This window comes from Colius striatus, chromosome 4, assembly GCF_028858725.1.
Source record: "Colius striatus isolate bColStr4 chromosome 4, bColStr4.1.hap1, whole genome shotgun sequence".
Classification (NCBI taxonomy): domain Eukaryota; kingdom Metazoa; phylum Chordata; class Aves; order Coliiformes; family Coliidae; genus Colius; species Colius striatus.
Window position 1 is genome coordinate 47,424,092 of NC_084762.1, and position 144,179 is coordinate 47,568,270.

The 144,179-nt window shown below is 38.6% G+C and overlaps 2 protein-coding genes and 1 long non-coding RNA gene across 7 annotated transcripts; 1 reads left to right on the top strand and 2 right to left on the bottom strand.

Annotated features, from left to right (window-relative positions):
- Window positions 1–1,529: 1,529 nt before the first annotated feature.
- On the bottom strand, window positions 1,530–21,046 carry USP14 (ubiquitin specific peptidase 14). 3 transcript variants are annotated; one of them, XM_061995517.1, is made up of 16 exons: window positions 20,818–21,046; window positions 18,288–18,433; window positions 17,606–17,638; window positions 15,987–16,091; window positions 14,262–14,365; window positions 12,119–12,177; window positions 10,122–10,252; window positions 9,750–9,830; window positions 8,898–8,977; window positions 7,383–7,497; window positions 6,022–6,087; window positions 5,600–5,692; window positions 4,536–4,664; window positions 3,436–3,496; window positions 2,311–2,418; window positions 1,530–2,192 (listed from the first exon to the last, which is right to left on the bottom strand). In XM_061995517.1, the coding sequence occupies exons 1-16, from the start codon at window positions 20,831–20,833 to the stop codon at window positions 2,041–2,043; spliced, it is 1,479 nt and encodes a 492-aa protein (XP_061851501.1). In that variant the 5' UTR covers window positions 20,834–21,046; the 3' UTR covers window positions 1,530–2,040. The 3 variants fall into 3 exon arrangements, with proteins under 3 accessions (XP_061851501.1, XP_061851502.1, XP_061851503.1); XM_061995518.1 differs by lacking the exon at window positions 18,288–18,433; XM_061995519.1 differs by lacking the exons at window positions 1,530–2,192; window positions 2,311–2,418 and adding an exon at window positions 2,441–2,772.
- A 4,491-nt stretch (window positions 21,047–25,537) lies between these two features.
- ROCK1 (Rho associated coiled-coil containing protein kinase 1) lies at window positions 25,538–109,878 on the bottom strand. 3 transcript variants are annotated; one of them, XM_061994658.1, is made up of 34 exons: window positions 109,715–109,878; window positions 108,666–109,311; window positions 79,867–79,948; window positions 76,103–76,203; window positions 75,140–75,277; window positions 73,846–74,021; window positions 72,361–72,445; window positions 71,221–71,365; window positions 70,786–70,924; window positions 69,271–69,362; window positions 68,923–69,082; window positions 66,154–66,220; window positions 62,031–62,119; window positions 60,443–60,491; window positions 59,761–59,896; window positions 59,306–59,397; window positions 58,940–59,186; window positions 57,115–57,221; window positions 55,874–56,024; window positions 54,818–54,978; window positions 53,782–53,966; window positions 53,048–53,117; window positions 51,588–51,682; window positions 50,024–50,189; window positions 48,355–48,448; window positions 45,370–45,458; window positions 44,848–45,036; window positions 44,176–44,341; window positions 37,279–37,349; window positions 33,923–34,011; window positions 32,429–32,507; window positions 32,047–32,308; window positions 31,125–31,332; window positions 25,538–27,041 (listed from the first exon to the last, which is right to left on the bottom strand). In XM_061994658.1, the coding sequence occupies exons 2-34, from the start codon at window positions 108,756–108,758 to the stop codon at window positions 27,038–27,040; spliced, it is 4,077 nt and encodes a 1,358-aa protein (XP_061850642.1). In that variant the 5' UTR covers window positions 108,759–109,311; window positions 109,715–109,878; the 3' UTR covers window positions 25,538–27,037. The 3 variants fall into 3 exon arrangements, with proteins under 3 accessions (XP_061850642.1, XP_061850643.1, XP_010196325.1); XM_061994659.1 differs by having other exon boundaries at window positions 108,666–108,781; window positions 108,909–109,878; XM_010198023.2 differs by having other exon boundaries at window positions 108,666–109,878.
- A 19,130-nt stretch (window positions 109,879–129,008) lies between these two features.
- LOC133625283 (uncharacterized) lies at window positions 129,009–130,003 on the top strand. Its single transcript, XR_009818592.1, has 2 exons — window positions 129,009–129,274; window positions 129,433–130,003. It is a non-coding gene; the product is annotated as an uncharacterized LOC133625283 (long non-coding RNA).
- The last annotated feature ends 14,176 nt before the right edge of the window (window positions 130,004–144,179 follow it).

Below are 144,179 nucleotides of genomic sequence, written 5' to 3' on the forward strand. Positions count from 1 at the left end.
TGAGAGAGGGTGGGGATGGCATGAAGGCTCTTATGGCAGCCTGCCCCCCACCTTGGCGCTGCGAAAGGAGGGGCTGAGGATGGACACAACCAACATGGCAGAAGGAAGCCACAGCCAGTGAGTCACCTCCTTGATGCTTCAGCCATCAACCATAATTTCAGTACTATGCTCAAGGGAAGCTACAGGGGCAGAGAGCTGCCCCACTCATTTAGCTTTGATCCTCAATCTACAAGGCAGATTGTTTTCTGCATCATCTGACAAGTATGACCTCATCAAAATAGGACAGCGCTGCTCTGGTCCATCAACAGGCTTGAAATCAGACAGCCCTGGGGCCCGATCCAACTGTGAAGATCCTCATCATTGATCTGAGCCCCTGCCCTGAGGCGTAACTAGGTGGTTTGCTAGACCTAGAAAGACCCCCCCTGGAAACAGATGTGAGGCTTGCAGACAAAGTTAGTAACTGCTGCTGCTCCTACAGGGGTTTTCAGTGTCCCAGATGTTAATTACCAAGTGAATCTTGTCCCTGTGAGACAAGTTCCAGTACAGGTAGGTGTCTGATATGATAAATGTACACATCTGAAAAGGAGAAAAACGCAAAAGCAGTAGAAAAATGGAGCAAAGCTTTCTGAGAAATAGTTAACCTTTTTTACAACTTCAAGTTGAGCTCAGTAATAAACTAATTATTTTATAGGTGTAGGGTCTCTCCCTCTGCCAACAGCATCTTTAAGAGAGAAAATATTGATCACAGGACAAAGGGGAGGTTGAAGTTCCACAGGCACATGTCTCTCCTCCTTAACAGAACAAGCTTTTAAAAACAGAAGAGGCTGAACTGTTCCTGTAAGACTGCAAGTATTGCACTGCCACTTCCTCAGTGGGGGGAACTTACCTCTCACCATCATCTAACCTGTTAAAAATACCCCTCTAGGGCTTGGGTGTGCTCCTATGGAAGCTGCGGGGTGGAGGCAGCCCTGCAACAACCTGCGCTTGGGAAGGTCACTGTGACCGAGGCCAGTACCTTCAACAGGTCACTGCTGAAGCTGGTAGCCCCAGGGCAGGTAAGAGAGGTCCCTTCCCCCAAGGCAAGTCACAGTCAGCTCACACCAGCATCACTATAAATGAAGGCATGGCTGAAGGTAATTCTTAGGGGGGACTGGAACACAACAGAATCAGATCCTGCACACCCAGGTCAAGTTCTGTTGAGGCCCTACAGCTTTTCTGGCTGTAGCCTGCATTGAAAGACTTTTTTTTTTTTACTCCCACTAGGCTACAGCTGCTGTGTTCCTGTGGGAAAGTAAGAGAAGTTACTGTAAGTAAGCAAAGCCAAGCCCAGTGTAGCAGCCACCATACTGGGTATGTCTACTTGAGTCAAGAGTACCAAGACAGGAGATTAAATGCCTACAGCTTAAAAAAAAAAAAGTGGCTTTACTGCAGGACAGCTTTGAGAGATAATCACTGGTAGCCCAAGAAGTAAAACCAAACCCATACTGACTACACTACCCCGACATGAACTTTATCTAATGGAGACACAGTGTTGATCACAATTTATTTCGAAGTCATGAGATGCCAGCAACAGAACAGACTGAGTCAGCAGGTCAGGCTGGACACACTTGATGGTAGCCAGGGTTGTTGGCTATGGGCAGCAGCACTGAGTTACGCAACAAGGCAACAGTTTCGTTTCTCCCTTCCAGGGAAGGCAGAGGATGGACAGCTACTGAACTGTGGTATAAACCATGCAAGAGTAACAAATGTGAGAATAGGTGTGCAATAAATACTTGATGACAACTGGGGGGGAGAGGGGAACAGGCTTGTTCTTTAAAATTTACCTTCCACCAGACATTAAAGCTCTTTCAAGCACTGTCACCACCACAGTGGCCAGACCAGGCCTTACTAATGAGTACATGGGTCAGTTTTGAAACAGTGTCCCTCTTCACATGAAAAGGTCTGAACAAATTATTTATCTGCTTGCTAATCTCTGGGCTTAAAGAAGTGATCAGTAATCAACATTTATTTCACACCTAGGCAGAATGACTAAACTGAAGACTACTGCTCCGCTTCCTCTTCAGTTACTTCGATCCTGCGAGGCCCGTAGAGTAGAACATAAGCTATGTGCCAGTCTCCACCCCCAGATAGCCTCAAAATATCTTCAGGTGTAACAATGCTGACTTTGTCATCATCAAATTTAATCCATTCATCTGCAACAAAAACAAGAGGATTATTTGTGACTGTGATTTTAGGTACATAAACCCTCAGCAAGCTTCACAGCCCTTTAAATGACAAAAGCTGGCAAGAGTCAGTGACTTTTTTTTTTACCTTGTTTCCTTTTAACCCAAGACACGTAGTGCCCAGAGGAACTTGATCTGCCTTGATGTGTTAGCACTGCCTGCAGGTCATAATAGCCGCAATTATTAGAACCAATATCTGCAAGAAGAAGGAAAAACAAAGTCACAGGAGTCCTCCACAAGCAGCTGTAGCATGTTGAAGCACCTGCTGACAAGAGCCAGTGGCGCTGTAAGCCCTGCAGCACCTCCACTGCACCAGGCCCCGGAGGCACAGTCCCTTCTCTGGCCCCCTGAACTGGTGCCAGCAGCTCCCAGGCAGTGCAGCCCCTCACAAACCGAGCCACTTGTCCACTTCCCTGACAAAGGTGTGGATCCCGAGTGTAACACAACAGCGTGACATTGATGATGCCTGGCCCATCGCCTTCTGCAGAGGTTCAGCCCAGACTTCCTCAACCAGGAGCTGCTGTTGCCCAAAGCCAGGGTGTGCCAGGACCTGCGGGGCCCAGAGCACATCATCCCCTGCCCCAAGTTCAGTTGTGAGTTTTTCAATGGAAAACAACGTACCATGTACCACGCAGGGTGTCACAGTCCCTGTGGCCTTTGTCAGCACTGCAGAATATCCCGTTTTCAGTGTGCTCCCAAGCTAGTCAACACACACCAACCCCATCCCCTGCTTCTCGAGGACCTCCAGAAGCACTGAATGGGGACTGGGGCGAAACAAGAGCTCCAAAATAATTTCTGCACAGCATCCTTACCATGGAGGCGAATGCTTAGGACATCCACACTCAAAGACCTTCCAAATTAGGCAACACTAGCAGCACCACAGCAGTTTTAAAAGTCTGATTTAAGGTTTTGTTTTTTTTCCAGCTCTCTACCACTCACTGCTCCAGTAGCACACAGAATAACTGTGTGTTACCTGTAGCCATCTCTTGATGTGCGTGTCTCCTGCATATCAACTTGTCAGATGGTTTGTCTGACTATCTCAAGAGTGTTTTGACTTCTCTGACTTCCATTCCTTAAATTTGTCAGTTTCTGAAGATGAATTTTCAAAGGCATTAAAAATAACCAAGGTCTCAAAATACTCCTACTATCAGGTTCACTTAAAAACAAGTAAATAGAAAGTTACTGTAAACCAGATTTATTTCACTGTACTCACCATCAGGAAAAGAAAATGGCTCATATTTGACTTCTTTCTGTGCACCATCGCTTTTACTAGACTAAAGAACAGAATACACTGAATTAAGTTTTGAAAAAGCTTTAGCACAATCATATCAAATGCCAACTCTCCATTCAGAGACATTTCTAAACCTAAATATTTCTTGTACAACTTGAAACAAGTTTCATTACCCTATTTTACATGGACATCCAAAACCCTGATCTAAACATGACCACTTTTTAAAGCAAATCTATGCACATTTTAACCCATATTGCCTAGACTAGTTACCCTCCAGATTTATAGGATTCTTTACAGAAACAATTCTGCCATTGAAGACTCTATTCCTCGTTAAGGACTTGTTAGCAGCAGAAGTGGCAACAAGAAAACACTAGAGACAGACTCTTAAGTGCCAAGATATTCTGGATTAAAGTAGCACTCTTTCCTTAATTAATTGTTTAAATAAAATGGCCAAGAGTTAGGCCAGAAAAAAAAATAGCATACTTTAAAAAGCCACAACAAAAAAAGACCACAACACTATAGTTTTAGCTTGTTTACTTTTTTCTTCATTTAAAAAAGGCAAGTTGGTTTTAGAATATACAGACAGGGTAGGAGATGAAACCATTTCCCAAGTCCTTAGAGTAGAGTCTTTTATCTCACTAGCACATAGTCTAATTTTTATCAATCGGACCCAGAGCAGTCCCTTTCCAGGTGGTGAGTGAGAAGTAGCTACCCATATATACTCCACTGAAGAAGTGACCTGCCAGCAACCAATAATGTTCAAAGAGAATATTTTTGTGTAATTCAAAAGAAAACCTTCAAGTATAACACTAGTAAGCAGAAGCACAACATTTTAATGCATAAAAAAAAAGTAAGCAACATGTTTGTCTACAGCATTTAAGATTTCTCATCAAGCAGTCACACCAAAGCAGATAATGTCCTTTCAGAAACACATGTGAAAAAGATCTAAAGCAAAATACCAAGGAGTTTCAATGCTAAATATGAAAAAAATATGTATTTAAGGGAGTCAAGTTTTTTCTAGTTTTTTTTAGTACCTCAGTTTCAGATGTACGACTTATTTCATTAAAAATGTCAAGACTTACATTCTTTGGCTGTTGATTTACTTTTTTGTCTTCTAGGTCTTTGAATTTTGATCGGTAAGAAACCATTTTTTCCTGGAGGTCTGGCGTACACAGCTCATACACATCCAGCATAAGAGGAAATTTAACATCCTAGGAAGTAAAAAGCATAAAGACTATTAGTATAAGTTAGTACTCCACATTAAAGCCCTCCCTCATGGGAAGACAACACTAAGTCCAATTAAATGCAACTGTCATTAGGTTTGTGAGAACTTTCATGATCTACTGAAATGTTGCTGACAATACTAAAGGGCTACAATACTTTCACAGAAGAATGTCTAACACAGTATAAAAAAACCCCATCAACTACTACACTCAGCATAAACATTTAGATCCTTTATTATTAGTTGTCATATTCTCATGCTACGGAAATAACTCTGCAGGCCTAAGGAAAAAAACACAAGTGGAACGACTGAACACTTGCAAAAATAGCCATTTGTGTTATCCAAGCAATCTTCTAAACCAGTTAACATATGCCTTCAAACTTTATTCCCTTGCTACTCCTGTAAGGAACAGGCATCACCTATCACGATGCACCCTGGGCAGCCTTAGAAGGTCTATCAGCCCAAGGCCAACAGAAAGCAAAACTGGAACATGTAGCTGTTCTTGCATTTGTCAATCAAAGTCAGACAATCAAACTAATACAGGAAGTGACTGTTAGCATAAATGTTCATCGTCAACTTTAGAACACTGCCCAGCGACTGAAAGCACGGCCCTCTCCTTAATGAAACATTGTCCTCTGTACCACCGGTGAGGAGATGGAAAACCATCCTAACAGTAATGGGGCAAATTCACTTCTGCCCCTTACCATCTCCCCCAGTCTCATTTGGTAGCACAGTTTGCCACACCATCACAACTGGGAACAAAGCTACTTTCTACCTAAGCAAAGAAACTGCACTGTTAATATTTTGAAGTTCCATTTAACAGCAAACAACTTAGTCAACAGCCTTCAAGTATTAGTTGTCTACTCATAATAAAAACTCACCAAAAAGCACAACGAGAAATTAAAAAGCACGCAGAAAACTTACCTTAAGAACTTTGGCATTCACTGATTCCTTCTCTTTGTAAAAAAATCTAACCATCTGAATGGTCAGGTACGCTGGCAAGCGGCTGATTTTAGACTGTAAAAAAAAAAAGTAGTAAAAGCTCTGACTTCAGATACTCACAGATCTTTTATACCTTAAACACTGCTCATTCTAAATTACAGCCTACTCTGCGAACATCTTTGTACACGACCACATAGGAATAGAATAAGGCCTCCTATTTTGAAGCTCTGCATAGAAGTGTTCTCAAGGAAATAATTTTCAACTGGCCCTAAATTTAACAGTGGATATTCAGATTCTTTAGGAACATAAATCACATGCTGTTGCAGCAGTAACTTCGTGTTTCAGGACGGAAAGTTGCCAACAGTTAAAAAAGTCATAAAGAGTGCAACAAAAGTACCACTCACAGATTTGATATAGAGGGCATTTCTCTGCAGCGTTGGTGACAGTTTGGTGATTTCCTCTTGAAGACGCTGTTAAAAAAGATATATAGTAACACATCTGGTCACCATAAGCCAAATACAGCATAAAGGGCAGCACAGCACAGGCAGCCAAACCACCAGCACAACCCTGCTCTGCCAACCTCCTCTGTGGCTACCAGCCATTACACCATACACGGCACTGAATTCCTTGGCATGAAGACCAGGCCCACTCAGTTGTTCAGCTCCAGGCTCATTCCTGAGCCCTGACACCACCACAGTTCTCTCTGCAGAAAAATTGTATTTTACAGGAGTAAGACAAACTGGCAAGTGGAGTCGGTTAGGAACCCTGCCTGGAGCCAGTTAGCAACGTGCCACATCACGCTTGGAACACAACCAAACAAAACCTGAAGGTTCTGGTGACGGGAACATCGGCACGTTTCCCAGCCCTCAGTCTAAAGCAGACAGAGCTGCATGTAAGCACACAGGTGCTGACACTCTGCTCCCAGGGACCTTCCCAAATTCAGGGAAAGGCCAGCCTGGCTGTTGGTGTTGACTCTTTTGCTACAGGCAATCCAGCACAAGATTTCTAGACCTTTTTTTTTTAGACTGAAAAGGAGGTTTCATAAGGTTTCATTTTTGGGCATTTAATATTTTATCTTACTCTGTCTTTACATTACGTCTAAAAAAGAAAAAGCAGACACAGATTATTTGGGAATCACAGAACTTGGTCCAGTCTTACGCAAACTGGATCACTGCGTCTGTCCCTGCTCTCTTAAAAACACTCCGCAAGAGCAGTCGCTACAGAGGTTTTATGTAGGAGCTTCTCTCCTTGCTCCTTCAGATTCTCAAAATAACCCTGAAAACTAAGAAACGTATCTATAAAAAGCATGGACTCCTTTAAGAAGTTCTGCTTAAATAAAGCGTCACAGAAAACAGCACTCCCTTCAAAATCTGCCAAATCAAATTTAATTGTTCCATCATCTGTTTTTCTCCATAGCAGACAAAATGCCACCCTATTTCAAAATTGACTTTTGGGGAACCATTTACAGCATGCTTAAACCGTTGACACTGCTCAGTCTGAAGTGAAGGCCAGCTGAACAAACAAGTAGCAAGTTGTTTTGCACTTGGTCACCTGCATAGTAAAGATTATGTCTGGGTAAGAAAATGCTCTGTTGGAAGTCTGCTTTACATTACTATGCAGCCCATTGTCATTGCCAACTTCCCATTGAACACCAAAAAGATCTTGGGACTTTGTAAAGCCTGGCCAGCAGACTCCAATTCCAAGTCACAGATTAAAACCATGGATCATTTAGAATTTCAATGAAATAAAAGCCACAAGAACTTACCAATTTTAGTCCTGTAAACAGATATTTCACTTCTTGATTGATAAAGCAGCTAAGCTGAAGTTGATTCTCCTTTCCTTTAGTTACTTCCTCTTCTTCAGCTTCTGTACATTTCATGCTTCACAAAATTAAGGAAAACCATCATGCACCAAGAGCTGAACTACTGCTCTAGTGAACATAACACTCAGAACAGCACAATAATTTCAGATAATCCTGTGCCTGTGCATCAATAGTACTTTTACATCTCATAGTATAAAACACTAAAGTAAGTTTTTAATCACCATTTACAGTTTTGAGGTCTGCTTTGTCCTGTACTCTCTGCCCCCTGCTCCAACCCCCAGGACACAGGTCGTACTAACTGGCTGCTGCTACCAAGTCAAAAAGCCGTCCTGCAACACTATGTTCCATTGTTGTCACAATTAATAAGCTCTTCTATCCCTGCTGCTGGCCAGGCTTCCCCTTCCTTTCAAAATGCAGTCTCCTTCCCCTGCCCTGTTACTGTCTTCTTCACTGAAATGAAGTCCATTTCTTCACTATTGTCCTCACCTTCTTCTAATCGTTCTGTCTGCTTTTCCAGACTTCTACCCCAACCCTTTTCTCTCATCCACTCCCGTCTAACCAGGTATTTCTCGGACTGCTCTATTCTGCAAATGTTGCCATAATCACAACTGGAAGGCTTGAGTCTCTTCCTCCTGCCATGGGCCTACCATCATTCCTCTAAGCTACTCAGTCTGCTCATCCCAATTATTTCAGGGATAACAAACATCACACTACAGGGAGAGAGATGCATGGCTCTTACCTTAACAGCCTTTACTCTTCATTATTACCAAGTTATGAGATACAGGCCTCCCTCTAAGGGGATGTTTCCTTATGTCAGACAAGCAAAACACACCGAGTAACTATTTTCTAGAAGTGGTGGTCAGTTTCACGAGGGCCAGAATTTTGGGGCAGAGAAGTGGGAAGAGCAATATTTGGCAAGAGATGTATGCCCCATGTGGTCCTATGCTTTTTAAAAGCTCTTGGTACAATGAGGCTGCTAGAAAGTTATCAGCTGCATTACTTGCTTACTCATCTAACAGCGTGTGTCTATATTTTAAGAAATCAATCTAGCTACTTTTTGTGCATGGTTGGTATGTCAAGCATATTAGCAACACTCCCTTATAAGCCAAAGCAAAGGCTATTTAGAATGATAATTAAGTTTTATTTGGATAAAAGATAGCGTCCTAGAAGTAGGTAACTGACAGACTTCTCTGGGGAGGAAATCTGGTATTTAAATTCAGTAGGGTTTTTTTCTGTAAGTTTCCATTACCATTGCTCCTCCCCACATCATCCCCCTCTCCCAAAGGACATCCAGTCTTAACTTCTGTGCACCCCCGCAAGATATCATTCCTTCTCTTTCCCAACACACACGTCTATTTTCTATACTGTTCTGAACAATGTGTTTCACTCTCCCTGCGCTCAACTGCTAAATTGTGGAATATTCTCATTCTTTATGTCTTGCCTTAGTCTTTAGGATACGCTGTTTCAAATTCAATGCTGAAGAACTGATCAATTAAACTCTTCTTTTTAGAAGATGCTGCTGTAGCTCCAGAGTCTGTCTGTAAAACAAAGTCTCTCATGATGTAACTTTAAATAGCATGTAAAGACAATCTTCTTTACAGACAAAATAATCCCATTGATTTCAATTCTTTAAAGTCTATTCCTTCACCTTTCTACAGGTGCATTTTCTCTTGTTCACTCCATCTCCTTGCACAGTGTAGACATTTCAAAACAAATGAATCTTTAACATGCTGTTAAAGCCACCTCAAAGCATATTAGCACGCAAGATTTCAATCAAAAAGTCACACCTTCCTGCCCCTGAACTGAAACCTGTCTTAAATTTGGAGCAGCTTATCAGATTTTTGCCACTGCCAAGACTCCTCAGGAAAAAATTTCAGAGAAAAAACAAAGACAATTGGTCTGGTGAAGTCTTAGGGAAAAAACTTTAAGTAACTTCTGATCAGGCTCATTAATCTAGTTGTCTGTTTGAAATAACATTCTTGTAGTCAAGAATGCTGTAGCACTTTTTTCAGACAAAAAAAGTTCTGACGTGCTAAACACACAGGTTACTATGGCTGCTGCTGCATACTCACAGTGATCCAACACGTGCCTTAGAAAGCCCAAAGGGAAAGAATTTCTATGGCGCACTCCATAGCATTGGCTGACATGACATAGGATTATGCTGATCAGACACACCAGAAAGCAGTTTCACTTACTGGACTACACACACGTTAAGGAGCTTACAAAACAGATAATCCTTAGCAAAAAATACAGGAACCACAGGTACGGTACTGGAAACCCTAACTCTGGTTAAAGTAAGATTACAATTACCTCCATAACTGTATCACCTTCTATGCCTTCCAGCTTCTGCTGTAGTACCCTCATCATCTGCACCCAGCATTCATTGGCATCCTAGGAAGTGAACAGAACATTACATCTGACTGGTAACATTTTAGTTTAGTAATATTAAACCCAACAATCTTTATGCTATAAAACCAAACGTAAGGATTCCTTAACTAAGAATTCCTCCCTATTCCACCACACATCTTCAGAGCTGGCACTTGATATCACATTCCATTTTCTACACAATACAAAAACAAACACTTTATTTTCACAAGAGATGGAAAATTTTTAATTATTGTTGTTCTCTGCTTCCAACATACTCTAGAATTTTCAAACAATAAGCTACCAATCAGTCTTTACCTGTTGAAGGTACTGGCCTTGGTCGCCTTTCTCTGCAAACTGTGGGAAGGCCATGTGTAAAAACTGCAGGAGAATGATAGGTGGGATACTGGAGGAAGTTTTATCCATGGAATCAAACAAGTCTCTAAGAGCTTGAAGAAAAAGTGAATGTTTTGAGAAGTGGAAAAACAATTCAGAAATGGCAGGAAGTTTCAAAAGAAGAGTAAAACAGCAGTAACATTTAAAAACTGGTCATTTAACAGTGTCCAATTTTATCTTTCCGAAGCAGAATCACATTTCCCATGCGGCCTAACAGGTGCACCTAAGATCTCAATTGTGAACATGACTTTGCAAGTGTAAAGGTGCCAATTCTGAGAGTTGCTCACATTGTCCTTTGACTTTCCTGGCTGCTAACTGGAAAAAAATAATAATTTTTGAGCAGTCATTATTCCACTTGCAATAAATCTGAGGAACAGTGTTTCCACAAGAGGACTACACCTAAAGAAACCAGAAAGCATTCAAAACCTATCCTCTACAGCAGCTTAAGTTTTTATCAGCTACTGGGAAAAAAAACCCTTTCATTATCCCCAACTAAAATATCTAAAAAATACTCATGCTTAAGTAAAGATCCAGGAAAACAGGTATGTGTATGCATACGTGCAGACAGATCGTAACTATGTGCACTTCAATGAATGCTACTGACTGCATGACAACACACATGGCTTTCTTTTTGGCCCCAGACACACTGCTACGTCTTATCTACCCAGATCACAGCATTTTTAAAACAAATCATTTCAGAGACAATTGTAATCCTCACAATAACACTGTGAGGTAGGCAACAGTCTGCAGGGTCTCTGAGTGGAGAGACTAACGAATGATACTCAAATAAATTAATACAAATAAGACTACGAGGAATGAAGGTCAGTTGCTGCTTCTTTTTAAGAATATCTTCACTGACCTTGGTAAGGGGACAACTGATATGACACTGCAATTTTTAAAAATGCCATAAGTGTCATGCAGGAGTTCTTGACAAGATTAGCAACAAAAAATTAACTACAAATTACTTAAACTACTAAGATTCCTAAAAAGCAGAGCTGTCACCTTAAAAAGAAAACAAGGGACACAAAGGCAGTGAAAAGGGATGGGGCAGGCATGGTTTTATAGAGTAACCATTGAACTTACCACCCCAAAATTCGATCAGCAGGCATACCCACAAACTGGACCTTTCCTTCCTTATATTGTTTTGTTTTTCCTTAAATGGACTGGTAGAAATCCCAGTGTCCTGGCCCAGCATCTTAGTGGGGCAATGAAATAAAGTAAAAAAAGAAAAAGTGGACAAGTAGTACCCTTGTTCAAGTGTAAGTGGTCTAACTAGAATTCTAGTTAGAACTTGGGAGATACAGGGCCATTGTGAGATCCCACATCGTGAGTACCCAGATCACCACAACAGGGAGTAACTTCCCTTTTCAAGACCGTATTTTCTATTCCAGTTAGGAAATACAGATCTTTAGGGCAAAGGCTAGGACCACTGATAAGGCATCTGCTACCACCTTAACAATAATGCTCAGCCAATAAACTGTATTTTAAAATACCAGTGAAAAAACACACTCTAGGAGTACGGTACTAGCTTATCATTAAGCAAATCAAAGAACTGTACACTAAAATACTTCCACATAAAATGATCAAATCAATAGATGGATGGGGTCTGCTTTAGGAAGATCCAATTACTTCATGCCTATATGCAAAACAGTTAAGAGAGGTGAATGATTTCTATCCAAGACTAGGTCACACTTAAATGTATTCTTCCTAGTATGCAGCTAGGTAATCTGCAGAGGTAATTTGCAGCTAGTCAGAATAATCTTTACAGACATTAACAAGACAGCAAAATGAATCCTTCAGTGCTAGCAGATCCGAAATTCCTCAGGCACATGTGCTAAAGAAAAATACACTGAGCTTTAACTGCAATTTTCCTCTGCACACGCTAGCTCAAACCCCTGTGTTCTACTCTAAACACCAACCTGCAGTAATGTATTGAGCTGAGGCCATTTCTCCTGAAGCTCTTAAGGCACCACCATACCTAAAAGACAAGAAAAATAATTTGTATGCAATTAAACATAATCAAGAAGAGTAGTTTGGTTTTTAAACCACAAAGCAGATGGTGGCTAGATTTATTTAAATGTACCAAAGAAAATCAACCACCAAAACAGAACTCACTGAACATAAGACTTGTGTTCACCTCAAAGTCTCAGCTATTTTGCAAGCACTGCATGGAAGCAAAGGAAAACTGGCATCCTTGAGACAATAAATAAATGGAGACTGAGGAATCTGGAGACATCACTGCTGCTTCCCTAATCCATTTGCCTCAAAGACTCAACCAGATTTTAAAGAAACTGAGAAAAAGCCTGAATAGAAGCTACCCCACTTCTGAAACATTTGCCACAGCTTCTTCACATACATGGAAAAAACCCCACCTTCTTCAAGGACAGATGGCAGATAAAACACAGAGAGGGAGGACAGGCTTCCTTCCTCCCTCTACAGCAGAAGCAAGTAGCGAGAGATGAGACACTTTCCTTGGGGACACTTTTCTTTTTCTTCCCTACAATGAAAAAGTATGGGAATCCACCTGTATTGCTAAAACTCACCACTTCTCTTTGAACGACTTCTTAAAGTACCAGTTGCATGAGGAACAGATGGTCCCCTTAGAACACATAAGCTTTCAAGCAAAAGGAGGATCTCGTGCATTCCTTCACCTCAGACTGAACCTGTCCTGTACACTGCTAGATGATGAGTAGGAAACTTTCCCTTGACATGCTACAAAACACGGAGTACTCTTACAGAGACCAACAGAGTGGCTGGTGAGAAATGAAGTTGCTTTAGGGAGCTTTCCCATGTGAGTCCTTCCACTTCTCTCCTACTACCATACACCCTTCCCCACTCTTGTCAAGTGGGGAGGACCACACCAAGACAAAGTCTCTGATCTCCCACAGATAGTAAGGCCATATCTTGTACTGCAGTCTGCCAGTTTTATAGGGTACATTTTGACATTTGCTATGTTACATTTGTCAAATACTCCAATTCAGTGCAGTAACTCAGAGTCCTTTCCACAGAAATAAACAGACTCCTCTTAAAATGACAACACTCAGGAACAAGAAAAAGCTTTAAAACTGAGTTTGTGTTCTTCACAAATAGTTCTCAGTGCTAAATAATTATGGTTCATCTGCTAGCAGGATGAAGAAAAATTTACAAGTACTTAAATAACCTGCATTTACAACAACCTAGAATATCCAGTTGGGTACCAAGGTATCAAGAAAGCAATGTATTTTAAAGGAATTCAATTAATCCTAAAATAGCAATGTTTCACCTAATCCTCACATGTCTTAACTACTGCTGGTTTTCTCATTATATTCATCTGGAGGACAAATTCAGGCTCACGTTGCTATGTGTTCTTTTTTTCCTCTGATCTTCATAATTCTAAGTTCCTTGTAGATTCCTCACAAAAACCAAACCCTGGTAATTTTCACATTGCAGACAAGACTAACAAAAACAACAGAACTGGAAAAGTTATTTTAGGATTAGAACAAACAAAGCAAATTCTAGAAGACCACATCTTCTGTTCCCTACATATCCACATGAGAGTAACTGCAGCTTATTCCAGCTTTCTGCCACAGTAACACCCTTGGTCCTATCTCACAGCTTGCTGCTGTAGCTCCCAGTACCAAGTGTTAGTAATGTCAGACTCATACAGTTGAAAACATTGTGCAATAAAGTCACTGGGAAAAAAGTTTTTCTTCAAAAGAACAGGACTCTCATGCAATTCTTTTATACAGAACAAGACCATCCAAACTAGTAGCAGAAAAGTTAGGAGTTTGGCAGCTTATTCAAGCATTTTAAACAAGTCGTGATGGGACGCAGTTTTTCACCAGGTAAAACTCTCTCCACTGAAATCCAGTTTCAACAAATACACAGTCTTAAGTTCTTTAAAAAGCACAGATTAAGATAACCACGGGATAAACTTTATTCAAGATTAACATAATGATCAATTAAAGAGTAACTGACTGTTACCATAATCTATACCAGTACTAAGACAACTGCTCCCCAACGTATCAGTTTCCTAAGCTAAAGAAAACATTTTAGCCACAGTGTTTTTGTACTGAATCCTACCTTTTAAGGGCTTCTTTCACTTCTGGCACTGAGCGGATACACTGAACCGTAGCATTCATGTAGCAAGTGTTGCCAAGGTTTGTCAATCCACAGGGTAATTCCATCTACCAAAACATTTAGAAAGGTGCTTGAAGGTCAGAGATGTGCAACCATTTTTGTACAAACATTGTAATTTGACATCAACTTCTAAGCAAAACTTGGAATATTCCATCAAACTTTCTGGAGATATCCAGATCCATTTTCTGATTATATTTATCATTTCACCATTTGGTGCTTTTAGAGGACATTTAGAAATGCTTTGGAGGTTTTTTCTCTGTGCATGTTTAGTTTAATGAACACATGCTTCAAGCAGGCAGTCATTCAGAAAGTTCAATTATAATCTCATTCAAGTTTTGACCTTAAAATTCTATTTCCATGAAATTTCCACATGAATACATTTGTACAAAACATAGATGTTTTAATTAAAATCAGTTTTCAGTAAAACTCGATGTGATGAAGTTCGCAGTCAGAAACAAAAGCATTCTTTAAACTCCTCTCCAGAAGTCTGCAACAGACCATTAATTTGATCTTTTCAGACGATTGGTGAATTTCTGAAGTTTTGACAAATGTGAAGGCCAGCTAATAATTAAACTAACCTGTTTCAGAGACAACTATAAATGACAATACAGTAGCATTTTTCATTCTTTGTTTTTAAAATCCTGCACATTTAAGCAATTGTCAGGTAAAGGCACGTAGTTCAACAAGACATAAGTAGTGTTGCATAGTAATACTACTTAATGGTTTTAGGAAGTGATAATTCATTTAGCTCTGTATTCTATTTTTAATAAATACATGCAGTACAGATAACTGAACCTTGATGTATAACAAAATTTTAATCTGAGAAATGCAATGTGGCAAACGTTTTCTGAATGTTACCTGACACCGAATCACCTTCATGTTTGTCTCTCAGTTATCTCAAAGTCTGTTTATAAGGTTAGTCTCAAAAATACACAGTATCTTTCACCTCCTGGTGCCATGGAAAGCATGAAACCGGTCCTGAACTACAGATCTGTTTTCATATAGACATGTATAAAAGTATCCCCATTCTGCATGCATAGTTGATAACAGGCATGCAACTGTTCTAAGTATGATGAAGAGCTCCCAGCTCAAATGATTACTAAGAAAATTAAGCCTTTCAAATTGTAAGAAGGGAAACAACTCTAACAAAAGTTACTTCTGTAAAAAAGGATTAATTATGCTCTTCCAACTTTACTCCCATAAAGGAAAACATATAACCTGTTCCACTAATGCCAAACTTATTTCCATTTTTCAGAAAGAGAAGTGTACCTAATACTACTAAACGAGGACAAACAAAACATCCAACATACCCTCCCCAAAGAAACCCTAGTTTCCCTTCACAGATAGGAGTGAGGCATCCAAAAAAGCATTTACTCAGGCAAAGTTCAGGACACTAACACAGCAAGGGAAATGTAGCTTTTTGGAAAATTTACTAAGCTGCCTGTCTAACAGAAAAAAAGCAGCAGTTATATGACTATCAAATTAAATCCCAGACTTGTCATCACTGTTACCAGTTGGGCCATCAAAGTAAATGTGCGTTTCTTTGAGAAGCTAAAAATGGTTATCAGATGTTATAATTTGAAAATCCACTTTCATGCAACTGCAAGTATTTTAAAACTTGCCATTATTCAAAAGTTTACAAGTAACCAAAGTTCGAAATATGCTTACAGCTGAAGCCAACTGTTCCTCTGTCATGTCTTCTACAAAGACAGGCCGTGCGATTGGCTCTTCCGGAAGTGCATCTGCAGAACCCATCATTAATAAGGTCATCCCCTTGAAACACAGAAAAACCAGTAATAAATATTTAAGGGCAGTTATTTCAGCTTTAAAAAAAAACCAAACAAACATCAAAAACCCCCAAACACATTAAGCCCAAGAAATATTTCAGATACTTCTCCAAAAGTAAACACAATCTTTCTTTGTTTATTGAACTGATACTGCACTGCTGTTAAGAGGATCCTTTAACTTTCTTCTTATCTATAAAGTTCTGATCAAGAACAATTCCACAGCATTATCCATTCTAGACATTTCCACTGAGCCTGGTGAGCTCGTCAACAGCTGACAATGCAAGATTCCAATCTGCACTAAATGTAACATTCATGGACTACCCCAGTGCAAAGCATTCAGAAAAGCTCCCATTCCTGATGGGCTGCTAGGGATCAAACACCTTCAACGCTTCAGTGCAAGGATTCCTCCTTTCCTTACATCTTAACAAATACCTTGGAAGCAAGAGCACGTGAATGGCTAAATTCAGATTTGAAAGAAGCTGCAACATTTGAGCTTCTCAGTAGACAGAGTCACAAGATCTCAACCTCAGAATCCTCCAAATGGCAACAAAAACATCCCTCATCTTTAGGCCAGAATGTGGGAAATCACTTCGGACAGATGTGGGCAACAATGAGGACTACAGCTCTGGACTGGGAATTGTTTTTGTCACCTGAAAAGTCAGCAGGAAAAGGAAGTGCCATCCTTTGTTCTGGTAAGTTCTGAGGACATCACACTAATTGAAAACTGAAAAATAACCCAAATGACCCCATCAATTCAGGCACCAGGACTAACGTTCAAGGGAAGGGAAAAAAAGCAATCAAGTCATCATGCTTGCTGGACTAACATAAGGAAAAATAGTTTTTCAGCATTCCATAGGAGCACATCTACACAATGAGAGCTATCAAAGGGGGAGAAAATGGGTATCTGAGGCCTTGAAAAATACAGGAAAAGGATAGGCAATGGAATGGAAAGTGCTTTGACAATGTTAAATAAAACCCTGGAACTTGTATATAATGCTAGCAAAAATAATAAAGGCAGCCATTAGCAAAACAGTATGCAGAAAGAGACAAGAATATTATGTACTGAGGTTTTTGCTGAATGACTTTGCAGCTACTGGCTGCTACAGATGCTTGTGAAATATTTAACTGTAAGAGCAATGCTACCTAATTTCATATGCTTGGTGAAGTACTGGAATAAAACTTGTACCAAACAGATGTTACAAGGCACCTACAGAAATTAAAATGACCAAAACCAATCCTGATGGAGATCTTTGGGATTCCTTGTTGCAATATTATATAGGTAAGAAACACAAATATATTCATTTTTTGTTTTCTACAAATCAATGGTGAGAACTTTCTAAGAATACCTAGGTATGACAACTGTAAATTCCTTCTTCATCAAGGTCTGAATTTTAAGAAAGAGTTATCCCTTCAAACAAAATGGGCAAGAACTTTACATCTTTCTTTAAATGTCAAAATAAAAATCAAACTAGAAAAATTTAGCTATTCCTCAGAACTTACATTCTTTATTTTTAGGTTCCCCCAGTCATCATCCTGTATTTGAAATGAAATAAACAAGAAGTTAATTATCTTGCAGCAAAAGACAAATATTTTCATTCATATGAATCACATATTGCAAAATATACGATTGTGTTTCATCCAAGACTCCACACTTTCAACTATTTATGTGTGATCAACTCTTGTCTGACTAAAAGAGCAGCCAAGCTGTCCTTTCAATAAGGTTCTTCACCTGTTGTCCGACTGTGCTGAGATCTAACCAGCTTTTTGTAGGAAAGTTGCCTATATCACATTACACTGGTAAGTCCCCTGCAAACAAGTGCAGAGAAACTTTTCTTAAACAAGCTAAAAAGCAAAAAGTTGCATGCAGATTCTGAATGTTCAAAAGGAACAGAAAACAAAATCCACACAGCACAGTGCATTTGCTGTAAAAGCGTGAACAAGCACTCTAAAACAGCAGTGACAAAACAGTAGTGAATGTACCTCCCAGCCATTTAGCAACAAGCTTTTGCCAATATTTTTCAGTAGTAGGCAACGACTCATACAGAACTATTTCCAAAAAGCATAGTCCATATGATACATACAATGAATGAACCTCTGGAGGAACACTCAGAAATGGGGTCCTTGCTCGTTATGTCATAACGTAGTAAAGTTAGGAAGAACATAAATACCAGGGGATTTCTACCTTCAGAGTTCCTCCTTTAACCATAACCTTCTGTCTAGCTGGCTGAACTCCAGTCAGTGCAAACAACTGGGCTTTGAAGACCATTGGAGGTTCATCAGTGTTAAGCTCCACACCATCGAATTTCTCTTTTCCCCATTTCACGTTAACTGCAAACAAAACGATTGGAAACGACATTATTTCCTAATACACGGGAATGCAGTCACCAAGATGAACACAGTATTTCAAATTCCAGACTTTATACCACCTCAAAACATTCAATTTTTAACTCTAAAACTTGTGACTAATCAAGCTAAAGGGCACCTTTTCTACAAGGTGTCTCAGCAATCAGAACTTACTACTCTTCTGGGAAGTCCAAAAATATCCCACAAAAGAGTTGTAAGAAACACAAATACTGAGGAACTTTGGAAGCAGTTAAGTGTGTATGTAACAGCACCAGAAATTCTTTGGGCAAATCTTGACGAAAGCAACTCTCCCAATCTCTTGGCGCTATTTGCTGCCAATGAATGTCTGAGAGAAGTTCAGATGTGCGATTCCAGCTCTGTTTTCCATCACACTTCTGTTCTCCTTCATCTCCAAACACCACCATGTTCTTCAAAAGCAAAGTGACGATTGTTTGACAGCTGTAGCTCTGGCTGCTCATAGAGTTCACGCAGAGCTACGTTGAGGAGGTACATGTGCACCAAAACAAGACCCATGAAGCAGCACATGCCTCTTGCTTCCTTTTGATGGAAGGTCAACCTCACAGCACCATTTACAATGTCATCCCCGCTACCCTTCCCTGACAGCGTTCACACAAACCACGGAGCCCTTTGACTCTGGATACTGGAAATGTGATTGCCAGCAGAAACGTTAGGCATGACGACACAAAGACACACAAATAAAGGCACTTTGGCAAAGCTGGCATCAACAATGCCTGGAATACACAGTATGTTTTTAAGGAACTGTTAGGCAGCTTTGGTCGTTTCCAATCACTATATAGCACATAGTAATAAACTATGTGCACAGTAAGTGGCTGAAATACCATACCTTAAGAAGGCTATATCCTTCCTTCTACCTGTGCTTCAGTTTTAAGATATACTGTGACAACTTTAGTTTGTTTTTTTTTTTAACTAAAAACTCTTTAAAAGTCAGATTTTAAAAGAACTTTCCAAGAAGACTCAGACCTCAGATGTATGCAGTGCTTGTGATGGGTAACAAGGAACCAAAACTTGAGTCTACAAAGCAGCTCTAACAATTGACCTTTCAGCATTTCTTGCAGAAAGTCCCTTCTGATTTGTCCAATCTCCTGATTTTTTACAAAACTCATTTATTACTTTGCATGTTTAAGACCTACCAAGCACAAGCCTTTTCCCATATCCTGGCAAGGTAACCTGCTCAGTCACTGAACAAGTCAGCTACACAATCTTTTAAGCTGTGCACTTCTGAACAGCCTCACACATCCACGGCTATGTATAGACAAGAGCAAGCAATTATTAATCTGTAGTATCACTGGTCTTGACAACTTGGCACTCACACAGAACAAAAGGAAGAGAATGAGCATGTTCTCTTCAGAGATCCCAACTGGAATTGCATCAAAAGTTTTCAAAATAAAGAGAGAACTGTTAATGTGAAAACAAGGGAAACGAAGAAAAGGGAAGGATGTGTTTGACCCCACTGGACAGAAAACACAGCTGATACTGATTGCCAGAGTTAAGGAAAAGTCATATTATCCTGACATCAGGATCCCAGTTGGCAACTACAATTAAAACAGTGGAGAAACAAGGACACAAGTGTATACCGAGGCCTTCTGCACTCTATTCTTCACATGCCAAAAAGCCCCAAGAAGCCAGACCTGTGAAACATAACTGGTCCTAAAAATGGTAACGGGTCCTACAATGCACTGAAGGTTTCATTCTTGCAGTCTTCGCTAGAAATTTTCCCTCACAGCAAGGAGTGCGATGAGATTCAGTTTAAGAGAAAAATTTTAACTCCTCTACTTTTAAGCAGACGATAAAGGATTTAATAGAGGCTGATGTATCTAAACGAATTTGGAGGCATAGGTACAGAACTATGGCTCATTTGACAGCAGCACTTACCTCAATACGAAACAAAAATAAGTCAAAAAAAGAGCACTACGGAGGCACGATCGCACACGACACGCGCGGACAGCCATTCGCACGGCCGAGCTCCCATCAAAGCTCTCCCCTTCGCCCTTGCCGGACTAGGCCCACGTTTCCCCCTTCGGCAGCCAGGCCGCCTCCCGAGCCGGGCCACGGCGCAGGCGGCGAGCAGCTCCCGGTGCCGCCTTCCGCCGTGTTCGGCGGCGGACGTGAGCCGAGGGCCAGCGGCAGGACGGGCGGGGCGGCCCGGGCGAGCCTCCCTCCTGCTGCGCCCCAGGAGGCACCGTCAGCCTACCCCAGCGCGGCGGCGGGAAGGGCCCGGCTGGGGGCGGCGGGGCCACCGAGGAGGGTTCGTCGCTGAGGCAACGGCGCCCACCGCCGCGCCGCTGCGCGGGGCCACGGGCCGAGAGCGGGCGGCGGGGCCGGCTCACCTGAGAAGAGCGGCATGGCGGAGGGGCGGGCGGCGCGCCGTGTCCCGGGAAGGCGCGGAGGCGACGGAGAAACGGAAGAGCGGCGGGGAGCGGCGCTGTCGGGGAGCGGCGTTAGCGGGGAGGGAGCGGGCGGGCGATGGCGGCTGCGGCGTGTCCCTCCCCCCCTCGGGGTCTCATTCAAACCGGCCCCTCAGGATGACGCTGCAAGCGGGGCCCGCTCTCCGGAAGTGGGGCGGGCTGCGCGCGCAGCGCCGGAAGGGTGGCGCGGGCGGTAGCGGCGAGGGCTGAGCTCTAACGTGAGCGGGCGGAGGCACGGAGAGGTTCCCGAGCCGCGGAGCCTGGGCGCGGCACCTGACGGAGCCTCACCTGGGCGGCGCCGCCGCTGCCCGCGTGGGAGCTGGGAAAGAGCCCGGTGCCCGGAGCGGGCGGTCCCCGGCGCTGTCGCCTCGGGGGGCTGGGCGGCCCGCGTGGGCGCAGACAGGGACGCTCCGGGGTGCTGCCCCGGCAGCTGTAGGCGCGCAGAGACGCGGAGTGGGGAGAGAGAAACGATGAAAAGGCGCTCGTGGGAAAAATGCGTTTATGGGATAGGAAAACGTAGAGCAGTAAGAACTGTCGACAGAGGAACTCCATTAAGGGAAAGGGGGCAGCTACCTCAGCAGCAGTTATTTTAGTAAAATACATTAAATATTTTACCTGTCGGTGATAGGTAACAGACAAGCAGCACTGAAGGATGGAGTGGGAAGCAGTGGCCAGGAGCCTTCAGGATGGTTAAAAAACAGTTTTAAAGATACTAAAAACAGTAGACATGGAGGCATGAATCTCAGGTGCATCTACAAAAGCTCTTGCTATTTAGGCTTTGACTAAAGAAATGAAAGCAGTGCTTAAATGTATAAAAACAGAGTAGCAGAAAGAGATATCCTTTCCCCAGGCACCCCGTTACTGCTGCTAGAAACCTCACACTACTACTTTCACCAGCTTTTCATGCAGCTGTGAGAGCTGCTGCCACAGATTCTACCACCTTCTGGTTGCGTTTGCACTTCTGGCCCTGCTTTTGCTATAGAAGTGATAAGAAGCAGCTTTCTTTGCTAAATGTCATTGCCAATTCCAAACAGTTGAAGAAGGGTATACAAAATGGTCATAAAATAATCCAGGGCTTGAAAGTTAAGTCTTGAGGTGGAAGGTTTACAAAGATTGCTTTTCAGTTGAAAGTTGATGTACTGCCCTGTGTAGGCTCGTAGACATGAAGAGAAAGTTTGGGGGAAGAAGGATTACATTTCACAGAGAATCTCCAATGGGTAGTGTGCTGCATATTGTGAATGAAGATGGAATTTCCAATTACAAAGGTGATTTAAGTGTTGTTAAAGTTTACTAGAAAGGGTGATGAAACTTCTGGTACTTTGGCTTGTTTAAAGGAACATTCTAGAAAAGCTTTAATCCAGTTCTCTGGTGAGATCCTGCAAACTTTTCTGGGCAGCCTGTGCCAGGGCTGCCTCATCCTTAAAATAAAGATTTTCCATGTGTTTTAAGTGGAACGCTTTGTGTTCCAGCTTTTGTCCATTACCCCTAGCCCTGTTGCTGGACATACAGAAAAAAAGTGTCACCCCATCCTCTTAAAGTACAGAAGTGTCACCCCACCCTTTAAGTACTTTTAAGTGATGATGTCTCACCTTAGTCTTCTCCAGGTTAAGCAGGTTGAACAGCCCCAGGTCTCCCAGGGCTTTCTTCATAGGAGAGATGTTCCCTGATCATCTTGGTGGCCCTGCGCTGGACTCTCTCCAGAAGTTCTCTGTCCCTCTTGAGCTGGGGAGCCCAGAACTGGACACAGGACTCCAGATGAGGCCTCACCAGGTCAGAGTAGAAGGGGAGAAGAACCTCCCTGGACCTGCTGGCCACACTCTTCTTGATGTAGCCCAGGGTGCCATTGGCCTTCTTGGGCACGAGGGCACATTGCTGGCTCATGGTTATTTTATTATCAACCAGGACTCCCAGATATCTGCAGAGCTGCTCTCCAGCAGCTCAGCCCCCAGCCTGTACTGGTGCACGGGGTTGTTCCTCCCCACATGGAGGACTCTGCAATTGCCTTTGTTGAACCTCATGAGATTCCTAAACATGTTAAATGAAAAGTTGTTTTTCATAATAAAGATAAGTATTCTTTCCTGCACTGCAAACCCAGAAAACAAGGGACAGAAACAAGAAGCATGAACAAAACTGTGGTGTTTGTGATCTCCCCAGCAGCACACAGGCCTGAATGTCGCCAAAGCAGAGATCACAGTGTGCCTGGACTGTGCGCTAGCAGCTCCTAGACCTGGGTGCTGAAGCCACAGATACAGCACAGCCCAAGCACTCCCAGCCTGAAAGCCACTGCTACGTTCAATCCCTATCTCACAACAACTACAAGCTGAAAAATGCAGTGTCATTAAGCTGTGCCTTCTAATAATTCATGGTATAGAAAATGTAGCAGCAAAGAGAAATATATTTAAAGTAATATACATAGAATCCCCTATTTCAGTGTTACCTGTTCCATTTCAGCAGTTTTCAAACTTTTTGCATTCTGGGTCACTATGAACATACACCTGAAGGAAGGAAAAAGAACAAACTCTTTAATTCTTTTGGTTTTTAATGTTGGTAGCTAGTGCATAAAAAATTTCCCAGTAGAGTTCACTAGCTCAGCTCAGAGGCAAGCTCGGCACCCGCTCCTCTCACTGCGTCATTCCTGACTTGCTTTGGGCTACAGCCTCTGTCTGCGGCTGACTCCCACACTTGTGGGAGAGGCCATATTCTTTCTTTATTACATGGCCTGTTTTGCCACAGTATGCTACTCTTATCAGTTTATTTTCCTGTTTCCTTCATCAGGAACAGGGAGGCCTGAAGTGTGAAAAGTTGCAGATTCTGGTGTTCTACCCATGTTCATGAACTTTCAACCTAATATAGCAGTAGAAAATGGAAAGAAAAGGTGGAGGCAAATCAGGAAAAATGATCCTGAAAGAATGTAGACATACTGATTTATCAAAAAGATTTTTTTTCCGGTGTGTACAACCCACAGATTCACCTATATGAACAAAGACAAGTTGATTTATGCTCGCTGTTCATCACTTACACATTCATTCACATCTCTTGATGACTCTCTGGCATTGTATGAGTGCAAGCAAAAGGTTCTTGTAAGATAAATCATTACTAACATGGCAAGAAGCTCAGCAAAGTAAGAAGACAGGATCCGGGAAAAAAAAAGTGGAGCTGTAATAAACATAGCAGCACACTGATGATTTTTTTCTAGATGGTAAAGTTGACATTTGTTAAATGTTTAGTAACACCCCCCCCCCCCCAAAATATCAGTTTGGACAGTTGAAATTGTAGGCATTACTCTTCCTAACAGTAGAAACCTTTGGCTTAATTTGTTATTCAAAGTATAGCTATTCCTGTAGATAGACACCTTGCTTACAGTAAACAAGTGCCAACATCAGTATACTAGAGCATATACACTGTAATTTGCATGTCTAGACTTTTTTATTACAGCATTTTAGTTGCAACTTATCCCAGACATACAAGTCAATGCAATTTTACACCTCATTATGTCCGTTGCTTCTTTCCCAAGCAAAATCAGCATTTAAAAAGATTTGCAGTACTTCAGCATTGCCAAAAAGCTATGGAAAAGACAGTACGTGCCTATCTGCAGATCAAACCCATTTCCCCCCTAATCTTTCCCCCTTCTCACTAGTCATTCATAACAGTTTTTATGCTATTTTTCAGATTCATAAAATATGGAACTACAAGATATGACTTTTTTTCATTTAGAAATTATTCAAGCAAGAGGTTTTGAGCCTGTAGAGGTAGCCGGTTATACAGAAAGGAAAGCAGAAAAGCAATCATAAACTTAATCTGGCTCTGGAGAATGACCTGACCATAGGCCTTTTCTATTGCTCTAAATTTCCTACAATAATGCATGTATTTAAGATACGTTTAATCATCTTACTCTACTATTTCCCCCCTAGAAGTGTGCTAGGAAATTAAAGCAGACCAGAATTATCACTTGTATTGCTTGGCAGGCCAACCATTAATGTAACTGGCAATCTGGAAAACATTCTCTAGAGTGCTCCAGCCACAGCTTTGAAATTGCTGACATTTCTGATACAGGAAGCTCAACACAGAGGAACTTTCTGAAATTATCACATCATCACTTACTTCTGTTTATCTATACTTCCCAGCTCTGTGACCTTCAAAGGACATACAATCATTTGCATGTCATTTGTCCATACTACTCCATTGTTCTACAGGCCTTAGCAAATTACCCAGGGAAGTTTCTGGACAGCTACCTTCAGGAGATGCACAGGCTGTTCCAAAACAAACAAAAAAACCCCAACCTGAAACATTCACCAACAAAAACCATCCCACAGCTTTTTGTCCTCTGAACAGGGTTCCATCCCTCAAAAGAAGTGGAATTTCTGAAGTTCCAAACCTGCACTATGAAAGATGAAGCAATCACAAGGCAAGCTCAGGGTGGTGGTTGAATAATAAATATAAATTAGGCTACTACAGTAGGCCATGAGAATAAAAGAATGAAATAAATAAACACGGCATTTACTTATTCATGTAGAACAATAAAATAAAGTTTCAGTCCCCTAGGCTTTATATTGCAAATGAAAGCTGTTGCTATGTCTGAACTCTTAGAAAGATGTGTACACTGCACTCAGAAAACACCATGCCAGTCATTTTCAAAAGGGTCTTTCCATAAATTACTTTATTTCTCATTAAATGAGCACAGAGTCATTACCATATTAATAACAGATATGTTTATTATTACATATCCATCAGTGCGGCTTTCAATACCACTTGAAACATGCAAATCGTCCTAAGGACGAATCAGTTTTCCAGTGCTTCTTATTTAATACACAACTGCAAAGCCATTATAAATTACTGAGGAGGTATTTGGTTAAGAAATAAAATAAAATAAAACCATACTGCCCATACCATGAATGTATTCCTGCTACAAAGCAAGAATCCGACAAACAATTTACTGAAATTCCTGAATTACCCCGAGATTTTTGCGTTATATGCTTGCTTTTTTTGCATTGCCTACACATCTCTTGGCTTATGAACCACAATCAGTCTTTCTTTGTAATAGGAATTCTCATTCAAAGATTGTATTTAATTTAGAAAATGCATCTAGTATCTACAATGCTTCAACCAATTAAAACTCAGTAAAAACCACTGATATGCAACAGGTTTTCAGAGGTTTCCTTTGTTTAGTTTTAGATTTCTCCATTTACTGACATGGCAATAACACAATTATCTCAAATTAAGGCACTAAAAGAACAATGTAAAACCCAGTAAAAGTGTTCTAAGAATAATTTACAGTTCAAACAGTGCATATATTTCTTAAATGTTTGTTAACTTAAGGTATGCTATCACTTAAAATTGTAAGGCAATACATTATACAGAACGATGTACCCCAAAATATGCTTCCAAACTTGGTGGTTCTTTTTACTGTTAGTTTCTAATGCCTCTAATAGTAAAATAATTCGGTATGGCTTGGCAAAAATGCATAGATTAAAGGCAATTACTTGTTTTTCCCCCCTTTACAAACCTGCTGAATCAGAATTTTGTAAAGCATAATGCAAAATATTTAACACTTTGATCCATTCCATAGTGGGTGGCTAGCATTAAGGCTGTTAAGAACTCTGCAGTGAAGGCACTGAAGTTCAAGTGATAAGGCTTCATTTTTAAGCTAGTTCTGGAGTCTTCAAGAACACACCTTTGAGTCTTGAAAGAAATTGCAGTCCTTCTCATTGAGAAACATTCCTCCTATACTCCTTTTCATATGTTCATCTTGACATAAATATCCTCTTCACAGGGTGAACAGTCCTTTTCTTTCACTGACATGAAGAACGTTGGCTGCATTTTGTCATGATTGACAGGCTTTTTTTTTTAAATCCAAAAAGGCAGCACCTTTTTCTTATACACCTAGCTAAGCTTTATTTGCTTTAACTTGCATTACATAGTAATAATTAATCTAATCTACCTTTAGGCAAACCCGCAATTAAACACCCTCAGCGTGCTTTTGTGCCAAAGCAAGGAGGAGACAGTAATAGCAATCTTAACCCTGAAGCCTGTGATAGTTACATTGAAAGGAACAACAGCCTGTCTGCACTGCTCTGTGTGGTTAAAAAAAGCCCTGTTTCTCTGACCGCATCCCATGAGATTCCATTAAGCACTGTACATGTGGTTAGCTGTAACACAGAAGAAAACAGACAATTAACAACAAATATTAAAAAAATAGCTTTTTAACAGTCCTGTATGTTTGCCAAGAGCTTCAGTGAAAGAAATACTTTAACATGTTTTTTTTCAGTTGACACAGTACAATACTAAGATCATTCCTACGTAATCTTCCAGAAACTGCTCTTAATTTCAAACAGCATTAAAGTGAACACAGAGATCAGACAGATGATAATATTGCTGCAGTTTTACAAGTAAACAATCAAACAAATCATGGGTGTATTCATGGCAAATGCAAGGTGACCCTCTTTCACTTGCAGGACAAGAAAAGGCTCTCTCTAGGGCTAAGAGCACGCACATGCAGTTGCGAAAGCTCATCTGATGCACAGGAGTTCGGTTGTTTGGGTGGGTTTTTTAAAACATGCATTAACTTGGCCAGGTGCCCAAATCCAAATATATTAAAACAAAATGCCTCAACTGTGCTGACAGAAGCACTACTGCAAATGCTAGCAAGTTCATCATGAAGTTCTGATTCATAAGTTACAAAAATGAGGAATAGAACTTAAGATGAACTTATATGTGAAGCTTCTTTTAATAGGTCTGATACACCTCTCCATGAAGTCAATGAAGTGCCACCTACCAACTGCAAGGAAAGGTGCATGAGATCCTAAATGAAATGGACCAAAATGTCTTAAAGCATGTGTTGAAGTCTGTATCCATTCAACAAAATAGTTAATGCCTGCTTACATGGTAGGATTCCATCATCGAGATCAAGTTCTGCTATACTGTCTGACAAGAGAACAATTTTCAGATACTTAGTAAACGCTAACACATACATCCCATAAAAGTCACCACCGCTTCTCTTAACTCCCACATGCAGGTAAAGAGGTCAGGATGAGAACTGCAAGGTGCGGCGTCTTCAGTTCAGAGGAGCTGATCTAACAATACGCTGCCTCCTGAGAGGAAAAAGGCCTGCTGTTTCTCCACTTTATCACCTTCCTGAGCACAGGGGAACACCCTCCTGCTTACCTGTCCTCAGCTTTAGCAATCCCTGCACTGGATTCAGTTGGCTGATCTCACACATTAGCTCAGCAAAATACGTCTACATTTTTTTTACAGTCAGGAAACTGTCGTGGACCTTCATGGAAATGTCCAAAATGGATCATGTCAAGCACTCACCCAGAATCCACTGACAGGAGAGCAGGGAAGGAAGATGGAGAGGAAAAATCCACCCCCTTAATTTCCAACAAGCTGTCAGACTAGCTCAGGTATTTCTTTGGTAATCTAAATTTAAACATCTAGGACATCAGAAGTGATTTTACCTAAAATAAATTCAATGCCTCTTCTTTCAAAACATACAGAAATAAATATGTAGTGGTATCAGGGCACAGGCTGGCCATGCTGCATCACAGCAGAAATTGTCTAGTTCACAGACAAAACTAAGACCAAATTTGTGAGATAAAAATCTCCCCAGTAGAATATCCTGAAAGAGAAGTTCCAATCTGACCTTTTTCTAATGCTTATTTGCTCAGTGTAATTCTGAATCTTTCTGTTACTTGCTCAACATTGCTCTGCAGGTGCCACCCAATCTCCATTACCTTCCAGTCAACCCAGTGGCCGCTATCTGCTGGGGAGGGAGTGTGGCACAGAGCCACCCTGGCAGCTCCTCAAGGGCTAGCGAGGTGTGGGGCTCCCCTCCTGCCTCCGTGCAGCGCAGCAGGCTGGCAGCACGCAAGTATCTAGCACACTCTTACTGGTCAAGGACTGTGGCTTATGGCTCAATATGCTTCTTCCTCCACACTCAGTTAGGGTTTTTCACTTCTTATGCTTCAGGAGTTTTTTTGGTTTTTCTTTAGTGAAAACATTTCTAGGTTAATTCTCTGCTGGAAAATTAGATCAGTCTACTGTGGTAATCTGTGAAACATGAGCTGACACAAGATAACCTGCAGGAATGTGTAGCACACCAGCACCAGAAAGAGGAGAGCTATTAGGCTTACTGTATCTCTTATGATCTTTAAAAAAAAGCTTTAAAGATGGAGAATGTCAGTTTAAAAAAAAAAATCACTACTTGCATTTTTCTTTGATTCTCTTACACAATAAATGCCAATAGGATCAGCAACAGAAATTGTCTAAATAACTGATCTCCTCAAACAGACCCATTCCCTTAAAAGCTACTGCAAATTTTCAACTATGAAAATCTGCTCACTCTATAAGAGATGAGCTGTGAACTTGATCTTGCTAAAGGCAACCCCAAACCAGCATTTCTATCAAGACAGAGTTAGAAAGAATCAGTTAATTGATTTAAGAAAATGGATTTACTCCCATAAATTAGTATGGATGAAAGTTTCTGTAGTTTTCCCATTAGCTAATATGCCTGGAAAAAGTTAAGATCTTGAAATGAAAACCCTGAGAAATCATCACATGGAAAAAAAGATCTATTGAAAAGCTAACAGCTATGGGATACCTGAATAACAGAGATGATTTGCTATGCTAGGTTTTTAACCTCTTCCTCTTTTTGTTTAATTCTGTGTGTGCCTGTGCACATGCAAATTCCCCCTTCATACTCTAAGCACGAGGTATATTACAGTAAATGTAGTATAGTTCATCTGAAGACCTTCCCAAAATTTGAAACATTACAATAGAACTTTTTTTTTTTAAAGTCTCGTTATTACAGCTACCAGAGGACCTTGCAAAGACAAAAGGAAAGGAAAGCATACTCAGAACACAATCCTATCAGTCCTTTGGAAAAGAAAAATCAACAGTTCTAAATATCTAACGTGAAATAAAGAAATATGAACTATTTTTACCTTATGTAGAGTGAACTCTACATAGGTTAAGTTTTGGCAGAAGGGACAGAAGAACCTGTATACTCAATAACAGAGGATGGTTTCTAAAATGTACAATGAGGACTGTGATCTTCCCAATGCTGTTTTAGATTATTATAAATAATCCAGTCTCCAGATCCATATAAATGGTGTATTCAAAGAATTCTTTCCAACCCCATTGGCTGCTTGGTTGGTTTGGGGAGAAGTGGTTGCTTTAGGGGCTTTTTTTAGTTAATTTGACATCTGTTTTGGGGTAAGCAATTTTGACTAGCATTATTTCAGTCTCATATTTTTAAAACTCTTGTAAAACTATATTAATGAATTTTATCTTATCAGTTCTGGGTGGTTGGGGTTTTTTTCCAGAATCAAAATCATTCCACCTAATCCTTTTGTGTATCAACACGGTATGTTTTTTGTTCAAGTCTTAAATGGTCCAAGATTCACTGAAAAAAAATCTTTCTGATCAGTAACGGAGCTCTTTAACCAGTTCTAACTACTTCTGTTATCTTAATCTGCCAGTTTACAAGGTTTGCCTTTAGTAACCAGTTTCCAGAATCCTGATTATTGTTGAAATAAATGTATCATATGATACATAAAAGCACTTTACATTTTTCTCAACCACAGAAATACTTCTTTAACAGTCCTATTGTAAATAAAGATGATGTTAAAAAACAGCTACTAATGATGCATATTTTAAAATCAGCAGGTATCATTTATATCCCAGTCTTAAACGATCCATCTGAAGTCTATGGAAAGACTTAATATTTTTCAGTACATCTTGGAAAATTAAGGATTGAAGGAAAAACTAAGTTCTGAAACATGGTAAAGCTTTATAAAATCATTTAGAAGTTGGGAGAAATGGACACTTTGTAGACAAGACAAATAGTTTAACAAGATTCTGTTGTACAGGTACACATCAGGTAAGTACAAAACAAACATGACTGAAACCACTGAATTTAGCAATTACTGATTGTTCTTTATTGGGTACCATACTGAAGATGCTACTGTTTATAGTAAGCAAACCCTGATTTTACCGTCATTCTACTTAATGCAAGACTGTGTCCTTCTCCACTGCACTCATCCTTGTTTTCAAGAGATTTTTACAATTCTTTCAGGATTTAATCAAGAGATTTAGATCAGCAGTTCAATGGTCTTAACTACGTAATTACTCAGATTTTAACATTAAACAGGATTTATAAGCAAAGACTTCCATTTTTTTTGTATTTTTTTCTTTAGTTAAAAAGACCCATAGCTTTTTAGTTTATTTCTCACCTAGTTTTTCCAGAAGTACTTTTAACACCTTTTCGGAATGACTGATTTGCTGAGGATCTTGTAGACATAGTTCTAGGAGAAGAACGGACAAAAGTAGATGGTGGCGTCTTAGGGATCTTCTTTACTAAATGAGTCACCCACTTCTTCTGTTCATCTTGACAGGATGCCAATAACAGCATATCTCTTGCTGAAGTTACATCATAACTCACTATAAGTAAAAAGAAGAAGATGCTTCAGTGAAAACCAGGATTTGTTATCAAAATAAGAATGATATACCAGATGTGCCACTAGAAAGAAGAATGGCACCTATATACATACTTGTACTGGATTTGTTTATATATTTGTGGAATACAACACAGAAGGGGAAATTATGAATGTAGTTTCTTTCATTATTTGTCACTCTTCATTAAGATTCTTAAGCCTAAGATTAATATTCAAGACATGAGAAAATTTACATTATTGCAATCTTAAACTGGAAAGCTGTGTGGGTGCTTTATGGCTCAACACCAGAGTATACACCCCAAATGCTCCACTTCACATGAGCCCTGAGAGAAAACCTTTACTCCAGTCTGGGAAGTGGCTGAAGAATCATTCTTTGAGTCTCAGCACAGCTTGGTGATGCAGCCACTGTATCATCTCTAATGTGGGCCATGTGTAAGTACCAAGAGAAAGTTCTGGGAACCAAGGATTTGTCCTGCATAAGCTTCTAGCAGAGCCCCATCAGTTAAACCACCAAAGGCCTGTCCCTACAGAGGCTTGACATAGCTGCCTATTTATAAGCAGTGATAACAGTTTATTATTTTAATAGCACTTTTCACATCTAAAATCCCAAAACTAAAGAGTAGAAAACTTTTAAACTCAAGTTCAGCAGGTCTGATCAAACCATGCAGAGAATATAGAATGCAAAAATCCACAAGTATACCTTTGCATGGTGCAATTAATTCCTCCTTTTTATCCAAATGGTCTCTATGGCACTTCACATGGCATCTCCGACATTCTAAGGCAGCAGGGGGTTTAAAGACATGCCAAAGAGGTTTGGCACAGGCCTCACAGTTGGCTGGAAAGTGGTATAATGTTGGAATAAATTCATGGCCTTTGTGATTTAGAAAATTTGTCTTCTCTGCTGGCTGTACTGGTTCTACCTCCAAATCCTTCCTGCATTCCCCTTCGTTAGCATAGAGAATCTGAAAAAGAATACTGCCATGTTATCATTGAAGCACTACATATTTTCATGTACTTTGCAAAGAAGCTGCCAAACTTTTTCAAGAGAGTTAAACTGAAATAATAATACATTTTTTTTTTACCTGGAATATTTTAGGAATTTCTTCAGTTTCGGCTCTATATACATCTCCTTGAGTTACAGGCCGGACATGGAACAGCTTACTAGATTAGAAGAAATATGAATCAGCAAATGCTAAAAGGCTGCATACATTTTTAAAACAAGTATCAAATTGCTTTGAAGTTCTTATAAATCTTGTTTATGCAAGCAACATGATACACTTCAAGGCTGCAATACAATTTTAGGAATTATTTCATAAACCAAACAGATCTTGTCTACCCAAGTAAGACCAAAAGATTTTGTAGCATGGAAAGATGGTTATCTTACAACGGGTTCAAGATCCAACACATCAAATTTACCTGTGAAAAAGGCTTTCAAATTCTTCATCAGAACACGAGGAAGCCTAACTGATTATTGCTAGAAAAGCTTATTGATAACCCTGGATGGAAGTAAATGTAGTAAGTATAGTACTACTCACTAATTTTTTACTGAACCATGTTATCAGTTGATAAACAATCAATATTAGAACATCACAAAGGCAATCTGGTGCACCAGCTGTTGGAAATGTTATTAAAATTGGAACATCACCTTATTCTGGGTCAAAACTCTAAGTCCATCTATCTCAATGTAATGCTTTCAACAGCTGCCGTAACAGATGTTTATGAAAAGAGAATAAGAAAAAGCTCAAAGAGAAAATAAGTATTTTCCTGGTTACAAGCAATGAGCAGCTTAAGCCCTAAACGAAGGTGAGATTCCTTCCAAACCACTCTATTTGTTAGTCACTGATAGATCTATTTGTCAATTTAAAACCATTTTTCAATTGCTGCTCTATAAGGTCTCAATGTCGATCAGCTGTCCAATCATCACACCCAGTCATGTGTCAGTGATGGGCTTCAGTGACATTTGACACAATCTTCCTCACATATAACCAATGTAAAGGGACCGCAACTCAATTTGTCACTCTAAACAGAAACCATCTGGAAAAGTTAGAAATACTTTGGGCTCCATCAACACTGATCCACTCTCAGCCAGCATAAAAATGGTATGAAGCAAGTGGATGAGACCTAAAATCTGACAGCCAGTTCCCTAACTATCCCACAACTATCGTGCTCTGCTTTAGAAAGCAGCTGTCAAAGCAATTGGAAAAAGCAGTCATTACACAGAATCATAAAAAGAGATAACACAACATGTAGGTTCCACTGTCTCTGACCCTTCTCTGTCATAACAAGACAAGGCTCTTAATTTCTGTAAATTCAGATCAGTGACTACAGAAAGTGCCACACACTCTTGTGTATTTAACTTTTTGTCTAACTTTTAGCAACAGTAAGACAGAAGAAAAGCAATATCTTCTGTTAACAGCACCCTGAAATACAGATAAACAGACATTTTCCAACTAGTATGAGAAATTAAAAATTAGTTATAGAATTTTTATTCCAGGCTTCTAGATTTGTTATCATTTCTCTCACACACAATGCTCCTTTGCCAATTTTTATCCCAAACTAACAGCAACTTTACTTACTCTATATCTAGTACCATGGATGGATTAGACTGGTCCTTGTCCTTTTCATCATTGTAGAAGAGTATTTTTTTACTGCTCACCACAACATACTGGGGAATAAAAGAGTAAAACCAAGTTGAAATTGCATTTTAAAACACAAGGTTTAAAAATCAGTTTCATGTTTCAGAAACAACATATTAAAAGGTATGAGGTACTAAAGAGGATTAAAAAGAGGTAAACTGACTGCTCTATTGAGCACCAGATTCAGGTATAATATGACCTAGAAGCAGGGGAAAGGACAGAAAAGCAAGAGTGAATACACAAGTAGTTCATCTTGAATTCCAGTTACTGGTAGGTAATTGAATGGGTTTCTGCAAAATGCAGATACTGGCCATTTCAATAACTGGTGTCTACTCCCCCTCCAAGAAGAGGCTGAACCTCCTCATTACACAGGATTTTACATCTAACTTCAAAACCTGAATATGAATGTTACCTTAACAAGTTTATAGAACAGTGTTTTAAAAGTGTGTTGTGCAAGCTGCATGCTACAGTTGTACATGTCAATTACTAAAATGCATCTAAATATTCACAAAGGATGTTTTTCTGATGAGGAAAGACATCCTGACTTTCATCCTCTCAGAGTTCTTTTAATAGAAACCCTGACCAATTTAAACATGTGCTAAGGTTGTAACAGTGTGAGTCTCTTGTGATTTTCACCACTAAAGAAAATGAATCTGTGCTTGAATTCCTTTGACTAGACTTTAACAGAGAGCTAATGCTTCTCAAAGACAAGGGCAAGACCTTAAGATGACTACTGCAACAAATGAAAACAGAATTCAGTTACCACACTGTATACAAGTCTTGGTGAAAGAAAAACTTAACCATACACAACAGCCTTTATATTTGGCTGTGAACACACACAAAAAAAATCTTCTCACTGTAGCTCTATTCTACAATAGATTTTGAAGCATATTTTATTATCTCCACTAGAGATGAAATTAAATTCCAGATAAAAATAACACATTTTAGTGGCAGCTTGATATATAAATTGTTTATTCTCAAATGAGTTTTCCACACTCACCGCCTCCTACCTGAAGCTAAATGACTGGGAGAGCATGGGGCAAACACATCAATGGCATTTGAATCAGAAATGCAGCAGCTCAAGTTAACTCAGATACCAATTCAATTGCACTGCTAATGCAATTTTGCTTTCCCTTTAAGTTAATCTGGGCATTTGTATATTTGAGGTTGCATACCTCCCACTACCCCAAAACTGAAAGCATAGGACATTTCGGAACAGAAGCACCCAAGGAGGCTGACTACAACCCAGCTTGTTTCAAATGCAGTACAGTTCAGCCAACAGAATACACTTGTAAGTCAACGTGGCTCCTCGCTACCACCTCTCACTGTTTTGAATCTCAGCTAGTTTAAGGAATATTATCAGCATGATACATTTTATGACAGAGGTATCCATCTGTAGATAAAATTCCTTCAAAGTGCAAGAATTATTATTCAAATTAGCAACACAGGAATAGAGAAACTGCCTAAAATATCTTGAAGGAACTAAGTATGTCTATATTGGGCATGCCTAAAGAAGTTCAGATACAGTCTTTCACTGGAGACGCTGTATTTATCAGAAGTTTAAAATTTTAATCATCAGAGGGTAAAGAACAATCTCAATTTCTGGAAGACAACCAGAAAAGCCTGCTGGAAAGATTCTGACAGGATAATGATGCAGTACATTAGATAATCTAGAACAGAATAAAGCTACATGACTTGTGCCTATGCACACTTCCATTCATAGACACTGCCAAAAGTCTGACAGCAACCTGGAGAATCAATTCTGGAACAACAGGAGCTATCAAACAGACCAAGTTGTGGAACAGATTTACAAATAGGTGTGTTTCGCGAGTCACCTGAGGAACACTCAAACACTATCAGCATTTGACTCAAACATGGCAGCAAGAACATTCTTAACCTTGCCCTGTAGATTTCCTGCAGTTCTCCTAATAGGGAGACAAAATAAAACGCAAAGAGACCAGAAACCAACTAAGAAACATTTGAGGTTATCTGTAGCAAACCCCAGGTTCCAACTAGTAAGCAATCATTTTCAATATGGCATGTTCACATTGCCTCTCATCTGAGGGTCTGGGAGAACACTCTAAGCAGCCTTTAGTTCAAACAGGGCAGAGCTTAACACTTGCTCTCTGCAAGCTAGAACAGGTGGTGCTTTTAACTTACAGACACATCACCAAGAAGGTCTGATATTGATGGTCTGGAACTTAAAAAACTTTGATTGTATGAAGAGGGTCATGTTAGTCAATGAAAAATCGAGTACTTAAAGAAGGAGTCCAGCAGCTAAAGGCCTAATGAAAACACTTCAGTGCTTCTTTGTCAGGAAGTGAATCTTCTGGTTTTTAAACTACACAGGAATCATTTCTAACTCTTGTAGAATGCGAATGTAAACACAAACATATGAGGGCTTTTCAGCAGAAATTAGAAAGTTATGTTGAAAGTGTCAGAAATAAACTGAATAATTTCCATTACCAATATTTGAATATAAGCAAGGAAGATGCGGGGAAATAAAATATTTAATACAAATTGCTTGCATAACTTACAACATTCCAGTGACTATGTTCACTTTTGCAATTTATTATACTAAAAGATGTTCAAAGAGGGGAAGTGGAAAGCCAGAAAACAATCCGAAATTGTTCTAAGCTTCTAGACATCTCAATTTGAACATTCGATATTTCAAAGAACCAAATCATAACCTCTGCAGATGCAAAACAATACTGCTTTGTTTAGAGTGGTAATTCCAGCACAGAGGTCTGGTTTCTGAGAGTAAACCAGTTCTTTTTTGAGAGAGTGACCATTTTAAAAGCAAGGTAGATGAAAATGTCCTTGGACTTCACGTGTGGTGAGTTAGAGTGATGTACTCTTCCACAACCTTCAGAACACGTAGGTGTGGTATTGCCTACTCTTAGCTGTCAAGCTGCACAAAGAGCTTATTTTCAGTAACAGGATTATAAAGAAGCTTACTCAAAAGAGAAATGGGATTTTTAATGGTTCCAAGATACCCGCTGTAACACGTTTCCTCACCTACCCATTGTAAATTTGTACAATGTTATTACTACAGGTTTTATTTTGGTTTTTTTTTCTTCCATATAATAATGCATCCACATTAAATCATAGAATCATAGAATGGTAGGGGTTGGAAGGGACCTTTAGAGATCATCTAGTCCAATAACTGATTCTTTTGTCTGTTCCTTAAATGTGAGCTGTAAAACCAATTTACCTATTTTACCTATTACCAATTTTAGTATGCCTAAAAACCTTTCCATGGGAGTTGATGAAAAAGAAAAAAAATCCATTTGTACCTGTTTTTTCCAGCCATGTCGCTTTATGTTTCCTTTGTTTGGTATTGAAAGCCAACCTTCAAGTCTTGATTCTGGTTTAAAAAATGCATATTGAATAGTTTTATGTATTTATAATAGTAAAGCAGAATAGCACAAAAGCAAACTGTTAACTACAAAGAAAGATGTACTACATGCAGTAATAGGCAATTACCTATTCAGCAAAGCAGAGTAAAAAGCACGGATAAATAAAATGAAGATATAAGCATTTACTTCATGCTTCATCACAAGCTAACATTTGATTATACAGTTACTGCAAAATAAAGTGAAGCTGTTTTCCTTGATGCCAACATCTAACACCATATGTAAATAGTTTGCAAAGAGTCAGGCAGGAAAGACTTTGCTTTGAAAATGTGTTACAGCTTAAATGAAGAATGATTAAGAGATTTTCAACATAAACATAATTTAACATTTAGAGGGGCTATATGAAAATACTCAGCAGGATGATGCAGCACGTAACACAAACCAGAGCCACATTTTTCCAAGGGAAACAAAAAAATTAGGACAGCATACTAGAGCAAGCAAAGCTACATGGGTGTCCCATTACTCACAGAAGATAAGCATAGGAGATAAATAAATAAGGAATGCAGGAAGAATCAACTAGATATAAAGAATAAGAGACAAATGTTTTATTCAAATTTTCAATTTCAATTACCTGAAGAGTAATGCAATAACCTATTTTCCTACCATGAAACTAATGAAACAATTTAACAATGCTACAAAGAAGCATCACAAGAAAATCATAATTCTGCCCAATGTGAATCACAGATTTAAAAAACATCTCCAGCTAACTGATACTGGATTTTGAGAGACATTTTAAAAATTATTAGGCCAGAAAATTGCAGTGAGAAGTTATCATGATTCTGCTTTCTGAAATGGCACAGTAAATTTTGTAAATGTGAGAATGACGTAATCAAAATTTCACGTCACAACTATAAATTTATTTAACAATAAATCATTCTTTAAATGATCATAAAAATGGCACTTGTAAAAAAAGTGTTGGAGTACAGAAACACAGCCAATAGCTAATGTATGCATTCTTTACAATAGACTTAACTGCCGGCACTGAAAATTTCAAAAACATTAAGTTAAAATTTGCTGAACCATTCTCCACCAGTAGCAGGAGCTACTGGTCTCTTTTTTCTTTTAAGGATAATTCTGTTATCCTTAATAGAGTATTAGGTGAGGCGTACTTCAGCAAGCTCTGGAAATACATCCAAATATATAAAATATATTGTTCACGTGCTTTGTTAAAATTGAGACTGACAACCTAGCTTCATAGAGGGCATTAAAAAAACCTTCCTGCATTAGACTTACAGCATACAATATTTAGAAACAGAATATACTTTAAAAGGAAGAATCACTTTGTAACATTTCTCCACACAGAATAACTTCAAAATACTGGCAACCACTGAACTATTGAAATCCAAATTGGAAGAAAGGCAGAACTCATTCTCATAAGAAATCTTCCTAGAAAAATGAAGGAAATTTCTATTTCTCTTTCTCTCATATCTGCCTAAGAATTGTGGAATGTGGCCAGTTCCACTCCTCGGCCTCTCTAACTCTTGATATACAGTAGCTTTAGAAAAATAAACCTATTTCTTTCATGTCTACAGACATCACAGGTAATGCTTATCCTATTTTGAATACTTTGAGCATTTTTTGTTACATGAGAAGATTCTTCCATTTTCAGAAATTTTAGTAATATCCTAAAACTAAGTCCACATTACAAAATAAAGTGACTAATTGTTAATAAAGAACATAATATGGATGACCGCAATTCAAAATGGATGACTGATTTGAAAGGAGTAAGTACTCATCTGTGTAAATTGTGGCATACGAAAATGTGGAAAAAGATCCACTAAGGATAAATTTTTAAAGGTGCATCAGTTACTATGTTGCTTGTAGGGAAAGTGTGAGTGGGAATTTTTCTAAGTTCACTTATATTTCAGCACATTCTGAAAGACACTTCAAAGGAAGCAGAAAGTGGGTAAGCTATTACAAATGTATCAGTTAACATACTTTTCTGTCTACCACAAATCTATTTTAGTGAGCAAATTCTATTTTCATGAGAGATGATTTCTGAGCTGTGAATAACGTTTTGCAGTTGAAAATAACAGTTTCTGAATACACTCTTTCGACATAGCTAACATTTGTCTGGAACAAAATGTACTCTTGAAAGGGTAGATGAGTCCTTTCATTCCAACCTTGCCACAAAGGTTTGTCTCAAGTAATATTTATAGTGCATTCAAATTTCCCTTGACGGAGTTAGCTAGTACAACTGCAAATGTTCATCTGGCCATTTCACAAATATTTGATCCAGAAGAAAAATATTTATGAGTGTTCTGATTAAGTAATTAAGAAAATATGGGCTATCTAGACTATGAAAAAGAATCTTCCGTTCCTGCCTTTAAAAATAGGCTCAAAACTACTGCCCTACAACTTCTCTGTATTTTGGAATGAATCCTGGAATTGATACTTCATATTTCCAATCCAGTAAATCCGAGATAAGCCTCAAAAATATCTGACAGCTAGTTGCATCTGAATAGAATATGAAGAGTTCCTTAAGGCTACAGATCTTATAATTATCTCTCAATAGATATTAAAATGTGGATTTGCATTTTAAACATCTTCATAGTTCGTAGTCATCTTGCCAGGACTTATTGTGATACAGTATGATAAATGCCAGTTTATCAGTAAGTTTTCAATAAAATCACACAAGACAACCATGACTATACTGATTGATGAGAGTTTTTGTTGTTTTGGAGATAAGAAATACAGGTACCTTCATGAGCAGTACAGCACCTTTTCCCAATGTTCAAGAATTCTTACTCCTCAGACTATTCCATAGTAACTGAAACCCTGGAGATACCACCTTGCTAATTCTTTCCAGTCCACCCTTCCCATTTGATTAGTCTCTTCCTCAGTCTTACTCTAATTTCAACTGGATCTCACAAAGATTGTTGTCCAGTTTAAGGTGATAGCTACTCTCAGGTATTTCTGAAAGTCATATTTTTGTCCCATACTTAAAAAAAACCCATGTTGGCTTCAATGGTCCACATTTATTATTACATCCTATCTTTGTGTACAACAAGATTTATAACATACACTGTAAAATGTTATGTGCTTCAATTACACCTGAAGGACAGTTCAATTGCTTAAATTAGATTAACAGAATTCACAACAGTTTAAGTGCACTAAAACAATTGCTAAAAAACCCATTAATTTCCTGATTGTTTCCTCTTGACAAACAAGAATTCTGTTTACAATCTTGAAAGTATTAAGTCCATGCAGAAGGAAGAGGCATACCGAAGGCATCATTAAAAAGCTAATATTTCAGCTGTTTTAGTAAGGCCTCTATCCACATAGGACACATCAATTGAGAAATTAGGTGCTATTTAAATCAATAATCATGAGTGAGAGTTGCAAAAAAAATGCCTAGAGCTGAATACAAGGAAAACTTTCTTCCACATTATTATGTTTCCCATCTGGTGAAGCAAAAACCTGAAAACAGCCTGGATTGTCTAAACAAGCCAATCCCTACCTTGGGAAAGCGTAAGTCAACCTGGGAGCTACCAAAACTTGAGAGGATCTTTAGCTCAGTGACAGACAAACCACCTTCAAGTGAAGTGCAGCTTTAAGGTGTGTTACTGTGAGATTTCTCTGTACCTACTTCAAACACAGAACAATTTTCCTTATATATTTCTGAGTATTACAAATTTATTTTAATATAATCTTGAATTTACTCCAATTGTGCTAAGTATTCTGACTACACATTTTTAAAAGATGCTCTTCCTGTATGACTTCTACTCTTGTAGCCTCTCTTATGTCTGGTAGCATAAGCTCCCTGATTAGAACAAGATACTATCCCATAGTCCAAACCTTTCAGCCATGCAGGAGAACAGTGGAAAATACTTAAGAGCCAGTGGTCTCTCCAGAATTCCACCAACATTGTTTTCACCTCATTTCATACCAAGTTTTTTGTCAATTAAACCAGAGATGGCCCATCGCCAGAACTGAGACCATGGAAACATTCTTTTATACATGTTTACATTATTTTGTGTTTTCATTCTTTTCCTGGTGATGTTTTTACTGTGATAGGAAACTGAATAAATCGTACTATAATTATTTATTTAGCTATTTTGTCATTTATTGGCCTTACATATTTTTAAGGAATGTGTTTGCCTTAAGATCAGATGCATCAGCTACATAATTCTATTTGACTTCTCATCAGATCTACTTCTTAAACAAAATGCTATTCCAGCTGCTCTGAAGGAATGTCTATGTTTGGGCTATAGAACTGATGGGAACTTAACACATAGTTGAAGACAACTTCATACAACTAAATTGTAGCAAATGAACTGCTGTGGTATGCTACCTTATGTTTTGAATACTAATTACTTGGTTTGCAGAAAAATGACTGTGCTGGATTATTTCCTCTTTCTGTGGCATGGGGTATTTCTACTTTGAAGACTGTGTGGTTTTTTTGCTTCTTATAATACTAGTGCACTCCTCTGCCCTCTACCTGGCTCTTTGACAAATGTGTGAAATTTGACTATATTAAAGTAATTTAATCTCTTTTAATTACCTAAATTGCTTCTTATTCAGATCCTGATCAACTCAGAGCCTCACTCAAAAAAAAAAAGAAAGCAGTATGTAGGGACATGATCTAGATCTAGACAAGTCTTAGTAATGTATATTAGAGGTCCTACCTGTGTGACATAGTAATACTAATACCACCATCACAACTGCAGTAAAAATCAGAGGCATGCGTAGAGAAAAGGGTAAAAAGAAGACAAGAGAAGTGAAAGGCTTGTATAAAAAGAAATAGTTAGAGGGATCATGAGTATAAAAGATGAAGTCCACAAGAAGTTCCAATAATTATGATGTCCTAACTAACAATGGAAAAGTTACAGCTGACTTGAAAAGATCTTGCACATACTGAAATTTCTGCCCCAAAACTGAAGTGGCAGGTAATACAGCCAGAAGCCTGACTACTCGTAAAGTTGGAAACAACATACCTGAATGGGGTAGACAAAGAAAGAGCTTACTTCTACAGTCTTTTTAAGATCCAAGAGAGAACAGGGTCATATTGATATACTATTGCCCTTAAAAAGAAAACAGAGAAGGTGCCTATGCTCAAAGGGAGACATTGGATGTTTTCAATGTAATACACAACAGCCATTATGCTGAAAATGGCTGAGAAGTGAGGAAGTTCAAAACTATCCTTTTATGTAGAATAAACCTAGTCTGTCTTGTTACAGAAAAACGTAAACTCTCAATTTACAGTTCAAAAAATTTCAGTAAAAATTACAAATTACAGTGTTCCTCATTTAAGAGACACTACAAAAATAAGGCTTCACTCTCAACAGTAATTTAATTTTAAATTTTACTTAAAGAGTAAAAACTAGTTTCCTTTTTTACCCTGGTAAAATGGAACACACTGAGAGAAAAACTGCTGAGAAGTACTGATAGTTCAGAAATACCTGAGACAGCTCCTATCAGGTGACAGATAAGAAAAAAAATATTCCTTCACCAATCTAATAGCTCTAAGAATTCCCAATAAGTTTGGCTCAGGTGATTTTGAAAGAAGCAAACCACACATTTACTTTACAAAATGGCAAATGCCTGAGGGTTGTACAGATCAAACTTCAGAGTGCAAAAGGCTTCTCGGACAGAAGGAAAATTGTGAAGAAAAGACTGTATCATTATCTGCATAAAAATCTATTCTAGAACAGAATTTATTTAAATATCAACTAAAAATGAAAATCTAAGAATATAAGGGGAACACAGGATAAAAAAAACAGACATAGAAAAGAATAAGTTACATGAAAACATACACTAAGTTTTATAATCTACTTGAAATTTCCACCCCTAGAAAAACTCTAGAATGTGGCACTGAGCAGCATGAAGTGCATTAACAGGGAGAGAGATACCTAAATGATTCTATTTACTTTTATCTGATTACTTATCCACTGAAGTCTTAAAATACTCCAAATATTATTCTAATTTCTCATGTTTTAATATACTTTTCTGCAACAAAAAAATCAGACTGTACATCTGTAAGACAAGTATGTATAACAAGCATTTATTAAGAACTACAAAAAGAAGTATAAAAATTACTTAACTGTACAAAAAAAAAAACTAATTCCAACATATGGAAATTGCCAAGCACAGCTTTTTACCACTAAAAGTTTTTCCTGTATGTAGAGATACAGAGTGGACCATATGAAAGTACTAACTGACTATACTTTTCCAACACTGGAGAGAAGGAAATCACTAACCGGTGTAACAGTGCATCTCAAAAAACAGTGCCTGGAACTGACACTACATGGAAATGGCTAACTACATTGCATTATTTGTTATTATTTCAGAGTACCATACAAATATAAATGCAATATGGAAATTCCTACAGTTACTTTTCACAACAGCAATTATTGCCACTGGTAAGAAAGGTGCAACATGACTAAGTAGAACAGACAAGATCAATACAATTTTGTGTTCAAGATGTAAAATACAATTATGTTGTGGAAGTGATCCTGTAGTCTATACACTGGGAAGTGCATATTGTATTCACTATATTCAAATAGCATCAGATGTAAAGACATTCTTTCCAAGGTAATGGATAAAAATTATGCTAATACCAAGCTATACAGTGGGAGGAGTGATATGAGAAGAAATTAAGACTGAAATATAAGCAGCTAAGCTATGAAATAAAAACAACAAAAAAAAGGAAGTGGAGATGCGATACGAAAAGAGACAGCCACAAGGCTTTAAAAGGAAGTAACTTTTTAAAAATGGTATCTTCCAAAACTGTATGTATGCACAAAATCAAGTAGTTCAAATATGCTTTTCTCTTACCTGAAAGATTTCCATCTGTTTCATCTGTCTGGAGACTAGCAACACTGGTAGAATCCATTCCTTGCTGGAGGTCCAAAATTTTTCTTCGTAGTTGTTCTATGTCACTCTCTTTACTATCCAATTGCATCTGGAGCTCATTCCTGTATGTAGATTCTTCTGCTAGTTGCTGTATTTATACACACATGCATAGTTACAGGGATACCAAAAATATGGCAGTATTCTGAAAACAAAACTCATACCTAGTTTTTAATATGTCCCCATGATTCTATGATATTTTTGATAGCATAAATTATGCGAGTAAAGTGTTTGTTTAGCGTTGAAAAAAAGATACAGCAATGCATTCAAGTACAAAACAGATTAACCTATTCAATCGCTATTTGTTTTGAAAAAGAGACCATCCACCAGTGAAAGGAACTGCATAGACTAATAATACCCAGTATCCAGTTTTTTAGTCTTCATAAAATAGTAGTAATTTGTACAGTTAAGACTTTAGCAAGGAGAAATGAATGAGAAGAAGCACAGCTGCACACTTGTTAAGTTCCCTGACTCACTAATTATGTAGCCTAGAACATCTGAAACAATTAGCTATATTTTCAAGTAGGCTGGGAACTGTGCATTTTCCCAAGGAGAGAATTCCACAATATGAGAAAAAAAAAAATCAGATTATTTTACCGCTTGTGTTTCATTGAGCTCCTTTTGATATTTCACTACCATCTGATTGAATTTCTCTTTTTCTTGATTAAGTTCCAATTGAAGCTTTCGGTTTTCCTTCTCTTTCTTCCTCAAATCTTGCATGTTAGCTTTCTTTCTGTCTATTTTAAAATCTTTCCGATTCATTATCTCAGCTAGTTTGTTGACAGCCTGTCATGAAAGAGAAAAAGGAAAACCACTAAGAAAATTATATATGCAAGCATGTTCCATACAAAATTAAGTATTTCTAGTTACAGGATTCAATTAAAGAAAAAATCTTCACCAACATAAATGGCCCTTACTGATGACAGAAGTAATATTGCAAAGTGTACAGCATCTAAAATTTTTCTTGCAACTGGAAATATCCACAATGCATATTATAGATCTAATTAATATAAACTTAATATCAAAGGAACTAAGTTAGTTGCACAGAAACCAATAAACTGGAAGTATATCGGATATGCAAAATAATCATTGCTATTAAAATTGCACAAAAAGGCGTACCTGGGTCTTCAGAGTTCTTTCAGTGTTAATGCTCTTCTCATAATGCATTCTAATATTATTGATTTCCTCCTCTTTTTTCATTTTGTATTCTGTTAAAATAATATTAAACTTTGAGGTATTTTAGTCAAGGTAAGTCTTTCTAAGCTTAATCACTTCTAAAATTGCATCAGGTTTTCTTTTTCTCCATTTTCCTGCCACTTAATGTGCAAAATACATTTTGAAATGATTAAGGTTACCAGTTTAATGCTACTACAATGACATAAAACTACCATAAGGATATATCAGAAAGGCACCAAAATGACATACTAAAGCCAACATATTTTTGTCTCCTGCTGGCAAATTTGTTACCCCACTTCATGTTTGCACTATCAAAAGTGTTCCTACAGCCTCAAAAATCAGTACTTACATAGCATAAGACTGATATGATTGGACTCACTCTAATTACACATTCTCAAACTGGGCATAAAGAGAACGTGGGGAAAAATGTTTTCTTTAAACGCCTTCCACCCCTCTCTCACACACCAGTTTCTCATTTCTACCAATCCTTCTATCACACTTCTGCTGAATTGATCCCAAAGCTTCTATAAATATTTTTTTCACTGATATGGATTTCTTCACAAGAACTACAAAGAGTTAAAAAGACACTTTCAAGTACTTAAAGGTGACAAACTCCATAAACTAAAAAATGCTGAAAACTGCTTGCGCATCCAATTTCTGCCTCCATGGTGTTTGCAACAACACTGCTAACATAACTGATATGGCCTTTACTCTAAAAGTCAATAGATATTAAAGCACACATTCCAATTTTATAAGCCTTGCTCCAATGCAATGGGAGTAAACTGAATAATAAAGTAACTTCCCATACAGTCAGAATGTGAGTAAACAGAATGACAATCCACTGATATTTAAGATATTATAACCTAGATTCTGAATCTGAGATCTTAAGGAAGTTGAAATATTGATACTGCTTCACTGTAAATACTAGAGATAGAAACAAATATGAAATGATTAAAATACTTTTCACAGTATCACAGACTGGTAGAACTTGGAAGGGACCTCTAGAGATCATCCAGTCCAAACCCTTGCTAAAGCAGGTTCCCTTCAATCAGGTCATACATGAATGTGTCCAGGCAGGTTTTGAAACCCTCCAGACATCCTCCCTGGGCAGCCTGTGCCAAGGCTCCCTCATTCTCACAAGAAAGAAGTTCTTCCTCTTCTTCAAGTGGAACTTCCTGTGTTCCAACTTATGGCTGTTACCCCGTCCTGCCACTGGACACGGCAGAGTCTCTGAGTCTTTCCTTGTATTAGAGATGTTCCAGTCCCCTGATCATCTTTGTAGCCCTCTGCTGGACTCTCACCAGAAGTCCCCTGACTCTCTTGAACTGGGAAGTCCAGAACTGGACACAGGAGTCCAGATGAGGCCTCACCAGGGCAGAGTAGAGGGAGAGGAAAATCTCCCTCCACCTGCTGGACACACACTTTTTGGTGCATCCCAGGGTATTGTTGGCTTTCTTGGCCATGAGAGCACGTTGCTGGCATTTCCTTAACTTTCATGAACACAAGCGCATGACTGGCAGAATCAGGTTAGGCAGACAATATATGGATGAGAAATATTGACAGAAATTCCTGACTACAGCTGCAGAGATTTACTGCTAAGTTGTTTTCAAAAATGAGAAAGGAGTGTAAGCAGAAACTCATACTTTATTATTTTCAACAATAAAGGCAATGCATTGAAATGGAAGGAATACAATAGAAAGAGGGGCAATTTAAAATCCTAGAATCATACAATAGTTTTGGTTGGAAGAGACGTTTAAAGGTCACCTAATCACACTCCCCACTCAATGAGCAGGGACATCCTCAACTAGATCAGGTTGCTCAGAGCCCTGTCCAGCCTGACCTTGAATGGTTCCAGGGATGGAGCTGAAGGCCTCAGAGCTGAATGCAGGACCCCAGGTGGGGACTCAGAGGGGAGCAGAGGGGCTGAATCACCTCCCTCAAGCTATTGAACACGCTGCTTTGGGTGCAGCCCAGGATGCAGTTGGCTTTCTGGGCTACAATTACACAGGACTGGCTCATGTCCAGCTTTTCATCCCTCAGTACCCCCATGTCCTCCTCTACAGGGCTGCTCTCAATCCCTTCAACCCCCAGCCTGTATTGATACCAGTGATTGCCCTGACCCATGTGCAGGATCTTGCACTTGGCCTTGTTGAATCTCAAGAGGTTCACATGAGCCCAGTTCTCAAGCTTGTCCAGGTCTTTCTGGATGGCATCTCATCTCTGACGTATGTAAACTACACCACTCAGCTTGGTGTCACCTGAAAACACGCCAAGAGTGCACTCAATCCTACTGTCTGTGTCATTGATGAAGATACTGAGCAGTACTAGTCCAAATACAGATCCCTGAGGGACACTACTTGTCACTCATCTCCATTTGGACATGAAGTTTTTGACCACTACCCTCTGGATGTGACCATCCAGTCAATTCCTCAGCTACTAAACAGTCCACTCATCATATCCATATCTCTGCAGTTTAGAGAATAGGATGTTGTAGGGAACTGTGTCGAGGGCCATACAGAAGTCCAAATAGCTCTTCCCTTGTCCACTAATGTAGTCATTCCATCATAAAAAGGCCACTAGGTTGGTCAGGCAAGACTTGCCCTTGGTGAAGCCATGCTGGCTGTCTTGAATCACCCTGACTTCCATGGACCTTAGCATAGCTTCTAGGAGGATCTGTTCCATGATCTTCCCAAGCACAGAGGTAAGACTCCCAGATCAGTACCTCCCAGGGTCCTCCTTTTTGCTCTTTTTAAAAATGGGTGCAATTTACATGAAAGACATATTTTCAGGATTAAAACAATGACTTCTGTTATTTTTCATCAAGTCAAAAGGGAAGATAAACAGCAATGTCTTCTCCTATTTCCCATTTTGCCCCATATGCTTCCAATTCAATTTTGCTTCATAACAGATAAATGAAACATGACTTACCTTCCTCTTGTTTCCTAATTTTTTCACTGATCTCTGAATTTTCCTTCGTTATTAAATCAACATCTTTGGTTAATGTGTTATTAGTTTCTTCCAGCTAAATGAAAACAAACACATTTCAAAAAAAGGAATTTGCCATAAATTCTAAAAATACTTATAATGCTACTATTTTACATATCCTTAAATCTATGAGAGCCATTTACTTGGAATTACCAAATTATGTCTTTTTACCTGTCAAATCTGAATTTTTAAAAAACTGTACCTTCTAAGTTGCCTTGATTTACCAAAAGGATCAAAAAATACACTTGTCCTTGAAAAAAATGTTTCTTTTTTTTCAATTGATCTTTATAGATCTCACAGCACTGCAGTATCTAATTAAATACTCAAGCAAAAACAGATTGTCAGTTGAATTGAATGAGGCAAGTTTCAATTAATTTCTTGTTTAGAATAACTACTACCTAGAGGCTGGATTCACTGAATCTAGACGGAAAAGTACCTGACAGATGATACAACTCCAGCATTCAAGGCCAGATGCATGACATCTGTTGCTAAACAACTGTCATATATAATAAAAAACAGGTATAAATCAGCATAAAAATGAAACTGAATTTGGTCTAACTCAAAGCATACATGGGTAAATAAGTACAGTGATTTGGAAAAAAAAAACCAAAAAAACAACCCACAAAAATGGAAAGGAAAACCCTTACACTTTGAATAGGTTAGCTGTCACAGTCAGGACCACTTTACTAACCACTTAAATATATATTAAAAACCAGACATAACTACATTCCTGAAAAAAGAGTTTGTATGAAGCCTATGGAAATGATTGTGTTTTGAGCTCTGTGACGAAATCACCAGAACATTTGAAACCAAGGTAGTGGCAAAAAGGTGTTCCTTCAATGCCATAGAGAAACAGTCTTCTAAATGTTTCTTAAGAATTGGCATTCTGGATATCTCAAGCTTAAAAAAGAAAACATATGTAACAAACAGTACTTTTGCTGTCCCTACACAGAGATGTAATACCCATTTAACAGCACTAATAGAAAGCTTTGAGCAATTGATCCAAGTTCAGTTATGTCTAGAGTTTTACTGAAGTTATACACCCTCAAGATTCTTGAGCAAATCTGCTAAACAGGGGAAAAGGACAATAATAAAATAACTGTGCTATATATGGCTTGCTATTTGAAACTCTTCAGTTAAGACATTTATCAACCCAATACTAATACTCAAGAGCTATGCTATAAAGTATCTTAAAAAATTACAGTTTGGAGTTTGGGTCTGTTGGGATTTTTTAAAATAGTTTACCAGTGGGAAGACTTTCAAGTGGGTTTCTTTTTAAAGGCTGTTATTTTGCAATAAGAGTCTCTAATATACAGCTCCACAAATTTAAAATATTTAAATAATACATTGGGCAATGTCAAGAAGTAATTCTGAAAAGCTTAATAACATCCACTTAATTTTCATTCTGGCTTCACCTCAGATTCATCAAACCTACGTTCCTTTAGCAGTTTACATGATGGAATTTAAATATTTAAGGTTGCAACTGAGTCCAAAACTTAGATACTTCAACAGTTATCACTTAAGACCACAACAAGACTTTACAATAAAAACATATTTTTCTGTTTCCAGATGGAAGACATATATTAGTATTAATTACAGTGAAATCATTTACCCTTCTTATGATGTTGTCCTTATCAGTCATTTCTTGCCTGTGTCTAGATGCTGCTTTTTTGCTTTCTTGACTCAGTTCAAAATATTGTTCTTCAAGGAGTGCTCGTGCCAACCGTTCTGACTCAGCTTTGGTTTCAGCTAAATCCAACTGAGTGGTGAGCGTTTCTCTGTAAAAAGGATACTAAGATTTTGTTTTCCTATGCAAAGCATTCCAAATTTTCAGGTAGACTAACAAACTTGAATTATACCACTCAGCTAATTGTCTTTATCTTGGTTTCACAAGAAATAAAAGATTTACAAAACCACACAGTGTACACTTATATCTTTTTGGGGTCCACACAAGCTACAGTAGCAAGCTTATTATAATTCAATTAAAATTTCAATCATCCATAAACATAAACTCTTAGGAAACCAGGTGTCAAATTCTCCTGCCTTTGAAGAATATAAAAATAAAATTAATTGAAGAATATAAAATAAAATTAATATTGCATTAGCGTGGTCCACTAAAAGATAGTTAACCCTATCATTATTACATAAGACTCTTCACCTACTACCTTCATATAAGACTACCACCCAGGAAGATATGTGCTCCCGACTGTTTAAACAAGGAAAATTGCATAATGTTTCTGAAAACATGCAACGGTTCTATGTGTATGCAACCTTTTGCAGAAAGGCTTGCAAATTCTATCTACACCTTGAGAAGCAGGGGGCTTTAACTTAGGTGCAGTACCTCTTTAATGTATACACAACTTCTAATCAGTTCATCAGACAAGCCAAGCTCTCTTGCTTGGAGTACGGACAGTTTCTATATATCTATTTGCCTGCAAAAAAATCCATATAAAGCATTGTGGTCAGCCTAGCACCCATGGGTCAGATGTACCCAGCAGCACGTGACACAGTCCACAGCATGCTGACATAGAAGTGGCAATACATTACTGCACTATGGGCTCATGACAGTCTTTCCTGTACTGCAAAATAAAAGGAGATTTATGCAATGAAATATGTATTGCTGTAGAGTCCACTGATTTGATGCCTCTGGAGTAGATACAGGTCTCTACTGTAAAAATGTAACTGTTGAAGTATACTAATTTGCCACAACGAATGTAGTTGTATCCAGGTGAAAAACGCTTACGATGAGCATAAGATTGTGGAGAACATTGAGGAAATAGAGTGAAAGGAATTTATAAAAATAAGTATAAAAATATAACAAGTAATTATGAGAATGATATAATCAAATAAAGCAAGCTGTTACACAAGCAAAATGACTACCACAAATTGGAATACTTTTTCCAAATTTTGCATCTTCCTAAATTCTCAGAAGTCATCATCCCATTTCCAGACATTACAAATACAGTCTGAGGCAAATATGAATAACCACATTTGGCTTTCTGAGTCAGCACAGGCAACATCCTACGTATCTGCCATCTTATAAGGTATTATAGAACACTTCCCTGACTTATTTTTCTAAGGAATTAAACATTTTAAATCTGATTCAAAAATCTTCATGAGTGAGACCATGCTATATGGAAAAACTTAGGTCTATATGAGAAACAAAATGGGCATACTTTTCATTTTGCAATTCCTGCATTTTTCTTTGAGTTTCTTTATTCTTTTCATCAATTTCCTCTTTCAGTTCTTTAACCTGAGTTTTGTAAAGTGTCTGTAAAAGAAAGCATAAAAAAAAAGAATTATCATTCAAATTCCATAGTGAAATTCTTCATTGTTTTGGTACCGATTGGTTTGAATCTGTCAACTCCCAACACACGCCAGTAGTGTCTTTAATGGAATTTCCTCCTTCCTGCCTGTCCAAGATGCTCCTTTCCAGTTTCCCTTGTGCAAGAAACTGATATGACCAGGTAAGTTTTCAATTTTCTAGCCTGGTTTCCTACACAATTGTACAAACACACATGCTGACAAGAGAGAAGGTACTGGGACATAGATCATCAGGTCTCTTGGAGACAACAGGACAAAACTGTGCCCTCTTGTAGCATCCTTGTCTCAAAGAGTTAGTCAAGCCCACTATGCTTCCACCTGTTGTATTCTCTTTGTACCCATATATCTTTCTCTTAGACTGAAAGTTTTTTGTGTACAGACCGACTTTGTCATAATAACTGATTCAAGAGAGGTCTGATTTACATGAACTACTTCTGTTCTTAACTACTATATTGTTTAACACCACTAGTAATTCTGAAAGTTAAAATTCTATCTTCCACAGTAAACTACTTTTGCTGAATATTCAGACCAAAATATGAATGTCTATTTAAACTACATACTAGTGAGAAAACTGAGAATGAAACACAATACTCTTGATCTTATCAGCAGAATGATATGGAGAAATGCACAAAAGTCTGTAACGTACAATGAAATTACAATCACATGCCATTTAGTAAACACAAAAAAATTTACTGCCCTTACAAGGAAGAAGCAGATTTAAAAAACAGTATCAAAATGAAATGAAAATGTCATACTCATAAATATATTTGAAGTTCAGACAATATAGTGCATCTCATGCTATTTCATTCAGAAATTAAACAGATCAAACTAAATCTATGAAATATATATATTTTGGCTACCTGAAATATGAAGTAAGCTTCTTCAATTAAGAGAAGGTATCTCTTTAGAAGGATGAAGAATATGTGCAGAATGCTACTGGACCTACAGCTTTTATGATAGATGAATAGCATGAAAAATATTCCAGTAAAGATGGAGATTTTGAACTCTCTACAAAATTTGCAATCTTGTCAGAAAAACATATCTTTTCCAACCTCAAGATAGGAACTACTCTGATAAATAATTCAGATGAATTATTCAATGTAATATATAAGATCTGACTATCAACTATAAAGCAACATATTAGGCAGACTATGTAATGCTTCCTAATGTTTTGTTCATTGTTCACATTTCAGGAAGGATTTTGTGAATTGCTGATTTATAGCAGGTTGCTACGTAGGATAAAAAATATAATATTCATCATTCAGTGGTTTTGTGTCAAAATTTGGCACTCAGAATCGTTTGCAAGTCTTACCGAAAAATACTGCTCAGCTTCAAGTTGATCCTGAAGCTCACGCATTTGACCTTCATTTCCTCGGTACTGTCTTTGAAGAAATAAAAAAAGGAAAACGTTGAAAAAGTCAGCTACTAACAACTTACAAAGATGAGACTATTTCTAATCAGAATAGCATCTTACAAAGATCTTTTTCACACATATTATTTCACAAAGACCAACAGTTTGCCATATCTTAGAATTTATTTCATTACATTCCTTATTTTATTCTGATGATAGTTTCAGCACATAATTTAGAAGACACAAGACACTTTAAATGAAGAAATATTACGTCAGCTGACGGAAGATATAAGTCTAGTCAATGAAAAATGTCTTCAGTCAGCTTAAGAAATGTTAAGGAAATCAGGCAGGCAGAGGGGGAAAAAAAGCCATTGACTTCCATTTGGTAAAACTAGAAGTCCCATATGATTTAGTAAGTAGTATCACAGTCAATCCATAAAGAAATCATGCAAAAAGAAGTGGCAAATATATGTCTTGACATAGAATGATGAGGCAAGAATTGTTCTGCACGATAGCTCATAACAAAAAAATTCCAACACTGAAGGCTACCTATAAAAATCTTAACATGCAGCTAAAAATATTCATTTAGTTTAGGAAAAAATGCATCATAGAACTTTCTTCACTAAAATGAACAGGCAAAACAATATATGTATAATTAAGCAACTTTCTTCATTTTACTTCAGATTCTTTCTTACTTAGCAAGTTGAGCCAACTCAAATTCCAGTAATCTCTTTGCTTCCAACAACGTATTGATTTCCTGTTTCAGCTGCTTCTCTGAACCCTTCAAGTTATCTGCTTCAAAAGCTTGTGCCTTTAATTCATTCTGTGCCATTATTCGCTTATTCGTTTCTTGTTCAAGTTGAAGTGTTAGATTCCTTACCTAAATGAGAAACATTTCCATTTAAGAGCACTTGCTGGATAACCAACTGCGTACGGTTGAATAGTTGAAAGCGTTTCATAGATGTATTATTATATGTGAAACACCATTGTCTAGATGCTACACAGTGTACAATATGTAAAAATATTCCTAAATCTCCAAACATGTCAATGCAATAATCTTACAGAAGGCTACTGACCTTACAGAACATACTGATAAGATGCTGCATGATGATGAAAAAGCTTCCCCATACCTAGCTTATTTCTAATTCCAAATGTGTTTGATCTTATCTTAAAGGCAACAATGGAAGAAATTCAAATTGTCTACTGAAACGTCCTGCAACCCTCTGTGGATTTCAGACCTTACAAAATACTCACCCTAGAAAAAAAATGCAGCCTACCAGCTACATGAAAAGTAATCTACACAAGTCGTGACCCTTAAGAATAGTTTCAACTATTCCTACTGTCCTGCAAAGAAAAGTAAGGATGAAACTATGATTACTAGTACCTAATTTCCACACTCAATACTCTAATCACATTTCCTTGAACAGTGCTCTTCTGGAGGAGCTACAAATTATTGAAACCAATCAGACTAAAGAGTTACATACATAAGATTTTCCTTTTAAAAAAAGGAAACAAAAAAAATTGCATTAAATTAAATTGAGGGCTCAATATCTAATGCATCCAAGAACTAAGAAACAAGTGGAAATCACCTATTAGGCCAACACCTATCTTCAGCTCTACTGAGAGGTGTATTATACAAGTGTGCTCAGTCTAAGTTAATTGAATTTTTTATTTCTCAGCACAACTATAATTTCTTATTTATACAGCAAATTGTTAGTGCATTTTACTTACTTCATCTTCCAGTCTCTCCTTTTGCTCAAGGAGGTGTTCCAGTTTCTGCTGAGATTGCTTCAGGTCAAAGTCCAGCATGGAACACTGTTTTTCAGCTTGAACTATTCGATTTTCTGCCTTTTCTCTTGCTGCTCTTTCTTCCTTTATTTTTTTTTCCATTTCTCAAGAAGATTAAGAAAAGAAAAATAAGAAAAATGAAAGAATGTTTTTGTAAACACAGTCCTAAATACCTATTATTTTTCAGACACTTTTGTTCAACTATTTAAGCTCTTCTGCTGTTAGATGGACTGATTACTGAGTAAAATCTTCCTGGCATTATTACAAGAAATACAAAAAACCAAATACAACTCCAACTTGCACTGGAATATAATCATGATATAAACGCTAAAAGAAATTAAAAATGCAGATTCTTGAAGCAATCATTATGAAATCACAGCAAAGTCATTTCCACGAATGGATAGTAGAGCAAAAGAAAAGAAATGCCATCATTCATGTTAGCTTTCTGAAAAGTTACAAACTACACATTTAGGTACCGATGACCTTCATGAGGGTGAGATCCATCAGGTGAAAACCTCATGTATTCACATAAGGTATGAAGACATATTTGTTTCATGGATACATATATCTATAAAAGAAACTTCACACTTTCAGATACGCCTAACACAACACAGATATTTTTAACACAGTTACACAGAGATGAATGCTCCCAGACATATTTGTCTTGATAATGCTTTCCTTCAGTTCCACTTAGCATTTGCCAGAATTTCAAGATTTGATCACCTTTTAAAAGGCAAGGAAGGCTTTGAATTGCAAATGCGAAAGACATTTAAAACATTAGGAAACAATGCACTTTTTATGGTACAAGTACCATGTTAGAGAAAATAATTTAAAACTTGTAGTTTTCATGCTTTAAGATGTTTATATGTGTTCTGTTATACAAGGAATTAAAACATATGTATACGAGTACTACTACACTACAAGATGATGCAGTTAAAGGTACTGTATTCAAAATACCTTTTACTATATATTTACCTGAAACTTGCAAGAAACACTTACCACACATTGCAACTGATCTTGCCTCCTCTATTGACTGATGTTTGTCGGTTAACCGAGCTTTAGTCACTTTGTGCTCATTTACTTCCTGTTCTAACCGGTCTTGTAAAGACTTGAGTTTGTAGTTTAAATCTATCTCTAAATTATTCTTTTCCTAAAGATAAGGGAAAAAGTTAGCAGATTTAAATAATATTTCCATAATATCTGAGTGAATTATATCTCCTTTCTTCCTTTCTTTAGTGTTAACTTTTTGTTATGAAAAAATTAGTGTTATTTTCCATGGCTGATAAAGAATGGTAACAGACAAAAACTGTGCTCAGTGCTCTGGAGAAAACTTTGTTAACTTTTTTCAGTAGTCTATAAATTTGGAAGACATGGAAAACTTCTAAGTTTGAATAATGAGTAGTCACCTAAGTTGGAAACATACAAATAATCCATCAAAAACACTAGAGCACAGAGGAATCTGAATTACTATTACCTGGATGCACTACTATTATTTCACTGTTGGGACTGCGAGCCATTATCAGTAACTCATGAGACAAGCACTAGACATGATCTTCGAGATACAGGGGCTTGCTTTTGGATAGTTGTTTCACATAACACCAAATGAGAATGGCAATTGCTTGCATGTTCCTTCACTGGTAATACCTCTCTGGTTTATTTGGACACACCATATAGAGTAGCAAGTCTTTACCTGACCTGAAAACACAAAGCTAACTATGCAGCCTATCTGAGTAAAGGGTATAGGACTTCTTTTTACTCCATTTGTTTCTCCATTTTAGGGCAGTGATAAGAGATGTTAGGGGAACATGCTGGGAAAAAACCTGAAACAGTTCAGCTCTGAAGACTCAAAAGGTCTGACACTGATCCAGCCAAATTAAAATTCAGTAAAAGCAGAAATTTAAATTTCAGGTTTTTAAAAAGTTCAATTAACAGATTTCCAGGTGACAAGTCTCTACACTGATAGGCAGGCAGGCAGAACAAAAAATTACTTGCTATGGGCAGAAGAGGTGGATGCTGGAATCAGTGACAGTGAATTATAAACACCATTTTTACACCCAAAGTGAAGAGGAGAGGACGTCTGAGACTTACCATCCCAATGAAACCGTATATTAGCACCTTTATTTAAGCATTTTAACACAAGACTGATTTAGAGCAAGAATACAGGACTTGGCAACATATATAAATACTATTTGAACATATAGTCAAAAGCTGACATTAGCTTGAACATCATTTTAACATACCTTTTCTGAATGATTAAGCATATCCTGTGCTTGTTTTCTTTCTGCTTCCACTCTTTCAAGATTGTTTTTAATGTTTTTTACTTCTTCTTGTAAAGTTGTAATTCGAACTGTCACAAGAAATCAAATATCATTCAATATTAGTTATGTGACATCGATAAATAGGCTTTTCAATCTCACGTTGATTTCTAGGGCCCTAAAACATTTGTACCCTAAAATTTTTCAGACATGCATAAGCTGCACATTGTAAAGGAAACAGATCTTTTTAGCCACTCTTTATGCATGCCATTAGTAACAATTCACAAAAAACAACCACATACAGAACTTGATACCTGTCTTCCGTCATTTCTAATATCTAATATGCAACATTTCTTCCATTAATCCAAGTTTTGCTGTGCTATCCAACAAGCATCTTTCCTGATGTTAACTTCATTAATGCACAGATAAGGGACATTACAAAGAAAGTCTCAAATAGGTCTATAGGTGAATACAATATGTATTCACCCAACTGTGACTCAAGTTCTCTGCTACGGGTAGAGGAACTATTACCCATCCCCTGCACCATCTACCCCAAGACCTTGTGTGTCATCAGAAGTTTATACTAAATAGAGTAACAGAATGGTTTGGGTTGAAAGGGACCTTTACAAGTCATCTGGCTCAAACACCCCTGCCACAGGCAAAGACATCTTTCACTATATCAGGTTGCTCAAAGCCTCATCCAACTTGGACTTGAACACTTCCAGGGATGGGGAAACCTCAGGCTTTCTGGGCAACCTGTTCCAGGGTATCACCATGCTCCTTGTAAAAAAAATTTCTTCCTTATAGCTAAAGTTATTCTATTCTCCTTCGGTTTCAAACTGTTGTCCTTTGTTGTGTCACTACTAAAAAGTCTCTGTCTTTCTTATAAGCTTTCAGTATTGAAAGGCTACAATAAAGTAGCCCCAAAGCCTTAGTAATGTATGTGTGTATAAAAATATGCATGCCAAGTTAGTACTATAATATATGCCAAAGTAGTAGTATGTGTTTCTAGACTGTGCTTCTCCTTTAAGAGAAATACACAAAAAATATTTTTTATTACTCTATATGACAATATCTTAAATATTGTACACAAAAATATATCTACAATTAAAATATATTTGTCTACAGTGCAGTCTGCTTCACTTAATTCTGAGTGATGATAACAATAGAGACATCCTTGCAATATGTAAAAAACTATGAGAAGGAAAAAGATAAAGTCAGCTGAATGAGTATTTGAATTACATAAAGCTATTTGGGCCTATACCAGAAAAACACCTTAAGCCTACAACCCCAGAAAAAGATTCTTTTCCTGCAGGCTGTTGAGTCAGTTTGGTTAAAAATAGATTTTTCAAATGCACAGAATAGTCTTCTCATGTCATTTATATCTCCTGCTTGCAATTAATCACAGGCTGTCTCAAACTACATTTAGTCATTTCAGAGAATTTCACATTCAACTGAAATTTATTTACAGTATTGGAAGCAGGCAACTTGATTCTTGGTCTTTCTTTGTAATAGTAGTTCACCTTTGAAACTCAAAACCCAAACCACCCAGAAGTCCTCAACAAATGGTTGTGCCTCCATGAAAATAATTTTCAGTTCTGCAGACAGATAGTTTAAAATTATAAATTAAGAGGCAAGATTTATTAGCATAGGCACAGTTGTAAACTAATGTATCTGAATAGTTTCTAGTATGAAGTACAAATTGTAAAAAGTTTCAAGCATCCACTCTTTCCTCCCTTAATGTAACTGTACTTTAAAAAAGTACAGTTACTGCAACTTCTTTGGTAAAGTATAAATACAGAAGAATTACCCTGTAGTTCTCCAATCATTTCAGATCCATGACTTCTGTCTCTTCGTTCTGACTCCAAAGCTGCTTGAAGTTGGTAATAATCTTTCTCCACCTGCAGTTTTGTGCTTTCTAGAACTCTGCACCTTTCCTGCAGTTCTCTGTTCAGTGATTCTACCTGACTTAATGACTTGCTCATTTCTGTGTTACCCTTTCTCAGTCTTGCTGCCGTATCCGATTCTGTCCTCAGTAAATCATTTGCTTCTTCTAGCTGTTAAAATAAAGCAGACGAGATTCTCAAATATAAAAATTAGTGGTACCAATTTTATCAGAATGCTCTATACTGCTTCTCAAATCTAATAAGAATGACAACAAACAGAAGTAACATACTTGTTTTTGCAGTTGTGTTATCTTCTCATTTGTAATTTGTGAATGCTGGCTGATTTTTTTCAAGTCTTCCATCTGATCTTTTAGCGTGGACACTATAGAGAAATTACACCAGTAATACATCAGATTAAAAAAATCCTTACGTTTTTTGGGTTGTTGAGATTTTTTTTTTTTTTTTTTTTTTTTTTTACACAAACAGTCAAATTCTTGGCAGATATTTGCTTCTTATATATATTTTAAGGTCAAATTCTGTGCTTGCAGACAACAACACACACTGTAGAGAACAGAATTAGAAAAGAAGACAAAAATATTGTGTTCAAACAAACTCAAAATTTGTGCCCACTATTTCAAAAAATCTCTTTAAAGCTGTATAGCACTTAAGATGCTACAACAGCAAATTATTCCCCAAAACACCTCATATATCTCATCAGCATCAATGTTTGGACAACACAACATACCTTCATTTTCTACGTTCCGTCTTTTTTCATTCTCTTGTTCAATTTTTCTTTGGTAGTCATTTATCTTATGTTGCAATACCATCTTTTCCTTCTCAATCTGAGACACCATTGATTCCAAGTTCTTTCTTTGATTTCCCTAAAATAAAAAGCATTGGTATTTTCTACTTACATTCTAAGCAATGATCCCTAAACCCAGTATCTCTGCAATTAATTAATCATGGAAACTGATGCACTGTTTCCAATTAACTAGTTTCTGGCTTTCTTGAAAAGGTTTTCAGAAAAGAAAGCTTTTAAAAATGTCTATATTACAAATTTATGAAATTACTAGAAAAGCTATTGTTAACATCATTCTAGGTGACTATTAAAATTATTATTAGAAGACAATATAAATACTCCAAAAAATCATCACTACATTAATTTTTAGAATAATTGATTTTTATAAATTCCAGAGAAACTGCAATGGGCAAGACTAAGCAAAACATTCAGCAGAGGAAACAGAATTCAGTATTACTTGCAGAAAGTTTTTGAAAATGTGTACGTATCTCTCAGTGCTATGTATTGAAATGTGATTGTTTGGTCTCAAATTTGAACAACTTCTTAGTCACAGAAGAAACATCTTAAATCAAAGTACTACCCACGTTCTTTATCCAACTAAGAAGGTTTCAGTGAGGATCAAAATTACCTCTTCATCCAGCTCTTTCATTATCTTGTCTAGCTTTATGTTTGAAGATCTAAAAAGAAATAAAAATAATAGTATTTGAGAAGGATATATGATACATAGTGTTTTTCTAGTGAAATTATTTGGGACTGTTACTAAAGTGAACATTTATCTTTTGGATAACAGTATTTTGTAATAAACATTTGAAATTGAAGTAATCATTAGAAATAATCTGTAAAACATATTAAATATTCATCAATTTTGTTGTGGATTATATACTCAAAACTTTAGGTGCCTCATTTTTTCCTTTAATCTGCAAATATAAAATCAGTAGATGTACAAAACATCTTATCCTTAAAATTAGAATACCCTGGTGAACTGCTGAAACTTCCTTCAGTTTCGAACTTTTCAAATATCTACAGTGGTTCATTAATTCAACAGTAAACAGCTCCCTATTGTGGAAAAGTTTCTCTGCTGAAGCAATGTGTTAGAACATAGTACTAATGAGCGAGGTTAAGTTCACAGTAAAATCTCAGTTACCTGGCAGTAACACTGACACATCCATTACATTTTTGTAGCTAGCTATCCCTCTTCAAAGAAATAACAAAAAGTTACCTGGCAGGAACCATAAGGAGCAGACACAGCAATATATCCTTTCTACTAACTTCAGTAAATAGTATGACACATCAGAAGACACATTTTTATGCTCTGAGAACTTGAGTAGTGATAAAGGAAGACAGTTCTGAAATATCTTTCCAGCAATATACATCATGCTTGTGGAAAGCAACTAGAACATTTGAACACTGAAGTTGTGTTTAGGTCAATGAAAATGTCACACAGTCTAAATTCCCACAGAGTACTTTGGCTACCAGTTTCCAGATAGGCAGCTTGTACAGCTACACACTACAGTTTTAATTCACAAGCCTAAATACTTCCTATATCATACACCTAGTGTTGCCTCCTGGCTTTATTTAGGCCTTCAGGAAAAGACTTCAAAAGGTGAAGTTAACTGAAGGGGAATTTAGTTTGCATGAATCTGAGTAAATATTTTTTGATTTTCAGGAAAGAAGAATCCTGACTGTCTGCTCATAAGTGTAGCTACAAGAAACAGGCAAATTCTCACATAGCTACTTCTCCAGTATGGTTGAAACAAGACTTCCGAAAGCAAACAGTTCTTATCTGTCAGTGACTAGAAAAAAAAAAGGAACATCCTTTTCCAACAATGATTTTGAGCCCAGCTAGTCAATGCTACAAGTCCAGTCTATGCCATATATACAGTATTTTATGGTTTTTAAAAACCAGCATGATCATTGTGTACCTCAGTCCAGCAAAAGATCTGAATTCAGAGATACCAGGTAAACTCCTCCATTCAAGTGTTTAGAAAGAATATGTGTTACATGGGTGCCAAAGAAAACAAAATATTTTCTTCATACCATATTTAGGAAAACTATTCAAACCTTGTTTTGGAATTATTTAAATCTGTGCCTGGAACTCCCTTGGAGAACTACAGTACCTTTCTTAGTATTATTCTGGTAATCTCTAAAGCAGTAAGACATAACTCAAGTGTTAGATGTATTCAAATCATGTAAACAATTAAAGTTCAAAGTCTCACCTGCACTTCTGCTCCATTTCATCTTTCAACTGCATTTCATTATGTAGTTGTTCTTCCAACTCATAGATCATCTTCTGCATATTTTCCAGCTTTAAATATATATTTGTACATGAAAGAACATGCACTAAATTAAAATCTTCAAAAAACATTTCAGAATATTCAGTGCTGCTTCTGTTCTATCACGGCTAGCTTACTTCTATCTAAACACTGGATTTTTACTTTATTAAAACGTTATATCCCCCCACCTCTCTCCCCAAATCTAAAAAAAAGTTAATTACAAGAAGAAACTTTAATAACACACAGTTTTGTCATTTACACACACATAAAATTTCAAGGTTCTGAATAGTTTCATCAAAATTCAGGGAGCTAAGCTAAGTCAAATTCTTCTCGTTTCAAATATCTTCAGAACCATACTAAAGATACTACTGCAAAGGTGTAAGAAAGAATTTTAATTAGTCTCAAGATTTCTTTTTCTAGCATGTACCACCACATATATTTTGCAGCACATCTTCAAGCTCTCGACAAGTTCAGGAAGCAGAACCAGGCATGTTAGTTATTAGCAATGATGGGAAATGCTCTTAACATCTATATAGTCAGAGATAATTTTTGTAGTACAATCTGTACTAAAGTTTGAAAATATTAACAAGCTTCAGATGTTAATACAGAACATTACTGTATAGCATGTACTGTTTACTAGCAAGATAAATTCAGAAATTTATTCTTTTCAAAATATCTACTTTCTACTGGATCTCTGAGCACAATAATCCCACTCCAACATTACCAAAATCCTCAAGTAACAAGAAGATTATGTCAAATTTGAGGAAGCTCATTAAGTCAAACCAACGCTGATTTAATCTTTTAAATGCTTTCCCTGATTTTGTCAGGATTTCAGCCTTATTCAGCTTTCCCACATTTCCGTCAACACTCTTGGAACTGCACAGAGAATTACAGTCCTAATCTCGACTCTCTTCAAAACATATTCAAGTGGTTCTGACTCTTACTCTTTGGTTTAAATTCCGAAACCCTCATAAGTGCCTGACTCCTTTCGTACAATCATCACAGAAAGAAGAGCAACAGAACACTTCCTCCTATGTCTGCCTCTACCTTTGCTCCATTTCACACAAAATATGCTTAGAGAAACGAGAACTGCTAACTAAGATCACAAAGAAGAGAAAAATTACACATCTCCATTCTTTCTTGACAGCAAGTGCTCTTAACAAGGACTTAACTGCCCTCTGCACAGTCCTAAACTAAGAGTTCAGTTTGCAGACATAACTGTAGCATGCTTTATCCACGTTAAATGAGATAGTTATAGATGAGATTACTTTTGCCTACTTACAGGCAGGCATTTTTTCTTACTTTCTACTTTCAATCTGTTCCTCCCATTGTAGTAGGAAATAAAGTATGGAGCACTCGGGTGATCTCAAGAACTGGAGATCCTTTCTCCTTTCCTCCTCTTTCTTTCTTCCATGTTCTTAAGGTGCTCTGAAGTTTTCAGAGGAAGAACACAGACATGGCAACTGGGGACTAACCAGAAACTACATATTTTGTATATTCACCACTCTATTCTGCATATTTACTGCCTATCACAAAGCCTTGAGAAAGTAAGGAAATACTGGAAGAAAAAGATTTCTTAACACTTACAGCTCTGAAAAGCAATTACTGGTGTGATATACAACATAAAACGACATGGATGAGACAATGATTGTAGTAAAAAAACAGAGACTGACTCTAAATTTAAACTTTGAGGAAAAAGGAAGACCAGTACACAATATGTTTATCTTCTTGGCATGAACAACTGAGAAATAATGCAAGAAGCAAGACTATTTAAAGGGTAGCTCTTCCTTTAGTATAAAAGAGACCACAGATAAATCTTCTCTTCCTTTACCTGGTTACTCATTTTACTGCCCTTCCAGATCGCCTGCACAGAAGAACTAGATCAGATAGATGAGAAACAGGTCCAAGAAGAGGAGCAACTGAAGTATTTCTGTACTGACTCCTACTAGTTTGAGCCTCTGTTGCCTCCTCTTGTTTCTTTTTGTGTCTGGATGCTTTTATAGTGCAGTCCCCCAAGGGGACAATCTAAGCTTGGTGAGCAGTCTGATATTAGTACAAAAAAAGAGGCTTCCACAGAAGCTTTGCACAATCTGATATCAATAGACTAAATAATACCATTAGAAAATCATAAATTACAATATAAAAGCATTCCTTTATGGTTTAGTTTGTTCTCAGTTTCCATTTTGAGTAGGAAGTGACAGAAGAAAGGACTATGGAAAAGTCTGTCTACAGCAGAGACACCAAGAAAAATCCCTCTGGGACTGCACACTTTTTTTTTTTAAAATCCTTGTGGCATAGTGTGTTTGGTTCTGCACCCTGAACAATGAAGAAAACCAAAGACCGAGTGTAAAAGAAACTGTAATCTCTGCTTTCTTAATATCTGTTTACAGGTAGTTATGGTAGCACTAAACCAAAGTAAATAATCAGATCTTCAAGGAGGTTTGAAATTCATTAAAGGACATTGAATTCCATTTTTGTCCAACTTCATGGCCTAATTCTGTGAAGTTTTATACACCTGCAACGTGCAACAAATTCCTTGGAAATTTCTGACATTCAGACCTTCCCAGAAGACACTGACTGCTACGCCAAAATGCACACAGACCAGGTAATATCTTGTGTTATACTTCCAGAACTAATTATTTGCTAACCATGTGTCAATGTTACCGTTTTCATTGCAGCATGTAATAAAAGAAAAACAGCTGAGAAAGAACTGTGGGGTAAAAATACCCTGTAATAAAGACTTAACATTTTTTTAAAACCTTTACATATCACTCACATCCTTCCAGAGGTTCATCTCCCAAAACTGTTAAAATCACAAGACGGTTAAATGCACCTGACAACACGGACAGGACTCTTGAGGGTTCCTTAACTACATGTAGGTGTCTGTATCTCACTGATCATGCCAAATCCATTCACTAGCTCTCTTTAAAGTAAACCAAAGCATGCAGCTTTAAGTATCTGCAAATATTTTGAATGTCTGGCTGTGTTTTTAATTTTAGGTATCAACAGCCAAATGCTTTTGGGGAAAACAAATTTTATGGAACAAAACAACATACATTAAGAAATCACTTCAATGCTTCATAAATTCAGTTCTCAACGAAGCACGTAATCCGTTCTCCTGACCTTTACACATTTTCTCTGGGTAATACTATGTATTATTAAAACCTGTGTACTGCAAAAGTTTAAGAGAAAAGGGAACATACAGAAAAATCTGCTTCTCTTCTACTCTACATGGAAAACATATCAGAACAAAATACTAACAAAGTAAATCATTGTAAAAATCAAGACTTCCTTTAGAGTTAATTATTTTTGGCAGTGTTTTCTTCTATTAAGAATGTAAAATATCAAACCATTCTAAGGTAATATCTTGATTTTACACTAGAACTTATATGGAATCCAATCAGGCCTTTTTTCCAAACACCTCAACACAGCTTTCTGGAAACCTGACTGCCATGAAGCTTGGGAAGCAGTAACTGAAAGAATTCCTGCTCATTTCTTGCTAGGTGAGCTGCTCTATAAATGCAGATCCTCAGCACCCCAGTTCCCAATAGTTTGTGGGACACCCTTGGGAAATGGCACAATACTTAAGCCTGGTGTATTATCTGCCACCTCCCACTTTGTTCGGATGAAGTCCAGCTCCAGAGTGAAATAGGCAGATTGCTGGAAAGCCTCAGCTTCCCATTACACCCCCACTCAGACCCCGTGATTTGTTTGCCACAAAGCCAGAATACACCTGGGATTCATATAAGTACTCTCAAAACACTGCACAAATGTTTTGATATTTCTAAAGATAAAAACTGGCTCCAGGTCCACAAAAAAAGAGTATGCAGTTTCAGCTGCTTTATCCCAATTCAGGAAAACCTATGTTATATGAAGAACTGAAATTCTCTTTTTCCAATGACTTTAATAGACAGGACATACTAAATGCTCAGAATGTAGTAACTGGTTTCCCATATTCCAAGCACTAAAATAATTTGAGACAATTAGAACTCAAAACAGTTTCTTTCCATATATGCAACAGATTCTTTACTAGGATCCAACAAAGCTGAAAATCAGCGAGACATACCACACTTTTGTCCACACTGGAGCCCGTTCTGTTATCGTTGGAATTTTCTGCAGAGACAGCTAAATATCTGTAACAATATTATAAAAGTTTTGAGTTGTTTAAAAGCAAGATTATGGAAAAAAGCAGAATACAATCATCCTAAAACATAGCCCCCAGATTTTTTGCTCCAAAATGTGGATAGCCAAATAGTAACATAACTGGATTTTTTTATTTCTGTATTTATTATGATTTAAGCACATTCAATTGAATATCTCACATCAGTTATTGAAAAGTGTAAAATAGAATGCTGCAGTGTAAGTCCTCCAGAAGAAAAGAATTTCTGCCAAATACTAGTAACAACCACTTTTCTTTTTTTTAGTAACTATTAAAAAAAAAAATCTTTGCTTTCCATGGTTACAACACTCTCACTGGCTTCCATCCCATAAATATTTACTCAGGCACTTATGCAGCAAGTAGCAGCAATGAAGTGAACTCTGCAGAGATTGTGTAACTTCCAACAAAGTTACTAAGAGTTCTACACACAAAAAGTTTGCCCTGAAGCCAGTGTTCTCATCTTTCGTAAGAGTTTTCTAAAAATACTATTATTTTCTATGTGTCATGATTCTGAAAAGTCAGGTACACAGACACAAATTACTACCTTCAAATTCCTTTAGTATTTGATGTGATATTACTGGCCTGATAAATGATCTAGAGAGGCGTAAAACACTTGCATTACATTATGCATTAATTACATAATGCATTACATTATGTGAGGAAGCACAACACATGAATTTAAGAAGATGGACACGTTCTCTTTCTTGGTTTCATATGCATATTTTCACACAGACAAAAACCTCTCCAAAAGATCCAAAGGGTAAAATCAAAGGCATGTTCAAACCATGGTCAAGTTAAGCATCAAGACAGCTTTCAGACAAGCAAATGACAAAGGAAGAAATGGAAGAATTTCCTAAAGAAAAGGGCTTGCTGTCTTGTGCACAAGAACCACCATGTTTTGCACACCAAAGCTGTTGAGCAGTGCGAATGTGATAATTAAACAGGAATGGCATCAGCTTCATCAGAATGAAGAAGAGAACACACAAGTCAGATAGGGCTGCGAAGCGTTCTCTGCTAGTATTCCAAAATCTGTTTGACAGGTGAAGCTCAATAACAAATGAACATATTTCCTAGTTAACAATCAATGAGAAAACAGCTCTAGAAACTATTCTACACTAAAAGATTGTGCTAAGGAAGTCACATCATTTTTCCAGATATCTGCTTCTTTAAACTCTCTAGTACATATGAATGAGCTGAAACTGAAGAAGAGATTAATGTGTAACTTTTTTCTAAATACTCAAGTTTTTAAATTTTTGAACTTTTTTTGGAAGTTCAAAAATTTTTTTAAAAAAATATGTTCAATACAAAAAGAGAATAAAAATTAGGATTACAGCTTTAGCATGTAGAAATAGCCACTTTGGATGTCTCAAGACTATCATGCTAGCAGAGTATTATTAGACAAAATTCAGTTCTAGAACAATATTTTAGTTCTAGCAAACCTACAAAGTTATGACAGTATTTAGCAGCAGATTTCTTAAATGACAGCATTTCGTAGCAAAGTTCTTCAATGACAGCAAAACACAACCACTTATTTCTCTAAATTCCTGATACTGTCCCCAAAGAGGAAGAGGGGGAGAGAAGAAATTATGTTACTAAAAAGTTGCTGTATGCTACCTCATCTTCTTGATAATACATTTTTCAAGGCAAAAAACTAAGACTTTTAAAAATTACAGACTAAAATCAGAACAGTAGGTGAAACTCCTGAACTGCTGAACTCAGATAAACAGCATGCGGAGATTGCAAGTCCTTCTATGCCTTACTATGCAGAAAGCAACAACAAATCCAACTCTTTGCAGAGATGGAAAGAATTTCACCACAGGCTTGGAAAAGTGGTTCCTTTTCTATGCAAGGACAAAAACCAGACTGATTTCCTTTACAGCTTTGCTATCCAGAAATGCTATTAAACTAACAGTCTCCATCTGACATGGTCAACTACAAGTTTTAGCCCATATTAAGTCTAACTGACTCCCACCGCAACTAAAAGCAGCTTTCAAAGGAAGAAAAAGTTATCTAAGTTTTAAAAATGTAGATACAGCTATTCATAGTGTCTACAATAATAATGACTGTTGAAAGCATGAAGCAATATAACTGTAACTGATGTAATATAAAGTCCTCTAAGCAACAGTGAAAACTGTAAAGCACCACAATCTCACTCTGCAGTGGGTAAGTACTTTGATTAAAAAAAAATATATATATGAAGCAGATAACATATAAATAGAACATATGTTATTTCTAGTTAGCCAAGATTTAGTTTATCACATGCTAGAACACTGATGTAAAAGTATAGAATCTTCATATACAGCTCAGGAACAAAAATACACAGTAAAACAAACTGACATCCATAACTGATACATGACTATATTAATCATTCAGGGCTCTGCAGACAGCTCTGACTAGTAACAGCAACAGTGGCTTTTTGTTGCTTAGCTTCTGCAGCACCACTATATAACATTCTTAATGCAGAATAAGGTATTCACGAAATTCAGTGTGATATTTCAAGGTACTGATGACTAGCAGTACTGGTTATCAGTATTGAAGTGTCAAGAGTATCAATGATTAAGGGTTCTAAATCATTAATAAGTATCTGGACAGGCTTGTATCTAAATACTAGTTGGTAAGAATCAGAAACAGTGCTGACAAAAGAAGAGACAATTAGCTTGCCATCTGCATACATACCGACGGTTGCTGTAGTATGTAAATCCTACAAAAGGAAGCTGATTGCCCACAAATGCTTTTGGTATGGGAAACGTTTCTTCCTCGCCTTTGTCTTCTTCCAGGTCATCAAAATTACTAGTGTCAATGTCACTACTCAAATCAGGAACAACTGGTGCTACAGCTAGGAAAAAACAAAAAAAAAAAATAGTATGAAAATAATCATTAATTACTCAAGTGACTAAGAAATTTCTTTCCTTAGCACAAAGTAAAAAAAACTGTGAATTCATTAGAAGAAATACGGCAGGCCTTTTGCTAACGTGATACATAAGCAAGCCAGATCACTGTTTCTGAGAAAAGCAAAATACTTACTGTCTCTTAGAGTTTCCCAAGCCCATTGATCATTCTTGAAAAAAAGGTGACGCTTAATTTCTTCTACGCCATTTCGTCCTAGCCTCACTTCCCTGTTAAAGAGCATTTCAGTTAAATGTGGGACATTACATACATTATTCTGAAGAATAGACTCATTTTAAGGCATCATCTATCAACAAAGACAAAAACTTACCTCTCAAACTAAACTAATACATACAAATATCTCAAAGTTTTCGTATAAAGGTATCCATAGGAGCACAGTAGCTGTACTTCAGAACACGGTCTGGTTTTCAGTCTCATTTGTAAAGAGCCCTGCCTGCCACTACTTTTTCCAGCATCACAGATTTGCCAGGCAGCTGTGAAGCAGGAGCTAGGTTTCACTTTTTTTAGGAGTTCATGCTAGTTCTGAATGGCACGTAGCCCAGCAAATGCAGCACCCATCCTTCCTAGCACCAGTTCTCCAGCAAAGGTTATGCTTATATGTAGGATCACAGAATGGTAGGGGTTGGAAGGGACCTCTAAAGATCATATCCAACCCCCCTGCTCAATCAGGTCCACCTAGATCAGGTTGCACAGAAACACGTTCACGTAGGTTTCGAAAACCTCCAGAGAAGGAGACTCCACACCCTCCCTGGGCAGCCTATGCCAGGGCTCCCTTATCCTCACAATGAAACAATTTTTCCTTATGTTTAAGTGGTACTACTTGTGTTCAAGATTCGGTCCATCATCCCTAGTCCTATCACTGGACACTACAGAAAAAAGTGATGCCCCATCCCCTCAGTCTCCTTTCAAATATTTGGTAAGTATTAATGAGGTTTCCCCCCCTCAGTCTCCTCTTCTCTAGACTAAACAGCCCTTTTGCTTCAGCTTCATCCAAAAGGAATCTATTTTGTGTGCCCCTCACCACTGCACAACACAGACCAACATAATAAATTCAAACTAAATTTGTAAGGTAGATGTACTCATAGCATCAGCGCTTCCCTTTTCCCAGTACATATGCTACTACCACAAAGAGCTGCAGCAACCATTCCTCCCCTAAATACTGGTAATGGAGAAAATGAAACTTATGCTACTGTCTGTTTAGCTCATAGCAGCAACAGTTAGTAACTATTGCCTCAGCTTAGACAAAAAGCTACTTCAGAGTAGACAAAGTAACTTAAAGACTTGGACTGAGGTACTAAAAATTGACTAGCAAGTTAAAATAGTCTTTCTGTACTTTAAACAAGAAGCTAACAATTTCTGTTCTCTGAACTATAGCAGTGTGAAAGACCAATTTCGATGAAGGAGGACATTTAGCTAATGGAACTGCGTTCAGAGATCAGAAAAACACCTAACTACGGCAGCATGTAAATGTTTACAGAGTTACACTGCATTCATGTCCCAACAATAAAAGATTAACTTATCTTCAGCAGTTAAAAAACCCACATAAAACAAATATAGGTATGTTCTTTCAACATACAAACAAACTCTCTCAACAGCAGCTTACTTTTATTTTAAGTAAAGTTTAAATCTTACCTATCAGTTAAAAAGGCACAAATAAGGTTTTTTGCTTCTTTAGAAATCTCATTGTCATCAGGGAAAGTAAGGGAGTTCTTATGGTTCATAATCTTACTGTATGTTCCAACCAAAGAATCTGCATAAAAAGGTGTATCACCTGAAAAAGTAGCAATGCAAAAATCAAAAAGCAGGTCAAAAGTACAGTAGATTTCATTTCTAATATTTAAATTACTTATGCAACAACATAAGTAAGCAACTAAGTGAACAAGAGGTCGAGTCAAATGTTTAAGAGCTGTGCTAGAAGAGTTCTAAAACGTATTCTGTAAATACTAGGATCAGTATACCATAGCTTATGTCAGAAGAGCAATAAAATTCAACAGTGAAAAGCAACAATGATTTTAACACAATGTCAAGTTCAGTAGTGTAATCAATTCACATTATCCTACTACTCACCTACAAGCATCTCATACAAAAAGACTCCAACTGACCACCAGTCACATTCTCGCCCATAGTAGCCATCACCACCCTGGGACTTCAATACTTCAGGAGAGATATAGTCTGGTGTTCCCACAGCTGTATCACATCGTACCATACCTTCCTACAAAGAGGAGGAAAACAGCCAGGCCCAGATATAAGATTCAAAATTGTAAGCCAAAATTTCATAATATTGCTTTGTTTTCTTTTTTGGCCCTTACAGCTTAAACACTAGGATAATGTTTTTCCATACTTCAAAATTCCTCATTGTCAAGAATCTTGTCAGTCAAGGGTAAATCTGTATTAAGTCCAAATTAAGCCACATTTGGTGTCTTCTGTTCCACTGAAGTGGACTGTTTGTTACTTGAGGAAACTCCTTGAATTTGTACACATAACCTGCACCCGGTTTTAATTGGTGCCTTTTATTTATAGCAAAGCAGCTAAATACATTGTCTTATTCAAAGATCCTGGTATATGTCAAGAACACAATGTACTTATTACGCAGACCCTATTAAGTACTATGTATTTCATATTGTTATCCTCATATATTTGTGCAGGCTGACACAAACCAGAGTTTTGTGTAGTGAAAGACAGTGCTTCACTGTGAAATATCATTGCAAAAAATTTTGTTTGAGACTTCAGGATACATTTTTTTTAAAATAAACTATTTTATTATGTCTTTAACCCCTTTCCTTCAGAAATGCCTTTATTCTACATCAGCATGTGGCTAAGAAGCACAACTGGAGTACCTCAACTTGTACATCAGTTTTGACTCTTTCATGCTTAACATATTATGTAAAAATAATATCACTTCTTTGCACCATCTTTTGATAACCAAAGAATTAAGGAAATAATCCAGAGAATCTAGACACAATCAAAGGCTTCACTTCAGAAGTTCCTCTAAGAAATAGTTTAAAAGCTGATATAGTCACTACCTCAACAACCATTTCAGCATTCTACATTGTCATTGAATAGGATGCATAAAGAACAGTTATGGGAACAGAGTGGGACTTCCAAATATTCTCACTTAGCTAAAAAGTTTTCAATATATTTTCTTTTCACTTTTAAATATATTTTCCTTTAACAAATAGACAAGTGAAATTAAAAATGTATGATTACCTTGTTCATCTTCATACAAGTACCAAAATCTGCTAGTTTTAAATGACCAGCTTTATCTAGCAGCATATTATCAGGCTTCACATCTCTGAAAGAAGAAAAAAATCTCATTTTTAGAAAAGTAAATAGATCAATTAAACTTAGAAACTAATAGAAGTCAACTATTTTTCAGATGCATTAGTGCAAAGAAAAACATCAACATGAAAGCATTGCTACTTCTTCAATTTTTGCTGCTTTCTCTACATCTAGATTGCTATCTACACATAGACTGCTGAACTACAGCATTTTAAAAAATAATAATGAACGTCAGAATACAGCTGTAAGTCACCAAATTTAACAAATCTAGGCATTAATCTTGAACCTAAAGTTCTCCTAAAAAACTCTCTGGTTGAAGTAACTCTCTGCTAGGATCCAGCTACAGAAAAAGAAGTCATTCTGGTTCTGGAGTTAGCTGCCTCAAACAGACCTTCAAAACAGACCTTCTCTGTACCACTTCTATTTTACAGGAACAAATGGATGTCATTTTCAGAATTTTATTAATACAAAGAAATATTTTTCCATGGCTCAAAGGGAATTTTACCTTATGCTCTTTTCCATTAAGTACTTTTATTATAGAAAATAAGTTTTCATAAAGTAACTGGTAAAGTTCAGCACATCTAAAGTTACACAGAAGCAGAATAATAGTAGGACACAGTTAACAAGAAAGCATAACATGAATTTCAGGAGAAAGTATATTTCTGGGATCTCAGAGATGAATTCTGACCATAACTGTCCAATGAAGTGCAGTAGAAATGTATCAACATACTCACAGAATAATTTTATTTGGGAGGGAGTTTTTTAAGACCAGATGCTAATTATCTGATCAAAGTACAGCTAAGAAAGTTAGATTCAACTTCAAAGTTACATTAGGTAACCTCAGGATCAAATCCAGTCAAGCTTTGATTTTTTTCGAAGGACAGAGATTCCACAGCTTCTCAGGACTCTCTTCCACTGTTTGACTGCCCTCATAGTAAAAAATATTTCCTAATGAATGGCTGGATATTCCCTTGCTGCAACTTGTGTCATCCATTGCCTTTCATCATTTTGGTATGCAATTTTAAGTCTGTCTCCACTTTTTCTATAAATTCTTGCTGGGCATCTGACAACTGGTGTTTTCTCTCAACTGAACGCTGTTCATCTTGCGAATGAAAACATAGTGCTGACCCCAGTTTCAACATTCTCAGGAATTGCTAGTAGCTGATTGTTGGCTGGCATTGTACTACTAAGCACAACCTTTTGATCCACGTATTCAAACTTTATCTTTACTATCTGACAACAACAAAAACCTTGCAAAAATCAAGACAAACACCACAGACTGCTCTCCCCTCATCAATGGAGCCCATCATCACATCACAGAAGGCAACTCCGTTGGTTAGGCATGCTTTGCCCTTGGTAAATCCAAGCAAGCTGTTCCCAATAATTATATAACAACACTTTTGTCTTTTTCACCTGTGTATAAAACCCATTGAGTGAATTGCATCTAATGCAAGTACAACTTCAGCAGTATAAAATCTTGCCCATTTCTCCGGAACATCGTAGTTGCTCATTAAATTCACAAGGTCCCCACCAGGCATGTATTCCATCACCATGTAAAGGTAACGGTCATCTTGGAATGCATAAAATAACTGTAAAAGCAAGTAAAAAACAAGTCACTAAATATTCCAGCCATCTTTTATCTTTTGTTTGCTGTAAATCGAAGGAATTTCTGTGCAAACTGATTTACAGAGCAATAAAATTACTACAATCTACTGTAGCAACACGGTATCTTCCAGCAGACTTTCTAAAAAGGAGTTAGAGTGAATTTCAGCTAGATCTTCTGTCTTTTTATATTACAATGGAAGGAGTAGAATTCTGGTTCCAAATTAAGACTAGTGAATTTGGTGCAATAAATTTTCAAATCATTTCAAAGAATGCTCATGGTCTAAGAGGACAAAATACTTCCCTATTCACTGGGATGCTAGTTGACAAATATATAAACATGAAACTACTGTATTGTAAATATCTGCCCCATTCTATTTGTGTTATCACTAAATATTTACTATTCTACTGTCAATGTATTTATTTAATAGAAAGTGAGCCTAAATTTTAAACAATTAAGTAAAAATATTTTTCTTACAGTTGTCAGTGAGTAGTGCAAGCAGATTTAAGTTTTCTAACTTTAAACGTTTTGGAAAACGTTTTTCTAACTTTAAACGTACTATTCTGGACAATCACTCTCAGACAAATAGTAATGTAGTTACCAATCTGATCCAGGTAAATCTTGAATTATCTTGTTTAATACTAACCTAAGATGAGAATTTACATGCTTAAGGGTAAGAACAGTTTAAATGAACATGTTAACATGTGCACACAAAATACATGATGATTACTCCAGATGCACTTAAAACTTCAAAGGTAGCAACGGCTCCCAAAAAATTGTTAGTGTAATTTGTGGTCAAATATATACACAGAAATTCAAATATATAGAAGCTGTGTCTTAACTGTATCTTTCTGGTATGCTGGATGCCTCTAAGAAGTACTACAGAGAAAGTTCACCAATATATATCTGAGAAAGTTGTAAAAATGAACAGAATAGCTTATCTTCTAAATTTTATGACAAAATACAATTTTGAACCAGTGCGGTACCTCCTATTTGTTATACACAGCATTCTCAATGTTAATCATGTGCTTCCCTGACTTTCCAAAGCTAAAAATGAAAACATGTCATTCCAATGGTCATACTTTTAAAAGAATATTACTATACCTGAACAACCCATGGACTGTTAGCAAAAGCCATAATATCCCTTTCTTCCCAGAAGAATGCAGAATCTGATCTTTTTATCATCTCAAATTTGCTCAGAAGCTTCATAGCATACACTCTCCTTGAGGATTTATGCCTTACCTGTTAAGACAAATGTGATGTGCAGAACACATTAGTTTGCCACATTAACATATGCAGAACACCACTGAATACATTACCTTTCCTGCTTCACTACTAAACATGTTTTATAAGACTCTTCACATTTTTATAAAGAATTATATACTGTCTACAGAATATTTACATTCCATTATCTAGCAATATATGTGCAACGTTCTTGAAATACTTGCAAAAGATATCCAACACGGAACTCCATAGACATAACAGTTGCTTTAATTCATAGGTATCTGTCTTTAAAAGGACAAATATTGGCACCTGTTAAATATTATAAAGTCAAAACTATAAGCATTTTCCAGAATTCATTAGCAGACATGTACACTTGATGCCATACTTCCAGTTTCTCCCACCAGTTCTCAATATAATAAAGCAGCAGGATGAACAAACCTAGTTGCTTATCTATCACAAACGATACATCTCTCATCTGTGAGAACTATGTCCACAAAAATCTGGTGTCCCTCAACTGGCAGAAGCCATCCTAGTCCTGAAGATTTGTTCAAGGGTCCATGTATACAGTGAGCCATGTATACATAATCAATTTCCTTGATTATGAGGAATACAAATTCCATTTTAATAGAGAAGCACAACTACAATGCAGAAAAAGTACTTCTGCACTTTGAGAGTAATGAAATGTGACATTCTGAAAAACACTTTCATGGGATAAAAAGAAAATATCAGAGCTAAAGGATTTAATTTTGTAAGACTGAACTTTCTGAACACTGAATTCAGCAACAGACACATGAGCAAACACTACAGAACACATTCTAAGGTACAAATAAAAACATAACTTACCAACTGAACCTCCCCAAATGCTCCTCTACCAATTACCTTCACCACTTCATAATCTTCAGCTTTCATGCGCAGATCTCTCATTTTATTTACTGTATCTTTATCTACATAAAAGAAAATTCACATTTCATATACAGTCAATTTAATTAAACCCATTCTTCTAATTCCATTTTTTTCATAGTTATTAGAAGATGTGCTGCTGAAAGACAGCATTTCCTTTTGAATCTACTTTCCAATAGGAAACCTCTCTGCAGAATGCATAACCTCATTTTCACTACAGTAGTAATCAAAATATGACATAAATATCTTGCAATGATTGTACTGTACAATCAAATGACAAGTGATCTTAATTTGGGAGTTTGTTTAAAATAATCATCTGCAAAAAAAAAAAGGATATGCAATTATTTCATAACCAGCATGATCTTGCTTATAAGGTAATTGGTATAAAACGTTTTTTTCTGGATAAATATGCAACACATCTGAGAAAAATCATGAAGTACACATATGAGACACTTGAAGAAACTATTTTTAAAAAAATAAGCTTTCACTTTTCTGCACTTTTATTATTCCTAATACTCAAAAAAAGTAGATTTTAACTGAAAACATGCAGTGGGAATCACTGCAATTATTTATATAAACCTGTCATTCTAAAAACTACAGTAATTTACAAACTCCCAGTGGGCAGATTTTCTAATTCCAAATTTGGTCAAAGATTAAAACAGTCTATTTTAATCCATGTGGGTCAACACTGGCATGAAATTACATGGACAAACTTCATACTTCAGTATTGCTAAAAGCAAGAAACATATAGTAATGCAGATAGACTTCTAATAAAATAAATTATGCAATGATATTTTATTTTCAAAAATAACATTCTTAGGTCTAAAAGAAAAGTTTAGAAAGACGTAAGAACAGAGGAAGAGAAAGAAGGACAAACATTATTTTTTAAGTTTGCATTTTTAAAAAATATGAGGCAGATCATGCTGGCCATTATCAAAAAGCAGCACATGTACAAATAAATTTAAATTAGTTTTATTATTACTGCAACAGGAACAAGCACAGCTACATTGGAATACTCTGTGGCATTACTGTCTAATGTAAAGCTGTCTCTTATAACACAGCACACCACTAGCTGATTTCAATAAACTGTATTAAAATTGTAAATTCTGACAAATTATTTTACCCAAAGATCAAAAAGTTCGGTAATGTAAAATATAATGCATTGCCTTATTTGCCCACTGGCGGAAACTGACCTATAGTGGAGCTTGCATGGAACTACAACGCATAAATTGTCATGACAACAATTTTCTAGTTACTGTTAACTACTGTTAATTGACATGGGTGCAAAAGCAAGCTAGGCACAATGAGAACGCTTAAAATGGATTTCAATGACAAGCCTCGCCTATGGCTGTAACTGACTTAAGGAAAATACATCTGAAGAGCAATCTAAGCTAAGGATTTTTTAACGATGTAAACCAGGTTTGTTAGCAATTGCAAACTGCAATTTACTGCTTGAGAGACATACTAATCCTCGATTAGCTTCAAACAAAATGTTACAGTAACAACAGTGTTGGAAATTTGACTTCCATATGCTAAGATCTCTGAAAGAACCTTTTATCAGGCTGCACCATATTTTAACAGACAGTTCCTTATCTCCCACTCCCAGTGGAGGACCTGGCCACCTTACTCTGTATGAACAGGTGAGGTAGCTCCCACAGCAAAAGACCACACTCTTCATCTTGCCCTGAAGTTTGATTACAAGCTTAGATGCTATCTTGAAATAAAAGGAGTCTCTGCTTCAAAGTAGTGTGCTCAACCACCTCAAATATTGATTTCTATATTCTTTCAATTCTATATGGTAGAAAATGAACAATGTTCTACATTTGCAAAAACAACTTTAGGCAGCAGCAGGAGATATTGGAGACTCCACAAATATACAATGTAAACCGTAGATAAGAGGGGATAAGGACTGGCTTATAGGGCAATCAGTCTATAAAATGAAGTAAACCATAATTTTATTTGCAATCTAGAAATGTCTTTTCAAGTTCTAGAATAATGGTGCAAACTGTTTGTGAAACTAATACTGCAAAAAGATATTTTAAACAGTTGGCTGTTAGAACTACAATAAACATGAAAATGTTTCCAAATGTCTTTTTATTTTTCATTTTTAAACAGAAATTCAAGACAAAATAGACTTCACAGTTCTTTTTAAGGCCACTAATCCCACATCCACAGCTTGCTTTCACATTTCAGCAAGCACAGCAAGATTAGTTCCAAAGAGAGTCTGAAGTGAAACAGTACGGTCTGCTGTCCACCTTTATATTATTTCAGGTCACATCTTACACACAATTTATACCTACAAGATATTTATTATCCAACTATAAACCTAAGTTTTCTTTTCCTTCACTCAGCGCCGTTGCAAAATTCTTTGAAACTCACTCATGATTTCAAAATTCATAAAAATTACATTCAAATTATCTATTGTAATGAGTATTTCCTTTGCCTAATACAAATTCCCTTTTCTCCTAGGTTTTCACCACACCTTCTCTGTAAATAACAGAGTATACAAAATGTGCATGTAACATGGTGTATGATATCAAATATAGTTTGAACTCTGTGAAAAGTTAAACAGAACATTTGAACTTAGGCCTTTTAGTAACCAGCTTACATGCAAGTGAGCCATCAACTAGATATAGAGGATTCATATATTCCTACAAATAGTAAATAACAGAAAATAAACCCCACAAATTCACAATCACTGCTTACAGTCTGGAGGCAGAAATCTCAAATCAGAAAATGTCTCTGCCACCATTTCCACCATTTGTCAGTTTGGCAGCCCTTAGAAAAGACTCTTCAATGTGCTTTTGTTTTTGTGGTTTGTTTTTGTTACAAAAACTATGGAACCATGACTTCTATTAAAAAAAACCCCCAATTTTACTCATTTAAAATGTTATTATAGAATATAAATACAAGAAATATATAAGAAAAAACTATTTCACTGTGAGGGTGACGGAGCAGTGGCACAGGCTACCCAGAGGGATTGTGGAGTCTCCTTCCTTGTAGGTCTTCAAGACCCACTTGGACATGTTCCTATGCGACCTGATCTAGGTGAACCTGCTTCTGCAGGGGGGTTGGACTAGATGATCTCTAAAGGTCCCTTCCAACCCTACCATTCTATGATTCTATGAATAGAATCTGCAGGAAATCTGCTATAGAAAAACACAGAATAAATACAGAGAAGAGTACTGCAGCTGCATGCACAAGTAAATACAGCAGCTATGCAGTATAAGAATTTCATGTAATAACAAAAAGATACTTTTTATATTGAAGAAGTCTACAAAATACATGCCCTACTCTGTCAGTGATCAAATTTTTAATATGATTTCTTGACATCAGATACATGATATGTCTTTTCACTGTTAATTGTTTATAATATATTAGTACACAAAATTGTAAAGCAAGTTTTAGGAATACAGAGGGTTGCCAAGAACAAAGATAACAGGTCTTTCTCTTAACACAAATTAATGTCATTTATAGTGGCAACAAACTTGGGACATTCAGTTTCTGGGGATTAGATTTGTATAGGTACCTGTTAGTTCCCATTGGAAATTAAATATATAATCAGACTCTTAAAGTAATATGCATCCAAAAACTTAATGCACCTCAAATCCCTAAATTGCCTTTTTTTAATGTTGGGGCTTTTTTTTTTTTTTAAGCTAGTATTTACAGTCTTTTGTTATTTAATAATCAAAACACTAAATACTTACACCTGTTTAAGAAGTTATCAATGTTTTTGTTTTTTCTTAAGGCAGGAAAATCCAAGTCATATACCAAAGCATCTAATCCATCCTGAAAAAGAAAACAAATCGAAAGGCAAAATTAAGTATTCGGGAAAATAATTATACAGGCTGCTCACTGAAGAGACAAGATAAAACAGTTGTCCCTACTTAATTGTCATACAAATTAAGTCATTCACATTTATTTAATAATTGTTAGCAGTTACATGAAACAGCTGTTACTCTTCTACTTCCACTGAACTCTTCCAAACTTAAATTTCCATCTAAAACAAATATACTTCTATGAATTATTAACTACATTAATTAGATCCCTATTTACATGAATAAAAATATCAAAATTCAGAAAGAACAAATAGCAGTTCTAATGAAATTCAAGAATGTTAAAAAGTCAGAACATATCACACAGCAGGCACTTGAATATGAACTAACAACTAGCAAATAAGACAATCATGGTAATTTAATTCGATGACTCAATCCCCACATTTTATTAATTGAATTCAGAGAGGATGTTCATGAACAAGATGCTGATATTATATAGTGTAACTTAAATCTATGAACAAACAGACACAAATCCATCTACCACGGAATACATCCCTATGAACAAAACCAAAACAAAACAAATTCATCAAAAAAAAAACCACCAGAAAAATATAACAAAGAAGAACATAGTTTTATGGCAAAGTGCCATAAACTTCCCAACTTAAAATTTTATTCTAAATTTTACAACTGGTCCACATGATTCTTCAGTGGATTGCATCTTCTCAGAGAAAAACTAAACCAAATATTCTGGTTGAAAACCACCAGTATGGTATGCTAGGGAATTATACCACAAAGAATCAAACAGCATTATGGAGTACTCTTTCTCAATGAAGTAATGTTTAAGTTACAACTGCAAAAACAGAGAAGAACCTCATAAAACACAAATTGATGGATGTAAACAAATTATGCCTGCCAAGTACTGCTGTTTATCTATCCAATCTGTACATATATGTCTATGCTACCTGGTATTGACATGTTGGGAGTCAGATACTAAATCACACATCTTTGATCTGATCAGTTCAGATCTCGTTAGACTTAATTTGACTGTTTTCAGTTTTTATAAAATTATGCAATATAGGATTGAAAGCTGATAAATCTGTATTTGACTGCTACATTCATCAAATAACCATGCCTGAACAAAAGCTAAAATCCAGGAATACAGACTTTAAAGAAATCAATATTGATCAATATTTTCTGATTGATAATAAACTAAACATAAGCCAGCAATGTGCCCTCATGGCCAAGAAGGCCAATGGCACTCTGGCATGTAACAAGAAGAGTGTCTCCAGAAGGTCTAAGGAAGTTGTCCTCCCCCTCTACTCCGCCCTGGTGAGGCATCAACTGGAATACTGTGTCCAGTTCTGGGCACCCCACCTCAAGAGGGACAGGGATCTTTTGGAGATAATCCAACCAAGATGATCAGGGGACTGAAGCATCTTCCTCATGAGGAAAGGCTAAGGGATCTGGGGCTGTTCAGCCTGAAGACTGAGGATGGACCTCATTAGTACTTACAAATATTTGAAAGGTGGATGTCAAGAGGATGGGGCAACACTTTTTTCTGTAGTGTCCAGTGATAGCACTAGGGGTAACGGACAAAAGTCGGAACACAAAAGGTTGAAAACATGGGCAAGGAAGGAAAACTACAAGATAATCAGAATTCTTTTAAAGACTGGACGTAATAACATTTCTTCATTTCATAAAAACATTCCTGTTTTAAGTTACGTCTCCATGAATACTAAGAATTTTTACTACGAAAACGATAAAAATCAAGAAAAGCATCACAATATTTTCACAGCATTTAATAAAGCCAGGTTTTGCATCCTGAGTGTATTAAGGGATCATCTTTTTGGACTTACACCAAAGATGAAAAAGAAAAGTAAACGGCAATGAAGTAACATAAATAACAGAGTAAGAAGCCAATAACAATTTGGACTCAAGACAGATGTAGAAATAAAGCTCTGCAGGGTAAGTTCTCACTTTGTGAGAAATACTTTGCAACCTACTAAAAGACAGCTTTTCCGAAGATACATAGTAAACATCCAGAAAATTCTCTAAAGAATTTCAATTCTTCAGTAAATTCAGCAGAGAAACCAGGATAACAGCTTGCATAGCAGTATAAGTGTGCTGGTAGCTCTGTGCATTGAGCCCTATGCTGTGAGAAGCAGTAAACAAAGAACATCTTCAAGGCTGCTAGGTCACACTCAGGGAATTTTAATAGTAAATGAGTGATGGTCATGAATCGACAAAATTTGGTGTTCACTTTGTCCTAAAGTCTTCGAATCTCTTGAGTCAATCAATTTCTCCAAGGTCACAGCTAACACAGAAAACTTCTCCACAGATCAAGTAGAATCACAACAAAATTCCCAAAATCCTAGTTCGCTCCGGGACAATTACCTGCTTCATGACAGGGTTTGATTCAAAAGCCAAAATTCAGTCTTTTTGCTTAGAATAGGGGAGATTTTAAACACTGAATTCAATACAGAACAAATGAGTATATTAACAAACATTGAACATCATTTTTACTTTTTATCATACTTTCAAAATATTATTTCAAAATGTTAAAATATAAGCCTGTGCAGAAAAAAAGAAGTACAGAAAGTGTCATGGTTTCATTGGTCTCTCAGGCACATTGGGTATTTTGCTGTGTTTCTTCTTAAAACCTTTAAAAAAAAGAGATGAAAGATAACATAAAAATACACTTGTTACAGGGAAAAGAAAAATCAGTATTTTTTAATTCAGAATTCACTGTGAAAATATTGCCTTTCAGATCTTAAACATTAACCCTGTCAGCAAAACATTAAAAAAATCCCTTTGAAAAACAGATTCAAGCTATTGGTCTCATATTCGTTTCAATTCACAATTCAACATCATGCAAGCATCTAAGGAAGCTGCATGCCAACAGTTGCTTATTTACAAGAGTCTTCAGTAAACAGCTCCCTTTTGCTACAGTATCCAGAGAATAACTATCGTATTTCAAAACTTCCAGTATAAAACAATAGGGGTGGGGTGGTATCCTTATGCTAATTAAATGACTTCTTGTCCCAGTACAAAGAGAGACACAGAAGCACAGCTATTTTAAGTGGTATCACTAGTGAAAAAAGGAGGAAGTGAGAACGGAATGCCAGTTGAAAGCGGTGAATATCACAGAAATGGGAATACACTATAGAGTTCTAGATACAATGGTTAGGAGAAAAAGGTTAAAGGCTGAAAGGAGACACAATCATTACTGTTGATGGTTGTAGAGATAACTCATCGCTCAGCTTTCTTGCTAACATCTTGCTCTATCTTTCAATATGCCATCTGATTTTTTTCATAGTACAAAAAGGAAGGAATATCTTTCCTTCAAGACCAATAGTAGCCACATCCTTCTCCTCTTAAAGAAAAAAGACATAATTGTAATGAGGCAATCATACATCCAATAGTTTAAATACACTGTATTAAAATTAAAAGTCTCCTTTTTATGATGGCTTTTTTCCCCTTTTGGATGGGTTTAATACATTTTTAGTATGTATCTTCTTTAAATATGGCACAGTCCGTACTACTTAGAAACATGTATTGTAGCTTATAGGTATTTTCAGCTAATTTTAAGTTCTACCTTGTTCTGTCATTAGAGTAATTTTCCTCTTTAGCTTTCAGGTCTACACAGACATTTCCTTTTATCTTAATAATTACATTAGATTACTAAAATAAATTGGTTTATAAAAGCAAACGTATGCCTTTCACCTACAAGGTAACAGTATTTCAGAGGCAATTAAAAAAAAGAACAGGAGAAAAAAAACCTTTCCTTCTAATGACCTTTGCTCAAATAGTTTCATTTAATGAAATCAAGAGCTTCAAAATCTACGTGAAATACCTCATTTGATCCTGCAATTAAAAAGATGCATACTTGGAAGCCATTATAATGTGAAGAGAATTCTTCTATACAAAACAAACGTTTTCATCAGACTTACAAGTTTCAAAAGAACAAATACATGAAGTAAAATCAAAAGTCACTATGGAAGCACATACTGCTCCTGAAGATGACAATATGAGTGTCTAGAAAGAAGGACATGAACAAGACCAGCATATGGTAGTACTGCTCTGGTGTATTTGTTGGCCAGAAATGGCACTGTCATACTTAACAGCTCTAGACAGAATTTTCTTCAGTGATTTTGTCTAAACATTTGCTGTATCTGTTTTAATCTCTTACAGTTACAGCATGGTAACAAGGGGAACAATAACTCTTTACCCACTCGCCCCAAGACACAGCTTTACACACTTCCAGCATTTCCCTGTTGGTCATCTCACTTCCAATTTATCCTTGTATGAAAGCTATTCCACTTTCCATCACCACCACTCTCCCGTGCTTTATTATTTCTACTATTTACTTTCTGAAATGAGGAAATTGCAAATAGTATTTAAGTTGAAAGCACATCATAAGCACACAATGCAATATGATGTTTCCTGTTTACTTCTCCATTAAATTATTAACAGAAATACTTGGTTAATTTTTATAATCGCTCTCTGTTAAACTGATTCTTTCACAAAACTAGGTACAATAAAGCTCGTTTAACATTCAACAATATAAATACATGAATAAGAACTTTTTCTCCCATACACCCATGCAACATTCACCAATGCTGAAATTCACCTACCACTTTTAATCACCTAAGCATCAATGAATATTAATTTCTCCTGTAATTTTCTATAGCTTTAATTTTTACTATGTTATCTATGTAATGACTAATTAGTCATTATTTACCATTTTATATCACTTATGACTGTTTAATAGCATGGACTTGTAAGAGTTCATTACTGATCTCTCGAGTAAACTGCACACCAGCTCTCCATTCATTCATTCATCCATCCATCCACAAAATAAGCCTAGCCCAAATCAGTTTCTGATAAAAATATTTTGATAAGGCTCTTCATTTAAGCTTTTTGTTATCCTCATACGCAGTAATTACTTTAGGAACCTCCACTGGGTTTTCAAAGCATAACCTTCTTCCACAGTACATGTGTTAGCTCTTCCACATCAGAACACCTGTAGGCTCACTTGTGCTGCTACTGGACATTACCAGGGTACAGTTATAGCATCTCTGTATTTTGATCTCTACTTCATACACATTTCATTATGACATAATATCATCTTAGTGGAAGTATACAATAAATAAAAATGTATTGAAATCTGTTGAAACTTCATTATTGACACATTTGTTTATTTCAGTATTTATGTAGCATTCAAAGAATTTTAAAAAATCCTTAATGGGTATTACAGCATACAAAATTTCAAACACTCATTTTTAAAAATGCATGAAAAGTAATAGCTCAAGTCAATAATAACAAAAATTAATAATTAGAAGTTTCTTTGAATTGCTTGCATTATCAGATCTTTGAATAGTCAGAGAGGCCTGGAGAGGCCAGAGAAACTGCCTTAGAAGATTCTCATGAAGTTCAGCAAGAGGAAATGCCAAGTCCTGCACTTGGGGAGGAACAGCCCCAGGTAACCAGCACATGCTGGGACAGCCAGGCAGACAGGAGGTGACAAGAAGGACCTTGGGTCTTGGTAGAGAACAAAGTGACCGTGAGCCAGCAATGCACCCTCACAGCAAAGGCAGCCAACAGCACCTTGGGCTGCATTAAGCAGAGTATTGCCAGCAGGTCAAGGGAGGTGATCCTTCTCCTCTACTCAGCACTGGTGAGGCCACACCTGCAGTGCTGTGTCCAGTTCTGAAGTCCACTACAAGACAGACAGGGGTTTTAACTCCTTACCAGTGAGGCACTTCATTGTTAAGGGAAAAAAAACAACCAAAACCACACATAGGACTTTCCTCTGGTGCACAATACGGACACTTTTTTTTTTTTTTGGTAATTAAATAAGGAAGTGGAAGTTTACCTGAGGAACAAGTACTAAATAGATCTACCTGAGGAAAAAGTACTAAATAGATGTACACAATTCACTAGTTTCAGGCAGGAACACTGAAAGCCGACTTTCAGGCCAATGCTAATAGTGCTACATGTATCTATCTCTAAGGAAGTACACAAAAGATCCCTCTGCCTAGTTTAAGTTAATCACTTTCATTTATTTCACTGTCCAGAAAACAGAAAACTGCAATTTAGTACTTCATGTTTAAAGTAGACAAGCCAATGTAGACAGTTGAGACACTTCACTTAAGAATTTTCATTACATTGTTAGACTAGAAAAAGTACATAAACTGACATATGAGCCTGAGCACAAGGCATTTGATTCATCACCCATTCTTGTTGCCAGCATGATACAATTCTACAGAGACCATTACTTCTTAATATCTTGTAATACTTATAAAGAGCTTTTACAAATTTAGTTTAAATACATCGCCTTTCACAAATATTTTTTTTTAACCCAGTAAAGAGCTAAGAGCTTAACTCAATAAAGATTTAAAACCTCAATAAGGAGATCTTAGAACTCCAAGGCAAGATTATTGGCAGTAGTATGATTATTGCTTTCATTTTGGCCTTTTTTTTAAAAGAGTTATTTCATGTGTAGCTGCAAAATTCCCTCATATCACATTCCACGTGGTTACATACATATGTGTGCATGTACTTGCATTCTGTTCAAATGTCAACTGTTCAGCATTTTTTGGACAAACTTCTACAGTATACACTTACTATATGACTCAAATTATGAATTAATATCAGTATCTCAATACACATTACTACACACACACACATATATATATATATATCTCAAAGTATGCACTGCCACTAACACCAGAATCCACAGATCTCTCAACATTGTTAATATCCATACTAGTACTGAAGGAAGCCTCAGGTGCAAGTCTACAGACAAGTATACATATAAATAGTAATGCTCTTTCACAGACACATTTTTTTTTCGCTGTAATATTTAATTTTACACCTGAAACATCTCTTAAAATAAACTACAATAAAATGCAGTGCAATTCACCTGTGAAATCAATTCATATACAGCAAGCACGCAAGAGTACTGTCAACATCTAATGTACATATGATTCAGAGATCCTACAGGCCTCCATCTTCTGCCAAAACTCAGAGCAAGTCACAGCTCCTTCACACCAGAGCCTCTCTCTGTCCACTAGTTAGATGCAGGAATCTAGGATCATAGATCTTTTCTGAATGACACCTATTCAAGACTTGAATGTCATCAAGTGATTGGACTTGGTGATCTTAACAGCCTTTTCCAAATAAAATGATTCTATTATTTTAACACAGTATTTAAGGTCAAAAAACACAGAAAGTTCTCACTGTCTGAAGATGCATTCCAGACAATTTATTTCAGTGGCGTTTTTCTTCCCCTCCAAACTCAAGACTTCTAACACTTTGGGCCCATTGCTACAAGAGACTGAGGTGCTGGACTGTGTCCACAGAAGGGCAACAAAGCTGGTGAAGGGTCTAGAGCTCAAGTCTGATGAGGAGCAGCTGAGGGAATTGGAATTGTTTAGTGTAAGAAAAGCAGGTTGAGGAAAGATGTGATCACTCTCTACGACCACCAGAAATGAGACTATTAAGGAGGTTTGTAGCAAGCTAGGAGTTGGTCTCTTCTCCCACATAACAATTGACAGGACAAGAGGAAATGGCCTCAAGATGCGCCAGAGAAGGTTTGTGATTGGATATCAGGAAAAAATTCTTCATTTAAAAAGTTACCAAGCACTAGAACAGGCTACCCAGGGAAGTGGTGGAGTCACCATGCCCAGAGGTAATTAAAAGACATGTAGATGTGGCACTTAGTGACATAGTTGTGTGGCAGATGTGGCAGTGCTAAGCTAATAGCTGGACTTGATCTTACAGGTCTTCTGCAACCTAAATGATTCCATTATTCTATACTAGAACATTAATTTAAATGCACTAGGATACTTTATTGTGGTTTACTGTGGTTAATTTTATCAATTTAGTATCAGAATTAATTCCATGTAATATTACATCTTCAAGAGCTATCTGATGAGAGAGCAGCATCTTCAAGGAAGACAAAGAATATGTATTTGTTATGGTTTGTGAGGAACGACTTTTGCTTGCTAACAGGAGAAGAGGGCTGCAGTTCAGTCCTGGTAAAGAGTCCTCAGACTTTCCCCTGGCTTTTGGGGTTTGGACCCACCTTCAGCCCAGCCAGGCCAATCCAGCACCTTGGCCATCACTATTTAAGGACGGGAATTTGAAATGTGTGGGAAGAGGTGGAAGGGACGGACAAGATGGAAGCAATCTTGTGGACCCGATAGTCAGGAAAAGACAGAAGTGATGCTGGGCCAGAGACATCCTCGCAGCCCGCGACAAGAAGTGGAGACCCCATGACAGAGGGGATGAGAGCTGGAGACTCTGGGTCAGAAGGAGTGAGCAGTTTAGACCCCGACCTGGAGAAGATGAAATGGGGCTTCAGAGGCACATCGGAGCACCCTGTGCAGGGTTGCCTGGTGTGTGAGACCCCGAGCTGGAGCAAGGGAGGATGGTGAAGAGCAATTCTCAGGAGTGAGATAAGCGGAAAGCAGCATCAGGAAAGGACTGACTGCACCTCCATTCCCTGCCCCCGGCACTGCTTATGAGCGGTGAGGAGATAATGACACTGGGCTCAGGGCTCTGAGCCTGACAAGAGAGAAGGGGTGAGGGAAAAGTGATCTCAAAGAGCTGATTGTGCTTCCATCATTCACCCTACTCTGGATTATTTTTCCTTTGGATATTTCTGTTTGTTATGCTTTAGTTGGAAGCAGATGAAATTAAGTTCCTTTTTCTTCCCCAAGCTGAGTAGCCTGGTCTGTTTTGTCCAGGACCATAAACAGCAATTAAGCCCTCTCTGTCTGGGAGGCAATTAAGCCCTCACAGCTCAGAGGTCTGTGATACTTGTCTAATCATGGTCTTTTGTCCACAATGGGCCTAAACTGCAACAATATTTCAGTAAAATTTATTCAGAAACAGGTAAAATAGTTTGACAAGTTCCAGAAGATGTGTAACAGCTGCAAAAGCTGACTGCTATTAAATCAAATTACATTATTTCATTTCACAGCAAGTGAGAACTCTGGATACTTGCAGCTTAATTTCCTTAAAACAGGTTCACATGTGTGGGTTTCATGAACTACAAAATATCTTTATCAAATGCAGCACATTCTGACACAATTAGAACACTTCTTATAAAAGACTAAAACAGTTCTGTAACTATCTGGAGGACTACACAGATTCTTGATATTTTAATACACGGAAAATAAGAGATGGTGTAGTTCAGGTTTAAATGATCTATTCAAGCCATATTTGTCTCACTAGGATTAAATAAAGCCTAAGTGTAGATTCTTTATAGTGAAACTGTATTAAATGTGTTGAACACAGATACACATAAAGTATATATATTTAAATAGTGTTAAAAGAAGAGGGGTACTAGTAGTTAAACTGAATGATGTTTATCACCATGGAAACAGCACTCCACAGCAACTTCAGCACCTGGCATTATGAAATGCCTCATAGGTCTAGAGATCCCAGCAACTGCACATGGAGATGAGCAGTCAACCTGACAAACAGGAGGACACTACTATCCACAGAAATACCTCATGGGGCGAAAAAAGTGACCTCACATCCTGTCAAGCTCTCAAAGTTATCACAGTCACCAAAAACAGAAGGCAAGCCCTGTTCCCTCACCTGAAATGTACAGTATCTACACCTTTCTTGGTTATCCTGAGAGGACAGATTCTTCCACAGGCAGCCCATTCAGATCTACCACTTCTGGTTTAGAAGGCTAAGGTTTTCATTTTAAAAAGACATAACTACCAATTTAGATCAATGCAAACCTAAATTTTTCTCACATGAAATTAAAACATGATAAAAAATTATACTATGGATGCAAATACTGGTAAGTAACTTCAGTAAAATGGTACACAAGACAGACAAGAGATATGAAATAATAAAGAGAAACTGTTGCAATCCCAGCTCAAAAGACTTAAGATTTTGGACAGCAGCCTGCAAGGAATCAGGTAAAGGCTTTAATGAAAAAAAGCAACTGCCGAACTCCATTAAGAAATAGAGGTATTTAGCAAAGGAAACAGAATCCCTTCCACATCTGTTGCTTGGGAAATTGCTGTCTGCCTCACAGACTTTTTCCAGCCAGATTTTTTTCCAGGCAGGTATCCATGAAGCTAGACTTCAGGAAGTAAGCTTTAGTCAGTTGGACAGGATGACAGTTAGCAAGACACCAATAGATCTCCTAACTTAATGCATTATGGCTAAAGTAAACTTCTCACATCAATAGTTTAAATGGCTGCCTCTAACTGCCCCACTATATCTATGTTCGAAAATGTTATCTCTGCTATGAAAAGAGAAAAAGAGAAAAAAAGAAAAAACCCAACATAACATTACCAGAAAAGTTTGCAACACAATAAGTAAGTGAAAAGGTATCTTAAGTTTTCTACAAAGCAAAAATATCTCATCGGTCATACAGTATCTGTTGTCACCTGACCTGGCTTACGTTTGCTGAAAACAAAACTGTGTGTTAACTACAGATATAAACAATAAACTATGAAACTATAAAAAGTCAAGTTCTATCTGTAGCCTTAACTCAGTCTCTGAAAATCAGAGTAGCTCAATTAACTATGATATAGGCAAGATTCTCCAAAAACCTATATCGAAGAACAAAAAATCCTTCTTATTACTTGTAATACCATCTAGTGCACAGAAAAGAAAACAGCAACTGATGACAGAGGACAGACAAACTGAAAGACAAGTAAGTACTTCATTTTTTAAACTGAGGGTAGACAATTAACTTTCCAAGAGAAAGTGAGAACATCATATTTTTTTCCAGCACTGTGGAAACACTACATAAAATCTCCCCTACTCCATCGCCAAAATGGAAATTCTTCCTGAGAACTCTAGAACAAAGTCAAAACACTATTTCAATAATAGGTAAATAGTCATGATAGAAGTCCAAAAATGAAGGTTATGAAAGAATTATACTAAAAACACTTCGTAAAAATGGAAATAATAATTTGTAAAACTATAGGTCTGTCTTCAGCATTACATGCAACAATTTGCAAATAAAAAGGGGAAGTTGAGCAAAACTGAAGCAGGGTATCAACTCTGAGAAGCTTCTCTGATTGTGCAATCTCCTGTCAGAGCTCTAGCTACACATTTCTGCAATAAACATTCCATCACAAGCAATCACACGTCAAACAGACATTTGAAATATGCAACTAAACAAGAACTTAACACTACTTAAGAATTTGTGCATCATTATGCAGTTTCATTATGCAAACCCTACCAAAGCCCATGAACTTCTTTTTCACATATTAAAAGAAAAAATTCACTTTCATTAAAACAGAACTTTTGGGTCAAGAAATACTTCAGCAGTATAGTAGTGGTTTTGCCTAGGCCAGGGGTGGCTTCTTTAAACAAAGAGTTGCCAGAAACTCCCAGCCAAACCCAGCACAAGTATTCAAAATCAATCTCTTCTAAGCAGTCTTTTTACCCCTTCTGATACTTTACAACAGTCATGACGGACATCTTGAATGCTTTGGACTGCATGTAAAAAAAGAGAGGTGTAAATACTAAGTAAAAAACCTACATGAAAACATGATTTCATATTCACGTACTGAAATGACAGAACCAAAGCTGTCCATGGAAACTTTTTCCAATGTCAAGCTTCTCCCATCATTATCAGTAAGGATTTCATAACATGTAACACTGGAACACTACAAATCAGTTTACCTGGGACTTTCAAATTCATTATTTCAAGTCTAAAAGAGAGAAGTCTCAAACTCATTAGTAGGATCCCACACTCTTTAATTTCAAAAGTGCCCAGAGATGCTGTGATCTATTAGGCTTGCAAGTTCAAATTCAAATAAGTTTTTCTATCTTCCTTTCAGGCCACAAGATTCCAGCTTCAGGAAAACTGAAGTCATTGACTTCATATACTAAAATATGTCCCAGCATTTCCAATACAGTTGCTCAAGTGTGAGACACAGACAGCAGAACTTCATAAAGTAGTGGTATTCAACTTTTAGAACACTGAGTACTTTCACCAAGCTTATCTACCTCTATCATAAGGATGAAAAATACTAAAATGCCGAGAAATAATTTAAAAACAACTCTTCCAGCAACTTTTTTAGCTGCATTGGTATGAAAGAGTAAGTCTGCTCTTTCCTAATACCGTTCCTCCTACATAACACTTCAGAACTTGAGAAAAACATTCCCCATCCAAAGTGGATGCAGAAGATTGATATATGTCCTCTGAAGGCATGATTTTCTTTTGGATGCAGAAGAGGGGAGAAAACAAATCTTAGCCTAAGAGGAAAGAGAGCCAGGGCTGTCTGGACCATTGCCACTACCATGGAATCTTGTCAAAGTCTCTCCTGCCTGTCCTTACAAGGGAGCAAGGCTGAGCTTGGGCTGATTAACTTAATCTCTACAGGAGACGAGGGCGAGTCATATTTTTGTCATACCATAAAAGTCTGCCATTAAACAAATTGGAGCACAACATTACTTTTTCTGTTACTCTGTCCCACAGACCATTTTGAGTGCCTGTCCTTTAGTTTTGCAGAGAGCACAACTCATGCAAATATGTTTTCTAAAAAAAAAACCAAAAGCTAATGAAAGGCTATGTTTGACTTGCATTTGTGTTATGAAAGCATTTATCCAGCATCCAACTGAAAAAAAAAAAAACAAAAGCCATAAAAAAGCACTACTTTCTTGGAAATCTACATGAACTAAAGGACCAAAGATACCTAGCATGTATATATAACCAGTGGTTCAAAAGCTATGTTCAGCCAGGTCAAGTCATACCTGCTACTTCTCGTTTACTTAAACTCTGTATTTATAAAACATCTAGTAAAGCAGGTTTCCAATTTCTAAATACTACAAAATATCAACAAGTTATATTCCAGAACAGAAAGAGTAGCAGTATCATCTCAAGTATTCAGAGTTACACTTTTATCAGACATCCTTTCCAGACTTTACTTTCCAGAAGTTCCTGCCAGATCACAGAGACGATTTCTGAAGAACTACATAAATACATGCATGTAAACAGTCATTTTGGAAACACACACTTGTTACCAACCATTATTTATTCAGTTATTTTATAACTGAACATACTTACTAGCCTCAGAGACTTCTGGTCTTCAAACAAAAAGCACTGGCATTGAAGTAAACTGTTATTAAAGTTAACTAGACTGAATTACAGATAAGCAATTTGATTTAGACATTGAGAAAAACAACCACTTGGCCTTGAAAGGGTGTAACAGCACAAAATGCATGTGTGTGCACACAGAATCATAGAATGGTAGGAGTTGGAAGGGACCTTTAGAGATCTAGTCTAATCCCCCTGCAGAAGTAGGTTCACCTAGATCAGGTCGCATAGGAACATGTCCAGACATACACTTACACATCCCAACCAAACAACTCTTAATCAAAAAACCTAAGCTATCACTTCTACTTTGATTCACATTTTTAAAATTGTTTGCTTGTTGGGAGAAATAAGGACCAAAAACTGCAACTTTTGCACTTGAAAAATTACAAGTAGTTCATGACATAAAGCTCTACACTTAAGACAAAGTCCTCAGAAAAGCCAAGCAATGCAGCACTTCATCTAATACTATCATGCAAAACACTCAAAAAGCCCTCAGTTCAGTCAAGATCCTACATTGTATGACTCTGAGAAATTAAAAAAATATCTGTCTTCTCTCACCACTGTAGCTCAACTTTAAGTTCATATCACGTTTAAATACCTAAAGCTTTCTTTCTTTCTGGCTCCTTGTAATTTGTGTTTAAGGATAAGTTAACTGGTACTTTCTTAACAATTTTGTCCCTTTATGTATCTATCAATAAAATCATGACATGACAAATATCAACACTTACATATAATCTTTCCTCATTGAAAAACCTCTTAATCCATTTATTCTCTGGAAGACAGGATGACACTTAGTCCAGTTTAACAGATTCATTTCAAAGACAATTTTTATAAATGAGAATGGAGGTTGAAAGACAACTATATCACTCCTGATTATCACTGACTATACCTCTTTTTTGTACATATTGCTTTAAGGAACTAAAAACACAGAAGATTAAGACCAAATCAAACACATCTATGAATAAAGAAGTTATTCCTTCTACAAATCAATGTGGAAGTTCATGGCTGCCCAGGTGATAAAAGCAAGAAAATCCAGAAAAAGAGTTGAGTGGAGTAGTTCTAAATTGTCACATACTGTTTCTATGTAAAGGCTAATCTTAAGAAACAAAAATCATCTAAATATCCTACAGTCTGACTTACTCTGGTTCCAAACACTGTTTAGTATTGTGAGCATATCAAAAACATATTTTCATTTTTAACTACCAAAATGCCAAAGCCTTTAATAAGTATAGCAGAACCAGATTTAAGAACAGCAAACCCAATAAGACAACATAATTGCTTACATTTCTTATCCCATTCTCAGAATAAATTTGCTGCTTTCTGTAAAAAAGGAATGTCCTGCCTTTAAGCGTCTGACATGATAAATGCGGCTTAGATCTTCAGTGCTGTCAGGTATGAACTGTATTCTGAATTAGCTGGAATACAAACAGAAAGATGATGGCAAAAGATAGCCTGATTTAACCTCTTTTCCTTGCCACACCACAGTAACAATGCTTGTCCATTTGGTACAGCAGATATTGGAGCAGCTACTTTCTTTAAAAGTGAATGGAGGATGCCAACAGACTTACATAACTGCAACCAAGAAAAGACTAAAAGCACGAGCTGGAATTTGATTTGCTCTCTCCACTGATTTTTCCTGATGTATTTTTATTTAATCTAATACATCTGCTATTAATCACAGTAGCTGTCCATTCACCCCAAAAAACCCAAAACATAAAAGGAAGGTACATTTTAAAAGTACTTGTGTTTGTAGCACAAAGGCGGTACCTATATAAGATGCTGATTTACAAAACAGACAAGATGCTGTTGCAGCAAGACTGTGGCCTCACTCTAGATGGACACTGACCTGGGGATTGTTGCTATAGATGATCCTAAATCAGAAACAGCATGGTCAGCAACACCAGGGAAGCAATTATGCCCCTGTACTGGATGCTGGTGAGGCCACACCTCAAGTATTGTGTTTAATTTTGGACTCCTCACTACAAGTAGGACACTGAGGTGCTAGAGCATGTCCAGAGACAGGCAACAAAGCTGGTGAAGGATCTAGAGCACAAGTCTGATGAGGGGCAGCTGAGGGAACCGGGGTTGTTTAGCCTGGAGAAGAGGAGGTTGAGGGGAGACATGAACACTCTCTAAAACTACCTGAAAGGAGGTTGTAGTGAAGTGGAGGTCAGTCTGTTCTCCCAAGTAACTAGTGATAGGAAACGACAAAATGGACTCAAGTTGAACCAGGGGAGATTTAGATTGGATATTAGGAAGAACTTTTTCAGTGAAAAAGTTATTAACACAGGAGCAGGCTGCCCAGGTTAATGGTGGAGTCCTCCTCCCTGGAGATATTTAAAAGACCCATAGATGAGGCCCTGAGGGACACAATTTAGTGGTGGGCTTCGTTAGGTTAGTTGTTAGACTCAAAGAACTTTTATAACAAAAACAATTCAATGATTCTAACATTTATCTGATTGTAAAAGTGAAAATATAAAATGAATCTCTAGTACTTCAAGTTTTATTACAGGATAATAATCTGTTTTTAAAAATGCTTGAAATGAGAGCATGGTACAGAGGGGTTTTTTTAGTTCTTAGGAATTATCATCAGAAAGACATCAGATTCAATCAACCACTTCAGTTATCTTTTGAAAGCATATTGATACATGCACTTGAGGTCATGTTTTTTTCTGCCAAATAAACTGCATATCTTAATGCAGTAAAACCTAACTGTTGCTTGGCTACAGTTGACTGTATATGGCAACAATCTTTCACAATCCAAATTATTATATTATTGCCATACTCATGAAAGACTCAGATCCCATTTACTGAAAATTTTATTCTATGCTAATTCTTAATTTGAAGGGTTACATACTAACTGAACAACATGAAGCAATCATGAGACAAAATCTACTGAGTTTGTAAAAACTCCTACTAGCTCCTAATCATTTTGCAAGTTTAGAAGAGCTTTTTTATAGTCTAAATCATTAGAACTTGCTGGTTTACATTTTGGGAACTTCTCTTTTCCTTCTTCTAGGTAGAGTTTATCTTCACTTGAAAAGTATTAAACACCCCCAGGAGAAAAAGTTAACTCTACAAGAGCTGCTTTTCCTATTGTTTTTTTCTTCACCCCCAGATTTAAAGATCCTAGGTCTGTTTCTTTGTTTTCATTCTGAGTAGAATTGGTGCTACAAGGCAAATGACATGAACATCAAGCACCGATATTGTATCCAATATACTGTCACCTCGGAAAATGGGACTTAGACAGCTACTTGTACATATAGCACATATAATTATAGTGTGCTTAACTAGAAGTGCTGCGATCACATTGTTCACAGACTGATTCAAGAACTTCACAGATGGTTGGAAACTAAAGCCAGAAAAAGACAAAGGGAAATATACTTATATTGAATCAAAGTAATTTTTAAGCTCATGTACTAATATGCACTAATACACAGAGAAACTTATTTTCTTAAAGACAGTATCTTGCAGTCGTAGTCTATACTCAGACAAAGTAGGTTCCCCTATTTATCTGTGGGAACATCCGTATGAAAATACAACTCAACTCAAAATACTTCCGAATCCGAAAGCAATGGCTTATATTAAAATAGCACAGTTTAACACTCCGTCTTCATTGGTATGTTACAAACAGACTCACACTTTTCTTTCATCTTTGTTTGAAAAGTCTTCTTGTGGAGGGTTTTTTTTGGTCATTGATATTTGCTGCACATATGCATGAAGTTTGACATCTATTTTCCAAATACACTATGGTACTACTAGTGAAATTCTCCGAACTCTTAAAATGACTACAAAGAGTAGGTTGCCTCCACATCAAACTTGCAAATCAAGGCAGAAGAGGGGGAAAAATTTAAAAAAAAAAAAAAAGAAAAAAAAGAGTACTTCCTTATGTTAGATGCAGGAAATCGAAAATCATAAAGTCTGACAAAAAGCATGAAGAAATCAGCAAGCCCTGACTTAAGTCATCGTAGGCCAAACAAATTCATCTTCAATCATAATCTTCCTTTCTCTGACCATTTTCCAAATATCTAATTTGTCTCTAACCTGTACTTAGAGACAAACAGGACTTCTTTCTACACAAAAAGCATTTCTGGTGGAGTTCTTGTGCCCTATTACCACTTCATATGTAAAATCTGGTTTGTGTTCTGCAGTTAGGAATACTCACAAGCAGGAAAGGACAATATCACCACCTGACACTGCAGTGACGCTCCCTATTTGTTGCAATTTCATTTACAAAGAAGAAAAGAGAATAACATATGACACACTAACTTTGATCTCAACTCCTGTCTTTTCAGGTGAGATTTGATTAGTATTCAAACAAGAGAAATTATTTAAATTCAATTATTGACTTTCCACAACAAAGTCAAATGGACAAACAGTTCTTTTTTAAAAACTGTTAAGAATTGAGTAATTTATGGTAGGCAAATACTCACTGCATGAGTTAACTCTTAAACTCAAGAGTCCACTAACAGACAGGATTGGCATTACGGACAAAATTACTTCTTTTGTGTAGTGGGTTTGTGTGGTCAGGTTTTGGTAGTGAAGGGCTACAGTTGCAGCTTCTTTCAAAAAAAAAAAAAAAAAAAAAGAGCTGCCAGAAGCTTATCCTGTATCTGACAAGGCCAGTGCCATTCGGCTCTAAGACGCACCTGACACTGACCAACACTGAGCCAATTAGTGACTGAGGCAACACCTCTGTGATTAACATATTTGAAAAGTAGAAGTTGCTCAGCAGAGGTAAAACTGTAGCAGAAGGGACGTGTTTTAAGATTCTGTTTATATTTCTCACTTCACTACTCTGTTATTCGTTAAGAAAAATCAAACTGTTTGTCCCTAAGTTGAGTCTGTTTTGCCCATGATGATAATTACTGAGTGATTTCCCTGTCCCTACTTCAACTTGAGCCCCTTTGCTATATTTCTTTCTCCCTTGTCCAGTTGAGGAAGGGAAGTGATAGAATGACTTGGTGGGCATCTGGCACCCAGTCAGAGTTAAAATTTTGTCATCTGCCCAATTAGTCACTCTTCTTCCTATCAGAACGTGACTACTGCTTTTGCAGTAGAAGTGAAACAGAAATTAACTGATGTGAACAGTGAAAAACATGACATCTTGAAAACAGACATCCTCTTCCTGTATCAAAAAATTAAGTCATTCTTGTATTTTGCAGAGCTGTGGACACAAGTATCTCACCCAACTTCAGCATGAGCTCTTTTGGTTAACACTGCTTTCATTTTTTCTAGACAAAGAAGAAGAGGCATAACTAGTAAAACTAAAGCTCTAGGATGGATAAGCTGCACTTCATTATACCTGAAAACCATTTGTTTATCATGATGCAATTGCAAGGCAAGCAAGACATACAGGGGATTATCTAATGTTAAGCATAGGCTTTAGCAAAAAGTTGCAAGCTACTTGTTAAAAAAAACAAGAGATTGAGTCTTTTTACATTGTTATTAAAAAGGTTATGCTGATTCCAACTCCTCTGAGAAAATTCATCTATTTTGTGAAAACATCAGATCATTTTCTGAAAGTAATTATTCAAAAGCTTTGCTAACCCATCACTGCATGAGATTTTTTTTTAATTAAATACTCTTCTTTCCCAGGAACCATACTAGAAACTATTATTTATATTAAGGTGAAGTTGATCTGACTCCCTTTTTTGAGAGGAGTTAAAGAGGTTGTCATAACCAAAAGAAAAGCTAAGGTCAAGACAAACATAGCCATTCCAACTCTTCTCTGCTGCTAGACAAAATTGAATTGTACTGAAGGTATAAGTTTACGTAGGAATCATTTACAGTTGCAGTCCTAGAACTGAAGCAGCTCCAGCAGCACCAGGATCATAACACTCTAATTTTTCCTTTAAAATCTTTGATTGCGCTACTACCATTGAAAACAGCATTATGTATGCATCACATTAAGGAGGACAAAAGTTTTGTTATGAGAACCTGATGGCATCTTGGGACAGAAAAGAAACAGTAGGAGAAAACTTGAAAGAATCCTCTAATCTTACACTCATGCAGAATTAAAAGCAAGATAGACTCTTTTAGTCCTTTCCTTACTCCAGCACAATCTGCCAAGTGGAATCAATGAACAACTCTGAGGGTGCAAGTTAGCTGATACAAGACCTTCTGTGTTACAACTCCATTCTTTAGACAGTCCCAGAATTTTCCTGCATACAGTCTTCCTAATAAGAGTCTTCACAGCTTGTTTCGGAACCACACTGTGACTAGTTCTGAAGATTTCTCCATCTGTCTGATTTCACAAGCCAAAAGCATCTCCGAACACTTTAAGGTCATGCTACATCCAGACCTCATAGGCCAGAGTATGAGAAAGGCTAAAAATAGCCATGAGTATTTAAAAAAGAGAAGACAAAAGCCCTTCCAGGAAGCACACTAATCTATTCTCTACAGAAAGAGTCTAGCTCCTCCATGATCTCTCCAATTCCAAATTCAGTGTACTGATAAAAATACAAACCCCCATAAGCAAATAATCAACCCAACAAAACACCCAGTCACATCAATAGTTCAGCTTTCACTCGGGAGGTCCTAATGGGCATTTTATTTCCATCATCATCTTTGCTCTACTAGTATTGGCAACAATAGTCTCTCTTTCAAAAGCTCTGACAATTGTTGCCAATACTATCAGAGCAAAAACTTCAAGTCCTAATAAGTCTACCGTTTGGCTGGCAACATTTTTCGCTTTGCATTCCTCCAAGAGGAGTATATGGCAGGTAGTAGCAGGTTTGAAAGGTCCCAAGACCACCACAAACTGTATCACTGGTATGTTGGCAACTGTTAGCTCAATTGCCAATGAGCTTAGTAGTAACTGGAGTTTAAGGAGGAGGACAGCAGTTCACAGATGTATTAGAGCAATAAACAAACTGCTAAGTAGATTGAAGTGGCAAAAGAACTTTTTCTCTTTGCAAAGGGAGAGTAAATTCTCTCAGCTTAATACTGACAGGATTCTTTGTGTACCTATAATCAAAGCTACTTTCTAAGAACAGATTAGTATAACACACTGGTATAATATGATTTCAGAACAAAGAAGGACTCATGAAGAAATTCTACGATTCCACCTCTAACACTGACAACAGTGCACAACATCAAGACAAAATTGCAAGGTACCAGTATAATTTCTATTTTCAGCTATGGCTTCATGTCCTGCCTGGTACTGTTCTGCACAACCTGGCATCTTTGAAAAGCCACAGGACAAGGATAACCAGCACAAACTGACCGTACTGCCTTCAGTCTCACTCCTCCCTGAAGTGTCTTCCCCATCCAATCCTCCTCTATCATCACATACATGGATAAGTTTTCATCTCTCTTAAATACCTTAAACAGAGAGCCACTCCACACTTGTAGTCAAAGGTGCTCCTAGATTTCAGTGATAGAATTAATATGCTGAACTTTCTCATCCACACTCCAGAAAGACAGTGCTTACTGACACTTTGCACTTAGCTTATACCACTGGCAGTCTCACCTCTCTTTTCACATCTGTCTCAGAGATGGGTTTCTGCCCCATCAGTATCAAAAAGTTTTCTACACTTCCATGCCAGTAACGAAGTCTCACCAGGCCTCCCTCACGGCCTGTCAGGAGAATGGTGTCACACCTAGATAAAGTGAAAACACAATACTGCCAAGGTTCAGAATCACAAAAAACTGAAGTGGCACTCTGGAGTGCAAACTGGACATCGGAGCAAGTCACTCCTTCTTTTACACTCCAACAGAAAAATTTTACAAAATCTGTTTCAGGTGCAGCCACAAGTTAAACTTAATGAACTTACCAAATCACAGCAACTGCCTCCTCAGATATGAACTCTTACGCTTAAAATCTCAAATCTACAATTGCCTCCCTGCAGAAAGTTCCTCTGGTGATCTGTGGCAGAAGACTTTCAGAAAATTATTTCAGCTACAAAGAGGTTTACTCATCCAGTTAATACGACCAAAACACTGAGAACTCTGAAAATAAATGCAAAGTGAGTATTGATGACTTTTTAGCCTTGCTGAATTTTATTCTCACTATGAAGAGCTGCTGGGAAGAGGAAACTTACAGGTTGCCCAGAGAGGTACTCAAATTTAACACCTTTGAGATACTCAAAAGCCATCCTGGGATACCTGCTCTAGGTAGCTCTGCCAGAAAAGGCAAAGTTAGAAAACAATGACCTCCAGAGGTCCCTTTCAGCCTCAATGATTCTGTGAAATAATGATTGTTTGTACTAAACTAAATATTACTTGGACTATACACACAGTATTAAATATTTAAAAGGTAGATTTCCAAATTATCTTCCAAAGTAACAAATTTAGAGAGAAGAAACAAATTTTTGAGTTTTCTTTAGAAGCTTCTAATCAAAAATGGACATAAAATAAAGAACTTGTTTATATTTCAAGGTGTCCATTTTCTTGGAATAGTAAGCATAGCATCATCTATCAGTGGCCAGTCAGTATGAGATGAATGCCATGACCATCCTTCCTTCACATTGTCCCATTTGAAATAACCCTCACAGCTATAACACAAGTTCTATATATCCATATCCTCGAAAATGTAATTTCCCCAACCACAAAAAAGGGAAAAAAATTCTAGCTGAAACCTCCAAATGTCAGAAGATGATTCTGGCCTCCGTTTCTTTGGTAAGTGCATTCCAGACAACATACTTAATTTTATTTAGTCAAGGCTCTTTTTTTTTTTTTGCCATTATTAATTTGCTGCCTCCAGAGAAATAGTATTTTCATACTAATCTGTGACTACATAGGAAAACAGCCCTCTTGCATGAATGCATTTTATATGTACATATCTAACATCAGCAGCCTTTATTAGAAAGTATCAGTTTTCCTCTGAATATATTCATACCTTCGAATTTAATACATCTGAATACACTGCATCACTACTTGAATACTATATAGCCTTTTAGAGGAGGAAAAAAAAAAAAGACATAATTACTCAATATTTGCAAAACTAATAGAAACACACAAGCTAGAAATTCATTTCGGTAGTTCCAACCAGCAGCCCAAAATAAAGTTTTATCTTGCATAGTGTTTCCAACAAGGGGTTTCTAAGAATTGAGTCTTTACATCAATTTCATGCAACTGAAAAAACACTAAGAAAACTTTCAGATATTTCTCAACTCTTTAATAAAGAAACAGAAAAGTGAACACATATAAGAAGTTTAAGAGGGAAAGTTGAAATAAAGAAATCAGCATTTGTTTTTAGATTAGGACTTATTAATAAAGAGATACTGTGTACTGTCCCTATGACAGTTTGTATTGTATAAATATTGACAGGGAGTGGCAATCTTTCAGTGAGTTAAAACCAATCCCTTGCAAGATTTTGACTATCAGAATAGACTTTGACCTGTGCTGCAGTTAGAAGCTGGTACTGGTCCTGTGCTGGTTCTCCCCTAGCAACATGGGTAGGTAACTGGACCAAGCAATGGCTGCTTGTCTAGACAGTCTCTAGATTTCTGTAAATAAAGACACACCACAGCATGTTACACTCAGTAGATGTTGTCTGGATATCCATCAATACGAAAAGGTCCAAGAAGAAACCTGGCTACAGGTTACACTACAGCAGATCCAATCATCTCAGAAGAGCAAAATGCTATGTATAAGAAAAGTTCAAAACCATTTTTCTTCATGAAGATGCAGTTTCAGCTCTCATTCAAGCACTGTTAATCAGGGTGTTTACTTCAGGAGATGACTGAGAAAGGTAAAAAATTGTATTATTTGCATTTGTATTAAATGAGCTATAACTGGGTGTTGTCTGCATAGTGCTTCCAGTATTACCAATGTTGTCTCATCACCCTTCTGGCATTATTGCTGCTTGACTGACTGGACAAATTAACTCAGAGATAGAAGAGTTTTCAACCTTCTCTAGTTTTGTTCTCAAAGAAGGAAGTTCAGTTTTTCCCATATCTCCATCTCCATTTGGAACTGCAATTTCTTGATGACAAAGACATTTCAATAAATAGCATCAAGCATCATCCACCAAAAAAAAAAAAAAAATACAGAAGTTTAGCTACAAGTTTTGGGACTTCTCAAATTCAAGATAAACATCCTGTATCAAGAGAAACAGTTGAGTATGTCTTGGCAAAAGACCTAAAAAGCTCTTTAATTTTATGTAGTACTAAAGTGTGCCCCAGGTAATTCTGCTAACAGCAACTGTGAAGCTACCAATATCATCTGCTCACAGTGCTTCTAAATATTAGGTTCTCAATGAGTGAGTACTGAAGTTATCATTGTCCTCAAAGTCAAAGATTTACAGACCAACAGGTTGATTTTCAATTTATCCAATAACCAAATTCCAGGTGTTTCCTTCTTCCTTCCCGCCACCAACAAAAAAAATAAAATGCTCTTTGGTTGCTAGGGAAGAGAACATTGTTTACAAGTAGTTTTACTTGATAAGAGCATTTATAATCAACTAAAGGGTTTTGGTAAGGTTTTTTATTCCTCTTGTTGAAAAGTGTCAACATTCACTTTGTATTATTCTTCTCGATTAAAACCTTTCACAAGAAAAAAGAAACAATTATGTTCCTACAGCCATACAGTTTTATAAGCAGAAGAACTGGCTAGGTTAACCGTTACTCTTGTATAAACCCTACCACACGTTGTGAATAAAATGCTAACATTTTGACAGTCCCACTATCTCTACTCTTAACTTTCTAGAAGCTTATGTAATATTAAAAAACTCTTCCAAGAGGTGCAATCTTAAATGAGAATCCATTAAGTTACTGCATTTCCAAAGCCAACTTATAGTTGTATTTTACCTCTAACATACCAAGTAATATATTTTTATGATTAATTTCACATCAACCTATGTATTTCATAATTCTTAGTGATGAGCACATAATATCAACCTGCAGTTAGATTTCTGCATATAAAGCGTGGATACGGCAACTTGAAGACACAGAATTATATTTCCAAGTCAGACAGAAGTCTTACTTAAGATCTAACAAGAGAACCACAGAATGGTTTGGGTTTGAACAGATCTTTAATGATCATCTGGTTCCAATCCCCACAGCCATGTGCAATGACACCTTTCACAAGATGAGGTTGTTAAAAGCCCTGCCCAAAATGACCTTGAATGTTTCCAGAAATGGGGCATCTACCACCTCTCTGGACAACACCTCTTCTAATGCCTCACAAGTCTCACTTTAAAAACTTCCTCCTCATGTCCAATCTAAATCTATTCTCTTTCAGTTTAAAGCCATTGCCCCTTGTCTTCTCACCGCAGACCCTGGTAAAAAGTCTCTCTCTGTCAGAAGAGAGACATTCAGATATGTCTCCAAATATTTCCAAGTCCTTTTGTGCAGGGCTGCTCTCAATCCATTCAACACCCAATCTGTACTGTTACTGGTGGCTGTCATAATCCTTGTCCTTGTCCTAAAGAATGGTAAAAACATCACCATTGGCTATAGCTCCATGGAAACATTTCCCTTTACTTTGAAGCACCTCCAGACAACTTACAGCATCCTGAAGCTGACAAGGTGCAAATGTTCAAACTCTGATTTTTCAATGTGTGAGCTTCATTTGCAAGCAAGCTACCTGGATACCAGGTTTCTCTAGCTCAGATTCGAGCACTCAGATTCTAAAAGCATAGTAAATGTGGTTTCAGCGAAGGCAAATTTTCAACAGTGGGTTTGGTAGATAAGAATTTCTGAAGTAAAGATGCTTTTGAGTTCCACTCTTTACTTAAAAAAAAAAAAAAAAAAAAATCTTTACCAAATCTCTTTATACAAAGTCTTCAGAACTGCTTTCTAACAAGCTAAGCAGAAGAAAAAAAATAAATAAAACAAAAAAATCCAACACAGTGACAATAGATATTTAGAACTCCAAATCCCAAAGATGATATCATCTCATCTTTTCCTATGCGAGACAGATGAACATGAATTCATCCAGCTGAATATGAAAGGGACCTAAAACCAACAAGTGAATCATGTGCTGTACCTGTGTAATTTTAGTGAAAAAAAAATGGAAACCTCTTGAGAAAACAGAATTGTCATAAGCAGCGTTTACTGCTGGCAGTTAATTTGAAGCCAAACTGCCAAAAGAGTGAAACTTTTGACACCTTTGAAGATTAAGACTATCAAGAACCTGAATTTTTAAAAATTAACTACTCAAGTAATTGACTAGGACTTGAATAACTGAGTTACTGAAGTGTCTACATAAAACATGAAAAGACTCTTTGTGAGTTTTCATGAAAACTTCCTAGTTATCTTTTAATCAAAAGCAAAAGCAGCTTCAGATCAAGATGTGCCCTATCTGTTAATTCACTCATTGCTCCCCATTACCCAAAAACTCAAAGTCCATCAATCCCAAGGATTTAGTAAGAAATGAAAAGGAGTAAAAAATTTGGTTTTACTCCAAAACTGTTGCAGAAATAAGCTCATTGAATACTATATCTGACTGCTTAATATGATTAATGAGACACTAAGCTCAAGTTAATAGCCGGTTACTTATATTGCCTTTGGCTCTACTTACCACACCTATGGTATTCCAACACTATCTCATCATTGCACACCTTGGAGTGTGACTACCTACCTAACAATGTTATTGGATCTTTTTAGGACTCCTAGTACCTGATATGTTGAGAAAAACCACTACATTACGCTGTGACACGCTTCACGCAGAACTTAAGAGCTTTGGCTTCCTTGTGACTCACCAAAAAAGACAGCCTATCTGTGATTTGCCAGCCTAGCACTAAACCAGGCACAGGCAAGCCCCAAAGAAACAAATAAATTTAGTTACACACAGTTGCAACTTAGTTTTCTTACTCTGTTTTTATTACAGTTGCAAAAGAAAACACAGGAAAAATAAGTACATCTCTCTCCTGCACCTCAGCTTTATGAATTTCCTTCCTGCAGCATGTAAATTGAAGTTATTTAGTCCTCAGTGTCTTTTCCGCCTGCTCTGTTGTCAGCGCTCTTCTCCCACACCTTCCTGAAACGGTAACACGCCTTCCTTTGTAACAGTCCCGCCCCCCCATCTTCTTTTCTTAGCGTTTTCATCCCACTTCACATAAAATTCAGCCTTTCTACCGTACAGAACCTATCTTACAATGTTTATAAAAACAAAATGAATCGTTACATCGTTAAAGGTAATTCTATGCCCGACTTTTAATGTACAGGGAGTACAAACTGATTGGGAAGAAGAGTAAGAACAGAAATAAAGCTGAAGAGAATCTTAGGAGAAACCAAGGGCACTGCTGAGACTTTTTTTCACGCAGCCAAAAAAAAAAAAAAAAACCACGTTTTTCCTCAATCTAAAGAAATTCCAGCATTTTAAGCCAACACATATAGAATATCAGATGCTGAATTTAAAGTGTCTGCATATCAGTCATTCATACATTACAACTCAGACACATACAACTAACACCTTTGCTCAGGAAAAGTGAAAGTAATTATAAATAACATCAATTCACAACTCTAATCAAAGGAAAACAGAGTTTTGGATTTTAAAGGTTTTATAACAAAGGAATTTTTATGTATGTAGTCCAGTCATAATGACATACATTTATTTTCTTTTTAGGTGCACTAGGCCTAGAACCTGACAAGTTTCCATCTTTAAACAGGGGCTACGGGAAGGGGAATGGAATGTTCATCTTGGAAGATATTTTAAGTACAGATCAATTACACCTACACCTAAGCATTTCTTCCTTAAAAAAAAAAATCTATCCACATAGATTACACCACAGATCTGATATACAAATAGCACCCTGGGCCAAGAATGATGCTCATAGTGTGAATCATCACATTAAGAATTGGTATAAAATAATGTAACTCTTCAGAAACTGTTAAGATACTTAGGATACTTTTCCTACAGAAAAAAGCTCAAGAACCTACTGCTGTCTGAAAATTGACACTTTAAAGGACAGTCTAAAGATCTGAGATGCAACCATAATATTCTAGCATAACATTATACAAGCATTACAGGAAGCATCCCAACAAGTTCATTCCCAGACTGCAGCTTAGCTGCAAGTCATAATTAAGTGAAAAGAGACGAGTACTTCAACTGATTAAAAGGTGACAGAATACAGCTAAAAATAATATCAACTGCATGTTTGATACCTGCAACCTCCTTACTATCGCTGTAGGAAGGTCCCCATAGTATGGCCAGTTTTAAAGCACATTCTAGCAAGTTGAGTCACAGTTAAGGTAAAATCTTGGATTCTTGATTGGACCTATAGTCATGACATTTATCAATAGAAGTCAGGTGTAAAGATGTCAGATTTGACAGCAGTCTTGAGTTATCAAAACGGACACCATATATCCTAAGCATGAGAGCTCCTCTCATTAGCTGGATTCTAAGATGAAAGATAAGTAAACTACATCAAAATAAGTAAGTTAACTGGAAAAGGCAGTGCTATTTTCCACTGCAGCAGCAACATTCACAAAGCTCTGCTTTTATTCATGAGTGTAGATTTGGTCTGTCAACACTTCAGAAGCTCACAAACCAGTAACAAGCTAAATAGAGTACACAATATCACGAACTTGTACAGATTTTTTCATTAGATTCTTTACACCTCTCCATCACCTTACGCTCAAGTGAACCTTCTGCTAAGAGTCATGCAGCAGATGAGTACTAAGAGCTTTCTCCACCTGCAAGTTTCCTTTTCCTCCCCCCAAAAACCAAATGTCAGAGTTCATACCCTGACAAACTCAATTTACTTCTCCTGACAGCAGAAAGCCAGAAAAAAAAAATGCACTAAAGAACTTTATCACTTGCTACAAAGAAAATACAGTATCCACTTCAGCAACACAGCAAAAATACAGTTTGCTACTATTTAAGTGCATCTCCAGGCACATCTAAATACTCAGCTACATCCCAAATAAATCGGCTGAATTTGGTAAACACTTCCTTGAGGTACTTTTTATAATCAGAACTAAAATATCATCCACATCTGTCAAGCAACTATCAAATTATGTTGGTTTATATGTCAAGACAGGTTTCTTTCAAGTTTGCTTTCTTAAGATGCAATTCTAACTAACACTGATAGCACTGGAGAGATACATTCAAGTATCAGGTATCTTCCAGCAGGGACACAAAAAGCAACTAGCCCCTCTATCCTAGGCCTGGCACACCAACTAGTTTAAAATGCATTATAAAACTCTGTCGTGACTACTTCTATATCTGTAAAGGTATATTAATCTTAGAGGTTAATCTTTGATCTTACAGGTCACTATTTTACAGCACTTGCAAACATCTATGCTAAGCAGGCTGATGTGAGTGCTGCAGTCCCTAACCAAAACACGAGGACTTCCCTCTCAAAAAACAACAGAAAAGCTGTTAAAGGGGGGATTGGTATATCAACGCTATTTACAGTCTTCTGCCCACGCACAGGACCGGCATTCTGGAACTAAGCCACGGTACAAAGCGTCCATCGCCCCTTCCTTCGGACAGCCGGTGAAGAAAAGAAAGGTGCACGAAGGGAGTGAGATGACAAATCAAAGGCAGGACTGGGCGAGCGCCTCCGTGGCACGAAAGCCGCTCTCCCTGCCCAGGGACATTCACGCATCCTCAGCTCAACGCCGAGTAAACAAAACACTAGTGCGGTGTTAAGCAGGGTGGTGACTCAGCCGGGAGTGAGAGATTCGGTCCCACAGGGTAAGAAATTCGGGAAGAAGGCATGGGGGGCCCATCGGCGCTACCTACTCACCAGCAGACAGTCCACGTTCACTTCGGATTTGGGGTCCTTTAAAGTCACGTCGATTTTTTCGAACCGAGACTCAAAACTTTCTCCCGTCGACATGTTTCTGGAGATTAAATGTTTTCCTTATTCCAGAGCAAAGTAAATTTTAAAATAATGAAAAAGTTAAAAAAATACAAAAAAAACCAACCCACACCACCAAAAAAAAAACAGGAACAAGCGAGCACAAAAGAGAAACCACACAGCCTATACCAGGCGGAGGAGCGCTTCCTGCAAAATCCCTTCAATCACAGAAGTCTCTGAGGCGAGTCCCCCACGCTGCCCCGCCAAGGGGGGAGAAAACCGACGGAGAGTTCGCTGCCGGGGGGACGGGGCTGCTTCTCCCCCCTCTTCTGCGCGCACGCACGCACTTTCCTGGGCAGCTCACAGCTCTGCGGCAGCAGGTTTCCTCTCCCTCCCTCCTCTACTCGGGCCCCAGCGTCTCGGCAACCTCATTTTCCCAGCTGGGGAAGCCGCCCTGGGAGCCAGCGTAGCGGTTCCTCCTCCTCGACCTGCGGGAGCGGCGGCGGGTCGGTGCCAGGTTCCGAAAAGAAGCTTTCTTTCCGCAAAACCAGAAGAAAAAACACCCACAGTTGTTTTTTTTTTTCTTTTAAGCCTGCAGTCACAACAAGAAGGCAAAAAAAATGAGAGGAATTAAAAAAAATTAATAAAAGTAGGAAAGTCAATCCTCCCGGCGCCGTGGGGCTAGTCCTTCCACGGGCACAGGGAGAGGGAGCCCGGGGCGCGCCGGAGGGGAGGCTGCCGCTCTCCCTCGGCTGTGCCGCGCCGTGCTCTGCGTGCTGCGGGCAGAGAGCGCGGGGCTGCCAGCTGCGCGCACAGGCCGCCCCGGCCCTTGCTGAAACTCGGGGACGAGTCACTTCAACGGCAGAGCGACGGCAATAGCATCTTTCTTCGCCTCTCCTCCTCTTCGCTGAGCGGCCGCCGGCAGCTCCTCGTTGCCTCCCGCCACTGCCAACGCTGGCTCCGTTGTGTCCCCCCAACAACCCGCGTTCCTTCACCTCACGTATGGGACGACAGTCTGGACCACTTCAGAACCGACCCGAGGTTGCACCGTGAGAGGGAGGAGGGAAGGAGGTGGATTAAGGGGAGGGGAGAGCGTAAAGTCCGGCCGCGGCGGCTGTAAGGAAACCTGGGAAAGACACCAACATGTCCGCCTTCCTGTTTGAACAGTCAGGGGAGGGGGGGAAGGCTGTGACTGAGGCGCAGGGCGCATGCGCGGAGGGAACTGCTCCGGTACGGGCAGGGAGGAGGAGGAGGAGGAGGCAGAGGCAGCGGTGGCAGAAGGTATGCGCGCGAGGCGGGGGCGCGCGGCCGGCCGCCTCCCCACCGCTCCCCTCTCACCCGCCGCGCCGCCGTCGGAGGGGGCGCGCGCGCGCCGTGCCCGCCAGGGCCCGTGAAGGAAAGGGCGGGAGGGGCCGCCGCGGCGGGACGGCGGGAGCGAGTGGGCGGCAAGCGGCCGCGGCGGGACCGGGGCTTGCTGGAAAGGGCCGCGGCTCCGGTGAGGGCGGGGCGCGTCTGACAGCCAGGCGACGGACCACAGCGTGCCCCTGGTACCTGCTGTCTCTGCCTGCCGCCACCCCCATGGTGGTTCCGGCGGGAGCTGCGCGCAGGCGGAGGTACGCGCGGAGCCGGCAGGCCGACCTCCCGCTGGGGAAAGCTGCCGTTCAGGGCGGGCATCGCCGGTGGCGGTCGGTGATTTGCCGAGGGAGGTCGTTGCCCGCTATACGCCTGCCCCGGCTCCCTGAAGGCGTCTAGAAGCTGCCCGCTCCTTCCTCTGCGGGCCTGGCTCTGCCGTCAGGCGGACGAGCGCGAAACACAACACGGCCCTCTGCACGCTGCTGGGGGGAGACAGGTGCCTGCAAGGGTCACCCCTCTCGGCGAGCTTCAGGAGTCTCCATCCTTGGAGATTTTCAGAAGCCGCTGGACATGGCCCCGAGCAGCTGACTGTAGGTGGAAGTTGACCAGACGCCAGAATCCCTTTCCAACCACAGCCACTCTGTGTGCCTGGGGAAGGAGAAGCCACCTTCCCCAACGCCAGAAGTTGAGAACATTCCAGTTCATGTTCTGACAAAAGCTATGTGTGGGGTAGCACACCTGAGACTAGAGAGATACAGCTTTAAGCATATAAACCTGTGCAGCGTGTCTTGCTGTTTGCAGTTTAAGCCGTACTCTCAGACTCCAGCAGGTACCATTTCTTCACATAAGAAAACTCCAGTAAAGATTTCAAATAATATCAGAGTCTGCTGCACTGGCTCAGTTCTTTGGCTTTCACTGCAGTTCCAGAAATGGCAGTGACATTTTTACAAAGACCACCAAAAATTATGTAGAGAACATCAGATCGTTAATCGCTGGTTACTGAACAGTGGGGAGCAGCAAACCTAAATCCCTGCCAGTATGAATTATTTGCAAAGTCGTGGTTAAGAAAGAAATAACCTATAGCCAAGTACTATGGTATTTGAGCTATTCTGTCTTGGATGTTCAAGACTTGCTGTCTTGCTTTATCCAGAGGAAAAAAAGAAACAGCATTCTACGTTTTGTTTTTTCTTGTCTGCAGTTGCCTACATCTTTGGTTTTGTTTTCTAATGAGAAGTATGTACAGTTAAAGCAAAAATACATGCTACAACAATCTTACACTGGTGTTTACTTTCACTTATTTTGTGCTGGCAATTACCACAGCCCTTTGATTCAGAGGGTTTGGTTGCTCTTGCAAATGCAGATGTTCCATTTCAACAACCACAGTCCAAAAAGAACACCTTGTGTACTCCACAAGCTACATGGTGTAGGCTTAGGATCATTTCATATGGGATCTAGCAAGTAATTCCTAAAATACAAAGAAAATGCTTCTTACAGTCCTCATCTAAAAGAAGATGAAAATCATCATTACAGATACAGAACCTGATTCCCAGTGTTCTTTGGCACCTAGTTTAGGCATTAAAAGAGGGACAGGGATGATGCCAGGCCTCAGCAGGGTGATTCGAAGCATCCAGCTATCAAGAATGCACAATTCATGAGGCCTGTAACAGAGTAAGGAAGAGGAAGCCTGAGCCTGCAGCTCAGCAGGCAGGGTCACCCTCTACTGACACAAGGCCTAGGCTGTGCTCCTGGTGCTGCTTATGTGTTTTATCCAATGTCTGTGGGAAAACATAGCGGTAGTATCGGAAATGCAAAACTTCCATGTTCTCCTGACCTCTCTGTAACAAAGCTACATGGATCTTACTCTCTCTTGCCCTTTCCACCTTTGCATTACTGTTTTTTACAGTGGCCTAGTTTCAGTACGGTAAGTGGAGAGAAGCACTGTCCCATTGGCTTGGCAACAGGGAGAATTCAATGAGATACAAGAGCTGGGCATGGGCCAGGCCCCAGCCTCACAGGTTTATCTGCTAGTGAAGGATCTTGCTGCTAGACCAGTACACTCGAGTACCTCTTCCAGTGTTTATGATGAGGGAAGCTGCTGTGTGTGTTTCAAACACGTCTATCAGACCGGGCTTTTCTCAAGACTATAGTGGAGTAAAAGTGCTTGTCTGTCCATCTCCGTCAAATAGAATTTGCGTGGGAGGTACTTCACCCAGCTGTCTAGGAAACCAAGCTCTGCTTTGAAAACATAAAAGGGAGACTTGGGTTACAAAGAGTGAAAAAATAAATTCTAATCTTAAAAGCAGGTATGGGTTAAGTGTCTGGTGTGACAGAGTGCACACATTGTAAATGAGGAGTGTAATGAAATAGTTTCTAATCCAATGAACACTCATTCATGTGCCTGGGTCTTGAAGCATGTTTTCCTGAACTTCAGTCAAACTGTGTCTGTAGGGTTAGGAACCTGCCTCTCTCTAGCACTGGCCACTTAGAAAGCATATGAAGTTCCTAAGTAACCAATCATAGCACATTGACAATAGTGGTTTATTTTGTTTTTTCTTCCTGATAACAAATAAACTAAAAGTGGGTAGGTTCTTCTTCCTGCAGTTGTTCTGTCACATATTTTGGGATTGAGCTAGCTTTTGCTGAGTGAAATGGAAATTGTTCAAAATATGTATGAACTGATGATTGAGCTGATGAAGCATGACAACCTAAAAGACATTTTTTTCTCTCTTCAAAAGCATGTACTCTCTAATTCTTGAAAATGTCTCTATGTAAGTTTATGTCCATGCTTAGTAAACCAGCAAGCTGATAACTCTTAACAAACAGGAATCATATTAGTCATACATATGTTATCTTGCCTATTTTATGAGGTATTGAAATGCTTTTACTTTTAGCATGATACAAATCAGACAAATTGACACTGACTTGAGAGCTGATTGTTTGGCAGACTGCAATTTCCTATGAATTACAATCTGCAAACTGCATTGTGTTCCTCTAAAACTTTATACCATACTTATAAAAAGGACGTGTAATAGTGTTTGTTACGTAAATGGCATTCTTGTACATCATAGTGAGACTGTGCATGATAAGATGTTTCAGTAGTGCATATTTCAGGAAATGAGCAAAGAGCAAGAGCACAACAGCGGTGGAAGACCCGACAAGTATTAGCTCAGCCCTGTGAGCAGGTGCTATTACCCCCTTCTTCTCATGGAAAAGCTAAAAAAACTTAAGTGAAAGAGCTTGTAATAAAGTCAAAGGCCATCTAGACTTTTTAGGTCCTTGAATGTGCATCTTTAAAAAGCGTACACTCTCAGAATGAGAGAAAAGGCCAGGATATGTGAGTTTCTGATGTAACTACTGACTTCAGCAGTTACACAAGGCAGAAATGAGACTATATCCTGTTCACCATATTAGGCCAAGTTAGTAATGTGTGACCTGCCTTCTTGTTCAGCTTCCTATTTAGTCAACATGAAACCTGCAGCAGTTAAATCATACTACCTTAAGCCTGCCTTTGGCCTACCACCCTCTCTCCTCGTTTGCTGTACAAAACTGGGTTGGGTTTGCCTCAGCTCTAGTACACTGGACAGTTAATGGCAAGGGCCAGTATTGATCCAAGCTCTGAGATGAAGGCTGGCTGACAACTTCAGTCCTTGGGCAACATGTTTTACCATTGCTAAAGCTCATCTGTGCAACAGAAAGGCCTTTTACAGCAGCTGCTTACTTGAGGCAAGGAACGGTGGCTGCTTGTGCAGACATACCTGAACCAACATTGGGTAATGATAAAGTCCCACTAATACAGATCTCAGTGTGCTTGCGAAATGTAAAAAGGAAAGTGCTGGGTTAGATGGTGAATACTACTGGTTGTAAGTGGGTGGTTTAAAGGCACAGGCACCGTGTCAACTACAATGTAGCCCCCTTGCCTCCACTGGCAGCTCAGCTGCATACCAAAAAACATCCTCAGGGAATTACAGACTGTAAGATTGAGGTGCAAGGCACTCTGAGTAGTGAACACATTAAAATGCTCTGCCAACGGGAGAGAGAAAGCAAAGAAATGGGACAGATACTAGTCGCATCGTATCACTAAGAAAAGGCACCTTGGTTAAAATCAGAACCATAGAATCATTTCAGCTGGAAGAAACCTTTAAGATAATCAAGTCCAGCCATTGTCCCAGCCCTGTCAACCACTAGACCATTTCCCTAAGTGCAACATCCACCCATCTCTTAAACACCTCCAGGGACAGTGACTCCACCACCTTCCTGGGCAACCTGTTCCAATGCCCGACAACCCTTTCAGTAAAGAAATTCCTCCTCATATCCAGCCTGAACCTCCCCTGGCACAACTTGAGGCCATTTCCTGGTTCTTCCAGGATGAGGTAAAACATAGGAACTAGAACAGAAATAGAATAGAAATTACCTAGGCAATAAAAATTGCTAGCAAGAGTAGACAAATTTGGATATAATTGATCAAAAGAAAATTTGGCTTAGATGCACTCAACAAAAGCAATATCTTTCAAACATCTGTAGATGCTGAAACAGTGCAACATATACATATATAAATATGGTTTTTCCCGCATATCGCTAGCTTTATCAAAGATGCAATGCTCCAGGCATATGACATTGCATATTCCAGTGTATCCCAACAAAAGGCAATTGCTGCTGTTTCCTCTCACAGCACAGCACATTTTCAGGCACTGTGGTACTTCTTTTGGCTTTTAACAGGAGAACCCTCAGGAGAAACTGCTCTTGCTGCCTGTGAGTAGTGAGTGATGAATAAGAAATGAGGCACTTGACTCTTTCTTGCATTTTCTTGAACAAGCTACAAATAACAAAACAAAACACAAAAACTTCTGAAACTTTTGCAATGACCCAGTTTGGTGGAAAGGATTGGGTCTGAAAACAAACTGTTGCAAAGGGAGGAAGTAAATGGGATGTGATTGTCTGTTCCAGTGCAAACACAGATGCCTTTGCTGCCAGCAGACAAGGGCATAGTTATACAAACAATCCAGTGTAGGCACTCCCAAAGTAACTTTTGCAGTATCTGGAAAGGAGAGGGTCTGTGTGCCCAGAGACAGATGGTAATCCACCGGGTAAATATCTGTTCACCATATGGCTCAGGCCAATATCAACCACGATTGCATATACAGTTCAGACTCCCTTTGCTTTTATGCTTTAAAACTGCAGAAAATAAACCTGTGACCAATGTATAGCAAAAGCTCACAAAGTGATTTTAAATCAAATCAAAACAAAGTTCCACTGGAATGCTGAAAGCTTCATACCTCAGTAAGGACAATTTCCGTGTCAAATACTATTTTCCCACTGAAGCCACTTGGTGGGTACAGAAAATATTAAGATGCCAGAAATTCTTCTTTTACCCTGGGAAAAAGCTTTTTATTTTCACTATACCAGAGCTTAAAAATGGCTCAAGTATGTACTTCTTGCTTGAAATCTTCAAAAACCCAAACAAATTCAACTCAAAGAAAAGCCATGGAAAAAATTAGCCTGAACAAATGAAGGGTTTGGAAAGTTAGGAATATATTAAAGTAGGAAATAAAAATTAATTTTCTGATGGTATCATATATCAGGATATAAAATATATAACTTGTATCTTTTTATTTTCATTATGAGTGATTACCATCGTTATAGACCTGTTGGCACATGAAGCTATCATGAATCTGACTTTCTACTCTATTAATTCTTTAGCTATGGATCATCTCCAAGATTAAGATTTTTTGCTTCTTATTTCTCCAGTTCTTTACCCTAAGTGTTCTCTCTCAGAACGAATTTCTCCCACCCCACCTTAATCCTACTTCCCCCACATACACATATCACATTTCCTGTAGCTGGATTAGTTTTGCAGTCCTTGCTCATATGCTGGTTCTTACGAAGACAAAAGTAAAACTGGTCTGAGCTTAAAAGTAAACTAGCTTTGATTCTCCTGGCTTTGGTTTTATGTATGTTGTCCTAGGTATCTACACTCCCTCTAAACGCTGAAGACTATGCTAAACTCTGCTGAAGACTATGTTAAATCCATAAAAAGTTGTGGTTTTTATCCTGGCCATGGGAAAGATTTAACAGTTTCAGTCTTTAACAGATAATTAGCCTCTGTATGACACATTTTATACTTTCACTGGAATAGATGGAGCAGACTTTGTGTGGTCCTCCTCTGGGTAGAATGGTGGAAGTTGCAGTTTTTGACACAGTGTAAAGTTTTGCAACATAAGTCACAGACAACTTTTATATAGTGAAGCCTCATAGAATTCTCTATGGCTTGTGTCTTAAAGACACTCACACTGCACAAAATATGCAGATGTTTTAAACCCCATGTGACTGTCTTCCAGGTATTAAGAAAAATACTTAACATTTCTTTTTGTTCAAAGTCATTACAATCACAGGAATTACAAATGAGATAATTTTGTAATTTTGATGGCTTTTAATAATTAAATCACAGAAGCAGAATTACTGTTTTTATTCACATTGGATGTTCTCAAATCCTTCTGTTAATCTCATGCCACTAGACAATCAACTAAGAGTTCTTTTATACCAAGACTACTAGTGTTGTTATGTTTGCAGAGCTCTACTATTCTTAGAGCACATCTGTATGCTTTGAGAGAGTCTAGTCTTAGAAGAGAGAGAGAGGATTTAAATCTGATTTTTTTATCATCATTCTGTTCTCATTCAGCCATAACAACCAAAAATCCACAAATGGAAATTTCATAGGTGCGATGATAGAATGGAAACTACATCTTTGAAAGTATGAGCAAGCTCCTTCACAAGTCTAGAATCAAAGGATTAATCTCCTTCTTCTTCTCTCCCCTCCTCAGGGATAAAAAACACTGAACCTCCTGCAGAATGTCACTGCGGTCTGTTTGGTAATTCAACTCAATACTTGGAAGGTAGCAATTTTGTATCTGTTTCACCTCATTATTGCACTGATTACATCATGTCAGTGGTTCTGCCTTGAACTGATCTGAAATGGAGAAGTGGGCCCATAGACTCCTAATTTGATGAGAACAAAAATAACCTGACAAAGGGACAAACTAAAGGCCAGGAATGAGCCTCTTGCTGAGATCCATTTCAAAAGTGTGGTAGGCCCAAAATAATGCCTTCTTGGTGGCAAGTTTTTAGGTAGAGAGGAAAAAAGAGCCAACTCAGCTTAGTTATCCGCATAGTCAAGTATAGCCTATGTGCAAGGACTGGAATTCTCCAGTCAAGCACTGGTGCCTGGCACAGGTAAGGAGAGCTTCCAGGAGAGATGATGGTGCAAAAAACTTTCTCTCCAGCACTGAGCAGGGTTTCAGCCCAGCAGAAAATCCAACCCTGCAAACCCAGTACGTTCTGTGCATAACACAAAATCCACAGCAAACTCTGTTGGGGGTATTACTAGACCTGATGATGAACTGTCAGATTTCCCCTTAGGTATGACTGTGCATTGAGTATGGGAAGGGAATGACTGTGTGGATAAAAGGCATTATCATGAGCTTGGAACTACAGAGGAAGCAAGTAGAAAGAAAATAATTGAAAGAAACAATCTAAAATGTTTACATGAGCTTAGTTTTGTGTGTCTAACTTTTCCTCTGCAGTCTCTTCTTTCTGGAGTGTCTGTATCAGAGAGAGGATTCTTTAAAGGGCCACATTACATTTGAAGTGTTCTGTCCAAACCCTGTGCAGCAGTCCTCTGAAAATTCATGTTTGCCCTTTGCTTCACAGTAGATGTGTAATGACACTCCTAATGTATCATAGTGCACCATATGAATAGGTGAAGCTGCTCTGTAAAGCATTGGATTTTAAAAAGTACAAGGTGATTGACTCATTCCTGGCCCGTGGCCGAACGAATGCTTGCAAAATTGCTTCCGGCCGATGCTCCAGCACCTTTACCACAGAAACAAAAGGTAGCTTGGCAAGCGCAGCTGTCCCTCAAGAGTCTCATGAAGCAAAAACATAGCTGTAAAATGCATATGCAAAAGCAGTGTTTGTAAAGAGTTACATTATTATACCTCTGCAATCACTTGTTACTTTGTGTGCCAAACTGGTGAAACTATGAGAATAATTCAGAAGTACAGTGTTTTTAAACAAATTATTGAAACAACAAGTATGATGTCCTAAGTATTGTGGACTTTGAGTTTGTTTTAATGAAAATTTTAAGTAGTTCCCAGCACTCCTTTGCCGTGGCCATGATATCATTTTATACTGCTGTAAAGGTAGGAACATTACCCTGCCTGAACTTTAAAATGCCCACAGCAACTCAGACCATGTCCACACTGCACTGGCAGATGTGTAATCCAGCTGGCAGAAGTCACACATTGCAGTGGTTACATCCTCTTACCCAAACTTGAGTTGCCTTCTAGCCCCAGGTCATAAGACCAGAAGTTTATCCTTTTCCCTACAAATGTGCGTGCAGAAAAGGGCCATAAAAATCTGCACCTCCAGACTTATTTGAGATAGCTTCCAGCCAGCTAGTTGAGGTACCCACAGTTGCACAAGCAGCCTCCACTACCCATGATACTACTTGCCCAGGCTCTGAAGCCCACATTGCTGCAGCTTCAGGCAGCTGTTCTTTAACTAGATGGATTACGCCATCACATCTGCCAAGCATGGTGCAGACGTGGTCTGAATTGCTGCAACCATTTTACAGTGCAGGCAGCATAATGCTGCTACCTTTGTATGTGTAGAAAATTATGTCACTGCCATTGCAAAGGAGTGCTGGGAAGCACTTCAGGTTGGATAAACACAGGACTTTTTTCACTGAAACAAACCTGCACTCTAATAGTTTGGATATAGTACCTGTACTTTCAGTAGTCTGAATACAGGAATTGCAAATAGAAATCCATTCAATTATAAAACATCTTGCAGTTATAACAGTCAGCGGTCACTGATGTTATCTGCACTGCAGGTAAATATGGTGAGAATGTCTGTGGCCAATATTTCTACTATTTGATGACCACACAATTATTTCTGGTTACAATTTCCTCCTTCACTTGTTCCTAAAAGGCACTGAAACACCAGTCTTATCACTCATACAGTAGTAACTGCAACTGTCTTTAAGTGAGTTTTGCAAGCCCCTGTCCAGAAGATTTCCTAAGCAGAAGGGTGTGCACTCTGCGTCTTCTCAATGTTAAGCTCCCCCCTTTCAATTGTCGTGAGCTGTGTGAGCTTGTTGAGACTGGACCAAGTCCAAGGGTGAGCCAATTGCAAGGCACTGGAGGTGACACCACACCACGGGAAATTAAGGAAAGAAACGTCAGTCTTTTGCAGTGGGGGAGATGATCAGCTATTAGCCACCATCCTGCTCAGCTGGGTGGAAGTTTTAACCCTCCATCCTGTCCTCAGCAGCCAGCAGATCATTTCTCAGCAGTCATCTTTATAGCATCTGTGTGAACGTGGTGGGGTGCCTTGTACTTCTGAGCACACGCTTTGTTACTGTCTTTTTTCATGTCCTGATCAGACTATTGCAAAATGCCGTACACAGACTACCCAAAATGAGTCATGTCTGCTGGCATGGATATCTGCAAGATGTCTCTGTGCAGAGGTGGGGAGCCATGGGGGAAGCATGGGAGAAGACCACCCTGGCACAGTATAATGGCTTATTTGTTAGAGAGAATGCCTTACTGGAATAGAGAGGGGCTAGCAGGTCTGCAACCACGGTGGATTAGCTTCCAGGCAAAATGTAAAGGGTTCATTGTGACTTCCAAAGCCTTACATGCTGGCCTGGCTGCCATGGGGGCTTACCCCCTGTGAAATACATCCCCCTTGCATCTGCAGAGAGTCGAAGCTATGCTCTAGAAGGGTTATCCCCAGAGGGTGTCAGGGCACTGGAACGCGACCCACTCCGCACCTCCAGGTCTCCAACCTTCCCTTGCTTGTGGCATATTCTGATTTGTCTGATTTTAAACCTGTCGTCTGTGGGACTTTTCCTGCACACCAAATCCTACACTGGTAGAAGGAGCTGTATTACTTAAACACAGTTTAAAAAACGTGGGTAAACTGGATGGTTTCTTGCTCCAATAGATATATGACTTCATCCTCTCTATCTTCCCAACTTCATGAACTAGCACATCTAGATTTATATGATGATCTCGTTTTCTTCAGAGGCAGATCCTCTGCCTTATCACCAACCAAACAAGAATTCCTTCCTTATCACTTGTTAAGTGGTGTGTATTGAAGTGAAGCAACTATGTGGTATCTCTAGGTTTCTACTTGTTAGTAAATTAACTGCATTCAGTTTCTGTAAGTTGGCTTTTCTTAATATATTATTTCATTTCTTGTAATTTAAAGATGAAAAACAAATGTGTTGATAGGGCACAATTGCAATCCTCTAAAGCATAGTGGGCTAATACAAAAATGTCTTGATATTAAACAAGTGGAAAATATTTTCCACTCAGTGACTCCTGAGCCTTCAACAGCACAGTTACCTGGGCAATTTACTCACATTATTCATGACAAAGTTGTGATTAGCAGTGTGCTGTTAATTGCTGAAACCCTCTGATTTAGCTGCTATTGTCCATAAAGTCTTTTTTTTTTTTTTTTTCTGGCATCCCAGTCTATTTCAAGCCCTACAATTTACACTCACTAAATTACTAGGACCAAAACTATATTCAGAAGTTGTTCCATTCTACTCCTTGTGCTTCCTCACTCTGCTTCCTAGCATCTTTTTTCAAGCCCGTGTTGGGCAATTACCTTACATGCAGAAAATAACATCTGTAAGACTTTTCTTGATTTTTTTAACCATTTATTTTCCCGTCTTTGCTTAAAAAAACCTCAAATTGCAAAGCCATGTACAAACTGATATTGAGAAATGGTAATGCAAAATTACACATCTTTCACACTCAATAGCTTTTTCTAGTAGTCTGCCATTGTCCTTTGGATTTAATTAAATCTCTCACAGAAAACAGAATTTGCTAGTACTTGACTTTTGTTTTCAGAGCATCAAAACACAGAAGGCATTTAGAATCAATAACAATGCACAAAACACAATGAACTCCACTTAGTGCTCAGGGCAACACAATGCTCATCCTTTCTATGGAGAGACCCTGGGTTAAAAAACGATTAAAATTAATCCACAACCTTTTCTGGGTTGTCTCCTGAAGAATCCTGACTGCTGCCTCATGCTTATTATGCATTATACAGTCCACCAGCACGATGGCTACCTCTACAGCTCAAGTAATCTTTTTCTCACTACATAAACTATATCACCCTCCACTCTTTATTTGTCTTCACTGGCTTCCTTCCTGTCTCTCAACTCTTCACTTCAAGGTCCTCACTCTCTGCTTGAAGACCAAACATAATTTCCCCCCTCCCATTTCTGCTCCTGCTTCCCCTTCCTCCCAGCAGGGCTGCCCACAGAGCCTGTTTTGCTCCAGCAGCCGCCCTGGTTTTGTTTCCCAGCTGGTCTCTCCTGCATCACTTTAGCTTCTCTTTATACCACTTGGATCCCTTTCCTACCTGGCTTTTCCAGAGCTACTTCACTTTCTCTCTTTCTTTCTTTCTTTCTTTCTTTCTTTCTTTCTTTCTTTCTTTCTTTCTTTCTTTCTTTCTTTCTTTCTTTCTTTCTTTCTTTTCTTCCTTCTTTCCTTCTTTTCTCATGGCTGACTTCTTTCTGTCTTTCTTCTTGACTTTGACTTTAATGGCAGATTAGATGGATTTGTGATGGCCACCAAAGAAAATGTACAATTTTAATTCTTGCAAAACTCATTGAAATACTCTGAAAATTAACACTCATCTAAACCAAAAACTGGTGGCAATCTAATTAAAGGTAGACATGATGTTCATTGGCCTTGAACTGTGTAGAAAAAGGTCACTGAATGAGAAGCTACAGAGAATAATTTTGCCTCTGGCCATGTTAACAAGGAACAGTAAGCCACACATTAAATATATTCCTTGAATTAGGAGCAGTTTCAAGTCTGAAACACTTCTTAGCCCTTGCAGAGAGGCCTGCAGTAGGGGAAAGGTGTGCTCTTCCTATCACACCAGCCAGCTGGGCTTGTAACATTTCCTCCTGTTATGCTCTTAGTCATTTACCATTCCATGCAGCTTGGGAAAGTTTGTCTGTTTACCCAAGCAAAAAAGTATCTTTCTTGTGTCTTCTAGAGCAGTGCTGCTCAGCACAGCATGCAGCCCCAGGCTTCACAGCCTGACTTTTGGCTTAGCTAGAACCTGGACAGGTTTGGTTTTTTTTCAGATTTCTTGTGGGAGTGGAAATATCAACAAATACAAGATAATATATTTGAAGGAAATAATTTATATTATATTGTAACTGATGTTTTTGCCGCCAGCTTCCTGCAGAAGAATCACTAGGTTTGCTCTGACATTTTCAGACCCTCACCCATCGTATTGCTCACAATTTACACTGCCCATAGGCCTGCTACATATTATAGCCCCTGGGATGCCTGTTACTGGCCCATACAGTACAAATCACCTATTTTAAAACCTTCTGCGGGAAAAGCAGAAGGTGTCTACAACTTATGAAACCGGGGAAGACTGGGGCAAATGCACCCCGTGACAGGGTCACACTGGTCACATTTCCACCCTCCTTGTTAGTAGAAATGGAGAAGACTGTATTTTCAGAACAGATTATGCTTGTAGGTCATTTACACAGGTTCTTGTAATCTCTGCACAAAATCTGAGGACTCACCATGGCTATTATCACACCATATATACACATACATACATATATATATATATACACACACATATGTGGTGAAATCCACCTCTGCAGCTGCTGGGACCTCTCCAGCAGCTCCACTGGCAGGAGCCACTGCAAGGAGGTGTGAATCACTAAGGTGTTCCCAATTTCTGCAGACTGCTTTACCAGCTGCCAGGTAAGTTGCACTGCCACAATCCCCTGCCTCGGGGACTCTCTCTTGCTTGTGGCCTTCTGCAGGATTCTGCACAAGCAGGGGCCTGATTCCTCAGACAGATGAAGGAGGGAAAGGCAGATGTTCTCCCGAAGGAAAAAAAAGAAGCATGAACTCAAGACACATCCTGTACCATGACTGCACATGCCTACAGAAAATGGTCTGCATTACTCCGCTACAGAACCTTCCTCTCCAGGGCTTGCTTTTCCTTTGATTTTTGTATGACCACAAACAGCAAATAACAAACTTTGAATCAAAATCTATGCCCACTTGTGCAGCCCTCTGCCTTCAACAGAGACCAGTAAAACGCTGTTTTTCACCAGCATTTTTACAGCAATCCAATAAGCTATTTCCAGATCACTTGAACCAAAAATAGCCAGAGAAATGTCAAATCCTCCAGTATGTGTCTGTACCTTTCATTAGTTTGTGAGATATATTTCCAGGCAAGTATACAGGCCTTGATAACTACATCAGATGTTTAGATCACGAACTGTTATGTCCAAGAGGTAGATAATTTCCCCCCTACTGTGCTGGGAACAGGCAGTATTCCACAACCCAGCTCCTCTGCTTCTTCCCATCACATAACACTGTTTTCATTATTTTGTCTTTGTCCAGAGTTTTGACCTCTCATTGACTTAGAAGTTTACATATGAGGAAAAACAGTCAGGCAGCTGCTAAAACAAGCTGGGAGAGATCAAACGGTTCAGAAAGAATTAAAAACAAACAACTTTTATCGTTTTCTTTTGTGTTTACCAATACATTAACAGATCCAGATAGATGGAGAGATACACAAATGCACATACATCTGTTTGAATGATAACATTAAAAAATTACATTGAAAGAATATTGTTTAGATTAGTGCAGCCGAACACCAAAGGATAAGGAAATTAGGGAAATTAGGAAATAGCAGGTTAAGATTGCTATGCTAATTTATTTCTGCCACTGGGTGTGATTATCCTGTGTGGTACAGAATGAGGCATGCATCCTGTGGGAAAGTCTAAAATATGACTATGTCATGGAAGGGCTTTTAAGAAAACATATGCACATGGGGAGGGACAAGAAAGGATTACTCAGAGTCTTAAATCTGCCATTTTCTAATGTATCAGGAACTGATGCCGCAACTTAAATGACACTATTTAATGACTGGGGCATAAGGAACTGGATGTTTTAGCTTATTTTTAAGGGAGAAAAAAGCTAGGTATGGGCAACTCCCCATGACACACATAGAGAAACACACATTCTTGCCTTTTATTCAGTAGCACAAGCCGTCATTGCAGGCATTTATTTCATCAGTTTGGAGTGGAGGTATGATGTCAAGCATAAGTAGGTGCTATTTGGTCCAGATCCTGGAGCTGGAAGACCAGGTAGTAGAAATCAGGGTTTGTTTCCTCTACCTTACTAAATCTTCCTAACCCTCCTCTCTTAAATCTGGTCCAGAAATTTCACCCTGATTTTGCTGTACAGTTTCTCCTAATGTTTCATTGCCTATTACTGCTTTAGTGTCAGTGAGAACTCTTTAAATCAGTGATGTTGTCCAATTACTGTATTGGCAGACTGCCTTGACCTTTCCTGGAGAAATCAACAAGAGAAAAGTAGTGGTAGTAGTTCCCAACAGTTGCATTTCAATGAACCTCATGCAGCACAGGAAAATTTTGTTCTCTGAGATGAATGACTTGACTTTCAAAGGTCTGCCGTAAACAGTAAAGAAGTTAAACTTCCCAAAAGACATCCAATTTCCCAAATACTTAAAATAATATTTCTACAGATATCGTACAAGTGCCAGTAGTGATCTAAACCAGAATGTTTTTATTGAAAATAAAGCTGTACTTGCTTCCTTAGAAGTGTCTTTTTTTTAAAATTTATTTAATAACACTGCCCTGGCCTGTATCATCTGAACTCTGAAGTGCTCTGTAACTTGTGACGGAGGCAAACGTGTCCATGCACTCTCCTGCCCTTTGATATTGCTTATAATTATAATTCAGATAATTCAGATCTGCTTTCTTAAATGCTTAAATAGTGCTAAGTTACAGGATGCAATTCCTACCAAATGACAACTCTCTGTGTGTCATTTTGCCTCTCTGCCACAGATAAGCAATAGTCTCTCATATAGGCCATAGTAAACTATTAAATGGGCTAATTGGGATAAATGGAAATACTTTTTTTTTCTAACGTTGAATGTGACAGACCATTAAGATAGGCTTTACAGAGCTAAGTATCAGTATAAAGGAGAAGCAGAATTATCTTTTCAATATTAGCTTCACATCTGAAGCAGATTGTGTACAGCTATCTTCTCCATCTATCCCTTGGGCATAAAGGCAGTCAAAGAATTCGTAAAGCAGGGGAGCAAATTGCGCTGGTCAAGATCAAATTGCAAGCATGCATAATTTGATGTACTAATGATTGTCCAGGTTAATTGTTATGAGGACTGGAGTTTGATGCTTAACAAACATCTCCTCAGTTTCACTGTGGAATGAAAGTTCTGACAGCTGCAAAGACTGCTGGTCTTAGTTGGCTGCAATAGTGAGTAGTGTTGAGAGAAATCTTGACTTTTGAAAGAAAATCTCCTCTGCTTGCAGGTAGAAGCTACTGGTGGAGTTGCTGCAGGCATAGAAGTGTAATTCCACAGCTTCAGTATGTGAAATCAGCACCAGGCTTTAAGGTTAACTTTGCAGCTTGAAATTAACTCAGGCTTTAGAGGAGCATCTAATTTTGTATAGCACATGTGACTTTTGAAAATGTTGGGTTGTATCGTAGAAAGAGTCTCACATGGCAAAGTGAAGTCCTCCTTGTGTAAAGCAACTCAAAGCTGTCTTTCATGGTCTTTGCATGGAAGTCTGCAAGTTACAAACAAACCTTGCACCTTGCAAGTTGCAAGACGTTGTTTGTCACCTCTCATCTCTAGATCTGAGCCAACATACAGAGAGGCTACTTGTTTTCTGTCTTCAGAAGCAAAGAGATCAGACAACAGTCCATTAAAAAGATTTATGGTGAATAAAATATTCCTAAGTAGAGAAGACTCTTCTAATCTCCCTTCTGGTAAGCAGGTGTGTTATGCATCACCTCAGTGTTGAGTAGCGTACATAATGAGAAGAAATATTTATCCATATAAGACAAAAACTTTCCTCAATTTGATAGTTAGGATTCCATCCCAGATATCATTAAAATCCTGATCACACCAATCACAATCTGCAGAGATCTGCTTCTCATGGAGAGAACAATAGCCTTATACCAGCCATGTAATTGTTGTCCAGTTTGTTGTCCATGTGGATGACGTGGCCTTTCTCTCTGATATTTCTACATCCACCAGACTGAGAAGAATCCTTTGAAACATCTCTTAAAACATCTGAGCTGTTGTTATTGTTGTTGTTGTGGAAATTGTACACATAGGCTTTGATTCTGCTTTTGGCTGAAGAAGGTTAAACTGCAGAGGGAATACTAAGAATTATCCAGCAGCTAAAAGCAATATGCTGGATTATTGAAGAATAAAGGTGATCAGTAACTCATATATTAATTACTTTCTTGGCTGAAGATACTATTATCTTTGCCATCATATTCCTAGACAGAGTTATTGGAAACAAATGTAAGATCAAATAACAATAAATAATGTTGAGAAAAAAATAAAGATATCAATCCAGAAGAATTACTGAACTGCAGTGGCCGAAAGCTGACTCTTCATCAGGAATACATCCAGATGCCTAAAAATAGTGTATACTTCAAAGCTCTATGTATCTACATCAATGATGAGAGCAAGAGTTATGTCATAGCTCTTCCATAAATGCTGAAATGGTTTCTGAAATCCTTCTGTATCTCCAAGGGATGCTATCTCGTAATCTCATTTGATCAAACTGTTAAGCATTTTCTTCCAAACTAAGAGAATCTGAGAGCAGCCTGAAGTTCAATCAGGAGTAGGGCGGATGAATTGTGAGGTGTGGAGAGCAGCCACTGATCCTGTTTTTGTTTCAACTGCTGCTTGCAAGAAGGTATTTATCTTGCTACACTTCACAGGCTGCTCCAACTTGCCATAAGGGTTTTCCTTCTGCAGCGTTCAAAAGAAGCAAGACTGTAAATTCACTTCTCTGATGACTGTGAATCATGTTTGCCTTCTATATTTTGTGTAAGACTACCCCATAGTGACCAAGGACTCCGGGTGGCTGTATTGGGTAGGTGACCTTGCTGTGTCTGCTCTTGGCTGTGCTCACACATGCTCCTGCCTGCAACACCCCTTGAGGGGCACATGCCAGGGAGCAGCTTTACCCCCAGCACCAAGGGCTCCTCTGCTGCAAGAGAAGGGAAGGAAAATCCAGCTCACCTGCCCATCCAGGGGATGCATAACCAGCACAAAGGACAGCAGGAGAGGAAGCTACACAGCAGGGAGGCCACCCTCCAAGAGAAAAATCTTCTGGGCACTTGGAAACATTTTGTTTCTAACTGCCAGGGAAAATGCTGACATTTATCTTTGGTACTGGTTCCAAGTTACATTTTGGCTTGCTCATGCTGAGAAACTTGCTGAGTTGGAGAGAGAAGAAAAAGAAAGCAGGTAGGCCACAAGGCTCCTTGCTGCCTTTTATTTTGCCCACCTCTGCGCTGCTGCCTTTCTCCTTACTCTGCAGCAATTCATGTGGGAAGGCAAAGAAGCAACTGCGGTAGCAAAGCATGGCAAGACACAACAGAAACTGGAAACAATAACCTGCACATTGGGGCATGATGACCAGTAACTCTGCCAGCAGCTGAGGATAATAGCCAGGCCATGGTAACCCACACCAACAGCTGGAAAAACTGTTTGGCATACTTCAAGACTTGCTGGCTTGTCCTTTTACAGGTGTGGAGCTGCTGCTTGCTGTCAGCCTTGCTGCACACCTCAAAAGAGTTTCTCCATGTGCCTGAATACTTGCCTGTGGGAGATGAAGAATTTTGGTTTGCATAAATAGTTCATATTGTATTATTATAACTTGTCCATTCATAATTTGTATTCATTGTTTATTTTATTATTATAAGGTGTTAGGTAGTTTATGTAAATAGATTTAATTCTCTCTGATTTGGACTGATGGCTTTGCTTTCCTAGGGAGGAATAATCCTTGTTTTAGGAAAGTATATATCCACCCTCAAAGGGATCACCAAAGGCTTGAGACACAAATGCTGTCCTCCTGCACTGTACAAAGTGAGGAAAATACCATTAGTGATTATTCCCTTGTGCTGAACTGAGGATAAGCAACAAAATTTGAGGAACACAGCCTGAGAAGAGATGAATTTGTCTGCTCTCCTGTCGTAGTCTCCTCTTTGCTCTCTTTCACAGAAGGTATTGGCTTGGGACAGTTTCTGTGTAGACAGGCTTTTTCTGAAGGCAGCTTAGCCTGGGACACTTAGGTAGCTGAGAACAACTGCTGAGCAAGAACATTACCACTTTAGTTTGAGCAAAATATTGTTTACCCCTTTCTCACTCATTTGCCTCTCCCATTTCCCTGTTTCTCACTGGAGGCAATGTCTGCCTGAGGCATGGGAGTACCAGCAGATCCCACAGCTGCTATGGCTGTTGGGCTGGGAAGGGCATGCTGAGCCCCACAGTGGCCAGCACACACCCAGGACCCTTGGAAGTCTACTCTCTTTGCTACATGGTCCTATTTCCATGCCCAAAGTACCCCTGCCCAATGCCCCTTACATATGGAGAGATACCACTGCGTGCTCTGACCTTCTTCAAACACACCTCCCACCCTAACTAGGGCACTCTGTCATTTACTTCCAGGTGCTGCTGCACAGCATGCTTATGCATAGCCAGAGCTGATCTCCTTCTTACCACCACCATGTCACTGCTTTGAGAGATGAGCAGAGGACTCCTATAGATACCTGCAGAGGGAGTTCTCCAGTTGTGGTTTATGGTCCTAGCTGTTTATGGTGCCAGCATAAGTATCCTTCATTCACAGGAAAGCATTGAAAGAAGAGGCTCAGCAACTAGACCTGTAGATGCCAGTGCTCAGAAAGTGTCAGGAACTCAATTGCTGGCACTCAGGCTCACTATTATCTTTCTTTAGATGTCTCCTGCCTGTCTACTACAGCTCTTTTTCAGTTTTGCCTGTCTTTGCAGGAGAGATCAGGAGGCTCGGACCAACTAGTCCTGCTTACACTAAGTGGCTTGGTCTCTGGTTCATCAGGACTGGTTTCTGCATATCTGCAAGGTTCCTTGCTCATCACGGGCACCACCACCCATGGCGAAACTCCAGGTCCCCACAGTGGACCATGAAGAAAAATACAGCTTGCCACCTGCCAGGCCAGATTCCTCAGCAAGACACTTGATGCCAGCAAGAGCAGGAATGCTCAGGACGGGGAGCCCAGCTTTGGGCATGGCACACATGCATGAAGGTAACTGGCCTGCCTGCACAAAGGATCCTGGCTCCCCATGCTTGTGTTTTTTTGAGTCTTCCTAGTTTTAAGTCTGACATAGAAGGTTTTACTGGCCTTAATAGTATATACATGGTGGAACCAACCTCACTAACATCAGACCTGTTGTGTACTTGCAGCTGCTGTCAGAGTCTGGATTTCCAGTTAGGAGCCAGATGCTTTTGTCTGTGGATGTGTGCCTTAATGTGGTATTGGAGCCAATGTGATGAAGGTTGTTTCTACTGCAAGAAGAAAATTGTGGCAGAGTCACTTTTCCCATGAAATAGTTACAAGACTGTTTCCTTGGATGCAGCAGAAGCTAAACAGCAGGAAGCAGATCCTTTAATTGTCTCCACCAAGCTTCTGCCACCCAGAGCTCAGCTGAAGAGGCTCTTAATTTCAGACTTGCTCAGAGACACATTCCCTGCTTTTCTCCTGGACCTCAAGACAGAATATTTCCTTGTTGCTTTATCTCATGTTTTCTCTCATCTTTTCTGTTGTTCTTTAATATATTTCTAACATGCACTGAACATTGGCCGTAGCAGCTTCTTCTCTCACACATGGCTGGTATGTCTCTCTGCTACAGATATTGACTTGCTCCTGTGTTTGGGGTGGGGATTTCTACTGTTTGTGTGGTCTAGCTACATGGATACCCTTTTCTATGGAACTGCCTTAAATGAGGGACAAATACATACTATTTAAAGTATAAAATAGCCAAGTACTTTGAAAAAGTCTGCTCCTAACTGTCCCAGACTGCTCACTCACAATTAAAGGAAACTTTTTGGCTTTTATCCTCATGTTCTGTTTCACATATAGGAATGACAATCCTTTACTTTGCTAGTATATTAGAAAGATAAGGGTATATGTATGTATATGAATCTCCTGGACACTGTAATAGTGAGAAGCATGGAAAAGCCTAGGAAGAAGCCTATTTTGTCCTTTCAAAATGGGATTTGGGTCAGGGGAAAATCTGAAGCACAAAAACCTATTGCTGCCACAACATTTTCTTTCTTTTCCTGCCTGTCTCCTGATATTGTGAGACATAGGGGAATGAATAGAATAGAAGCGATAACCCCACCTCCACCAGATTACAGATTGTATCATCAGAGATCCCCTATTCACAAGGGAGCGTCTACTGTGGGAATCTCCAGTCAGTTTAAGTTCTTGCTCTGCTTATGCTCTGCTTATGCATGCATACAAAGAGTAAACTTGGCAGGCTGAACAGTCTCTCCCTTAAGAATATTGACAGATGAATGTAAACTCAATTACCTTGCTTTTTCATTCCAGTTGAGTTACTTGCACTGTACTAAGTACATCAGCATCTGGAGTCACTTTGAACAACAAGATAAATCATTTTCTGGTGTCAAAAGCAGAATTTTCAGTATTTATAACTTGCAAAAAGTCAAGGGGTTGGCTGTGCTTTGTTTCCCACCATCCTGAAAAAACAAACAAGACAAACCCTATGTAGGAGGTTCATCATCTCCAAGAGTCAGGCGGGATTTTGTGGGTATAGCTAAATGGCTAATGGTCATTTTGCCTATGAGCCTGCAAAACTGAAAGATGTAAAACCAGCTCTTGAATTTTCCTTACCATTCTCACCACCACCACCGTCTTCACTATCCATTAACCCAGCTCATTACTGAAAGGTGAAAACATAAAAGAAGTAAACATTAGTTAATGAGGTTTGCACCTGGGGGCGGTAAACAAAGCTACTCTCTGTGCCTGTGAGCTCTTGAAGGGAAACTCTGCAAATCTCAGCACAGAAAGGACAGGTCTGCTTGGGATAGGGTATGCTTGCAGAAAAAGGCAAGAGTATTTTTATTTTTCTGATTCAACATTGTGGATAGAAGCAGAAACAGATGCTAATCTTACTCCTCTGTAGCTTGGGACATTTCAAATCCATATTTTTCATTCTGGGGCTTTGTCTCAAGTGGAGAGAATTGAGACTTTGTCTTGGACTTAAAGAATCAAGACTTTGTCTGAAATGCAATAATATGGTGCATGCTAAACAAAACAAGTCTTTGTGTACCATTATTGTCAAAACATTATAGCAGCAGGAAATAGCTAGACATGGACTTTCCTTTGCTAGTTAACTGCTACTATAGATCTATTAAAGTTCAACTCATTTTACTTTCAAATCCTATTGCAGTCGCTGAATCCTTTGTCAGAGAAAGAAACAGCCTGTACAACAGTTCTTTACAGCATAGTAATGCACATATTAAATCAGAACGTTTTCACCTTACCGTTTCCTTCATTCACTCCACACTTTTCTGAATGTGACTTTGCCTCCTGTGCCTGAGCGTGACCCCACTCCCGCCTGCCCCGTGGAGCATCACCGGCAAGCAGGCAGGAGCTCGCTGGCCCTTTGGGAGCTGCTGTCAGGGCCAGGCTCTCCCCTTCGGGCATAGCTCACCAGAGCCAGGCTCAGTCCGGGTCCTGAAGAGGCTGCTGTGAGTCGTTTGGTGGAAGAAACGTGCGATACAGTTTGATTTCCATGGCAAGGTCAGCTCTCTCTATCGATGCTTTCCCCTGTGCAGGGATAGGGTCTGAAAGAAAAGCAAGCTCTGTAAAGGCAGACCTCCCTAGGCATACATTCAGGGACGGATTTTCTTCTCTTCTTCTCGTGCTCAAACCAGAGCAAGGATTAACTCCACTGAAGACAATGGAGCCAAACCAACGCAACTCAAAGGAGAATCAGACTGTAGCTCAAAGAAACATCTATTCCTATTACTTCCCAGACTTTTATTGCTGCAAATATATACATCTTTGTATTAACTGACTTCAAAGATCTTAAAGCTCTTATTGTGTATGTAGACTACTAGTAACACAGTGTGCTGTTGATGCATAAAGCACGCATGGAGAGTACACAAATACACTCAGCCTGGGCTTAAATTTAGCTCCAACCACACAAAAGATATCTTTATAACTAAGAATGATGGGAAGAAAGATCTCATTCCAGAGAACAACTCATTTTTTCACTGATTCTGGATTTGGCTGACCTGACTTAAATGTGACCTGAGACATTTCTTAGTGCTTTGGAAATTGCATCAACATACTTGGGTTGGAGATGCCACAGTCAGGAAAAAAAAAGAGGGGGGGAGAGATTCTATTTTTAAAATTCTGCTGTTCCTTTTTAAAATAGATCAGTGAAGCATAACTTTTCCTATAGCTGTAAATTTTCAGGCTAAGCAAACTCCAGTAATTTCAAAGGCAGTGGGAACAAGGGGTCACTTGGGGCCAGCCTGAAAAAAATTAACTCTTTGTTCTTTTCCAGTAAAAGATTTCATCATGTTGTTATTGTTGAAAAGAGTCCATTTATAAATGAAAAGGTAAGCTTTTCCATGCAAGAAAGAACAAACTGAAGAAATATGTAGCAGTAGCAGGCTCAGAAGTCTATGAGAATGTTAATGAGGGAAGAGAAACACCATCAGAAATACAGCTCCGCATTTGGTCAGTACCTATCACAAGTGCAGGACTAGATTTTACTAAATTATTACTGTCACTAGATAGCTAGTGTCAACAGGAGACTGCCAGAAACCATGAACACCTTTCAGCAGTAAAAGGCTATGAGCCACATAGTGTTTGAGCTTTACCTGGCATTATCATCAGTGCTGTGAACTCCAAAGACTTTCCCTGATAATATATAGCTGAAAGTCCTCAGGTTTAGGAGAAAAAAAAAAGCCAGGTTCCAGCAGCATGACCCTCTTGAATACTTAACACAAGTAGAACGGATTCTTGTTTCATGATTGTTTTGTATTGGACAGCTAGACATGCTTCATATAACAGAGGTCTTATGAGCTAGTGTGTTATGTGATTTTTAGGTCATATATTTCATACCAACATCCAAATAACCTTAAAACACTGAAAAACCCAAACATAGGTAGGTAGGCTATCCTTGTTATTAGCATGTATTTAGCTGAATGATGGACTCCTGGTCTGGATTGACACCTTTGAGCACTGGCCATCTCACAGAAAAAGTGCCTTGGAGTAAAACTCTACAAGTCATAGGGTAGATTCATGTTTTTCAATACTTTTGAAGTATGGGAATGGCATTAAAAAGCCCCAAACAAATCCCAAGTGGCTTTCAACTGGGTGAAATAATGATAGCTTGGAATTGGGAAGGCTTGGTCTCTGTAGCTTGAGAGGTAGCTGGGATAGACATTCAGGCTTTGAAAATACCAGCTATCTTCTGTTTGTTTGTATCTACATTTATGTTTGGATAAACAGCTCTCAGCAGAAGAAAACCCAATTCATTTAAGTATTTCGGCCAAAGGACAGCAATTATAACAATAAGACACTCCTTTCCCTACCTTCAAAGCATTTGCTAGTATCAACAGTGGACCTGAGACCAAGTCCTGAGGCTTAAATATCTTCTAACTCCACCAACACGGACACTTCAGAGATCTGGTCTTTGGATTAGACACTGTGAAATGTTACAAACATTTTCTATTTATAGCGTTTCTGTCCCACTGATTACAGAATAGAAGTTGCTTTGGTACATTGCAATGATATTGCAAAGTCCTTCTAGATAAGTGAGCGTCTTCATGCTGTAATTGCAGAGTGCAATCAGTGGATAGACTGGACACTAATAAATCTTTAATCCCAGGCCATCCAAATAGTTCAGCAGTGCTCTCTGAAATGTCCATGGTTCCTTAGCTGTCAGGAAATGTGACGCCTTACTTCGTCACAGAAATGTTTAATGATATTTGAACTTACACAGCACTAAATATCGTAGAATGGTAGGGTTGGAAGGGACTGCTAGAGATCATCTAGTCCAACTCCCCTGCCAAAGCAGGTCCATCTAGACCGAGTTGCATAGAAATGTGTCCAGGCAGGGCTTGAAGACCTTCAAGGAAGGAGACTCCACACCCTCCCTGGGCAGCCTGTGCCACTGCTCCCTCACCCTCACAGTAAATAGTTTTCTCTTATGTTTAAACGGAACTTTTTGTGTTCCAGCTTCATCCCATTACCCCTTGTCCTGTTGCTAGCTACAATAGAAAAAAGGGATGCCCCAACCTCCTGACATCCACCATTTATATACTTGTAAATATTAATGAGATCCCTCCTCAGTCTTCTTTTCTCTAGACTAAACAGCCCCAGTTCCCACAGCCTTTCCTCGTAAGGAAGACGTTCCAGTCCCCTGATCATCTTGGTGGCCCTGCACTGGACTCTCCAGCCGTTCTCTGTCCCTCTTGAGCTGGGGAACCCAGAACTGGACACAGTACTCCAGATGAGGTCTCACCAGGGCAGAGTAAAGGGAGAGCAGAACCTCCCTCGACTTGCTGGCCATGCTCTTCTGTAGAAACAATATGCATTGCTTCTATTAAAAAAAAATCTCAAACCAAACAGCTGTAAGAATTTGAAGTACAAAAACCTTGGTGGTCTGGAAGTGTATACCACGAAGGAATAGCCTGTAGCTACAACGTACAGTAGCTCTTCATGTTATCGTTGACATAACCAAGGTGAGCCTTCTCCGATATGCCTGAGATTTCTATGAGTTGATCAGAACATGCAGAACTCTTTGAGCAAAAATCTTTTACTTTATAAACAAATAAAGTGCATGCAGACATTTTACTTTATAAACAAGTGTCTGCAGTATATAAAGTATTATAAAGAATAATTTTTAAAAGCTCAGTCAAATATACATTTCTTACATGGTTTAAAAATGCTAAAGATACCTTTTAAAAATAATAGTGTGTTTGATTTATGTGGTACTGTCTGATTAATGCAGAGCTGAAGCAAGTAATTCCACAGGGTTTGATTCAGTTTTTCTGTCAGCGACACTTGAGCACTTTTGTAAAATACTTTGAGGTCTGTGGCTGATATAAAGGTTAATTGTTCATTCTGTGTCTGTTACTAGAAAAGCTCTCCTGCTAAAGGAAAAGAAATTAGTGCCTTCATCCTTTTTTCTTCCTTTAACTTTTCAAGTATTTATAAAGGGTTTTTTTCTAAAAGGCATTGTGCTATAATTACATTTGTGAATGATCCTAATTGGTGCAGCCAAGTAGCTCAGTGCAGTGTCATATTCAAAGACTGCAGCTATATGTGAAACACTTCCCTGAAAATCTAGCTACCTCAGGCAATGGCTCTTTTGAATTGTATAACCTAAACAGTGCCAGACCACCAGTCAGATGAGAAATATGCAAAGGAAAACGTTGTTGATATTTTAAGGAGCTGTAGCTTGGGGACATGGTAGATTTGGCTTTAAGGATTTCTAGTATCAGGTCAGAAGTTTACAGTCTCATATAGCAAAACATTTTGGTAAAAAATCAAGATTTTAGCTGAATTCTGTTTGAAACAATGTAAACTTTGTGCATGTGGGTCCTGGGCTTGTGATTTTTCCATCTCCAAGGCAGTGTTGTCGGTCACTGATGTGCTTTAACTGGAGGTTAAAGTCAAAGCCTCTTTAATCTCTGTACTGCAGCCATTACCAGCTACCTAGCTACCTGCCTCCCTTTACCTCACATATCTTACATGTTCTACTTTTGATTTCTTTTGCATGCACCCCTTGCCTCCATTGTCATGTACTAAACATGTGCACCCTTTCTATTTCCTTAGCCTTGTCTGCCAAAGTCAAGCCTGGACCCAGCTGAGGAGCCAGACACACATTGGCAGTGTACATCATGATGGAGTTTACAATGCCATTTCCACACAGATGTCGCAGGGTGGACACCAAAGAGACTGAAGCAGTGCAGGGACAATGCTTTGAAGTGTAACTATAAGAAGTTTAGTGGCATGAGTGGCTGGCCAGATGCAATAAGGTGCTGCTGGTTCCTGATGAAACAGGCCTATCCACATGGGTACACTGGCAACTTGAGGGCAGACTTCCCTTTGTTTGAGCCTAAGTGATCAGCAAAAAAAAGGAGGGGCGAGATCTGGGGGTAGGGAGTGGAGTCTCCTAGGAGGTGCAGTCAAAAGGGTCTTTGGGTATTGCTTACAAGAGGACTTCAAGGTGAAAAAAAAATTAAATAACCTGCTTCTGGCACACGTAAGGAAGTCTGTTTGAGAGCTCTTTTTTGCTTGTGGTTTTTTTGTTTGTTTGCTTGCTTTATTTCTTTTGTGGGGTGCTCTAGTTTTCTGGGCATGTTGCTAGAGGTTGTGTGCTTTGCCAAGGAGAAGACTTGCATTCTCGGACAGGCAACATCCTGGTTCTGCCCTACCCCAAACTGGGTGTGCTTACACACCCGCATGTACTGTCAAGAACACTTTAGCTCAGACAGACATTTGGTGAAGAGAAGTTGGGTTAAACCTGCATTTCTCCCATGATCTGACCTTAATTAGTGTACCAGCAGCTATAAAACCAAGCTGTAGCGGTGTTTTATCCTTTGGAGAGATCTCAGAAAGAGATGCTTACCCAGACAGACACAGGCTCCTTCCACAGTCAGGTTCATAGTATCTTCTCAGGCAGTGTTTGCTGTTGCTATATTGTGGCATACTTTGACTTCAATGACAAGGGATGTCAACACACTAGAAATAATGCAGATCACTGTCACAGTCTCCACCAGGGCAGAGATTTCAGCTGTGGGCCATTGCCCTCAACTGACACTGCAACTGCACCCTCGCCTTCTCCATCCCTCAGATGTCCCACACCTCCTCACTTGGAGATGGCTACTGCAGGAGTCCATGCACACACATCTGCTATTACCAGGGCTGCCCTGGATAGAGAAGAAAAAAAGTAGCAATGTAAGGGTCTAAACAGAAAGGAAAAGTGTTGCTTATCTATGGAGTAGAGAAAATAAGAAGCACTGAAATTTTACAACGCTGCCCCAGGACAGGGATGTATAATTCAGGGGAAAGATGATAAATTTGCAGTGGTGAAAGCCAGGGAGTAGGAAAAAGCAGCTGGGGTAACAAGGAAGGATGAAGCTAAGTAAATCTGCATTTCCCTGGCGTGGAGCTCCATTCCAAAGCTGCCACGAGCAGCCAGGTTGCTCCTGCAGCCCCTGCTACTCTCGCACATGCTTGCATACATCCCAAGGGGTTGAGCGTAACCAGCTTGTTCCCCGTAATGAAACCTGCCCTCATCGATACCGCGGGTCTCCTCACTCCCATCAGAAGCGGCGCCACCTTCGCCAGGCGGCAGCCGGGCCTCCAAGGCTCGCGGGCGGACGGGAGCCACCGGCAACCCACTGGCTCGGGCGGCCGGACCCTGTCGCAGCGCGGCACAGCACAGCACGGCACGGCCCAGCGGGCTGATCTCCGCGGGAGACTTCTGTCTCGGTGTCGGGAGCGCTGACGGCCGCGCCGCGCCACGTCGTGTCGTGCTGTGCCGTGCCGTGCCAGGCCGTGCCGCGCCGCGTCGCCTCGCGTCGTGCCGCGCCGGGCCGGGTCGGGTCGGGCCGGCCGCCGAGGGTGAGGCGGGCGCCGCTAGGCGGCACTGCGGCTGCGCGGGGACCGCCGGCCGGACGCCGGGCGAGCGGCGGCTGTTGCGCTGCGGCTCCTGTCGGGCTCTTGGATGGCTTTGTTTCCGCAGGAGGCGTTGACCCGTGACAATCTATTTAAAAAACAATATTTTAACAAATGATGTCTTTAGGCGCAGAGGGTGACGGTGTCGGCGCTGCCTACGTGTGGAAAGGAATCCCCGGTGAAGCCGTCTCTTTTACCCGGAGCGTTGTAACGTGTCTCCCACACTCAGGCTGTGGTGATCGGATACGAAACTGTCTCTGGAGGGTAAAGGAAGATTCCTGCGGAGAACAATGAATGACAAGCGGCGCGCGGGAGAAGGGCTGGGTTATGGGCTGCCAGGAGAAGGGCAAGGCTGCTGTCGACTAGAACCACCGGAGCACAGGGACGCTGCGGAGATGAAGAGCAGCAGAAAGACGGATAATAACTGTTTCAGAAGAACGCAGCTCTGAAATTATAGGAACAGAGTGATTTCAAGAATGTATTACTTGCTATATAGGAGTGGTAGAAATGCCGTCAGTGATGTAGGCAGGTAAGAAACTTCAACATGACTGTGCTCTAGTTAGGAAACGGTTCCAGGGGAATCGGTAACACTGTTTTGACACGTGATTGCCTGGGATTTTTGCCTACGCACAGAAAAGCCATAAGAAAAACAAAAGTTGTCATTTTTAGGAAATTCAATAAATAGCCCAGTTCTGCATTTAGGGGGGAAAAAAAAAGAAAGAAAAAAAGAAAGAAAGAAAAAGTCGTTTTGCTGCTGTGGACAAAACAGTAAGTGCTTCAACAGGCTCTAAACAACAGCCGCTAATACCAGTCAGCTTGACATCTGAAAATGTGCATTGTTAGTGTCCTAGAATTTCCTAAGAGCTGACTGAAGAGTGCTTTGAGTCCCTAAAATGCACTTTCAGATGAAATGAAAGTCCAGGGGATCTCCAGGGAGTGGGAAAGAAGTTCACATTAGAGCAGTATTTTGAAAGGGATACAGAACACGCTGGGCAGTTCAGGCTGTGAACTTCCATGTGTCCTGTAGCCTGACATTGCCTGGATTCTTCTGGCTATGGGCCTGATGGAAGTCCATAGCCTGAAATGTGCGCTGCCTCAAATGACTGTGTTAATAAATACCAAAGTAAAAGGAACTAGGTATTTATGCTGACATGGATTTACAGAAAGTAGATTTTTCTAAGATATTCTGGTACTATTTTCAGAAGAGTAAGACATTCATTCACAAAGACAGTTATTTTCATATAAAACCACTGTGAAGCATGAGGCTTTAGTTTTGAACAGATCCAAGAGGTTACAGCAAATTAATATATTCATTAGTTCAAAATCTAGTGGTTAACTCAGTTGTCAATCTCAATGCTAAACAATCATTGTTCAATGTCATTCATTGTCCAAGGGTATGAACTAGTGGACCTCAACCTGGATTGTCTCCTGGCTATTTTCCATTTTGATCTGGGATACAGAGGAAAACATAGTCTCATTGTATTGCAACAGACCACAGGAACAGAAACAAAAATAGGTCAGTGATGTAATCAGGTGATAAACAGAAAGCAAGCATATAATATATTACTTTATTACAGGTAAACATGAAGCTGTGTCTCTAAGAATAGAGAATAAAGGCCACAGTAGTAAGATGGAAAACTATACTTTGAAGCGGTGGCTCTGGAAAAGATTCAGAAAAGAGGGGCACAGCAGCTAAACAGAAACTCCCACTGAAAGTGGACCTAAAGGGCTAATATAATCTTTAGACAAACAGACAGGAGAGTCTTGAGTCAGGCTAGTGAAGTTACAGTATGTGGGGATTTGGCACTAACTGTGCTGCTGTGCTGAAATGCTGTCTCGTTCTTCTATGATTCTATGATTGCCACATTAGTGGAAGAGGTTGGTGGTGTTTTGCTGTGTTAGACCCAGAGCACATGAGAAGGAGATCCTATTGCTCCAGGGACATCACTTACAGACAAGAAAATGGTGTAACATAGTGACCAGAATGATAAAATTTGTGAAATCATAGCTTTTTATGTCTGAAAGATTGTTTTCTGATAGCTATTATGTATTACTTTCCTGGAACTGAAACCATTCAATATAACTGAATTTTTCTCATAGATGGAAGTAAGTACCTTTGAGGTCAAGGTTTGCATGCTTCTCCCCTGTGACTAGGGACAAAATCATGTCCCCTAGCACAGTTGCCTTAACTAGGAAAAACCTATACATTTCTGAGGATAAATGCAAGACCATTTTTTTTAACTGGAATTCTGAAAATACCAGACTAAATGACTTGATGGAGTTTCCCCATTTAGGGGAGAGAATGTTTTTCATCTCTCTTGCACTTCTTGGAAAGGAGATGCAGAAAAAAAAAGGGTTTAGCATGTAACTGAGTTGTGCATCCAGCTCTCAATGCTGGTTCTATTACCTTCAATTAATTCAGAGCTCTTGCTCGGTTTTCTACATGAGTTTAATTCAAGCACCTTGGAAACAAAATCTGTCAAGAAGAATTCATGCTTCTTCCAAGGGCTTCTTCAACCTCAGACATCCCTTCTTTCTCCCTCATATTTTGCTGTTGGACTCTGTTTCCTGCAGAGCAGCTAATATCAACATTTGCCAGTTTATGTGTGGGTTTATGTGTATGCAAGCTACCCGCATATTAACACCTCACCACTGGATTATTCTTTTTCATGTTAGCTACAGCAGCACAGCCTATGTTTCAGGGAAGTTGAAAGTACCTAAAAATGTCCATTCATTTTTATTGAGCTGGTAGGCAGTTACTCATTGATGACAGGAAAAAGGGACTGCTGCAGAACACCTGCTCCAGCCCCCTGCTCAGAACAGAGCCAAGTTAGCACATGCTGCTCAGGGCCTTTTCCAGTCAAGTTGTAAATATGTCCAAGGATGAAGATTTCTCAGTCTCTCTGGGCAACCAGCACTTGAAAGGACATCGTGGTGGAATTTCCCTTCTTGTTCCCTGATAGGCAAGTGTCAACTGGTGTTTACAGGAGAAGGCAGTATCCCTGATGGAGATGCAATGAAGGACAAACTTCTTTGCAGGGAGGTGGCATTTACATTCCTTAGCGTGCTCTTGGTCTAACTTGTTGCTGAGCAACGCATGACCAGTGAAACCAGATAAGATTTGAGTTAGCAACATTGTTCTTCCAGTCAGCAGGCAGTTAAATGACCAGGTAGTTGACCAAAGCATTTGATGAAGTCAAAATAGACTGTGTTTTGACCAGTACTTTAACGATCATTGTGTTTACCTGTCTTTACTTCATGTCTACCTTTAGTAATTTTGAGTTCTCTCTAGTAGCATCACTTGCAGGATTTTAGAACCATTCCTGATATCTGTTTGCTTTCAACTCTGACTTGCCGATAGAACTGAACTCCTTCCTTAGGTCTTCCACTCACAAGTGATATGCTTTTTCTCCCACCCTTAATTTCATCTGGGATAGAAAAGAAAAAATAAAAATGGATAGAGATTAACTATTTCTATATTAAAAATAACCCACAGCATTAATGAGTCGGGGTATTTTTTAGCCTTTGGGATTTTCATCCTCTTTCTGGATGACGGGACAGCAGCTGGTTTTGGAACCACTACTAACCAGCAGTGCAAGCAGGCAGATTTCCTTCCCTCCTGATGGCAATTGCAATCCTGTCTGTTTAACTGGCAGAAGGGAGCAAGAAACCTGTACAAAAAACCACCCCCAGTATGTAAATAAAACATGAGCTGAAACCTTATTTTGCAGTCATCAGGATCCAACCGCGTCCAAGCTGGAAGTAGAGACTGCTATTGCTTGCTGTGGGTTCCAAGGCGAAACAGTGCAGGGGATTAGCATGACAGCCTTACCTGCTGACCAACCCAAGTGAAAATCCCAGCCCAGGTTGCTTTCAAAATGCAGGTAGGGACCCTCCATTCCTATTCATTGATGCCACCAGAAGAGCTGCAGAAATGCAAAAGCTGTACAGCAAATTGTTAGCAAATGTAACTCATTGTGCATTTGGAAGTACCATGTGCTTGAGAGACAGTAATGCAGTGAAAGAAAGCAAATTATACTAATCTTGACAAAACAACTGACTTCCCTGACACCACTAAGAATGTAACTCAGCATTAAAACCAGTAGCTTTACAAGACATTAACTTAAATTAACCTCTCAGGAGAGTTACACAAAGAAAAAAAGGAGGGGTAGTTAGTGATACAAAAATCTTTGTAATTAATACATTATAGCTCATGTACAAATTTATTTTTGCAAGGTTTTCAGTCATATAGATACTGTAGCATTTAATGTGGGGTTCATCTCCATCCCCCCATCCCCTTACTTGAGAAACACAAGAAGCAGCTGGGAGATGAATAGCTAAAATACTGTGTCTGCACACCTGTGGAGTGCAGGTTGAGGCAGCTCAATGCCAAGACCCTAGAAGCTGCCCAAGAGAGGTGTGGCAGCTCTTGGACATGTTTCTGAAGCTCTGTGGGAAACCTGCCCTGTGGAAAAGCCAGCTGGCAGGTCACACCCCACAGCACATACCTACTTTTCTTCCTATGCTTCTAGAGAACTGAGCCAAGACATCTGCATTCACATACCTCCACAAATTCTTTTGGAGAAGATGGGGAATTTATAAATATGGGATAGCTCTGAAGGCTCAGACTGAGATATCTGCTGTGGACAGCACTTGAGCCTGCTAAGACACAGTAAATGCTGGCCTAACTTCACTTGGTAGCTAAGGTTTTAATTAGGATCAAGTCTGGTCTACCATGATGTGCGTGGACTTGGTAGGAAAACTGGGAAGGCAGTGACTATTCTGGCAGCTACACAAGCCTGGGCAATTTACTCTAAGCTGCTTAAAGTAGGAATTTTATCTGTGTAAAGTGAACGGTGACAAAAATAAGAATGGCTGGGGCTTGTGCAGTCTTATCCACCTCACTCCAAAAATATTCTCCATTTGTAAAAACCCCAAGAGCTCAAACACATCTATGACTCTCTTGCAAAACCAGAACAAAGCCAAAAACCAAGATGAAAGTTTGATACCCTAGCTAAATAAACCTCCACAGATTCTAGGTAGTGAAAAATGTGAAGCAATTTTTTAAACACTTAAAATGCCTTACACTACAAACATTACACTAAGGCCATGGGTACTGTAATTGTGAGATGTCTGTTTTTCACCTTTAAATTGCCCCATTTCCATGGCTATTGACTCCAGTATGGATTCAGAGCCATTTTCTTTGCTATTGTTAACATTTTTTTTTTTAATTCATTAGCATCACCTCTCACAAAAAGCAAATAACTACTTAATAAAATGAAGCAAAGATAAAGTAGCAAGTAAACTTACTGCCATTCCTTGGCTGAGTTCAGAATAAATATCCCAGCAAAAATCAGACAGCACTGACATACAGACCTGGATGAGATTCACTGCCCTTACTGATAACAACTACAAGAAACATTGCAAATTTTAAAAACTTACCATTTAGCTTTGTTCATCAAACCGTGTCAGTGCCAAGAAAAATCGCACCTTTGTAAACTCTAAACTTAATTGCTGATATGAAACTACCACTTATCCTTTTCCCATGTAGGTAACTGAACGATCACAGGGAGAGGGTCTGTGTTCAGCCAGCACTAAGGAGAATGAGGGGAGAGGGTTTGCCTTTCAAAGGTGTTCATTTAAGAAGAGGATGAAACTAATTGCTGGAGCTGTCTAGAAATAAAGATAGATAGACAGATAGATAGATAGAGCTCAAATTTTAGACAGTGTCAAGTTAGGCAAAACTACCGCCTTTGTAAGTCAGTCCTGTTTAAAAATCTGATTTCTCTCTAGGCTATAAAATAGTTTGATTAGATTATGTACTTGGCAATACAGACATGTCATTTAGGAGTAACAGATCTGAGTTTCAGTGTTGTCTATGAGGAGGCAGCCCAGGGACTGGTGAAAGAGCCAGAGTATGACTATTTTATAGAATACTCCGTACCATGCCTACTTTTCTATTTTGCTGAGGTTGATTTTCATATGGTCTCACACTCTGAATACATTTAAACAGAATTCCATGTTGTATAAAAAAACCAGGCTCAATCATAAAGCCTGAATTCACATTTCAGCCAGCCACAGTCTAAAGCAATGTTCAGATTAGTTACTAAAAAGGATTCCACTGAAAGACCTGTGAATTTTGAAATTAAAAAAACCAAAACAACCCAACCAAAACCAACATAAAAACTATGTAGAGGCTCAGCTTTGACAAATGCTAGGTTAGAGTGTTTTCTTTAACACAGAACTTAATTTTTCACAGTAGCTCAGATAATACTAAAAAGCAATAGTCCTTTTCCACTGCCATATCTGAAGCAAAACTGAATTTCCCAATATATTTAGAAAACTTTCAAGAGAAACATTATTAGAGACTCTCTCATGCAGCAGAGTTATACAGGTGCCAAATGTTCATTCTGTTCAAAGAACACCTTTGATTGAGGCAGGGTAATGTATTTTCCCTTTTGCTGGCACACAGTCTGCTAAG

What these genes read in the sequence shown, in the direction of transcription:
- USP14 (XM_061995517.1), bottom strand. An exon ending in TTAAAGGAGGAACTCTGAAG is followed by an intron (nt 17,639 to 18,287) that starts GTAGAAATCCCC and finishes TTTCAAATACAG; the next exon opens with GATGATGACTGGGGGAACCT. An exon ending in AAGGCCAGTACCTTCAACAG is followed by an intron (nt 9,831 to 10,121) that starts GTAAAGACTGAT and finishes TTCACTTCCTAG; the next exon opens with GATGCCAATGAATGCTGGGT.
- ROCK1 (XM_061994658.1), bottom strand. Translation starts at nt 108,758, where the DNA reads ATGTCGACGGGAGAAAGTTTTGAGTCTCGGTTCGAAAAAATCGACGTG. An exon ending in GAGTTGGCTCAACTTGCTAA is followed by an intron (nt 53,118 to 53,781) that starts GTAAGAAAGAAT and finishes ATTTCTTCAAAG; the next exon opens with ACAGTACCGAGGAAATGAAG. An exon ending in TCCATGGTACTAGATATAGA is followed by an intron (nt 32,508 to 33,922) that starts GTAAGTAAAGTT and finishes CTTCTAATCTAG; the next exon opens with TAAGCTGTTCCATGTCCGGC.